The sequence below is a fragment of the Nicotiana tabacum genome, chromosome 19, assembly GCF_000715075.1.
Source record: "Nicotiana tabacum cultivar K326 chromosome 19, ASM71507v2, whole genome shotgun sequence".
Taxonomy (NCBI): Eukaryota; Viridiplantae; Streptophyta; class Magnoliopsida; order Solanales; family Solanaceae; genus Nicotiana; species Nicotiana tabacum.
The window spans coordinates 100,935,195-101,079,373 of NC_134098.1; the positions used below are offsets into that span (position 1 = coordinate 100,935,195).

Here is a 144,179-nt window from a genome sequence, read left to right on the forward strand (position 1 = left end):
GCCCTTGTGACCTGAATACCCACTAGAAGAACCCTGGATAGCTTGTGGGCGATAAGAACTCTCTGGTATAGCACTGAAATAAGGTCACACTAGAGCACCCCGAGGAGGCGGTGGTGCTGGATATGGGGGCCTGCTGGACTGCCCTCTCACGAACTGACCTCTGCCCCCAGACGGAGCACCTCTGAACTCTCCAGAATACCTAAACCGCTTATCTCTCGTAACCTGATATCGGCTCCACTGACGCACACCATCAATCCTCCAGACTATATCCACGACTAGCTATTAAGAAGTACCCATCTCAACCTCTCGGGCCATAGTGGCCTGAATGCCAGCATGTAAACCCACAACAAACCTCCGCACTCTCTCCGCCTCAGTAGGGAGTATCATAAGTGCATGGCTAGAAAACTCACAAGAACCTCGCCTCATAATCGGTCACTGACATCTGACCTTTTTGGAGCTGCTCAAATTGAAACCTCAACTATTCCCTCTGGAAGTGTGGAATATACCTGTCCAGGAATATACGGGTAAACTTGTCCCAAGTCATGGGAGGAGAATCTGCTGGTCTGCCAAGAACATAAGACTGCCACCATCTACGGGCTCTGCCCTCTAGCTGAAAAGTAGCAAAGTCTACCCCATGAGACTCTAATATCCTCATATTGTACAGTCTATCCTTGCACCGATCAATGAAATCCTGGGGATCCTCTTGTTGCTCACTACCAAAGACAGGAGGATGTAGTCTAGTCCATCTGTTGTCACAACCCAAACTATCCCTCTGTAAGGTGTCGTGATGGCACGTAGTCTTTACGACTAGGTAAGCCTAATATTACAAAACATATAAAGAAACACAATATTTTAAAGATAAACAGCATATTATAAATAGCCAAGAGTAGTACCACTCGGCATATACAAAATAATTTTTCAAGACCCGTAATATCACTAAGTCACAAGCTGCAATAATCTATGTAGCTCTATACAAAAGTCTGAAGATAATAAAGAAAGTCTCTAGGCGAGGGAGTAGAAGGAGACTCCGAAGATCTGTGGAAGCAAGCAGAAGTACCTTGAAGTCTCCTAAAATCAGTAGCACGCACTAACCCCAAGGCTGATAGCTCGTACCTGGATCTGCACATGAAAACATGTGCAGGAAGGGCATGAGTACACCACAATGGTACCTAGTAAGTGCCAAGCCTATCCTCGGTCGAGTAGTGACGAGGTCAGGTCAAGGCCCTATCGGAGTAAATATAATAAATTAAACAGTAAAAGATATAAGTGAAGTTTACGGTAACATAGTTAGAGAAATTCTCGAAAATTTAACAGTTAAGGGAGCCCAAGGCTCAAAACAAGGTAAACACAGTGGGAAATCTCCCGGGATACTGTCCCGTAGTTCCGAATGAATATGCAGTACAGGGGGATCTCCCGGAATACGTCCGTAGTCCCAAAGTAAATATGCAGTACAAGGGGATCTCCCAGAATACGTCCGTAGTCCCAAAGTAAATATGCAATGCTAGGGGATCTCCCGAAATACGTCTGTAGTCCCAATTTAAATATGCAACGCAAGATGAAATGGCAGGTATGGCATCGAGTTATATAGTTTATACTGAACACAGATAAGGGAATAGGGATTTAACTAAGCATGGCGCACAGAATATCAAATAGGCAGTTAGAACACGTAACCATGCTTTTCTAGTCTAAACTAAACAATTAAGCATATTAGTGCAATTTAATAAAAGACGCAATTTATGATTTAAAAAGGATAAACAGGATTTTTTTCAATAACAGCCCGTGTATGTACTCGTCACCTCACGTACACGGCGCCCACACACCAAATAATATCAAGACATCCTAAGGGGAAAGTCCCCAACACAAGGTTAGGCAAGCCATTTACCTCGAACTGCTCAAATCACCTCGATAACACGTTCTTGCCACGAGTATCCGACTCCAGATGGCCCAAATCTATTCAAATAAATTGCATAATGTAAATATAACTACGAGTAACTAATTTAGCTAATTAATTCGAAGCTAAAGCGTGAAATTAGGAAAAACACCCAAAAAGTCACTACAAGCCCACGTCTCGGAATCGGGTAAAAGTCGCAAAATATGAACACCCATTCACTCACGAGTTTACTCGTACCAAAATTGCTCAAATCCGATACCAAAATCTCGATCAAAACCCCAAAATTCGGCCTAAGAATCTTTCTAAATATTTCACCCCAAATTCGAAATTAAATGATGAAATCAACCATAAATTAGTGGAATATAACCATAAAGGAGTTAGGAATCATTACCCAAAAACTTCCTCCCAAAATCTCTCCAAATTTTGCCTTCTACCGAGCTCTCAATCAATTTTTTGTGTTATGAGCTCAACCCTCATTTTTGAACCTTAAATTCTGCCCAGGTGCGTTCTTCTTAGCGCACGCGACATCACGATCGGGAACGCGATGAACAATCTTCCACTGGCCCAAAATTGCTCCTTCGCGAACGCGAGGGGACTTCTCGCGAACGCGTACCTTCCACTGACGGACCCTTCGCGAAAGCGGGAACCTCTTCGCGAACGTGTAGGCTTAATGCCCGAAGCTTCCTCTGCACCATTCCTCTACGTGAACGCGAGGACCATATTGCGAACGCGTAGGCTTAAGGTCCCACACCTTCGCGAACGCGAAGAACAACTTCGCTGCCTTTCCCAGATACTCTACGCAATCGCGAGGCACCTCTCGCGAACGTGATAAAGGATTTTTCTGCAATAAAACACCAGAAATCTGCCACTTCTCTAAGTCCAAAGATGACTCGTTGAGCATCCGAAACACACCCGAGGCCCTGGGGACCTCGACCAAACATACCAACCAATCCTAAAACACAATACGAACTTAGTCGAGCTCTCAAATCCCATCAAACAACGCTAAAATCACGAATCGCCCTCCAATTCAAACTTAAAGAACTTGAAACTTCAAAATTCTACAACTGATGCCGAAACCTATCAAATCAGGTCCGATTGACCTCAAATTTTGCGCACAAGTTAATCAACATTACTAACCTACTCCAACTTCTGGAATCGGAAAACGACCCCGATATCAAAAATTTCACTACCGGCCCAAAACTCCAAAAATTTGACTTTCGCCATTTCAAGCCTAAATGAGCTACGAATCTCCAAAACACAATTCGAACATGCTCCTAAACCCAAAATCACCTAACGGAGCTAACAGAACCGACGGAATTCCATTCCGGAGTTGTCTTCATACAGTTCCGACTACGGTCTAAATCCTGAGGCTTAAGCTCTCATTTAGGGACTAAGTGTCCTAAAATACTTCGAAACTCAAAACCAATCATCCCGGCAAGTCACAATAGCAAAAACAATTTGGGGAAAGCAGTTAATAGGGAATCGGGGCTATTACTCTCAAAATGACCGGCCGGGTCATTATATCCTCCCCTTCTTAAAACAATCGTTCGTCCTAGAACGAGTATAAAGACATACCTGAAACTGTGAAAAGATGAGGGTACTAGCTGCGCATATCCTGCTCGGTCTCCCAAGTCACCTCCTCGACCGGCTGACCCCTCCACTGGACCTTTACTGAAGTAATATTCTTTTACCTGAGCTTTCTGACCTGCCTGTCCAAAATGGCTACTGGCTCCTCAACATAAGATAGATCTTTGTCTAACTGGACTGAGCTGGAACCCAATACATGAGTCAGATCACCGTGATACTTCCGGAGCATAGACACGTGGAATACCGGGTGAACTCCTGCTAGGCTGGGAGGCAAGACAAGCTCATAAGCGACCTCCCCAACTTGCCACAATATCTCAAAAGGACCAATGAATAGGCGATACCCGAAGCAAGACCCGCTAACCAACCATAAATGCCAAATCACGAACCTTACGGTCTGCATAACTCTTATGCCTGGACTGGGCTGTGCGAAGTCTCTCCTGAATCACCTTCACCTTATCTAGGGCATCCTGGACCAAATCTGTACCCAACAATCGGGCCTCGCACGGCTCAAACCATCCCACTGGGGACCGGCATCACCTACCATACAAAGCCTGTGCCATCTGAATGCTGGACTGGTAACTGTTGTTGTAAGCGAACTCTGCAAGTGGCAAGTATTGGTCCCATGACCCTCCGAACTCCATCACACAGGCACGGAGCATATCCTGAAGAATCTGAATTATGCGCTCGGACTGCCCATCCATCTGAGGGTGAAAGGTTGTGCTCAACTCCACCCTAGTACCCTACTCCTGCTGTACAGCTCTCCAAAACCAGGATGTGAACTATGTACCTCTGTCTGAAATGATGGATACTGGAATACCATGAAGGCGGACAATCTCTCTGATATAAATCTCAGCCAACCTCACAGAAGAATAAGTGGTCAACACTAGAATAAAATGAGCTGACTTGGTCAGCCGATCCACGATCACCCAAATAGCATCGAACCTTCTCAAAGTCCGTGGGAGTCCAACTACAAAGTCCATGGTGATCCGCTCCCACTTCCACTATGGGATCTCTAACCTCTGAAGTAATCTACTCGGCCTCTGGTGCTCATATTTGACCTGCTGACAGTTGATACACTAGGCCACAAACCTAACTATATCCTTCTTTATCCTACTCCACCAGTAGTGTTGTCTCAAATCCTGGTACATCTTCGTGGCACTGGATAAATAGAGTACCGCGAGCTGTGGGCCTCCTCGAGAATCAACTCCCAAAGCCCATCTACATTGGGCACACAGATCCGGCCCTGCATCCTCATCACACTGTCATCACCAATAGTCACATCTCTAGCATCAACTCGCCGAACCCTGTCCTGAAGAACTAGAAGATGAGGATCATTATACTGGCGCTCCCTGATACGGTCATAAAGAGAAGACCGAGCAACCACACAAGCTAAAACCCGGCTAGGCTCTGAAATATCCAATCTCACAAACTGGTTGGCTAAGGCCTGAACATCCAAGGCTAAGGGCCTCTCAGCTGCCAGAAGATATGCCAAACTTCCCAAACTCTCTGCCCGGCGACCCAAGGTGTCGGCCACTACATTGGCCTTCCTTGGGTGGTATAATATAGTGATATCATAATCTTTAAGTAGCTCCAACCACCTCCGCTGACGCAAATTAAGGTCCTTCTTCCTGGACAAGTACTGCAAACTCCGGTGGTCAGTGTAAATCTCACAGGGAAAACCGTACAAATAATGACGCCAGATCTTCAGGGCGTGAACAACAGCTGCTAACTCGAGATCATGAACTAGATAATTCTTCTCATGCACCTTCAACTGTCTAGACGCGTAGGCAATCACCCTACCGTCCTGCATCAATACCGCTCCAAGGCCATCTTCGAGGCATCACAATAGACAGTGTAGGACCCGGAACCTATAGGAAATACTAATACTAGGGCTGTAGTCAGAGCTGTCTTGAGCTTCTGAAAGCTCTGCTCACACTCCTCGGTCCACCTAAACGGAGCACCCTTCTAGGTCAGCCTTGTCATAGGTGCTTCAATGGATGAAAATCCCTCCACAAAGCGACGATAATACCCCGCCAAACCAAGGAAACTACGGATCTCTGTAGCTGATGACGGTCTGGGCCAACTCTGCACTGCCTCCACCTTCTTCGGATCTACCTTGATCCCATCACAAGACACTATGTGGCCCAAGAATTCCACTGAATCAAGCCAGAATTCATACTTAGAAAATTTTGCATACAATTTCTTCTCCCTCAAAGTCTGAAGCACGGTCCTCAGGTGCTGCTCATGATCTTCCCGAGACCGGGAATATACCAGGATGTCGTCAATAAACACAATGACGATAGAATCAAGATAAGGCCGGAATACACTGTGCATCGAATGCATAAAGGCTGCTGGGACATTGGTCAGCCCAAAAGACATAACAAGAAACTCATAAAGACCATATCTGGTCCTGAAAGCTGTCTTTGGGATATCCGGCTCCTGAATCTTTAACTGATGATAGCCAGAACGCAAGTCAATCTTAGAAAAACACCCTGGCACCCTGTAACTGATCAAATAAATCATCAATGCGAGGCAAAGGATACATGTTCTTCATTGTAACCTTGTTCAACTGCCGATAATTAATACACATACGCATAGAACCATCCTTCTTCTTCACAAATAAGACCGGAGCACCCCAAGGTGATACACTGGGCCTGATGAAGCCCTTATCAAGCAACTCCTACAACTGCTCTTTCAACTCCTTCAACTTAGGAAGAGCCATACGGTACGGAGGAATAGAAATGGGCTGAGTGCCCGGCAACAAATCAATGCCGAAATCAACATCTCTATCAGGCGGCATACCCGGAAGATCAGCTGGAAACACATCTGGAAAGTCCTCACTACTAGAACTGACTCGACTGTAGGGGTATCAATACTGACGTCTCTCACATAGGCCAAATATTCATCACACCCCATCTCAACCATTCGCTGAGCCTTAAGAAATGAAATGACCCTGCGAGGAGTATACTCTAAGGTACTTCTCCACTCTAATCTCGGCAAACCTGGCATAGCTAGCGTCACGGTCTTAGCGTGACAATCAAGAATAGCATAATGAGGCGACAACCAGTCCATGCCTAAGATAACATCAAAATCTACAATACTAAGTAATAACAAATCGGCTCTGGTCTCAAAACCACTCAGAGCAATCAAAAACGACCGATATACACGGTCCACAATGAGAGAATCTCCCATAGGAATAGATACATAAACAGGGGACTCCAAGAATCCCGAGATATCCCCAAATGTAGAGCAAAATAAGAAGACACATATGAATACGTAGATCCTGGGTCAAATAATACTAATGCATCCCTATGACAGACAGGGACGATACCTGTGATGACTGAATCGGAAGCCTATGAACGGGCTGGGAGGGCATAGTACCTGGCCTGGCCTCCCCTTTTAGGGCGACTTCGACCTTCCCGGCCTCCACCTCGAGCTGGCTGAGGAGGTGGGGTGGCAGCTGGTGTTGGAAGAATGGCCGGAGGACCCGATGGAGATGCACCCCTACTGGCTTTGGGGCAGTCTCTAACTAGGTGACGAGTATCACTACACTCAAAACAACCTCTCGGAGGATGCGGCGGCTGAGACTGACTCGGACCTGGCCTGCTGGACTGGCCGATAATAGCACCCCGAGTAGGAGGCATACTGGATACTGGCGGTGCATAATAGGGCTCCTGAGGTCTAGGAGGAGCTGGAACACCACTGGCTGCTGGAAGAGCTGAATGAACAGGGTGAATCACAAAACCCCTACCATAGCATGTTGTTGGTGCACGAGCTCCTGAATAATGACCAGTCTCTCGAGACCTCTTGGCCTCTCTCTCCTCTTTGGCCCGGGCGAACATGCCCTCCACTCTCCTGGCAATGCTCACTGCCTACTGATATGTGATGTCCATCTCTAACTCCCTGGCCATACTGGTCCGAATACTAGGGTGGAGTCCCTCAATGAAGCGACGAACCCTCTCTCTGACTGTAGCAACCAGAGTCGGTGCATGGCGAGCTAACTCACTGAAACGGACTACATACTTCGACATAGTCATAGCACCCTGACGCAACTACTCAAACTCTACGCGCCAAGCATCCCTGAGGCTCTGAGGAACATACTCACGCAAGAACATCTTTGAAAACTGAGTTCAAGTGAGTGAGGCTGCCTCGTCCGGACTACTCAGCTCATAGGCATGCCACCACTGATATGCTACTCCCCTCAGCTGGAAAGCGGTGAAAGAAACCCCACTCGTCTCCACAATACCCATAGTGCGGAGAATACGATGACACTTCTCAAGAAAACCCAGAGCATCATCTGAAGCTAGTCCGCTGAAAGTAGGTGGGTGGTACTTCTTGTACCTCTCAAGTCTGAGCTGCTCTGCCTCAGAAGTAGCTACCCTGATCTCATGCTGAACCGGAGCCACTGGGGGCATAGGAATATACTCTGGGGCCTGATCAACTTGGACCCTCTGCTCAGGAGTGCGGGCTGCGGGAGTCTGTGCCCCTCCCCCGGCCTGAGATGTAGCGGGAGCTATCGAAAATAGTCCAGCCTGAGCCAGAGTGCTGATCATGCTCAAGAACTGAGCTAAAGTCTCATGGAGGGATGGAGTAGCAATAGGGATCTCAGGTGCTGGCCCTCCAGCTGGAGCTGCTGGGGGCTCCTCTGACGCAGCTCTTGCAGGTGCTCGGGCTGCACTGCGTGGTCGTCCTCTACCCCGACCCCGGCCTCTGGCGGCTCTGGCAGGGTAGCTCGGGTGCCTGATCGTTGGTCCTCCCATTGCAGGTCCTCACCATCTGTGAGAAAGAATAGAATAGAATCTTAGAAATTTTGTTTTTTGGTGTCAATAACTCGCACGACAAGGAAATCAAAGAAATATGATTGTTCTTAATAGTTACATAGCCTCCTGAAGATAAGTACGGACGTCTCCGCACCGATCCGCGAGTCTCTAATAAACCGGCTTGTGACTTGCGACTCCTATGAACCTAGTGCTCTGATACCAACTTGTCACGACCCAAATTATCCCTCTGTAAGGTGTCCTGATGGCACCTAGTCTTTACGACTAGGTAAGCCTAATATTGTAAAAAATATTAAAAAAACACAACATTTTAAAGATAAACAACATATTATAAATAGCCAAGAGTAGTACCACTCGACATATATAAAATAATTTCCCAAGACCCGAAATATCACTAAGTCACAAGCTGCTATAATCTATGTAGCTCTATACAAAAGTCTGAAAATAATAAAGAAAGTCTCTATGCGAAGGAGTAGAAGGGGACTCCGAAGATCTGCGAACACAAGCAGAAGTACCTTGAAGTCTCCTAGAATCAGCAGCACGCACTAACCCCAAGGCTGATAGCTCGTACCTGGATCTGCACATGAAAACATGTGCAGGAAGGGCATGAGTACACCACAATAGTACCCAGTAAGTGCCAAACCTAACCTCGGTCTAGTAGTGACGAGGTCAGGTCAAGGCCCTACCGGAGTAAATATAATAAATTAAACAGTAAAAGATATAAGTGAAATTTACGTTAACATAGTTAGAGAAATTCTCGAAAATTTAACAGTTAAGGGAGCCCTCGGCTCAAAACAAGGTAAACACAGTGGGAAATCTCCCGGGATACCGTCCCGTACTTCCGAATGAATATGCAGTATAGGGGGATCTCCCGGAATACGTCCGTAGTCCCAAAGTAAATATGCAGTGCTGGGGGATCTCCCGGAATACGTCTGTAGTCCCAAAGTAAATATGCAGTACAGGGGGATCTCCCAAAATACGTTTGTAGTCCCAATTTAAATATGCAACGCAAGACGAAATGGCAGGTATGGCATCGAGTTATACAGTTTATACTGAACACAGATAAGGGAATAGGGATTTAACTAAGCATGGCGCACAGAATGTCAAATAGGCAGTTAGAACACGTAACCATGCTTTTCTAGTCTAAACTAAAAAGTTAAGCATATTAGTACAATTTAATAAGAGAAGCAATTTATGATTTAAAAAGGATAAACAGGATTTTTTGCAATAACAACCCATGTACGTACTCATCACATCACGTACACGGCGCCCACACACCAAATAATATCAAGACATCCTAAGGGAAAAGTCCCCAACACAAGGTTAGGCAAGCCACTTACCTTGAACCGCTCAAATCACCTCGATAACACATTCTTTCCACGAGTATCAAACTCCAAATGGCCCGAATCTATTCAAATAAATTGCATAATGTAAATATAACTACGAGTAAATAATTTAGCAAATTAATTCGAAGCGAAAGCGTGAAATTAGGAAAAACGCCCAAAAAGTCACCCCGGGCTCACGTCTCGGAATCGGGTAAAAGTCACAAAATATGAACACCCATTCACTCACGAGTTTACTTGTACCAAAATTGCTCAAATCCGATACCAAAATCTCAATCAAAACCCCAAAATTCGACCTAAGAATCTTTCTCAATTTTTCACCCCAAATCCGAAATTAAATGATGAAATCAACCATAGATTAGTGGAATATAACCATAAAGGAGTTAGGAATCATTACCCAAAAAAATTCTCCGAAAATCTCTCCAAATTTTGCCTTCTACCGAGCTCTCAATCAAATATTTGTGTTATGTGCTCAACCCTCGTTTTTGAACCTTAAATTCTGTCCAGGTGCATTCTTCTTCGCGAATGCGACATCACGATCGGGAACGCGATGAACAATCTTTCACTGGCCCAAAATTCCTCCTTCGCGAATGCGAGGGGACTTCTCACGAATGCGTACCTTCCACTGACGGACCCTTCGCGAACGCGGGACCCTCTTCGCGAACACGTAGGCTTAATGCCCGAAGCTTTCTCTGCCCCGTTCCTTTACGCGAACGCGAGGACCATATCGCGAACGCGTAGGCTTAAGGTCCCACACCTTCGTGAACGCAAAGAACAACTTTGCTACATTTCCCAGATGCTCTACGCGATCACGAGGCACCTCTCATGAACGCGATAAAGGATTTTTCTGCAATAAAACACCAGAAATCCGCCACTTCTCTAAGTCCAAAGATGACTCGTTGAGCATCCGAAACACACCCGAGGCCCTCGGGACCTCGAACAAACATACCAAACAATCCTAAAACACCATACGAACTTAGTCGAGCTCTCAAATCCAATCAAACAACGCTAAAATCATGAATCACCCTCCAATTCAAACTTAAAGAACTTAAAACTTCAAAATTCTACAACTGATGCCGAAACCTATCAAATCACGTCCGATTGACCTCAAATTTTACGCACAAGTCATAATCAACATTACAAACCTACTCCAACTTCCAGAATCAGAAAATGACCCCGATATCAAAAATTCCACTACCGGCCCAAAACTCTAAAAATTTGACTTTCGCTGTTTCAAGCCTAAATGAGCTACGAACCTCCAAAACACAATCCGGACACGCTCCTAAACCCAAAATCACCTAATGGAGCTAACGGAACCAACAGAATTCCATTCTGGAGTCATCTTCACATAGTTACAACTACGGTCCAAATCCTAAGGCCTAAGCTCTCATTTAGGGACTAAGTGTCCCAAAACACTTCGAAACTCAAAACCAATCATCCCGGCAAGTCACAATAGAAGAAAACGATTTGGGGAAAGAAGTTAATAGGGTATCGAGGCTATTACTCTCAAAACAATCGGTCAGGTCGTTACATCTGTCCAATAGTTTCTGCGGATCAGCGGCTGTAGCCGACCTGGGCTCAGGTATAGCTGCTGCCACTGGCTGGGCTCCACCCACGGGTAGTGCACCCTGGGTCTTATATACAAAAGCTGCCTACCCATGAGCCTGTGCGGTAGGGGTCTGTCCTCCCATGCCCACCTGAGATGTGGCTGGGTCTACCGGAAAATAAACCGGCCAGAGTCATAGTGTCCATGAACCGCAGTATACGACCCATGACATCCTGAAATGCCGATACAAATGTGAAATACATCGGAGCTGGCTCTGGCACAGGCACCTCACCCTGTTCCTCAATAATGGGATTCTATGCTGGACCCACTGGTGGCATAACTGGAACAGTCCTGAGACGTCCTCACCCTCTACCACGGGCTGGAGCCCTCTCTCGGCCTCTAGCAACTGGGGGAGTAGCTCTTCCCTGGTCTGGAACCTCATTAGAGTGCGTTCTCACCATCTGTGAGAGAATAAGAGAAGGATATTTAGTACTACATCAATTGCATGATGGAATATGAAGAAAGGTAGTTTCCTAACACCCTATAGCCTCTCGAAGATAAGTACAGACATCTTCGTACCGATCCGCAAGACTCTATTAGGTTTGCTCATAACTTGTGAGACCTACATGAACCTAGTACTCTGATACCATGTTGTCACGACCCAATTTCAACTATAGGTCGGGATGGCACCCAACACTATAGCCAGGCAAGCCAACAAATAAATTAAACATATATCAATTATTTTTAGAATTATTTTGTAAGTAATTTTATTCTTTTACTAGCAATATTAAAGAGAATAGAAAAGATACCGATTAATTTAAATTCAATAAAATAATACCAATTCCAAATTCTACCAATGTGTGTGCTAAGACCTGGTGTCATAAGTGTATGAGCATCTAGTAGATTATACAAAATACCAAATACTGTTTGAAATAAAATAGACAGAATGTAAATACAAGAAGAGACACTTGTAGCTGCAGAACGGCTTAGAAAGGCAGCTCACCACTACGCCTCTAGATAACGTGGGTGTAAGATGATAGGTCCTCCACTAGTACTTGCCTCAGGTCCTGCACAAAAAGTGCAACAAGTATAGTATGAGTACGTAAATAATGTGTACCCACTATGTATCAAGCCTAATCTCGAAGTGGTAGAGACGAGATGGTCGACTTTGACACTCACTAAGAGTCAATAATGATAATTGAAATAAAAATAGAATATCTAAATCAACATGATTCACAGAGTTAACAATAATTTTATCAAATCAGTAGAAATAATAAAAAATCCTTCAAATGCAATAATTCCCAATCCATTAATTAAATCCCCAAGCTGCAATTAAAATAGCAAGGTATCGTGTGATTATTATCATTATAAGGCACGATTTCTGTTGAGGTTGTACGGCCCGTTCCAGAGTGTCGTGTACACTGCCGAGGGACGTGCGGCGCGATCCATAGATGCATCTATCCTGCCGAGGCGTTCGGCCCGCTCCAAAAGAGGACATCATTTTCTTATGTACCTCCGGAAGGAGAGTATATTTATTATAAGATCATTTCGAGAGGATGAACAATGTCTTTTAACAATTAAATTAATTTAAACAGAAAATTTACCATATGAGATTTTCATCTTTTAATATTTTTCCCTAACAATTCACTATATATATATATAATATTAATTAAACAAAGAATATAATTTGCACAAGTAATTCATGCTTTGAGTCCTAAACTACCCGAACTTTAGCATTAATAGTAGCTACGCACGGACTCTCGTCACCTCGTGCGTGCGTAGCGCCCACAATTAGCAACAATTATTAATTTAATTACATATGGGGTAATTTCTCCCTCACAAGATTAGACAAGAGACTTACCTCAACTTACTCTAATTTAATCCACTAGAAGGCCTTTTCCACGATTATCCAACTCTGTCTGGCTCAAATCTAGCCAAAATAATTCGATACAATCACTAAAAATTATAGGAATCAATTCCATAAGAAAATACTACATTTTTCAATAAAAATCCGAAATTAACTCAAAATATAGCATGTAGGGCCCACATCTCAGAATCCATTGAAAGTTACGAAATATGAACGTCCACTCAACCATGAGTCTACCCATACCAAAATTACTAAATTCCTATAACAAATCAGCCCTCAAATCCTCAAATTTATCCAAGAGGGTTTTCAAATTTTTCTAACTTAATTCACCAATTAAATGATAAAAACAGTGATGGATTCGGGTAATTTAACCAATATTGAGTTAAGAACACTTACCCCATTGTTTTCTCTGAAAATCTCCCAAAAGTCGTCCAAATCCGAGCTCCAAATCGTTAAAAATGAAAAAAATGGGACGAAGTCCCATTTTCAAAACTTAAACTCTTTGCCCAGTGATTTCTTCTACGCGATCGCGGACCAACTCACGTGATCGCGTAGCACAAATTTTTCTGCCCAGAAAATAACCCTACGCGATCGCGGAAAATCCCATGCGATCGCGAAGCATAGTCTCTGCAATCCTATGCGACCGCGAGCCTCCTCACGCGATCGCGAAGCATTAAGCGCGTGGCCAGCTTCTGCTTCGTTTCCTCTTCGTGAACGCGGTCTTAGCCACGCGTTCGCATAGCACGGCTTGCCAAACCTACGCGATCACGGACTCTCCCACGCGATCGCATAGCACAAAATTTTAGCTTCCCAATTAACCCTACGCGATCGCATAGAAGGAAACCAGAACCTGCAGAAACCAGAACTTCGGCTATCAAGCCAAGTCCAAAAATGATCTGTTAAGCATCTGAAACTCACCCGAGCCCCTCGGGACCTCAACCAATTATACCAACAAGTCCTAAAATATCATACAAACTTAGTCAGAACCTCAAATCACATCCAACAATACTAAAAACACGAATCACATATAGATTCAAGCCTAATGAACTCTAAAACTTTTAATTTCTACAAACGATGTCGGAACCTATCAAATCAAGTCCGATTAACCTCAAATTTAGCACGCAAGACATAAATGCCATAACGGAGCTATAAATATTTTCGGAACCGGATTCCGACTCCGGTATCAAAAAGTTAACTCCCCGATCAAACTTCTAAACTTAAATTACTATTTTAGCCATTTCAAGCCTAACTTAACTACGGATTTCCAAATAAAATTCTGAACGTGCTCCTAAGTCCAAAATCACCATACGGAGCTGTTGGAATCATTAAAATTTTATTCTGGGGTCGTTTTCTAAAAATGTTTGACCCAACTTAAGGAACCAAGTGTTCCGATTTCAAGCCAAACACTTCCAAATCTTGAACTAACCATCCCCGCAAGTCATAAATTGATAAAAGCACATACGAAGAGTTTTATTTAGGGGAACGGGGTTCTAAAAGTTAAAATGACCGTTTGGGTCATTACACGATGAGATAAGGGTGGCTTGATACGCGTGGCTAGTAGGGGAACTACTAAAAGTCATGCGGTGTGATAAGGGTGGCTAAAATGCGGGATGCTATTTCGGAAAAAATAATTTCTTTAAAATTAAATGTGAAGGCTCCCGCGGTGATATAAGAAAATGAGATATTATGAATTTATTTATGATTTCGGACTACGAGGCAGTACCTCGGGAGTGCCCTTGTTGATATTTCTTTATGGCTGCATTGCCTTTGGTTATTTTGGTGTTTTCCTTAAAGTTAAAAATTTATGTTTTCCTTCCGCGAGGTGTTATTTGCCCTTATTTTGTATAGTTAAATTATGACATACTACTTACTTGATTCATCCCCATTATCATTATTATTATTATATTGTTAAACTTTTCACCCTGACTTTTATTATTCCAGTAGGGCCTGACCTGACCTCGCCACTACTCTACCGAGGTTATTCTTGGAACTTACTGGGTACCGCTGTGGTGTACTCATACTACGCTTCTGCACATATTTTTGTGCAGATCCAGTTACTTCCTATTAGACCGGGTACCAGTGAGCTAGACTGTACGCGGAGACTTCAAGGTATATTTGCCATCGTCCGCAGACATCGGAGTCCCCCTCTATCCTTATTATGTTATTTTCCTTATTCTCTTCAAACTCTGATGTATAGAGACACTTAGAATAAATTCTTTGAAGCTTGTGACTTATTTCTACCGGGTTTTGAGAGTTGTAATTACTTGAATTGCAGTTTCATTTATTTTAGATTTCTATTATGTTATTCCGCATTAATAGGCTTACCTAGTCTTAAAGACTAGGTGCCATCACAGCATCCTACGGAGGAAATTTGGGTTCGTGACACCCACATCATCACATATCATCCCTGACAATAGCCACATTTATCTCTCTTATAGCCACCCTTATCACTCCTATAATAGCCTTCTTTATCCCTCTGCCCTGACATTATCAATAGCCACACTTATCGCTCCTATAGCCAGCCTTATCACTCAAATAATAGCCTCTCTTATCGCTCCGTTTAATAGCTTCCTTTATCACTACGCCCAGATAATATCCCAACACACATAACAACAGTGAAATACCACCCTTATACGCCACATAACAGTAACCCAAATCACACCACAATTCACACAAAATATTATCACAACAACACAACATAATCGACTCGTATTTACAAATTGCGCGTAGGCTACAACCTTTCTAAAGGTACAACGAAATCAATCCATTTCACAGCAGATAGCCCCCGGCTCAGCACAATGTATATAAAACCACAAAAATAACAACAAGGATGGGAAAAATAGCTCCGCATAGGACAACGTCTTCTTTAATCTAAATTTTTTATAAAGATATTAATGCCTCTTTTTAGACTTATTTATTTAATTATTTGCCGATAAAAAATCCATAATGTAATTATTTCCAAGAAATATCAAATCAACAAACACACGGAATTCACATACAAATCCAAGTGGCAATCACACCAAATTATCATATAAAACACAAACTCGACAAACAAGGAATGAGGCATGACAAATCAAGGATTTACTAAGTTCATACAATTTTCTAATTTAATACATAAGGGCGTCTACGAATTTCAACCGATATAATTTTCACATACAAACCAAGTACGTACTCGTCACCTCGCGTACATGATTTTCAATTACACAATTTCTACATAAGACTCACATAAGACTCAATGCCTAAGGGGTAATTCCCCACTCAAGGTTAGGCAAGATACTTGCCTCGACGAAACTAAACCGAGTCTTTAAATGATTTTTGCGAGTGAAGCCAACTCCGGACGGCTCAAATCCCGATGATTTCCTTGAAAATCTCTCGAAAATAAGATCGCCACAAATCGATCTTTCTTAATTCAGCTCTTTAGTGGTATTAAAACCTCCCACTATTCTTACAACTTCAATCTACATCAACATAATTCAATTGGACTAATATTAGTAAACAAATTTTCAGATTTTTGGTCATTTAGGCATTTTATCAAATACCTAGAGTACATAGCATTTTACTACCTCTAGTAATGGTGTTTCTTCATCCAACAATTCCTCCTTCCCACCAACAAGAGATACTAAACCATCCTTTGTCTACAAACAACCTTATTTAGCACCATTAAAATCATCAATGAACTCACATCCACCCAATTGTTACGAATTAATTCATTACAAAATTTCTATAACACCCAATAATCTAGTTTAAGTATTTATGGCTTCCAAGCACCATCCAATAAGTGCTAATACTTATTTATTGCTCACATACTCATAATAAGTCCATGCATATATGTCTAAGGGTGTAGGATTACCTTTTGAAAGAAATCTTGCCAAAACCCTCTTTTGAGTTCTTGAAAAAATTTCTTGAAAATCTAAGCATTTCATTGTGGATTGAGTTAGTTCTAGAGTGAAAATGATAGAATGAAACACCAAATTAATAGGGATTACTCATCTTGGATATGGGGGGAGTTGGAGGTCTTGAGAGAGTGGAGGAAACCCCCAAAATTTGTCCAAGAAGAATGGGGAAAAATGAACCCCGAAGTGAGTATATAATATTTTGAGCGCCATAGGTAGCATGGGGCGCTACCTGTGGCCCAGTTTCTAGAACATCAAAATTCCCAGCGCTAGGGCTAGCGCCCCACGCTACCCTAGGCGCTGGCGATGGGAAATCTTTTCTATTTCGCCCGGAAATAGGCATAACTCTCTCATACGATGTCCGAATTCAACGATTCTTTTTGCTATGGCTCCGTAATTTCAATACGGATCTAATGCTTCAATTAAAACTGAATTTGGAGCTCATTTGCTTAATGTTATACTACTTATGCTTGAAGAAACGACTACGAAACATTCTAGAAATATCCAAATTCTACATTCGATGCCGAAACCTAACAAATTAAGTCCGATTGACCTTGAATTTTGCACACAAGTCATAAATGACATAACGGACCTATCAAAATTTCCATAACTGGATTTCGACCCCGATATCAATAAAGTCAACTCCCGGTCAAACTTTTTAAAAATCTTTCATTTTCCAACTTTCGCCAAAATGCGTCGAATTGTCCTTCCAAATCCAAATCCGGACACACGCCTAAGTCCGAAATCACCATACGAAACTATTGACATCATCAAATTTTTATTCTAGAGTCGTTTGCTCAAAAGTTAAACTGCGGTCAACTTTTTTCATTTAAGCTTCAAAATAAGAATTGTTCTTTCAATTTAATTCTGAATCTTCCGAAAACCAAACTCGACTACACACGTAGGTCATAATACATTTTACAAAATTGTTCGGGACCTTAAGTGACTGAACTGAATGTTAATTCTCAAAATGACAAGTTGAGTCGTTACAGATAAGCATTGTCAAAATATGGTTGCTACTAGGTAGGTTCAATATTTTGATAAAACAATCTTTCTATCAACCGACATATGATACCGATTTGGGATAGATCCAAAGTACGTTGTGCGTAGGACAACTAGAAAGATATAAAGGATAAAAGTTTCAAGAGACAAATATTTCAGTTGTTGTTAATCTATCATAGTAATAATTATCATGAATTATATGTTCTTTATTCAAGTTCCATAACAAGGACTAGAGTTTGTTAAAGTGATTTGAATAGTATTTGTACCAAGTTGGTTGGACTTGGTAACCAAAAGATCCTAGATGACATAACTATAGTCTGTAATATTCCTAAACAATGCATATTTTAATATACGTAATTTTCTTTTTCTGCTAAAAACAGTGCGATATAAAGATGAACGACCTTCTTTCAACACTATCCCCATAATATTTTGATATAATAAAATAAGTACTGGAAGAGACTATAAAAATACAAGACTGGGATTAATTAAACCCATAAATATAATTTATATTTATCTTTTTTTTTAAACTTACAATTTTATCTTAATTTTTATTATTTTATCATACAGACACATATATTGAATATTACTTATATATTTTAAAATATTTATTCTCATTGACACGAAATACATGCGCAACGCGCGTACCAAGAAACTAGTGTGTGTGTGTATATGTAACGACCTGGTCGGTGGTTTTGAGTATTACAACTCTGTTTACCCATTTACTGCCCAAATTGGGCTTTACAGTTATTGTGTGACTTGACGGGGCAATTGGTTCGGGTCCGGTGAGGTTTTGGAATGAATTGGAACAATTAGTTCCAAGGTTTAAAGCTTAAGTTGAAATAGTTGACCAGATATTGACCTATCTGTAAATGACCTTGGAATTTAATTATGATGATTTCAATAGCTCCGTATGGTAATTTTAGACTTAGGAACGTGTCCGGAAAATTATTTGGAGGTCCGTAGTGGAATTAGGCTTGAAATGCCAAAAGTTAAATTTTTGGAAAGTTTGACCGGGGGTGACTTTTTGATATCTGGGTCGAAATCCGATTCTGAAAATTTAAATATCTCTGTTATGTCATTTATGACTTGTGTGCAAAATTTGAGGTCAATCGGACGTGAATTGATAGATTCCAGAGTAGTTTGTAGAAATTAAAAATTTCAAAGTTCATTTGGCTTGAATTGGGGTGTAATTCATGGTTTTAGCGTTGTTTGAGGTGATTTGAGGGTTCGACTAAATCCGTATGATATTTTAGCACTTGTCGGTATATTTGGTTGAGGTCTCGAGGGGCTCGGGTGAGTTCCGGGGGGTTAACGGATCATTTTTGGCCTTGGTGAGATTGCTGATATCTGTTGCTGTATTTTTTTTATTTTCTCTTTCGCGTTCACGAGTGGGCCCTCGCGTTCGCGAAAATTGTTTTCTGAGTGTGAGGTTTTGTACTTCGCGTTCGCGAAGGGGAGGACGCGAACGCGAAGGTATGGTCTGTGTGTGCATCGCGAACGCGCGAGAGGTGTCGCATTCGCGAAGAGGAGTGAGGCAATTGGGGACCCTGGGTTCTTGTTCTACGCGTTCGCGAGGTGGCGGTCGCGTTCGCGAAGGTCTGAGCTGCTAAAGCTTCGCGTTCGCGAAGCCGTTGTCGCATTCACGAAGGGTAAGATTTGCAAAGCTTCGCGTTCGCGAAGCCACGATCGCGTTCGCGAAGAGTTAAATTTGTGGGCAGTCGAGTTATGCTTCGCGAACGCGAGGGACCTGTTGCGTACGCGAAGAAGAGAGGCCTGGACAGAAAGTTTAAGTTCAGAAAGATTTGAAACTCCGATTGAGGCGATTTTTGGGCGATTTTCAGAGAAAACAACGGGGTAAGTGTTCTTAACTCAATATTGGTTAAATTACCCGAATCCATGGTTGTTTTTATCATTTAATTAGTGAATTAAGTTGGAAAAGTTTTAAAACCCTCTTAGTTTAAATTGAGGATTTGAAGGCCGAGTTGTAGTTAGATTTGAGTAATTTTGGTATGGTTGGACTCGTGGTTGAATGGGGGTTCGAATTTTATAATTTTTACCAGATTCCGAGAAGTGGGCCCCACGGGTGATTTTTGGGGCGCAATTTCGGATTTTTGAAAAATATTAGTATTTTGATATGGAATTAATTCCTATAATTTTTGTGTACTGAATCAAATTATTTTGACTAGATTCGAGCCGTTTGGAAGTTGATACGTGCATAATGGGATTTCGGGAGCATTGTTTAGCTTGCTCGGCATTGGATTTGGCTTGTTCAAGTAACTCTTCTAATCTTGGAGTTGATGGTATGAACCCTGACTATATGTATTTCGTAAATTTTTGGGAGGTGACGGGCGTGTGGGCGTGCACTATAGAAATTGTGACATAATTGTTTCTGTGGAATTTTGTAGTTAAATGATCTTGGCATTTTCCCTGCGATTTTATGTGTTAAAGAAATTGAGCTGAAAAACATATTAAAAATCATGATTGAGGTTATGTGCCAGTATTATTGGGACCCACAGAGGTCATATTGCTGTGAATTATTTGTTTTAAATTGAAAATTCATACTCAGTCATATTCATTTCATTGCATATCATAACTCAGTTTTATAACTCTATTTTGATGCATATAAATGTTTTGGGCCGAATGCCCTGTTTTACTGAAATGCCCGAGTAGCTTGAGAGGTTTATGACTGAGTGAGGCCGAGGGCCTGATTTGTGAGGATATTTATGGAATCGGGTTGTACGCCGCAGCATGTTGCATATTTATTGGATCGAGCTGCACGCTACAGCATGTTTGATATCGGCCGAGAGCCTGATTGTGAGGATGAGCGTGGATCGGGGCTGCCCGCCTGCAGCATACTTTATTATTATAGCACGTGAGTTATCCGTGCAGATTATAGTGCTTGGACTGAAGGAGCCCCTCCGGAGTCTGTACACACCCCCAATGAGCGCAGGTACCTACTGAGTGCGAGTGTTGAGTGACTGGGAGGCATGAGTGATTGTGAAGTATGCCTGAGTGGCAAGAGTGATTGTGAGGTATACCCGAGTGGCACGAGTGACTGTGAGGATTGCCCGAGGGGCTGTATATGAGTGATGTTCTGACCGAGGGGCTGTTTATGATTTTATCACTGAATTGCATCGCATTGGCATGCACACATGACATACAGTCATAGAGATGTATTTTTCCTCATGCTGTACAACATCACATCATTCATGATTTCTCACACATTTTTGACAGATGGGCATAGTGATGCATTTGTTTTACACGGGTTATCCGGAAGGAAAATGAAACATATTATTTATTATTGAGAAGATTTTTGGAGAAATTTATTGTTTTCAAACTATTCATATTATTGGAAACTTCGGCAAACGATTTAGGTTTTCACTGATGTATTTGAAAGAAAGAACTACTATATTTTTTTGAAATCATTATTTGGCTGAGTATTTTATCCCTGAGTTACTTCTGGTATTATTTTCTGTATGTTGTTATGGATTGTTGTGGACTATTGGTTTTGGACCCGACCTTGGTGGAAGCCCTTCACTACTTTCAACCTACGGCTAGGTTTGTTACTTACTCAGTACATGGGGTCGGTTGTACTGATACTACACTTCTGCACATTGCGTGCAGATATTGGCTGTTGTTGTTGATGTACTCGATGATTGTGGGATCTGAAGATGTACCTGCGTTCCTGTTGTAGCTGCCTCTTGTTCAGGGTAGCCTTAGATTTATAAAAACTCTATTTATGTATTATTCAAACAGACTATGTATTTATTTTATTTCCGCTTTGTATACTCTATTCTTAGAAGCTCATGATTTGTACTACGAAGGAGATGTATTGGTTTTAGATATTTTCTTTTAATTAGTTTCATTGGAATTGGATAGTTAGAAATTGGCTTACCTAACGGGTTTGGTTAGGTGCCATCACGACTAGTGGGATTTTGGGTCGTGATAAGGTGGTATCAGAGCTCTAGTTTCATAGGTTCTACAAGTCATGAGAGTCTTGCGGATCGGTATGATGACGTCCATACTTATCTTCGAGAGGGTACAGGGCATTTAGGATATATACTTCCCATATTTCTTTCCTTATTGTGCGAGATTGATTCAGCTTGGGACATAACTCTTTGTGTATCGCTCGGTATAAGTTGTGTATCGCCGGCTTGTGATTTTATGAACGAGGTTCAAGATGTGTATTCTATGTTTTGGTGATGGGCTAGTCTGAAAGACTTGAGGCCAGGTTTAGACCGCAGCTTAGGCTCGGTAGCTTTAGTTGTAACCTGTACATTAGGACTCATATGTCCGGTAATATCCCTAAGAGTAGAATTTGTGGCTCGATGAGCGGTGGAATGGCTTTGTGATGAGTATGATGTAACTATGGGATGTGTTAAGACGATTTGAATGTGACGAGAAGTGTTTCCTCGAAATATAAAGGAAGGCCATTGGGTGCTTTATTTTCATTTTGATGTGACGTACAATCTCGAGTGTGAATGTTTTGAAAGATCTTTCACGTTGTTAAATTTTGGGGAAAATTAAATTCTCGTGTCTGGCTAATGAGTTGGACTCAGATTGACTAAGTGATTGTATAGTAATTGTGACTGCGAAAAGATATAACAAGATGCCAATTTGAGGCTAGGGAGGTGGGTTATCTCCTGGAGAGTAATCTATGTAGGTGTGTTCCTTATATGTGAGTGGAGAGTTACTTTTCTGCCAGCAGGGTGTATGGGTGGAGATTTGAATCTGAATCTGGTTGAGAAAGTTGACTTGAATGTCAAGAGAATGATTGCGATCTTAGCGGATTTTTCGGGGTATTTTTATGGTTGGCATTGCATGAGTTTGAAAAGAAGCTTCGTTGAACTCACTGTAGTATCATGGCAGTAATACGGTATGGGTGTGTGATTTATTGAATGAAATGATTTATGGCTTTAAGCCAAGTGGGGGAGTCTGCTGCAGACGGCTTAATTTCATGGTTATATATTAAATTTTAGTTTTGGTCTGAGGCATACTTGTGGATTAGTTATGACTTGCAGAGATGGAGTTCGAGGATGACTCGGGTAAGTAAATTCCAGGATACGAGTTACATTGAACTTTAAACTTTATGAAAACATGAAAATTATGGAATGATTAAGTTGTTAATTTGAAGGATGTACTGCACACGAAGTATGAATTCGATTGGTCCTGTTAAGGCAGGGTTACTTCTTTGAGTGTTGATTGTGCTAAAGGAGCACATATCTTTTGGCCCGTTTGGGGCGGAGTAAATTAGATTTGAGCAGAGTGGATGACTCTCGAGAGGGTTTAAATGGATTCAAAATGTATATGTGGAAATTGAAAATTTTTCAAATTTGTATATCACTAGAATCAGTTACTTACATTGGATGGTATCGGGACGTGCGGTAAATTCTATTTGACTATGGATTCTACATTTCAGTATAAGAAAGGAAAGAGGAATAATTTTAAATTCGCATAAGGTATTTTCAGAGTGAGTGTTACAATTGTGGTATTTATGGAGGTGCTTAAGAAGAATACAGTGGCTTATGGGCCTTAGGGCGATGTAGTTTTATGTTAGGATGTCTTGTAGTGAGCTTTGGGTAAATTAGTGGTGTTCTGACAAGGAGAAATGGCAACTTGAGGATAATCCAGAAGAAACTCGGAGAAAATAGGACAAATGGGTAACATGCTGGATCAATATGGTAATGGTATGCTCGGTTCTTTTAGTTCTTATGATGGGTGAGGCTTTACGGGTGTTTTGTGGCAATACTCTCGGATTTGGAAACTTGTGTGGCTTGGTGGAGTTATAGGGATTTAGTTCTGATAGCTTGGTTATGTGCAAATGTATTTCAAAGTGTTCTTAATGGTTTCTACCAGGGGTTGAACCGGATATATTCTACCGGTGTAGGGAGCGTGTTGTGTATTATGAATTCCTCCTGGAAGGAAGCAAGATGAAGGTTACTGAATGACCGGGTATGTAATTTGCTGGTTACCCAAAGTTGATAATGAGATTCTCGTGCTTGTCACATGATGACATGATAGATGTGGTGTGTGGCGTGGGATTAAGATTTACATGTACAAGGTGGCAGTTCATTCTTGAAAGGAAGATCAAGAATTTTGGACAGAATGGTCAATTTCAGTTAATTAGATGAATGTTATAATTGCTCGGTAATCCCTGATAAGGGTGTGCATTTCAAAAGGCGCATTGTGTTTTGACTTACGGATGTTCATTGGTATTGCAATACTCACCTGGTTGATAGACTGCTGATATTCAAATTATTACTATGTGGCACGGAAGAATTATGAAAGTATTCCTTATGGGAAGATCATGAATGGAAGATGTGTTAGTCATTCTAGTGCTGGAGTTGAGATCAGTTACGGTGATTCATGTGTTTGATGAATTTGGAGACTGGGAGTTCTCAGAAGTATATTGTTTTGGGTTGCGGCCTGTTTGAGATGAGTATTTTCTTTAAACTCAGTGGAGGCACTAGTTGCGTTAATTATTTGTGATAGCTACGCGCTATAAGTGTGCATATATGAGAGGTTTGAGCCAATATGCGAGCATCCGGGCATGTATTCATACTCAAAAGGATGATTAGGCTATGATATGCCTAGAGTTGACTGTTAAGCGTAAAGTTATAACCTTTCTCATGTTCATACCTTTGTTGAAAACTATCTGGGCTACATTTGAGGTTACAAAGAGGCTAATTTCCTTGAATAAACACGGTAGTTACTATTTTTGCGTTAAATTGCCGATTTGAGGTGTGATAGTAGACTTTGCACATGCTTACACTATGGCGTGTTATTTACACCGGTTCAGGAGCATGGGAATCTTATTCCTGTATGATATGCTGGGACTAAAGGCCTGTGACCATGCCGGACGATTCATATTATTAGCACGTGAGTCATCCGTGCCGTGTGTGGGAATTCTATTTCTATGATACTTTATCTGATTCATTAATTTCCTTCCTCTACAATTGTGCACATGCGCCTACGGCTTCACAAAATTTGAGGAGTTGGTTGTAACATTGTGGTTGTAGTGGTGCTTGTTGAACTTGCAATGCGATTCTCTTCCTTGAGACATCTCTCATATTTGGGTGCACGGATGGCACGGGTTGTGGCTCTGAGTTATATTGGTACGGCATGTCTGTGAAACAGTTTTGTTTAGTAATATAAGGTCATTGGACCTAGAATGGGTACTATCAGGTTTAATTTCGGTATATTCGGGAGTATAATATTAAAAGTCGGCTCAAAAAGTGATTACGGTTCTGGTCGGGGCGAGAGATCTCCGTGACTTGTTGATCTGGTGAGTGGTCATGAAATTTCATGTGTTTCTTTTATTATCAAAAGTGTATAAAGGTTTTGGAATGAGGTTTGGTTCGATATAGGTTTAATACTAGTATGTGGTTGGTTTTGGAGTAGTCACTGCGATCAGGAATGGTGCTACGAGCATGCGAGTTGTGTAATATGTTGGTTGATTATATCTGTGGTTATAGTTATAGCTCTATGCAACTTGTTCGAACTTATACGGTGGGTAAATGTAAGATTTGTATCTTAAAAGAAATTCTAAAGGTTGAAAATTAAACTCCAAGGTTTATAGGCTAAGGTTAAATTAATGATTCTCAGTTGTATTGTGTAGTCAAGCCTATGTGGAATAGGGTGACATGGGTTCACCCCCGAGTACGTGTGTGGTAAGATGGAACAGTGATTTGATGGCCTGGAAATAACTCTTGGCATGTTCGAGGACAAACATATGTTTAAGTGGGGGAGAATGTAACGACCCGGCCGATCGTTTTGAGTATTACAACCCCGTTTACACATTTATTGCTCAAATTGGGCTTTACAGTTGTTGTGGGACTTGCCGGGGCAATTGGTTCGGGTCCGGTGAGGTTTTGGAATGAATTGGAACACTTAGTTCCAAGGTTTAAAGCTTAAGTTGAAATAGTTGACCAGATATTGACTTATCTGTAAACGACCTCGGAATTTAATTCTGATTATTCCAATAGCTCCGTATGGTGATTTTGGACTTAGGAGCGGGTCCGGAAAATTATTTGGAGGTCCGTAGTGGAATTAGGCTTGAAATGCCGAAAGTTAAATTTTTGGAAAGTTTGACCGGGGGTTGACTTTTTGATATCGGGGTCGGAATCCGATTCTGAAAATTTAAATACCTCTGTTATGTCATTTATGACTTGTGTGCAAAATTTGAGGTCAATCGGACGTGAATTGATAGGTTCTGGAGTCGTTTGTAGAAACTAGAAATTTCAAAGTTCATTAGGCTTGAACTGGGGTGTAATTCATGGTTTTAGCGTTGTTTGAGGTGATTTGAGAGTTCAACTAAGTCCGTATGATGTTTTAGGACTTGTCGGTATATTTGGTTGAGGTCTCGAGGGGCTCGGGTGAGTTCCGGGTGGTTAACGGATCATTTTTGGCCTTGGTGAAATTGCTGATATCTTTTGCTGCATTTGTTTGATTTTCTCTTTCGCTTTCGCGAGTGAGCCCTCGCGTTCGCGAAGAGTGTTTTTTGAGTGTGAGGTTTTGTTCTTCGCGTTCGCGAAGGAGAGGACGCGAACGCAAAGGTATGGTCTCTGTGTGCATCGCGAACGCGTGAGAGGTGTCGCGTTCGCGAAGAGGAGTGAGGCGATTGGGGACCCCGGGTTCTTGTTCTCTGCGTTCGCGAGGTGGCGGTCACATTCGCGAAGGTCTGAGCTGCTAAAGCTTCACGTTCGCGAAGTCGTGGTCGGGTTCGCGAAGGGTAGATTTGCAAAGCTTCACATTCGCGAAGCCATGGTCGCGTTCGCGAAGAGTTAAATTTGTGGGCAGTCGAGTTGTGCTTCACGAACGCGAGGGACCTGTCGCGTTCGCGAAGAAGAGAGGCCTGGATAGAAAGTTTAAGTTCAGAAAATGGGTTCGTCCCATTTTCCATTTTTAACAATTTGAAGCTCGGATTGAGGCGATTTTTGGGCGATTTTTAGAGGAAACAACGGTGTAAGTATTCTTAACTCAATATTGGTTAAATTACCCGAATCCATGGTTGTTTTTATCATTTAATTGGTGAATTAAGTTGGAAAAGTTTGAAAACCCTCTTAGTTTAAATTGAGGATTTGAAAGCCGAGTTGTGGTCAGATTTGAGTAATTTTGGTATGGTTGGACTCGTGATTAAATGGGGGTTCGGATTTTGTGATTTTTACCGGATTCCGAGACGTAGGCCCCACGGGTGAGTTTTGGGGCGCAATTTCGGATTTTTGAAAAATATTAGTATTTTGATATGGAATTAATTCTTATTATTTTTGTGGGCTGAATCAAATTATTTTGACTAGATTCGAGCCATTTGGAATTTGATACGTGCATAATGGGATTTATAGAGCATTATTTACCTTGTTCGGCATTGGATTTGGCTTGTTCGAGGTAAGTAACTTTTTTAATCATGGAATTGATGGTATGAATCCTGAATATATGTATTTCGTAAATTGTTGGGAGGTGACGCACATGCTAGGTGACGGGCGTGTGGGCGTGCACTATAGAAATTGTGACATAATTGTTTCTGTGGAATTTTGTAGTTAAATGATCTTGGCATTTTCCCTGCGATTTTATGTGTTAAAGAAATTGAGCTGAAAAATATATTAAAAATCATGATTGAGGTTATGTGTCGGTTTATTGGGACCCACAGAGGTCATATTGCTGTGAATTATTTATTTTAAATTGAAAATTCATACTCAGTCATATTCATTTCATTGCATATCATAACTCAATTTTATGACTCTATTTTGATGCATATAAATGTTTTGGGCCGGAATCCCTGTTTTACTGAAATGGTCGAGTGGCTTGAGAGGTTTATGACTGAGTGAGGCCGAGGGCCTGATTTGTGAGGATATTTATGGGATCGGGCTGTACGCCGCAGCATGTTGCATATTTATGGGATCGGGATGCACGCCGCAGCATGTTTGATATCAGCCAAGAGCCTGATTGTGAGGATGAGTGTGGATCGGGGCTGCCCGCCTACAGCATACTTTATTATTATAGCACGTGAGTTGTCCGTGCAGTACGTGAGTTGTCCGTGCAGATTATAGCGCTTGGGCTAAAGGAGCCCCTCCGGAGTCTGTACATACCCCCAGTGAGCGCAGGTACCTACTGAGTGCGAGTGCCGAGTGTCGACTGCCGAGTGCTGAGTGACTGGGAGGCATGAGTGATTGTGAGGTATGCCCCAGTGGCAAGAGTAATTTTGAAGTATGCCCCAGTGGCACGAGTGACTGTGAGGTTTGCCCGAGGGGCTGTATATGAGTGATGTTCTGCCCGAGGGGTTGTTTATGATTTTATCACTGAATTGCATCGCATTGGCATGCACATATGACATACAGGCATAGAGAGGTATTTTTTCTCATGTTGTACAACATCACATCATTCATGATTTCTCACACATTTTTGACAGATGGGCATAATGATGCATTTGTTTTGCACGGGTTATCTGGAAGGAAAATGAAACATATTATTTATTATTGAGAAGATTTTTGGAGAAATTTATTGTTTTCAAACTATTCATATTATTGGCAACTTCGGCAAACGATTTGAGTTTTCACTGATGTATTTGAAAGAAATACCTACTATATTTTTTTGAAATCATTATTTGGCTAAGTATTTTATCCCTGAGTTACATCTGGTATTATTTACTTTATGTTATTATGGATTATTGTGGACTATTTTTTTTGGACCCGACCTTGATGGAAGGTCGTCACTACTTTCAACCTATAGCTAGGTTTGTTACTTACTCAGTACATGGGGTCGGTTGTACTGATACTACACTTCTGCACATTGCGTGCAGATGTTGGCTGCTATTGTTGATGTGCTCGATGGTTGCGGGATCTGAAGATGTACCTGCGTTCCTGTTGTAGCTGCCTCTTGTTCAGAGTAGCCTTAGATTTATAAAAGCTCTGTTTATATATTATTCAAATAGACTATGTAGTTATTTTATTTCCGCTTTATATACTCTATTCTTAGAAGCTCATGATTTGTACTACCAGTTCTTGGGGAGATGTATTGGTTTTAGATATTTTCTTTTAAGTAATTTCATTGGAATTGGATAGTTAGAAATTGGCTTACCTAACGGGTTGAGTTAGGTGTCATCACATACTTTGTGGTATATTTTTTTAATCTCTAACACTTTTTTTATGGAATAAATTTATATATCCTAAGATTTATTTTTTAACTTGAAAAATAATTTACTCATATGATGAATTTAAAAAATAATTTAATTAAATTATCTTGATAAATAATTATATGAAAGATTCGATTATTTGGTTTTAACATAAAATATAATTTAATTTTTGTTGATGTAGATTCTTAATATTAGTACATCTCATGTTTGAATATTTAACCGTAATTATAATTTTATCCACCACAAATTTTATTTTTAAAGAGTAAAAAGATCGATTTGTCATTCCACTTTCAAATCTTTATGTTTGCAAAATCATTAGTGGTATTAGTTCTTACCAACTTTTTTCTTTCTTTTTTCACACATTTATATTCTTAAAATTATTTTAGTTGTTCTTTAATAATTGGGTATATTTTTCTATATTACACGAAAAATTAATAATAATAAAATATTATTTTAGTAGGAAAGCCGTTCAAATATAATATAATAATATATTATCGTGGAGATTTTTTCCTCTATTTTAATGCTTTATGTAGTCCGTTTAGCATTACTTTTTTTTTGGTATTGAATATTATAGAGTGGTAACTGGTAAAGTATTACCAATATGGAGGATTCTTATGAAATTGATTTTATTAAACCTTCCTACATATTTTTAATAAGAATTCAATAGACAAGATTGTATTAATTTAAAAATCTTAAATATTAAAAAAATTAGTATAGAAGTTATTGTAGTCTAAAAAAATAAGTTTTTACAGATATATCATTTCCCTATGAGTTCTTCTGTTTAATATTCTAGGGCTATTTATGTCTATCAATATTATACTCGTGCTTTTATAATAATATTGGCTCTCCTGTTTCTAAATAGATTTGGACAATATAATATATTTTTAAATTAAATTAGTAATAGAAATTTTTTAAGAAGCATATCCTAAAAGTAATAGGATTACATGTCTAAAAATATGCCCATATCCCGAAAGTAATTATACTAATAGAAAATCTAATTTCTAAAGGTATTAGGTTTACATGCTAACATGCAGTATTATATATCTATGCCCGAAAATAATTATACTAATAGAATTTTCAAAGGTAATCACGTAGGATTCCTAACATGTAATTCCTAAAACTAATAGGATTATAAGGCTAATGCCTACAATTCTGATTATGTCCTTTTACGGTGAGTTATCATGCTTAATATTAAAAGGTTATTTTATAATCCAATATTTTATTCATATTTTTATAATAATATAGATATAGATGTAGATATAGATATAGATATCCACCTATGTTATAGAGAATTATTACACTATCGTGTAATATTATCTTGTAGTAATGCTATTCTAATTGTAATATTACAAATCCCAATTTTTATGAAGGGTTACCTGAAGATATTCTTTGAGTGATCTGATAGTAATTTGTTTTTTATACTGTGTAGTATATATAAGTTGAATTCTATATAATCACGTGCATAAAAATGAAAAGCCATTGATGCATGATGGCTGTGGTGAAACAAAGTGTGGCTAGCTGATTGATTTGATTATATGTCCGAGGACGATGATTTCAATCAAATAAAGGGAACTACTATAATTAAGCATTGGAGTTGAGATCTCAACTACCGCTCAGATATAAACGAGGACAAAATTTAATTTGTATGGAAAGTAAGCATCCTATAGCCATAACATGTTCAAGAGCCATAAGTCACTTAAGTCTTAGTAGGTGTTTGGACATAAGAATTGTAAAATTCGAAAAAATGGTGAAAATATTTTTCAAGTGAAAATGGTATTTGAAATTTAGAGTTGTGTTTGGACATAAATTTCAGGTTGGGTTGTTTTTGAAGTTTTGTGAGTGGTTTGAGTGAAAATTTTGAAAAACAACTTTTTGAAATTTTTTAAATTTTCGAAAATTTTCAAAATGCATCTTCAAGTGAAAATTAGAAATTTTATGAACAAACGCTGATTTCGAAAAAAAGTGAAATTTTTTTGAAAAAAACTTCCATCAGATTTTATGTCCAAACGCGTTCTTAGTACATATATTGGACAAAACAATTGATTGAACGGATCGGACGGGGGAGAAAATCAAAGCTACAATAATAACATTGAGAAAAAGCTGATCAATTATGGGCTTGTTTCCGTAAAGTAAAAATTACACCCCCTGTATTAGAATTCATAGGTAGGAATTTAGGGTCAACATATGTCTATAAGTTAGTGAATTCTTAGGACTATGCATGTAATATTTTGGCCCTAATTTTGGGGATTTTTTTTTCTTCTACTCAGCGCATTAATATTGTCACGACCCAAACTCACCTATAGGTCGTGATGACGCTCAATATCCCAGCTAGGCAAGTCAATTAATGATTTAAGTTTATATTCATTTCTTTAAAAATTATCTGAGTAATCAAACTCTTCGAAATTTCAAAATTTAAGAAAGATATGAGAAAATAAGATAAATTAAAACCCAAGTAAAATAATTAAATCCACAAATTCTACTAATGTGTGTGCCTAAGACCTGGTGTCACAAGTGTATGAGCATCTAGTAGATTATATAAAATTTTAAATATTATCCGAAATAAAATAGACACAATACAAATACAAGAAGAGGCACTAGTTGCTGCAGAACGGCTCAGAAAGGCAGCTCACCACTAAGCCTCTGAATAACGTAGGTACGCGCTGATAGGTCCTCCGATAGTACCTGTCTCAGGTCCTGCACAAAAAGTGCAGCAAGCGTAGCATGTGTACGTAAACAACGTGCACCCAGTAAGTATCAAGCCTAATCTCGAAGAAGTAGTGACGAGAGGTCGACTTTGACACTCACTATGAGTCCATAATATTAGAATAGAATATATTGAATTAAACATGATTTTTAAATGAACAATAATAATTTTCTTAACAAGCAGAAATAATTAATTTCTTACATTTCAATAATTTTTAATTTATCAATTAACTTCACAAGCAGCAATTAAAATATCAAGGTATCGTGTAATTATTATTATAAGGCACGATTTCTGCCGAGATCGTACGACCCGATCCAGAGTGCCGTGTACACTGCCAAGGGACGTGCGTGTAACGACCCGGACGGCCGTTTTGAGAGTTAGAGCCCCGAACCCCTATTAACTGCTTTCTCCATATCTATTTCTGCTATTGTGACTTGCCGGGATGATTGGTTTTGAGTTTCGGAGTATTTTGGGATACTTAGTCCCAAAATGAGAGCTTAAATCTTAGAATTTGGATTGTAGTCGGAACTGTATGAAGACGGATCCGGAATGGAATTCCGTTGACTCTGTTAGCTCCGTTGAGTGATTTTGAGCTTAGGAGCGCGTCTGGAATGTGTTTTGGAGGCCTGTAGTAGATTTAGGATTGAATTGGCGAAAGTTAGATTTTCGGCGATTTTGGCCGATAGTGGAAATTTTGATATCGAGCTCGGAATGGATTTCCGAAAGTGGTTGTAGGTTTGTAGTTTCATTTGTGATCTGTGTGTAAAATTTGAGGTAATTCGGACTAGATTTGACGTGGTTCGGCGTCGTTTGTAGAATTTGGAAAATTCTAAAATCTTAGGCTTGAATCCGTACTTAATTCATGATTTTTGGTGTTATTCGACTAAGTTCGTATGGTGTTATAGGATTGGTTGGCAGGTTTGGTTGAGGTCCCGGGGGCCTCAGGTGAGTTTCGAGTGCTTAACGAATCAAAAGTTGGATTTGTGTTGTTGCTGAAGTCTTCAGGCATCTGTCATTTTCGCACCTACGGTGGAGAGACCGCAGGTGCGTGATCGCACGTGTGGAGAGGCAAGCGCAGAAGCAGATTTGGGATGTGTGGTCAGGGGTCGCAGGTGCGAAGGAAAATGCCGCATCTGCGATGCCCGCAGATGCGCTAAAGGACCCGTAGGCGCGAAGGAGATCGCAGAAGCGGACAATAGTCCGCAGGTGCGGCCCTTTTTCCGCAAAAGCGGATCCAGCCCTCTTAAGTCATTTCCGCACCTACAAAGTAAATTCCGCAGGTGCGACCCAAGGTCCGTAGATGTGGAATAACTGGGCAGAAAAGGGGCAGATTCGAAGGTTTGAAGTTCACTTCACAAATTTGATTGAGAGCTCGGTAGAAGGTGAAATTTGGAGAGATTTTCGGAGGAAGTTTTTAGGTAATGATTCTTAACTCCCTTATGGTTATATTCCACTAATCTATGCTTGAATTCATCATTTAAATTCAGATTTGGGGTGAAATTTTGAGAAAAGTTCTGAGACCAAATTTTAGGATTTTGATCGAGATTTTGGTGTCGAATTTTAGTAAATTTGATATGGTTAGACTCGTGAGTGAATGAGCTTTCGTATTTTATGACTTTTACCCGATTCCGAGAAGTGGGTCCCATGGGCGATTTTGAGTTAATTTCAGAATTTTCCTTAAAATGTTGATTTCGTTAATTAGATGAGTCTATTATTGTTGTAATTATGATATGTAATTGCTTTTGGCTAGATTTGGGCCATTCAGAGCCGGATATTCGTGGAAAGGGCATTCTTACGGATTGATTGAGCTTGAATCGAGGTAAGTGGCTTGCCTAACTTTGTGTGGGAGAAATCCCCTTAAGATTTGGAACTATTTTGTTATGTGAGCGCCGTGTACGTGAGGTGACGAGTACGTACACGGGCTAGTTGTGGTAACACCCGATTTTCTTACAGAGCAGCAACATATTTTCCTGTTATTTTGAGTTATACCATTTTAATGAGTACTAATCTATTTTCATTCTTAATTGAGTTATTCCAATATGTGTAGCTATCATGTTTAGTCTAATACAACATGTCTACGTGTCTTAATTGTTTATGTGAATTATGTGCAGCATGCTTAGTGATTTTTCTGCTTCTTCCCTAACTGGTACTTAGTCTAAATTGTAAGAATTTCGTGATGTAGTTGTATTTCTATCATTCGCGCTGCATATTTACTTTGGGACTACGGAACGGTATGTCGGGAGATCCCCATGTACTGCATATTTACTTTGGGACTACGGAACGGTATTCCGGGAGATCCGCCTGTACTGCATATTTACTTTGGGACTACGAAACGGTATTCCGGGAGATCCCCCTGTACTGCATATTTACTTTGGGACTACGGAACGGTATTGCGGGAGATCCCCCTGTCTTGCATATTTACTTTGGGACTACGGAACGGTATTCCGGGATATCCCCATATACTGCATATTTACTTTGGGACTATGGACCGGTATTCCAGGAGATCCGCCTGTCTTGCATATTTACTTTGGGACTACTGAACGGTATTCCGGGAGATCCCCCTGCACATTTACTTTGGGACTATGGAACGGTATTTTGGGAGATTTCCCTGCTCATTTACGTTTGGGACTACGAGACGGTATCTCGGGAGATCCCTTGTTGTGTTTCTGTGGACTGAGTTGTTACCTTCTATGATTTATTATTGTTAAATTTCAATCTTTATTTTACTGCGGTATTACACTCTATATTCTTTTATTATATATTTACCAGTATGGCCCTGACCCGACCTCGTCACTACTCTACCGAGGTTAGGCTTGGCAGTTAGTGGGTACCGATTGTGGTGTACTCATGCTACTCTCTGCACATATTTTTCGTGTGCAGATCCTGGTGCACCTTATTAGCCGCACTATCAGTGAGCCGGGACAGTTTTGGAGACTTCAAGGTATATTTGTCGCGTCCGTAGACCTCGGAGGCCCCTTCTACTCTTTCCCATGACCATTATCTTCTGTATTTTTCCTTGTTAGACTCTGATGTATAGAGATACTAGATCTTTCCTTCTGTAGTTTGTGATTCACGATGTTCCAGGTTTTGGGATTTGTTGTGTATTTTTGAATAGTTGGTTAAATTTATATTTTTATTTCATTATTCCGCAAAATGTTAGGCTTACCTAGTTGTAGAGACTAGGTGCCGTCACGATGTCATACGGAGGGGAAATTGGGTCGTGACAAGTTGGTATCAGAGCTCTAGGTTCGTAGGTGTCGTGAGCTCTCAGGCCGGGGGAAGAGCACAGACTCCCGTCGCCGGTACTCCAGAGAAGCGGATTCAGGTCGACCAGGTTCCAGAGATAGTACCAATGCAGCCGATAGCTCCAGCTCAGCCCGAGGTTAGGGCAGCAGCTTCTGAGGCGGAGCAGCTCAGACTTGAGAGGTACAAGAAGTACCACCCACCTACCTTCAGCGGATTGGCTACAGATAATGCTCTGGGTTTTCTGGAGGAGTGTCATCGTATTCTCCGTACTATGGGCGTAACGGAGACGAGCGGGGTTTCTTTTACTACATTCCAGCATAGAGGAGCGGCCTATCAGTGGTGGCGTGCTTATGAGTTGAGTAGTCTGGCTGAGGCAGCTTCACTTACATGGACTCAGTTCTCGGACATGTTTTTGAGAGAGTATGTCCCTCAGAGCCTCAGGGACTCATGGCGCGCGGAGTTTGAGCAGTTGCGCCAGGGTGCTATGACTGTGTCAGATTATGCAATTCGCTTCAGTGATTTGGCCCGACATGCACTGGCCTTAGTTGCCACAGTTCTAGAGAGGGTTCAACGATTTATTGAGGGTCTCCATCCCAGCATCCGGAGTAGTATGGCCAGGGAATTGGAGATGGATATTTCTTATCAGAAGGTTGTGGGTATTTCCAGGAGGTTCGAGGGCATGTTTGCCCGGGATAGAGAGGAGAGGGAGGCCAAGAGGTCTCGAGAGGCTGGTTATTATTCTGGAGCTCGTGCCCCAGCAGCTCGCCATGGTAGGGGTTATGTGAGCTGCCCCGTTCATTCAGCTCTTCCAGCCTCCAGCGGTGTTCCAGCTCCTTCTAGACCCCAGGAGCCTTATTATGCACCGCTAGTATCTAGTGTGCCTCCTGCACAGGGTGTTCCTAGCGGCCTACCGCGGTTAGAGTGGAGAGGTACCTTAGAGTATACTCCCAGCAAAGTTATTTCATTTCTTAAAGCTCAACGAATGGTTGAGAAGGGGTGTGACGCGTATCTAGCTTATGTGAGAGATGTCAGTATTGATACCCCTACAGTTGAGTCAGTTCCAGTAGTGAGGGACTTTCCAGATGTGTTTCCAGCTGATCTTCTGGGCATGCCGCCCGATAGAGATATTGATTTTGGCATTGATTTATTGCCGAGCAAGGGCCATGGCCAATAAAGAAGAGTTCGACCTTGATCGAACGACGACGGGTTACAAGAATTGCTTGATAAAGGCTTCATTCGGCTCAGTGTGTCACCTTGGGGTGCTCCTGTCTTATTTGTGAAGAAGAAAGATGGTTCTATGCGGATGTGTATTGATTACCGCCAGTTGAACAAAGTCACAGTGAAGAACATGTACCCACTGCCTCATATTGATGACTTATTTGATAAGTTACAGGGTACCAGATTGTTTTCCAAGATTGACTTATGTTCAGGTTATCATCAGTTGAAGATTCGGGAGCCCGATATCCTGAAGACTGCTTTCAGGACCAGATATGGTCACTGTGAGTTTCTTGTCATGTCATTTGGGATGACCAATGCCCCAGCAGCCTTTATGCATTTGATGCACAGTGTGTTCCGGCCTTATCTTGATTCCTTCGTCATTGTATTTATTGATGACATCCTGGTATATTCCCGGTCTCGGGAAGATCATGAGCAACACCTGAGGACCGTGCTTCAGACTTTGAGGGAGAAGATGTTGTATGCAAAATTTTCTAGGTGTGAATTCTGGCTTGATTCAGTGGTATTCTTGGGCCACATAGTGTCTCGTGATGGGATCAAGGTAGATCCGAAGAAGATTGAAGCAGTGCAGAGTTGGCCCAGGCCGTCCTCAGCTATAGAGATCCAGAATTTTCTTGGTTTGGCGGGGTATTACTGTCGCTTTGTATAGGGATTCTCATCTATTGCAGCACCTATGACCAGGCTGACCCAAAAGGGTGCTCCATTCAAGTGGACAGAGGAATGTGAGGAGAGCTTTCAAAATCTCAAGACAGTTTTGACTACAGTCCCAGTGTTGGTATTACCTACAGGTTCGGGGTCTTATACTGTATATTGTGATGCATCGCGGATTGATCTTGGCGCGGTGTTGATGCAGGACGGTAGGGTGATTGCCTATGCATCCAGATAGTTGAAGGTGCATGAAAAGAACTATCCTGTCCACAACCTTGAGTTAGCAGCTATTGTTCATACCTTGAAGATATGGCGACATTATTTGTACGGTGTTCCTTGTGAGATTTACACTGATCATCGGAGTTTGCAGCATCTGTTTAAGCAGAAAGATCTTAACTTAAGTCAGCGGAGGTGGTTGGAGCTTCTTAAGGATTATGATATCACTATTTTGTACCACCCTGGGAAGGCCAATGTAGTGGTCGATGCTTTGAGTCGCCGGGAAGAGAGTTTTGGGAGTTTAGCATATCTACCAGCGGCAGAGAGACCATTGGCGTTGGATGTTCAGGCCTTAGCCAGCCAGTTTGTGAGATTGGATATTTATGAGTCGAGTGGATTATTGGCTTGTGTGGTCTCTCGGACTTTTCTTTATGATCGTATCAGGGAGCGTCAGTATGATGACCCCCATTTACTTGTCCTTAAGGACATGGTCCAGCACGGTGATGCTAAGGAGGTCAATATTGGAGATGATGGTGCATTGAGGATGCAGGGTAGGCTATGTGTTCCCAATGTAGATAGTTTGCATGAGTTGATTCTTCAGGAGACTCACAGCTGCGGTACTCCCTTCATCCGGGTGCCGCGAAGATGTATCAGGACCTGAGGCAGCATTATTAGTAGAGGAGGATGAAGAAAGACATAGTAGAGTATGTGGCTAAATATCTAAATTACCAGCAGGTGAAGTATGAGCAGCAGCGATCGGGTGGGTTGCTTCAGAAGATAGAGATAGTGGAAATGGGAGCGGATCACTATGGACTTCGTTGTTGGTCTCCCACGGACTCAGCAGACGCTTGATGTAGTTTGGGTGATTGTGGATAGGCTGACCAAGTCGGCTCATTTCATTCCTGTGATGACTACCTATTCTTCCGAGCAGCTAGCTCGAATCTACATCCGTGAGATCGTCAGGCTTCATGGCGTACCGGTATCTATTATCTCTGACTGGGGTACTCAATTTACATCACGGTTCTGGAGAACTGTACAGTAGGAGTTGGGTACTAGGGTTGAGTTGAGCACAGCATTTCACTCTCAGATGGGGGAAGTCCAAGCGCACAATTCAGATATTAGAGTATATGCTTCGTGCGTGTGTGATAGATTTTGGGGGTGTTTGGGACCAGTTCTTGCCACTTGCGGAGTTTGCTTACAATAAAAATTATCAGTCCAGCATTCAGATGGCACTGTATGAGGCTCTGTACGGTAGGCGGTGTCGGTCCCCAGTGTGTTAGTTCGAACCCGGTGAGGCCAGATTATTGGGTACGGACTTGGTTCAGGATGCCTTGGAAAAGGTGAAGGTGATTCAGGATAGACTTCGCACAGCCTAGTCCAGACAGAAGAGTTATACGGACTGGAAGGTTCGTGATGTGGCATTCATGGTTGGAGAGTGAGTCTTGCTCTAGGTTTCGCCTATGAAGGGCGTTATGAATTTTGGAAAGAAGGGCAAGCTGAGCCCAAGGTTCATTGGTCTATTTGAGGTGTTGCGTCAAGTTGGGGAGGTTACTTATGAGCTCGCCCTACCTCCCAGTCTAGCAGGAGTTCATCCGGTATTCCATGTTTCTATGCTCCGGAAGTATCACGGCTATCCGACCCATGTGTTGGATTTCAGCTCAGTTCAATTGGACCAGGATCTATCTTATGTTAAGGAGCCAGTGTCTATTTTAGACAGGCAGGTCAGAAAGCTAAGATCAAAGAACATTGCTTCCATGAAGGTACATTGGAGGGGACAGTCGGTCGAAGAGGCGACTTGGGAGACCGAGCAGGATATGTGCAGCCGTTATCCTCCTCTTTTCACCACTTTAGGTATGTCTCTATGCTCATTCGAGGACGAACGATTGTTTTAAGAGGGGGAGGATGTAACGACCCGGCCGGTCGTTTTGAGAGTTAGATCCCCGAACCCCTATTAACTACTTTTCCTATATCTATTTCTGCTATTGTGACTTGCCGGGATGATTGGTTTTGAGTTTCGGAGTGTTTTGGGACACTTAGTCCCTAAATGAGAGCTTAAGTCTTAAAATTTGGACCGTAGTCGGAACTGTGTGAAGACGGATCCAGAATGGAATTCCGTCGACTCTATTAGCTCCATTGAGTGATTTTGAGCTTAGGAGCGCATCCGGAATGTGTTTTGGAGGTCTGTAGTAGATTTAGGCTTGAATTGGCGAAAGTTAGATTTTCGGCGATTTCGACCGATAGTGGAAATTTTGATATCGAGCTCCGAATGGATTTCCAAAAGAGGCTGTAGGTTCGTAGTGTCATTTGTGATCTATGTGTAAAATTTGAGGTAATTCGGACTAGATTTGACATGGTTCGGCGTCGTTTGTAGAATTTGGAAAATTCTAATTTCTTAGGCTTGAATCCGTGCTTAAGTCATGATTTTTGGTGTTATTTGATGTGGTTTGAAGGCTCGACTAAGTTCGTATGGTGTTATAGGATTGGTTGGTAGAATTGGTTGAGGTCCTGGGGGCCTCGGGTGAGTTTCGAGTGCTTAACGGATCAAAAGTTGTATTTGTGTTGCTGCTGAAGTCTTCACGCATCTGTCATTTTTGCACCTGCGGTGGAGAGACCGCAGGTGCGTGATCGCACATGCGGAGAGGCAAGCGCAGAAGTGGATTTGGGATGGGTGGTCAAGGGTCGCAGGTGCGAAGGGAAATGCCTCATCTGCGATGCCCACACATGCGCTAAAGGACCCGCAGGCGGGGAGGAGATCGCAGAAGCGGACAATAGTCCGCAAGCGCGCACTCGCAGGTGCGGCCCTTTTTCCGCAGAAGCGGACCCATCCCTCTTAAGTCTTTTCCGCACCTGCGAAGTAAATTCTGCAGGTGCGGTATCGCAGGTGCGACCAAAGGTCCGCAGATGCGGAATAACTAAGCAGAAAAGGGGCAGATTCGAGGGTTTAAAGTTCACCTTACAAATTTGATTCAGAGCTCGGTAGAAGGCAGAATTTGGAGATATTTTCGGAGGAATTTTTTGGGTAATGATTCTTAACTCCCTTATGGTTATATTCCACTGATCTATGCTTGAATTCATCGTTTAAATTCGAATTTGGGGTGAAAAATCGAGAAAAGTTCTTAGGCCGAATTTTGGGGCTTTAATCGAGATTTTGGTGTCGGATTTAGTAAATTTGATATGGTTAGACTCGTGAGTGAATGAGGTTTCGTATTTTATGACTTTTACCCGATTCCAAGAAGTGGGCCCTACGGGCGATTTTGAGTTAATTTTGGAATTTTTGATAAAATATTGATTTCGTTAATTATATGAGTCTATTATTGTTGTAATTATGATATGTAATTGCTTTTGGCTAGATTTGGTCCATTCAGAGCCGGATATTCGTGGAAAGGACATTCTTACGGATTGATTGAGCTTGACTCGAGGTAAGTGGCTTTCCTAACTTTGTGTGGGGGAAATCACCTTAAGATTTGGAACTTTTGTGTTATGTGAGCGCCGTGTACGTGAGGTGACGAGTACGTACACGAGCTAGTTGTGGTAAAACCCGATTTTCTTACTGAGCAGCAACATGTTTTCCTATTATTTTGAGTTATACCATTTTAATGAGTACTAATCTATTTTCATTCTTAATTGAGTTATTCAAATATGTGTAGCTATCATGTTTAGTCTAATATAACATGTCTACGTATCTTAATTATTTATGTGAATTATGTGCAGCATGCTTAGTGATTTTCCTGCTTCTTCCCTAACTGGTACTTGTCTAAATTGTAAGAATTTCGTGATGTAGTTGTATTTCTATCTTTCGCGCTGCATATTTACTTTGGGACTACGGAACGGTATTTCGGGAGATCCCCATGTACTGCATATTTACTTTGGGACTACAGAACGGTATTCCGGGAGATCCCCCTGTACTGCATATTTACTTTGGGACTACGGAATGGTATTGCGGGAGATCCCCCTGTCTTGCATATTTACTTTGGGACTATGGAATGGTATTCCGCGAGATCCCCATGTACTGCATATTTACTTTGGGATTACGGACCGGTATTCCGGGAGATTCCCCTGCCTTGCATATTTACTTTGGGACTACGGAATGGTATTCCGGGAGATTCCCATATACTGCATATTTACTTTGGGACTACGGACCGGTATTTCGGGAGATCCCCCTATCTTGCATATTTACTTTGGGACTATGGAACGGTATTCCGGGAGATCCCCTGCACATTTACTTTGGGACTACGGAACGGTATTCCGGGAGATCCCCCTGCTCATTTACGTTTGGGACTACGAGACAGTATCTCGGGAGATCCCCTGTTGTGTTTCTGTGTACTGAGTTGTTACCTTCTATGATTTCATTGTTGTTAAATTTCAACCTTTATTTTATTGCAGTATTACACTCTATATTGTTTTATTATATATTTACTAGTAGGGCCCTAACCCGACCTCGTCACTACTCGACCGAGGTTAGGCTTGGTACTTACTGGATACCAATTGTGGTGTACTCATTCTACTCTCTGCACATGTTTTTCGTGTGCAGATCCAGGTGCACCTTATCAGCCGCACTATCAGTGAGCCGGGACAGTTTTGAAGACTTCAAGGTATATCTGTCGCATCCACAGAATTCGGAGTCCCCTTCTACTCTTTCCCATGACCATTATCTTCCGTATTTTTCCTTGTTAGACTCTGATGTATAGAGACACTAGATCTTTCCTTCTGTAGCTTATGATTCACGATGTTTCAGGTTTTAGAATTTGTTATGTATTTTTGAATAGTTGGTTAAATTTATATTTTTATATTATTATTCCGCAAAATATTAGGCTTACCTAGTTGTAGAGACTAGGTGTCGTCACGACGTCACACGGAGGGGAAATTGGGTCGTGACAGTGTGGCACGATCCATAGATGTATTTATACTACCGAGGCGTTCGGCCCGCTGCACAAGAAAGGAGGACATTTTCTTATGAACCTCCGGAATGAGAAGTTATTATAATATTAACACGTAGGATATTCAATCTTTATTATCAATTCAATAATTTACACAAAATTTGAGTATACGAAGTTTCGATCTTTTACTATTTCCTCAAACAATTTACAATATAATTCCAGTAATTTAATTAAATAAAAGGAGCAATTATCAAGCAATTCATGATTTGAGTCCTAAACTACCCGAACATTAACATAATTAGTAGCTACGCACTAGGGGTGGGCATCGGTCAGTTCGGTTCGGTTATGAATATTATCAGTTTAGCATATCGGTTATTAGTTTATAAATTTGATAAACCGATAACTGAACCGATAAGATATCGGTTATAGATCATTATCGGTTCAGTTATCGGTTTACCCGATAAGATAACTCAATCTAGAGTTAAGTAAAAAAGAGAAGACAATTCACTGGAGTTAAGCAAAAAAGAGAAGAATTCACATATAGTATACTACCCATTTCTGCATTCTGTCTAGTGGCCATAACTGGAATAGTACTAATTCTTCAATAACAATTGTCCAAATACATTTTAATAATAATACAAAGTAGTAAAAATTTTACCTTAAAATTAACAAGTCCAAACATATAGTACTAACAGTTCAAATTCAAGTTAACAAGACAACAACTACTCAATCCTTATAGGCTTCACCAAATTGCACTCCAAACAACGTCCAACATACCTCATTAAGGACTTAGTACCACTTTGTTGTGCATTGTAATGAAAAAAATAAGATGACAATGACTACATCTTACTTTCCACCATCCATCATTACCTTTTTCAATCCTTTCATAGTAACTCCAAACAGGTGAGGTAGTTTTGTGACCACGAAGTCTAGACATGATACACCTATTAAACATAAAAAGAAAAAATATTAAGTCAAATAAATTCTTAGCAATGCATACTATAGAAGTTGAATAATGAACTTACCAAATTTTCAACTCATAACTATCTAAGATTCTACATATCATCATCGCAAGGTTCTTTTCCAAGTTTGGCAATATCTAAAGAGAATAATATATATTAACAAGTCAAATAACAAAAATATTAAACAAACTATTTATAAAAATAATATACAACCAAATAAATTAAAATATTATCACTTTGTTCTAGTTGTTCGAGAACATCTAATTCTTCCTCAGCACTTACTGGTAGTGGCTCACTCCGAAGCCAATCTTGCTAGTCAACCCTACAAGATTTTTAAAACACTGAATTTCATCAAATCACATAAGAAAAGTCACAAAGAAACACTAAACAAACAATGGATTTCAACATTATTACCTTCAAGATTACAACTTTTTACAACTAAAAACACAATCGGACATATAAATACACGAAATTTATTGAATCTAAACAAGAAATTGAACGCCCACTTAAAATTTCCAAAAATAGAAATATTTATGTGTCATAATGTCGCGTAAAATCTCAATTCGGTGCCGAAAAATCTGAAACTATCCAAAAGTTATATAAAATAATTAATACATGCTAAAAAAAATTCAAAATTAGACTATTAAATAAATTACCCTATCCAAAAATGGTAAATTCCTAAAATTCTCTCCGGGCCCACGTACCCGGATTCCGGCAATTTTCAGAGAAATCGTTACCCATAATCTCAAGAACTTAAATATACAATTTCCATCCAATTCCATAACCATTTTCGTTGTTAAAATCTCATTTTTATACAAATCTAGGTTTTTCCTCTAACCCTTGATTTTCACAAATTTACAGGTTATAATCTACCCATAATCTATGTATTTAACTAAAAGTGTATAGGATTAACTTACCTTCAAGTTGCTAGTTGAAATCCCCTCTCAAAAGCTCTAAAATCGCCCAAAAATGGAGGAATTACGGGCTAAAATGGATGAGCCTCACCCATATAAAACGTTCTGCCCAGCAGTAATTTCGCACCTGCGGAGGGCTAGCCGCACCTGCAGAAAAAGCCTCGCAGGTGTGAGTTTCCCTCGCCTGGCCAAGCTTTGCATCTGCGTCCTAAGTACCGCACCTACTTGCGCCAAAATTCTCGCTCTTGCGATCCCTGGGTGTGCTTGGCTTGTCCGCTTCTGCGGCACGTGGCTCGCTTCTGCGAGCTCGCACCTGCGGCTGGCCAATAGCAGGTGCGGTTGCAACAGAAGCTGGAAGCTTCAACTGCTGTTCCAAAGTCCAAATTTGGTCCGAGCCTCGTCTGCTTAACACCCGAGGCCCCGCCCGAACATACCAACAAGTTTGAAATCATAAAACGGACTCGCTCGAACCCTCGGAACGTGTAAAACAAGATCAAAACTAATAATCATACCTCAAACCAAATTGATTCAACTTAGAATTTCAAATTCTTCAAACTTACTTCGAACGTGCTGAAATATATTTATACTACTCAGAATGATACCAAATTTTGCGTGCAAGTCTTAAATCACCATACGGAACTATTCTCAGGCTCGGAATTCCAAACAGACTTCAATTACTCTAAAACCTACTCCAAACCAAATTTAAATAACATTAAACCTTCAAATAGTTTATTTTCACTATTAAGCGCCGAAACGCTTCCGGGTTGTCCAAAATCCGATTCGAACATACGCCCAAGTCAAAAATCATCATACGAATCTATTGGAACCGTCAAATCCTAATTCTGGGGCTATTTTCTCAAAATGTTGACCGAAGTCAAACTTGGTATTTTAAAACTAAATTAAGGAACTAAGTGTTTCGATTTCAACCCGAACACTTCAAAATCCCAAACCACCCATCCTCGCAAGTCATAAATTTATAAAAGCATATACGGGGAGTTTTATTTAGGGGAACGGGGTTCTAAAAGTCAAAATGACCGGTTGGGTCTTTACATTCTCCACCTCTTAAACAAACGTTTGTCCTCGAACGGGTTTAGAATTATACCTGGAGTGCTTAATAAATATGGATATCTGCTCCGCATGTCCTCCTCGGCCTCCCAAGTCGCTTCCTCGACTGGTTGGCCCCTCCACTGGACTTTTACCGCAGAAATCTTCTTGGACCTCAACTTGTGAACCTGTTTATCAACAATGGCAACTGGCTCCTCTTCATAACCCAAGCTTTTATCTAGCTAAATCGTGTTGAAGTCTAACACATGCGATAGGTCGGTATGATACTTCCGAAGCATAGATACATGGAAAACCGGATGAACTCCTGATAGACTGGGAGGCAAAGAAAGCTCATAAGCAACCTCCCCAACTCGTCTCAACACCTCAAATGGTCCTATAAACCTTGGTCTCAACTTGCCCTTCTTCTTAAATCTCATGATTCCCTTCATCGGCGAAACCTTCAAGAGAACTTTTTCACCCACCATAAACAATAAATCACGCACTTTCTGATTCGCGTAACTTTTCTGCTTGGACTGTGCTGTACGAAGTCGCTCCTGAATTAATTTTACCTTTTCCAAGGCATCCTTTACCAAATCAGTACCATGTAACTTAGCCTCACCGGGCTCAAACTATCCGATGGGCGAACGACATCGCCGACCATATAAAGCCTCAAATGGAGCTATCTCGATGCTGGATTGGTAACTGTTGTTATAAGTAAACTCGGCTAAAGGAAAGAAACGATCCCACTGACCTCCAAAGTCAATCACACATGCCCTGGGCATATCCTCCAAAATCTGAACTGTCCGCTCCAACTGTCCGTCGGTCTGCGGATGAAAGATTGTGCTGAGCTCTACGTGGATTCCCAATTCACTTTGTACTGATCTCCAGAAATGTGAAGTAAACTGAGGGCCTCTATCTGATATGATGGAAATTGGCACACCGTGCAACCGAACTATCTCCTGAATATAAATCTAGGCCAACCTCTCCAAAGTGTACGTAGTTACGACCGGAATGAAGTGTGCCGACATGATCAACCTGTCGACAATGACCCAGACTGCATCAAACTTTCGCAAGGTCTGTGGCAACCCAACTACAAAGTCCATAGTAATGCGTTCCCATTTCCACTCGGGTATAGTCATTTGCTGAAGTAGGCCACTTGGCCTTTGGTGATCATATTTAACTTGCTGGCAATTTAGACACCTAGCTACATACTCAACTATGTCCTTCATCCGCCGCCACCAATAATGCTACCTCAAGTCACGATACATCTTTGCAGCACCTGGATGAATAGAATATTGAGAACTGTGTGCCTCATCTAGGATCATTTTTCTCAGTCCATCCACATTAGGAACACATAGACGATCCTGGAGTCGCAAAACACCATCCGCGCCAATAGTAACTTCCTTAGCACCACCCAGTAGTACCGTTTCTCGAAGAACTATTAAGTGTGGATCATTAAACTGGCGAGCCTTGATCTGCTCAAATAGTGAAAACTGGGCTACAACACATGCATGAACTCGGCTGGGCTCTGAAATATCCATCCTCACAAGTCTGTTAGACAAGGATTGAATATCCAAAGCTAATGGTCTCTCCTCTGCTGAAATGAAAGCCAGACTACCCATACTCTCCGCCTTTCTACTCAAGGCGTCGGCAACAACAATCGCTTTGCCCGGATGATACAGGATAGCAATGTCATAATCTTTTAGTAACTCAAGCCATCTGCGCTGCCTCAAATTTAGGTCTTTCTGCTTGAACAAATTCTGCAAACTACGATGATCAGTGTAAACTTCACAAGACACCCCAAAAAGATAATGCCTCCAAATCTTAAGAGCGTGAATAATTGCAGCTAACTCCAAATCATGTACCAAGAAATTCTTCTTGTGAGGTTTCAGCTGACGTGAGGCATATGCAATAACTCACCCCTCCTGCATTAATACACAACCCAAACCAATGCGTGAAGCGTCACAATACACTGTATACATCCCCGAACCGGAAGGCTACACTAACACCGGTGATATAGTCAATGCTGTCTTGAGCTTTTGAAATCTCACCTCACAATCATCAGACCATCGGAATGGAGCACCCTTCTGGGTTAATTTGGTCAAAAGTGCTACAATAAATGAAAAGCCCTCCACGAACCGACGATAATAACCTACTAAACCTAGGAAACTCCTGATCTCAATCGCCGAAGTGGGACGATGCCAATTCTGAATTGCCTCAATCTTTTAGGATAAACTTTAATGCTCTCACCCGATACAATATGCCCCAAGAATGCTACAGAATTTAGCCATAACTCACATTTGGAGAACTTAGCATACAACTTTTGTTCCCGCAGTGTCTGAAGCACCACTCTCATATGTTGCTCGTTCTCTTTCTTACTGAGCTAGTAAATCAAAATATCATCAATGAAGACAATGACAAACGAATAAATATATGTTATGAATACCCCCTTCATCAAATCCATAAATGCCGCCGGGGAGTTAGTCAAACCAAAAGATATCACCATAAATTCATAATGGCCATATCTAGTCTGAAAATCAGTCTTCGGAACATCTGAATCCCGAATCTTCAACTGATGGTACCCCGACCTTAAGTCGATCTTAGAAAACACCCTAGCACCCTGTAACTGGTCAAATAGATCATTAATATGCGGCAACGGGTACTTGTTCTTAATGGTGACTTTGTTCAGTTGGCGATAGTCAATACACATTCGCATAGTTCCATCCTTTTTCTTCACAAATAACATTGGTGCACCCCAAGGCGATACACTTGGTCTGACGAAACCTTTTGCTAATAACTCCTCAAGCTATTCTTTCAATTCCTTTAATTCTTTCGGAGCCATGCAATACGGTGGGATAGATATAGGCTGGGTATCTGGAGCCAAGTCAATACAAAAATCAATATCACGATCTGGTGGCATGCCTGGAAGATCTGAAGGGAATACATTGGAGAACTCCCGAACTACAGGCACTGAATCAATAGTCGGAGTCTCTACATTAGTATCCCGAACATAGGCTAGATAAGCCAAACAACCCTTCTCGACCATATATCGAGCTTTTAGAAAGGGAATAACATGATTAGATGCGCTGACGGACGAACCCTTCCACTCCAACCTAGGAAATTCTGGCATTGCCAAATTAACAGTCTTAGCATGGCAATTTAGGACGGCATGATATGGGGATAGCTAGTCCATGCCCAGGATAATCTCGAAGTCGGTCATATCAAGCAGCGGAAGATCTGTTCTAGTCTCATAACCACAGAATGTAACAACACAGGATCGATAGATCTGATTCACAACAACAGAATCGCCCACAGGAGTGGACACATAAACAGGAGTACTCAAGGACTCTCGAGAAACACCCAGGAAATGAGCAAATAGAGAGGACACATATGAATTCGTAGATCCTGGATCAAATAATACAGAGGCATCTTTTTTGCAAACAGAAATAATACATGTAATCACTGCATCTGAGGCCTCTGCATCTGGTTTGGCTGAAAAAGCATAGAACCGGGCTGGAGCACCAACTGGCTGGTCTCCACCTCTAGGACGGCCCCTGCCCACCTTCCCTCCACCTTTGGGTGGTCGAACGGCTAGTGGAGAAACGTGTGCGGTAATCATAGGTTGCTGACCCTACTGCACTGGTCTACCTCGAAGCCTGGGGCAAAATCTCTGCATGTGACTGGAATCCCCGCACTCGTAACAACTTCTCGGTGTGATGGGATGCTGACTACAAGTCTAACCCTGGTGACCTGAGTACCCACTGGAAGAACCCTGAATAGCTGGTGGGCGATTAGAACTTTCTGGCATAGCACTGAAATAAGGTCTCACTGGGGCACCCCAAAGAGGCGGTGGTGCTGGATATGGGGGCCTGCTGGACTTCCCTCTCACGAACTGACCTCTACCCCCATGCGGAGCACCTCTGAACTCTCCAGAATATCTAAATCTCTTATCCCTCATAACCTGCTCTCGGCTGCGCTGACGCACACCCTCAATCCTTCGGGCTATCTCCACAACCAACTCATAAGAAGTCCCTATCTCAACCTCTCGGGCCATAGTGGCCTGAATGCCAGCATGTAAACTCGTAATAAACCTCCGCACTCTCTCCGCCTCAGTAGGGAGTATCATAAGTGCATGGTGAGATAACTCAAAGAACCTCGCCTCATAATCGGTCACTAACATCTGAACCTGCTGGAGCTACTCAAACTAAAATCGCAACTCTTCCCTTTAGAGGGTGGAATATACTTGTCCAAAAAATACGGGTGAACCTGTCCCAAGTCATGGGAGGAGAATCTACTGGTCTGCCAAGAAGATAAGACTTCCACCATCTACGGGCTCTACCCTCCTACTGAAAAGTAGCAAAGTCTACCCCATGAGACTCTAATATCCTCATGTTGTGCAGTATGTTCCTGCACCGATCAATGAAATCCTGGGGATCCTCATGTCGCTCATCCCCAAAGATAGAAGGATGTAGTCTAGTCTATCTGTCCAATAGCTTCTGCGGCTCGGCGGCCGCAGTTGGTCTGGGCTCAGGTGTAGCTGCTGCTACTGGCTGGACTCCACCTACGAGTAGTGCACCCTGGATCTGATATACAGCAGTTTCCTGCCCATGAGCCTGTGCTGTAGGGGTTTTTGCTCCCCCACCCGCCTGAGATATGGCTGGGTCTATTGGAAATATACCAGCCTGAGTCATAGTGTCCATGAACCGCAGCATACGGCCCATGACCTCCTGAAATCCCATTGCAGACGTGAAATCCACCGGAGTTGGCTCTGCTACGGGCACCTCGCCCTGTTCCTCAATAATAGGATCCTCTATTGGACCCACTAGTGGCATAACTGGAACAACTCTGGGACATCCTCGTCCCCTACCACGGGCTGGAGCCCTCCCTCGGCCTCTAACAATAGGGGGGTAGCTCTTCCCTGGTCTAGAACTTCATTAAAGCGCGTTCTCACCATCTGTGAGAGAATAAGAGGAGGATATTTAGTACTATATTATTTGCACAATGGGATATGAAGAAAGGTAGTTTTCCTAACACCCTATAACATCTCGAAGATAAGTACATACGTCTCCATACCGATCCGCAAGACTCTATTAGTCATGCTCATAACTTGTGAGACCTACGTGAACCTAGTACTCTGATACCATGTTGTCACGACCCAAACTCACATATAGGTCGTGATGGAGCCCAACATCCCAGCTAGACAAGCCAACTAATGATTTAAATGTATATTCATTTCTTTAAAAATTATCCGAGTAATCAAACTCTTCAAAATTTCAAAATTTAAGAAAGATATGAGAAAGTAAGATAAATTAAAACCCAAGTAAAATAATTAAATCCACAAATTCTACTAGTGTGTGTGACAAGACCTGGTGTCACAAGTGTATGAGCATCTAGTAGATTATACAAAATTCTAAATACTGTCCGAAATAAAATAGACAGAATACAAATACAAGAAGAGGCACTAGTTGCTGCAAAACGGCTCAGAAAGGTAGCTCACCACTAAGCCTCTAGATAACGTGGGTACGCGCCGATAGATCCTCCGATAGTACCTGTCTCAGGTCCTGCACAAAAAGTGCAGCAAGCATAGCATGAGTACGTAAACAGCGTGTACCCAGTAAGTATCAAGCCTAATCTCGAAGAAGTAGTGACGAGATGTCGACTTTGACATTCACTATGGTTCCATAATATTACAATAGAATATATTGAATTAAACATGATTTTTAGATGAACAACAATAATTTTCTTAACAAGCAGAAATAATTAATTTCTTACATTTCAATAATTTCCAATTTATCAATTAACTTCACAAGTAGCAATTAAAATATCAAGGTATCGTGTAATTATTATTATTAGGCACGATTTCTGCCGAGGTCGTACGGCCCGATCCAGAGTGTCGTGTACACTGTCAAGGGACGTGCGGCACGATCCATAGATGCATCTATATTACCGAGGCATTCGGTCCGCTTCACAAGAAAGGAGGACATTTACTTATGATTCTCTAGAATGAGAAGTTATTATAATATTAACACATAGGATGTTCAATCTCTATTAACAATTCAATAATTTATACAAAATCCGAGTATACGAAGTTTCGATCTTTTATTATTTCCTCAAATAATTTACAATATAATTCCAGTAATTTAATTAAATAAAAGGAGCAATTATCACAAGTAATTTATGAGTTGAGTCCTAAACTACACAGACATTAACATAATTAGTAGCTACGCACGGACTCTCGTCACCTCGTGCGTATGTAGCCCCCACAATTAGACAAAAATTATTAATATGAATCACCTATGGGGTAAATTTTCTCTTACAAAGTTAGGCAAGAGACTTACCTTGTCTCAAAGCCCACTTCCCAAGCACAATGTCGCGTAAAATCTCAATTCGGTGCCAAAAAATCCGAAACTATCCAAAAGTTATATAAAATAATTAATACATGCTCAAAAATTTAAAATTAGACTATTAAATAAATTACCCTATCCAAAAATGGTAAACTCCTAAAATTCACCCAGGGCCCATGTACCCGGATTTCAAAAATATTCGGAGGAAATTGTTATCCACAATCTCAAGAACTTAAATATACAATTTCCATCCAATTCCTAACCACTTTCGTGGTTAAAAATCTCATTTTTATACAAATCTAGGTTTTTCCTCTAACCCTTGATTTCTACAAATTTACAGGTTATAATCTACCCATAATATATATATTTAACTCAAAGTATGTAGGATTAACTTACCTTCAAGTTGCCAATTGAAATCCCCTCTCAAAAGCTCCAAAATCTCCCAAAATGGAGGAATTACGGGCTAAAATGGCTGAGCCTCGCCCATTTAAAACGTTCTGCCCAGCAGTAATTTCGCACCTGCGGAGGGCTAGCCGCACCTGCGGAAAAAGCCTCGCAGGTGCGAGTTTCCCTCGCCTGGCCAAGCATCGCATCTGCGCCCTAAGGACCAAACCTGCGCGCTCGCAGGTGCGCTAAAAAGCTCGCTCATGCGACCCCTGGGCGTGCTTGGCTTGTCCGCTTCTGCGGCTCATGGCTCGCTTCTGCGAGCTCGCACCTGCGGCTGGCAAAGCGCAGGTGCGGTTGCAGCAGAAGCTGGAAGCTTCAGCTGCTGCTCCAAAGTCCAAATTTGGTCCGAGCCTCGTCCGGTGAACACCCGAGGCTCCCAGGGCCCTTCCCGAACATCCCAACAAGTTTGAAATCATAAAACGAACTCGCTCGAACCCTCGGAACGTATAAAACAACATCAAAACTAAGAATCATACCTCAAACCAAATTGATTCGACTTAGAATTTTCAAATTCTTCAAACTTATTCCGAACGTGCCGAAATATACTTATACTACTCGGAACGATACCAAATTTTATGTGCAAGTCTTAAATCACCATATGGAACTATTTTCAGGCTTGGAATTCCAAACGGACTTCAATTATTCCAAAATCTACTCCAAACCAAATTTAAAGAACATTAAACCTTCAAATAGTTGATTTTCACTATTAAGCGTTGAAACGCTCCCAGGTTGTCCAAAATCCGATTCGAACATACGCCCAAGTCCAAAATCATCATACGAACCTATTGGAACCATCAAATCCCTATTCCGGGGTCGTTCTCTCAAAATATTGACCGAAGTCAAACTTGGGCTTTTAAAACCAAATTAAGGAACTAAGTGTTCCGATTTCAACCCGAACACTTTCAAATTTCGAACCAACCATTCTCGCAAGTCATAAATTGATAAAAGCACATACGAAAAGTTTTATTTAGGGAAACTGGGTTCTAAAAGTTAAAATGACCTGTTAGATTATTACAAATATTATGGCATGTAATGACGTTTTTTAATATTTAATATATATCGTAGTTAAACATTCATGAAAATGCAAACGTTTTTTACCCCAAAAATGAAAATGCTAATGTCATACATTCACTAATTAACTGTTTTTGGCTGACTAGTACAAGAAGCTATTAGATGACTAGCTAATGTTGTTTGGAAAGCAAATGCTAACACGTTCATGTCTTTCTACTGGAAGAAGAAGCAAGGTACAGTAGGGGTGCGCATCGGTCGGTTCGGCATATCGATTATCGGTTTATAAATATGCTAAACTGATAACCGAACTGATAAGATATCGATTATCGGGTATCGGTTTATCAATTATCGATCCTTATCGGTTTGGTTATCGGTTTACCCAATAAAAATAAAAAAATCTAAAATTTTATGTTTTTATTATAGAAATTGTGATCATATTGTTAAGAAAAAGGAATTGAATTTTTGCTCTTAAGAAAAGATGGATTAAATTTCAACTTTAAAAAAGAAAGTTTTCTTTGCATTTGAAAATCCCAATGAATGATCTCAATTTTCAAAGTTATAAGTTAGTAAGAATAAGGAAGAAGACATTCAATAATCTAATATTACTAACTATCTCACTATGGGCGGGCATAATTCACTGAAAAATAATAAAATCTTAATCTTGTAAATACTAAAGAATCAGTGTAACAAAAGAAACAAATAGAAAAATTAAAAATCTAAACAATTAATTCTTTAAAGTTTAAAACAAAAAAATCTTAACTGAAAAATTAAGGTGAGAAATTCAAAAAAGTTTAAAACTTACTCTAAGGATTAAGGTTTGAAGATGAAGAGTAACTTGTGAGAGAATTGAGAGAATGAGAGAATGAAGTCATAACGTGGCTTTATATGCTTAGTGGGTAAAATTATAATTTTGTTAAAGCTCATTGGGCTATTGATTAAATCGTTAATAAAATTGGGCAAAGCGAGACCCGAACCGATAACCCAATAGTCAAATAACATTAAGCCATTATCGAACAATGATGTTCGGCCAAAATGCTATACCTTTAGCACATTACTCGTCCTATATTTTGTTGATTTAGTGAATTATTGTGCGACATTTGAACTAAATTGTGTTGTTTTATGTGTAGGAACATTGGAAGAAATAGTCGAATGAAAGTTGCACAAAAAGAGGACAAAAATGCAAGAAAAGAGCGCAAAAGCATCAAGTACCCAAACCGTGCTATAGACCAGGCTTCGCGAGGTCAACAGCCAGGTTGACCGCACTATAGACCAGGTTTCGCGAGGTCAATAGCTAGGTTGACCGCGCTATAGACCAGGTTTCGTGAAATCTATAACCAGGTTGGCCGCGCTATAAACCAAACTATTTATCCAATAACCCGATATCAATAACCCAATAGTATTTTATTCATTCGGACTATCGGTTATACCCTATATATGCCAAGCCATAACGGAAAGAGCAGGAAAGGGGTAGATTGACAAAGTTATGAAACTTAGTGGTATATGAGGCAAAAAGGCAATGGTATCTTAAAAAGGTGAGGAACGAACAACTCAAGATTCAAGTTAGTGAGAACGACGCAACAGTGGCATACATTAAGATTCCAACTTTTCACTTTGCCGACTTCTCCAATGAAAGTCACTTGGCTTTTTCTTAATCCCTTTTACTTAACACTTTTGAGTTTAGAGCATAGATTACCATTTCAAGGACAAAGATATATATACCTTTTTCGATATTAAAAAAGTAATTTTTCGGAGCAAAGTAGAGTAACTTTTACTTTGTCAAAATAAAGTGTATATGCACACACTATATGGTTGGATTTATCTTGTAAATAAAATTTTACATATGAATGGGTACAATTTAATCTGTGGTAGTAGATTACTTAGCTTGTCTTATTTTCCAGGTTGACTATATTTTCATTGATTATAAGTGATATATAGTGTAATTCTTCTTACATGGTGAGGATATAGATGCGAGTGTTAGGATTTTGTCCTGAAATTTTAATTTATTGGGACTTTTTTTCTTGAAAAAGGGACAAAGACTCCTAAAAGGAATAAAACTCTTTCACATGTTTTATCCTTTTCTTGGAGGAATAAATTAAAGATTTTACTCACAATAAAAATAACAACCAATGTAGTCTTTCGGAGAGTTTTGTTTAGGGTAGACTATTCTCTCAAAAAAATTATTTTCTCTTTTGATATTAGTGATGAATCATATGTAGGTCGATTGACCAAATTAAATCATAATAACTTAATTATTATGCCTAGTTTAGTAATATTTTTCTTGTCTTTTAAATTGTGGTTTTCAGGATTTGTTGTTAGCTTCCGTATGCACCATGTTATTTCGATATGAATATTGTGACACTAAATGATTTATTACATCCTAAACAAATGCTCCAATACTTTGTACCTAATTCTAACAAGATTAATTGTACGTACCCCTCCCTAAGCCCTAAAAACCAACTGTCAGAACCCCTCATGTCTATATATAGTTACAAAGATGGTCTACAAAAAGTCCATTATAACAAACATTTACAATGATTTCTTCATCATATGCAAATGCAACAATGCATGATGAAACACAAAACGAAGAAACAACATCTCTTGTTTTTGATGCACTTTTCCTTCAAAACAATTCAAACATTCCTCAGCAATTCATATGCCGGAAGGCGAAAAGCCATGCCCTGAGCCACCACCTCCATTACATGTCCCTCCAATTGACTTGAATGACTACCTCTCCGGCGACCCCCTCGCCGTCTCCAACGCCACTCGCCTTGTCAATCAGGCATGTCGAAAGCATGGTTTCTTCCTCGTCGTTAACCATGGTATAGATTCGAAGCTCATAAATGAAGCTCATAAAAATATGGATTTTTTCTTTGGAAAACCTCTTGTGGAGAAGGAAAGAGCCAAGAGAAAGCTTGGTGATTATTGTGGTTATGCTAGTAGCTTTACTAGTAGGTTCTCTTGCAATCTTCCTTGGAAAGAAACACTTTCTTTTCGATATTCTGCTGAGGTTCCCTCTTCAGATCATATAGTCCAAAGCTACATCTTGAATGTCATGGGCCAAGAGTACACTCATTTTGGGTAAGATTTAGTGCAATATTAGCCAAAATGGTTATATTTGGCCTAATTCTTAGAACATAGCACTATCTCAAAATTTAACTAAGTTTTATAACGATATTCTACACTTACCATTTTTAATATATCACTATGCACTATGCATGTCATGTGTATGGTGCGATACAAACTTGTGCTATCAGTGTCAGGGCATAGGACAAATGGTCTAATAATTATTGTTTTATATACGTAAATATATGTCACTGTACACTTTCAACTTTTAGTGAAATCTATTTTTGGTTCCTAAGTTTGGACTAACTAGTGTTTGCTTACTATATGTTTGTTATACTTGTAGGAATGTGTACCAAAAATACTGTGAAGAAATGAGCAAGCTTTCCCTTAAAGTAATGGAGCTTTTAGGAGAAAGCCTAGGAGTGGGAAGAGCATATTTCAGAGAATTTTTTGAAGGGAATGATTCAATAATGAGATTGAACTATTACCCTCCTTGCCAAAAGCCTGATTTGACTCTAGGGACAGGACCTCACTGTGATCCTACATCCTTAACCATCCTTCATCAAGATAATGTTGGTGGCCTTGAAGTCTTTGTGGATGAAAAATGGCACTCCATTCCTCCCAATACTAACGCTTTTGTGGTCAACATTGGTGATACATTCATGGTAAGTTCAACTCTTTATTTCCTAACTACAAACAAAAATAAATCAAGGATTTAACTTTTCTACACTGTCAGTATATATAAAGAACTTTGGCGTATTTTAATTTATTGTGGCGAGTAATAATTAACTTAATTATCTAATAGTCCAGTTACTAATATAGTAGTAGTACTTTTTATGGATATTTTTCATATTTATGACTTGATAGTATAAAAAAAAATTATATTGTGAACGTTTAGAAATTTAACTCGTAAATAAATAAAAGTAGATATGAAGGATCGTTATTATTCTCACGACCACACAACACTACAATGTTTAACTCAAAAACCTTGACAAATTAAACAAGCATGAAAGTACAATAAACTTATGGTCCCAAAAGACCAACATGAGAGACAACCCTCGCATTTGTCCACTATACATTTGGTCCCAACATTAGATAACACGACATGTTTAAGCGATCATAACATGCAATGTGATGTAAAATGTCGTCTTTTTTCAAGAAGTTAACGGATATATAGATACCATTATCATAGTCACGAGATTTAAAGCATTAATGGGAAGATCTTTTCTTCGACTTGCCTTGCCTAGAGCGAAGAAAAAAAAAAGCCTCTTGGACGGCCGACCGGCCAGCCTCAAAATGCAAAGGATTCTGAGGCGAAATCTACTTTAATTTGTTATTTGATGACAATGCGCTAATGGAACTTTATTGGAATGTTGATTTTATCTGGTCAGGTAATGTCAAATGGGACATACAAGAGTTGCTTGCACAGAGCAATAGTAAACTGTAGAAAACCAAGGAAGTCTTTGGCATTTTTCCTATGTCCAAAGAAGGACAAGATAGTAAGCCCACCAAAAGAGTTGATTACGAGGAATCTACCAAGGAAGTTCCCTGATTTCACATGGCCGGTTTTTCTTGAATTCACTCAGAAACATTACAGAGCTGACAAAAAAACTCTTGATGCTTTTGTGCATTGGCTTCTTCACAAAGGCTACTAGCTCAGATATATATAATTACAACTACATATCAATATGTCCTTTCTTCCTTTTTATTTCAATTTGTTCTACGTACTAAGGTTTTGAAGAAAGGAGAAAGAAGCCAGAGGAAAAGAGCAAACAGCTGTTCAAATTGAAATATATACCTATGAACTAGAGCAGCTAGCTTCTTGAAATTTTATAAGATTATCAGCTTATATATGTATATGGCTTTTCATCTTTTTCTTTGTCTCTTTGGTTGAGTATGCCAGATTTGGTATCAAAACATTCAACTTTTTATGATATGAAAAGGCAGGACAGTTGATCATTTTGAGTTATAATACATCATAAATAGTCACTATAGGCATACTATTTATGCCTATGTACTACCTTGAAAATGTTACATGGCTGCTATAATCTTAAAAATATGGCCAAAAGTTTTCAAATCAGTTTCATTTCTTACAAAATTGGTTATTTTGCCGTCCTGGTCCGTTGGGGGAGGTTGCTTACACTCATCATATCATCCAATAAATTCCCCATAAAATTCTGATCTGAAAAGTAGTTACCCGTACTCAATATTTCATACTGCTTTACCTAAGTGATAATTAGAGGCGAGATTACAAATTAAAGAATCATGATAGTGACAAAAGTTTATGTGAAGACAAACGTCACGTCTTCATTGATTTGTGATAAACATAGTAATTTTTTTGTGTCCTTGAAATATAAGAAACAAATGGTTTACGAGACCATTCTTCGCTTTTCTATTTGTGGACACTTTATGTCTAAAGTGTAACCTTTTCTAGCTCTCCTGATCGAAGTCTTTTGCTATTGTACCACATCCAACAACTTTGCTCCCACTTTCACCCCTAAGACACCCTTGCACGTCAATCCCCCACCCCCACCCCCAAAAAAAAAATCATTATTAAATAAAGGAAAAAATAAAAGACTCTCATTTTTCACATTAGATTAACAACTAATAAATGGATTTAGTGTTCATTAATGTTTTGTTTCAATGGTACTGAATTCTTACAAAAATATACTGAGGTATATACTCAGACATATATAGCAAAGACATGAACCAGATGGTTGAACTCCATTCAATTTTGAATGAAGGTTTTAATCACCTGTGATGTTGTATTTTATATATTTTTAAAGGTCAATGATTGGTAAATTGGATAGATTCGGATTATAGAGGAAATTGCCAAATATTTTAAGTTCGTCCCATCAAGAAGTTAGTACGAATAGTATTCTTGTTTTGGTCAAGCGATGACATTTTGTTGACCACTATGTCTATTACAGAGATGTGAGAAAGATCTGTAATGAAGTGCGTTAGGCTATAATAAGGGGAAAATGTCAAAGAATTTGACTATCCAACACAAAACTGCAATAACGCCGAGGACATTGTAAATCCCGTTTGAAACCTAATAGGCGATAAAAAAATTCAGGTTTTCAGAAACATAAATCCAAAATTAGATTAAGTAAACTGTATCTGTTTCTAATTAATCTAAGTTATAAACTGAAACAGAATTTTATGCTGAAAATGCTAATAAGGAGAAGTGGAGAACCCATAAGTGTGAGACTAGATAGTTGTGCTTTTAATTAATTCGCCAATCCAGTGGGAACTTCAAATATTCCAAGTGTCTAACCCCATTAATGAAATAACTTTGAAGTGAAATGACTAACTTTTCATTAAAAAGCTAAGGTTAGTGGTGAAGCGTCGAGCATCTTGGAGAGTGCAGCATCTTAAGGCCAATCAGAAAATGTTGACAAGAAATTTCGAGAAAAATCAGAGAGGAAGATAAAGTAATTCCACAATTCCATCATATGAATTTGACTGCATTCAAGTTTGCAAGAGGGGCATTTATACTCAGTTGCTTCATATCACAATATTCTCCGATTGACCAATATATATACTTGTGTACGGTCAAAATCGATTCTCAGTCATAAAGACCGGTCGAGATAATGACGTTTCAATCGAAGGGTATCCATATGACAAGCTCGGACGAATCCCGAAGTAGGGACGTCGAGCTTCGAGCTATAAGACCAATCAACAGCAAAACTCGATATCATTATCGAGTCCGAATCTGAATCGGACTACGGGGCAACACCGATCGACACAGGCCCCGAATATCGATGACCCAAGGTAGAACCGAGCTCGAACCAAGACTGGAGGTTCGATCTAACACCAAGCTCGAGCCAGTGCCAAGCTCGCAGACAAGAGCCGTTACAACCGCACAGAGGGAGAGAATCTTGGCGAGAATCAAGGAAGAGACAAATCATCATGGGTCCTCCACTATATGTATTATTTTATTATGTTGTTATAGATAAAGCAGTGATCCTCTACTATAAAAGGGGGATAGACTGCAATAGACGCAGGTCTTCCAAGATACATTAAGATTTCATTGTGCTTGTTTTTCTAATACATTTCAGTCTTCCCGTCCATCATTCTCATTTTACAGCAAAAATACCTATATTGTCATTTGTATCAAAGAAATTTGCATACCTTTAGAACCATATCTAAATTTAACGTTATCCGATTTTTCGGGTAAACAGTTTGGCGCCTACCGTGGGGCTAAGGGTAACAGTGATTGTTTGATATAAATCTACAGTACACTCCAGCTTACAACTTCAAATCAGCAATGGCTCTACCTATCGACCTCGAAGCCGGCCTTCAAGATGAAACCAACAACTTGGCACCCGAGGCTCGAATCGAAGTACCCGAAATTCGAGCCGAAATACCATTGGATGTCAATTCACAAATAGCTTTGGAGGCGAACCAGCGTTCCGAACCGGAAAGAAGCATTCAGGGCGGTACTCGACCTGTAGCTCGAGACACCCAAAACGCGGAGGAAATCAGGGCCAGCTTACGTATGATCTTCGAGATGCTGCAAGCCCAACAAGTAGCGATAGCTCAGCTACAGAGCCAAACTCGCGCACAAAGCAGGACGGATTCCAATCCACTTTGAGAAGTCACCCCCAGAACAGAGCCCGCCGTAGTGAAATCTAACAAGCAAGAATCAGGGACTACTCCCAGAATTACTAAATTACTCGAGGAACTCACAAAACGAGTCGAAGCCAACGACAAGAGGGTGGAAACATACAATGCCAGGGTCGATCAAATCCCGGGGGCTCCACCAATGATAAAGGGGCTTGATTCGAAAAAAATTCATAAAAAAGCCTTTTCCCTCGAGCGCGCCCCCAAAACCAATCCCCAAAAAATTCCGTATGCCCGAAATTCCCAAATATAACAATACGACCGATCCTAACGAACACGTCACCTCCTACACATGTGCCATCAAAGGCAACGATTTGAAGGACGATGAGATCGAATCTGTGTTGTTGAAAAAGTTCGGAGAGACCCTCGCAAAGGGAGCAATGATCTGGTATCACAACTTACCACCAAATTCTATTGATTCTTTTGCCATGTTAGCAAATTCGTTCGTAAAAGCACATGCTGGTGCCATAAAGGTTGCAACAAGGAAATCAGACCTCTTCAAAGTAAAACAAAGGGGTAACGAAATGCTGAGGGAATTCGTATCCCGATTTCAAATGAAACGTATGGACTTGCCACCGGTCACAGACGATTGGGCCGTATAAGCTTTCACCCAAGGACTGAACGGGCTAAGTTCGACAGCATCACGTCGGCTGAAATAAAATTTGATCGAGTACCCAGCAATAACTTGGGCAGATGTACACAACCGTTACCAATCAAAAATCAGGGTCGAAGATGATCAATTGGGAGCTCCGTATGGGCCCGTACGTCAGAACCACACAACCACTAAAAATCAGAGGGAAATCAACAGAGAACAAAGATCGAACAGAGACCGATACCAACCGTACGACACAGATTGGATGAACAACGGTTCAACACGTGATACGGTTCGGAACAACCGAAGAACTGATCGGGGGCAAAATTCTCGGGGACTTATGAGCAAGAGAGGCTTTGATAAATATGCTGATCCTATAGAAGTCCCTCGATTATCGGAGTATAATTTCAATATTGGTACATTCGCCATCGTATCGACCATCGGACGCATCAAAGACACCAGATGGCCTCGACCCATGCAGACCGATCCTGCCCAAAGGAATCCCAATCAAATATGCGAATATCATGGCACCCATGGCCACAGAACGGAAGATTACAAGCAACTAAGAGAGGAAGTGGCCCGCTTATTTAACAAAGGACACCTTCGGGAATTTCTGAGTGATAGGGCGAAGAACCTTTTTAGGAACAAGGAATTTGGCAAGCAAAACGAGCCAGAAGAACCGCAATACATCATTCATATGATCATCGACGGCGTCGATGCCCCTCAGGGACCGATGCTTAAGCGCACTAAAACATCGATTGTGAGGGAAAAGCGATCTCGAACTCAAGATTATACACCCATAGGGACTTTGTCCTTCAGTGATGAAAATATAGAGGGAATCATCCAACCCCATAACGATGCACTGGTAATATCCGTACTCATGAATAAAACTAAGATTAAGCATGTGTTAATTGATCCAGGTAGCTCGGCCAATATCATCAGATCGAGGGTCGTAGAACAGCTCGGCCTGCAAGATCAGGTCATACCCGCAACTGTGGTTCTAAACGAATTCAATATGGCATGTGAAACCACCAAAGGCGAGATTACCCTACCTATAAACGTGGCCGGAACCATCCAGGAAATAAAGTTTCACGTGATCGAAGGTGATATGAGATATAACGCCCTTTTCGGAAGGCCGTGGATCCACAGCATGAGAGTCGTACCCTCGACCCTACATCAGGTCCTCAAATTCCCAACATCGGGAGGTGTCAAAATAGTGTACAGAGAACAACCGGTCGCAAAGGAAATGTTCTCCGTCGAAGAAGCAAAATCAATATCCTCGTCTTCGCCGATAAAAGGATCAGGTTAAGAAAGAGACACAATCGGAGAGCAGAACGCCAAATAGCAATCACAGACATCGGCTTCGACCCAGCCAGGTAAGCAGAGCATTGAAGAAGATGATGATGATCAATGGATCCCTCGATCCTTCGTAACCCCCGATGATTTCGATGCCACTAAATTAACAATTGAGGAACTGGAGCAAATCATATTGATCGAACACTGGGCCGAACGAAAGGTATAACTGGGAATGGGTTTGAGCCCCGAACTCAGGAAGAAACTCATTCAATTTCTTATCAATAACATCGACTGTTTTGCCTGGTCCCATCTAGATATAACAGGGATCCCGCCGGACATAACGGCGCACCAGCTAAGCTTGAACCCTAGGTTCAGACCGGTGAAGCAAAAAAGAAGGCCCCAGTCCGAGGAAAAACACGCATTCATAAAGGACGAGGTAACCAAACTTCTCAAGATAGGGTCCATTCGGGAGGTAAAATACCCCGAATGGTTAGCCAATGTGGTGGTAGTACCTAAAAAAGGGAACAAACTTAGAATGTGTGTGGACTATAAGGATTTGAACAAAGCATGCCCCAAAGATTCCTTTCCACTACCCAACATCGATCGCATGATTGATGCCACGGCCGGCCACGAGATCCTCACCTTTTTCGACGCCTATTCCGGGTATAATCAAATTCAAATGAACCCGGACGACCGGGAAAAGACTTCATTTGTGACCCGATATGGAATATATTTTTATAACGTAATGCCCTTCGGGCTAAAAAATGCAGGAGCTACTTATCAACGCCTAGTAAACAGAATGTTCGAAGAACAAATAGCTAAAACAACGGAAGTCTATATTGATGACATGCTAGTTAAGTCCCTGCGCGCAGAGGACCATTTGGCCCGTTTGCAGGAAACGTTCGAGATTATGAGAAAATACAACATGAGCTCAACCCCGAAAAATGTGCTTTCGGGGGACGGTTCGGGCAAGTTCCTCGGCTTCATGGTGTCAAATCGGGGAATTGAGATCAACCCCGACAAAATCAAGGCCATCAAAGACATCACCATCATGGACTGCGTAAAAGCTGTACACAGGTTAACGGGAAGAATTGCAGCCTTAGGCCGGTTCATTTCAAGATCATCAGATCGAAGTCACAAATTTTTCTCCCTACTCAAAAAGAAGAACGACTTCGCGTGGACACCGGAATGCCAACAAGCATTACAAGAATTGAAACGATATCTATCGAGCCCACCACTGCTTCACACTCCAAAAACCGACAAAAAACTATACTTGTACTTGGCGGTATCGGAAGTCGCCATAAGCAGTGTCCTAGTTCGAAAAGAGCAAGGTACGCAATTTCCCATTTATTACGTAAGTCGGACCTTAGGGGAAGCGGAAACTAGGTATCCGCACTTAGAAAAATTGGCACTTGCACTGGTAAGCGCATCTAGAAAGTTAAGGTCGTACTTTCAATGTCACCCCATAAGCGTATTAACCACCTGCCCACTCCGTAATATTTTACATAGGCCCGAACTATCAGGCCGATTGGCCAAATGGGCCATCGAACTCAGTGGGTACGATATCGAATATCAACCTCGTACGACCATCAAGTATCAAATTTTAGCAGACTTCGTGGCCGACTTCACGCCAACCCTCATACCCGAAGTCGAAAAGGAACTCCTTTTGAAATCAGGTATATCGTCCGGGATATGGATCCTTTTTACGGACGGTGCTTCGAATATAAAGGGGTCCGGGTTAGGCATAGTTTTGAAACCCCCCACGGGTAACATTATTAGGCAAACTATTAAAACTATCAGGTTAACTAACAACAAGGCCGAGTATGAAGCCATGATTGCAGGTCTCGAACTAGCTAGAAACTTGGGAGCAGAAGTCATTGAGGCGCATTGTGACTCTTTGCTGGTGGTGAGTCAAGTAAACAAAACCTTCGAAGTCCGAGAAGGTAGGATGCAAAAGTATTTGGACAAACTGCTTATCACTTTACACCATTTCAAACAATGGACCCTACGGCATGTTCCACGAGAATGGAATAATGAGGCCGATGCTCTTGCAAATTTGGGATCGTCGGTCGAGGTAGATGATTTGAGCTCGGGGACTGTCGTTCAACTTTCAAGATCAGTAATCGAAGATGGGCACGCCGAAATAAATTTTACTAGCTTAACCTAGGATTGGAGAAACAAGTATATTGAATACTTAAAAAACGGAAAGCTCCCTTCAGACCCTAAAGATTCCAGGGCCCTACGGACTAAAGCTGCTCGATTTACGTTGGCTGCGGACGAAACACTATATCGAAGAACATTCGATGGACCAATGGCGGTATGCGTGGGTCCGGGATATACCAATTACATCCTCCGGGAAGTACACGAGGGCACTTGTGGCAATCACTCCGGTGCCGACACATTAGTTCGAAAAGTGATCAGAGCGGGGTATTATTGGATCGATATGGGCAAAGATGCGAAAGAATTTGTTCGTAAATGTGATAAATGTCAAAGGTTTGCGCCAATGATCCATCAACCCGGAGAGCAACTTCACTCGATCCTATCCTCATGGCCATTCATGAAATGGGGAATGGACATCGTCGGCCCTCTGCCATCGACCCCAGGTAAAGCCAAATTTATTTTATTTATAACTGACTATTTTTCTAAATGGGTTAAAGCACAGGCGTTCGAGAAAATAAGAGAGAAAGAAGTTATAGACTTTATTTGGGATCATATCATATGCCGATTCGGGATACCCGCCGAAATAGTATGCGACAATGGGAAGCAATTCGTTGGCAGCAAAATCACAAAATTCTTCGAAGATCACAAAATAAGAAGGATATTATCAATACCATACCACCCCAGTGGGAACGGTCAGGCCGAATCAACGAACAAGACTATTCTTCAAAACCTGAAGAAGAGATTGAACGACGCGAAGGGAAAATGGAGAGAAATCCTGCCCGAAGTCCTTTGGGCATACCGAACAACGTCAAAATCCAGTACGGGGGCGACCCCATTCTCCTTAGTATATGGTTCCAAAGCATTAATACCAGCCGAAGTCGGTGAACCTAGTCCCAGATTTCTATTCATGACGGAAGAATCAAATAATGAGGCTATGAACACCAGCCTTGAATTATCGGACGAAGGACGAGAAGCTGCCCTCATCTGATTGGCCGCCCAAAAGCCACGAATTGAAAGGTATTATAATTGAAGAACTAAACTTCTCCATTTCAAGCCCGGGGACTTAGTGTTAAGAAAAGTCACCATCAATACTCGGAATCCAAACGAAGGAAAATTAGGACCAAATTGGGAAGGACCATACCAGGTGCTCGAGAACGTTGGAAAAGGATCATACAGGCTCGGCATCATAAACGGCAAACAGCTATCAAGCAGTTGGAATGTATCACATCTAAAACGGTACTACTGCTAAGGTACGACCTTTCCATATTCATCTAACTGACCCATGCAGAAGTCCGAACAAGAGCTGAAGAAGATCTTTCGCTTAAAAGTACGCGTTGCACTCTTTTTCCCTTAGACCGGTTTTTTCCCAAATGGGTTTTTCGGCAAGGTTTTTAATGAGGCAACCATCGATCGTGCTGCACTTTTAACAATATTCGAGGCCTCTTTGCAACCGACCTCGAATACCGGGGGGGCATCAGGGCCCTCAAATACATCGAGTTCAGATACAAGAAAGTCATCTCACAACAATAGGGTTCCAACAGGAAAAATTGTAAGAGCCAAATGGTCAAAATGAACTATGCTCATATAGATTGGCCCAAACATAAACACATGTGCAATGACTTGAGATTTATTGTGCAACCAGAATTAAGATTCAGCCTACGGGCTACTTTCATTCCGAGTTCAAAATGATCACTCTAATATTAAGCCTACGGGCTACTATTATTCCGAATTCGAGAAAGCACTCACTCGACCATTACGCCTACGGGCTACGTTATCTCGTGTTCGAAACATGCACTCGACTGTTAAGCCTACGGGCTACTATTATTCCGAGTTCGAGCAAGCACTCACTCGACCATTAAGCCTACAGGCTACTATTATTCCCAATTCAAGCAAGCACTCACTCGACCATTACGCCTACGGGCTACGATATTTCGAGTTCAAAATATTCACTCGACTATTAAGCCTACGGGCTACTGTTATTCCAAGTTCGAGCAAGCACTCACTCGACCATTACGCCTATGGGCTACATTATCTCGAGTTCGAAACATGCACTCGACTGTTAAGCCTACGGGCTACTATTATTCCGAGTTCGAGCAAGCACTCACTCGACCATTAAGCCTACGGGCTACTATTATTCCGAGTTCGAGCAAGCACTCACTCGACCATTATGCCTACGGGCTACGATATTTCGAGTTCGAAAACATTCACTCGACTATTAAGCCTACGGGCTACTGTTATTCCGAGTTCGAGCAAGCACTCACTCGACCATTACGCCTACGGGCTACGATATTTCGAGTTTGGAACAATCATTCGACTATTAAGCCTACGGGCTACTGTTATTCCGAGTTCGAGTAAGAACTCACTCGACCATTACGCCTACGGGCTACAATATTTCAAGTTCAAAACATTCACTCAACGGCTAATAAGATACTTTTACTCTGAGTTTACATTAACTGAACCATTACATTACACCTACGGATTAATCCTTCAAAGTTTGAATCATCGACTCAACAAGCAAACCCAGGGGATACAAATCTGATCGATCAGAGAGACTACAAGGTCAACATTAGATTAAAAGTCTTCACAAAACAAAAACAAGTCGACCTCGTTATACATATATATACAAAAATTGCCTACGTGATTAATTTACGAACATGAAGAATTAGAAACTAAGCTTCCTGGTCGAGCTCTTCCCTGTCCTCGGATTCGCTTTTGCTACCATCATCATCATCATCATCATCAGAAGCCAAGTCTTCAGCTTCCGCTTCGAGCTCTTTTGCCTTTTTTACCTCTTCGGTAAGGTCGAAACCTCGAGCGTGTATCTCCTCAAGGGTCTCCCTCCGAGACCTACACTTGGCAAGTTCGGCAACCCAATGAGCTCGAGTATCGGCGGTCTTTGCCGCTTCCCGGGCCTCCATCTGAGCAGCCTCAGCATCAGCCCGATATACAGCAATGGACTTATCCTCCAAGACTTTCGACGACTCAACCTCTGCCTTAGCCTCAGCAAGTCGTGTTTCAAGCTCCTCGATCCTCTTAGCTTGAACCGACCCCTTTTGCTTGACACTTCGAAGTTGAACATCGGCCGAAAATTATTTTGTTAAGATGGTTTCTTTTTTCGCTGCTAGGGGGTCGAGGGTCTCCTTCCACCGATTGCATTCAGCTCGGATTTGATCGACTTCTTCTCGAAGTAACCCCATCTTTTCGATCTTTTGCTGCAACTGAGACAACGAAGGGTTAAATTTCACGGTTGAGTCAGACCCATACTTTAACAGAACGAGGCTCACCTGCTTATCGAGCTCGACCCCTTCTTCACGGACCTTAGCCAAATCCGCTTGGAGGTCCTTTATAGCCTCGTCTGTTTGGCTGCAAAGAAGCCGCAGGGCATCTCTCTCACCCGAGACCTTCCGGAACTCGGTCTCACACTGGCTAAGATCGACTCGAAACCTACTAATGGCCTGCACAGTAAGAAACACGAGTCAAGTATGGAAAAGAACAAAGAAACCAAGTATGGAAGAATTATTACCCGAGTACTGAAACGCTGAGCCTCCTCTAATAAAAGAGAAGCGTCACCAATATCGGAACCATCGTCGACTCCAGTAAAATAATCCCTAAAAGGATCCCCTGCACCAGAGCATGCGCCGATATCGGGAGTCTTCAACTCTCGAGCTTCCTTCAACGCCTCCTCAGAAAAAGATAGAAGAGAAGGCGAGTGACCCATTGTCATTGCCCCGAGCAAATCACTCAGAGCACTCCAGTCGAGACTCAGGTCTTCGGAAACAACCCCGACAGGCACAGCTGCCATCGGCTCGGGAGCTCTGGCAACCTCGATGGCCTCCGTAGATCAGACTACCAAAGCCGAGGAGCTATTTTCTTCTTCTTCTTCTCTCAGTCATTGGACCGAATCAATCGAAAGGGCAATTGCTTTTCTCCTCACCCTTCGAGTTTTGGGCTTGGGGTCCTCTGACCGAGAGGAAGCTCTTCGCTTCTTATCTTACCCTGTTTAGGGACTAGGGACTTGTTTCCTTCTTCACCGCTCGAAGGCCTCAAAGCGGCATCCCTGGTTACGCCTGCACAAAAGGAAATCAGTAACGAATAGAACGCAAAGAATACTTAGAAGGAAACAAAAAGCAAAGCTCACCATGGTTCTTGACCTCCCATATGCCTTTTGCCAAATCACGCCAAGCGCGTTCGGCGTAAGAGGAGGTCGAGGCTAACTTTCGAACCCAGTCCTCGAGGTCAGGCACCGCTTGTGGCATCCAAGGGGCAGCTGAACATCAGGGAAGGATATAAAAAAAAATCAGAAAAGGACATGAAAAGTGAACAAAAATCACTTACGGTCAAAATTCCATTCTTCAGGGAACGACATCTTCTCCTCCGGAATGAGATCATGGGTCCTTACTCGAATATAATGACCCATCCAACCCCGATCCTTGTCTTCATCGATGCTCGACATCAAAGCCTTCGATGCCCGACGATGAAGTCTCATTAGTCCTCGAAAGATCTGAGGCTGATACAGTCGTATGAGGTGGTTTAGAGAAAAATCCAACCCCCCGGCTTTGATAGAGAAGAAGCGCAATAAGATCACTATACGCCATAAAGAGGGATGAATTTGGCCAAGGGTGACTTGATACCTTTTGCAGAAATCAATAATCACCGAGTCGACGGGTCCCAATGTGAAGGGATAAGTATAAACACTTAAAAAACCCTCCACGTAAGTGGTAACACTCTCATCGGAAGATGGAATTTGCAACACGACCTCGGAACCCCAGTTGCAGTCTTTTCTGACGGCCTCGAGGTGATCCTCCGTTATAGAGCACGTATACATCGATACGTGTTCACATCGACCCAGAACGGAGGAAAGATTCTCCACCTTAAAATCAATCTTCAAAGTGCACGGGCCAGGAACATAGTCATGAACTGACGGCTCCACCGGCGCCTTATCATCAGACGGCCGTGAGGAAGAAGCTTTTTCCTTCTGAGGTACGGTTTTGAAAGTTTTCGCCATTGATATGAAAGGGAAGAGCGCAAAGGAAGGTGAAGAAATAGACAGCACCAAAATTCTGGTATGGACGGCCCCGTAGCAGTGAAATAGAGAGGATAAATAAGAAAGTTTGGAAGAAGAGAAGGCGCAAAAGTGGTAAAGGTTGTATGGAAAGACTATTTATAGACTAAGGTATGACAGTTCGGTATCAGCGGTGGCCGACCACCGTCTGACATACATTAAATGCCTCGGTAAAACTGAGCCGATGGGACAACTATCACATACATCGAGATCGAGTTCGATAGAAACGTCGGCATAAATTTGATCGAGCCGCAGGGAAATCATATCGTTCCTCGCCACATCCTTTCCGAGAAACGAGGGGACTATCTGTGTACGGTCAAAATCGATTCTCAGTCATAAAGACCGGTCGAGACAATGACGTTTCAATCGAAGGGTATTCACATGACAAGCTCAGACGAATCCCAAAGTAGGGACGTCGAGCTTCGAGCTATAAGATCCAATCAACAGCAAAACTCGATATCATTATCGAGTCCGTGTCCGAATCGGACTACGGGGCAACACCGATCGATACAGGCCCCGAATATCGATGACCCAAGGCAGAACCGAGCTCGAACCAAGACTGGGGATTCGATCTAACACCAAGCTCGAGCCAGTGCCAAGCTCGCAAACAAGAGCCGTTACAACCGCACCGAGGGGGAGAATCTTGGCGAGAATCAAGGAAGAGACAAACCATCATGGGTCCTCCACTATATGTATTATTTTATTATGTTATTATAGATAAAGCAGTGATCCTCTACTATAAAAGGGGGATAGACTGCAATAGACGCAGGTCTTCCAAGATACATTAAGATTTCATTGTGCTTTGTTTTTCTAATACATTTCAGTCTTCCCGTCCATCATTCTCATTTTACAGCAAAAATACCTGTATTGTCATTTTGTATCAAAGAATTTTGTATACCCTTAGAACCATATCTAAATTTAACGTTATCCGATTTTTCAGGTAAACAATGCTACATACCCTTTACTGTTTGCTCTACTACCAGTGGCAGAGCTACCTTATAGGAAGGGGTGTCAAATGATACCCCTTCACGGGAAAAATATATTGTGTAGTTAGGTAAAAAAAATAAATCATATGTATATATACTATGTATTGACTTTCATGTTTATGATAAGGCAAAGATTTATATTGAAATTTAAGGTTTGTGTCTCGTTGGAGTTGTTTTTGGTTCAGGTTTAGGAGAAACTCGACAAGTTCGCAAAATATCAACGTATTAAAAAGAAATAGTTACCCTTAAGACAAAATGCATCTTTCCTTTATTTAGATTTAGGTACCTTGATAACAATAATGATTCGGCATACCTCTTTTTGATGTACGTAGTCCAATATGGCCTCTTTTATGTCTGACTTATAACACTTTTTTATCTTTCACTTTTAGGTGATTTGTTTGTTCTCTTGTTTGAATGGAAAGAAAGATTTTCCTTTTTTTCTCCTCTTTATTTTTGTCAGATGTTGATGTTAAGATAAATATGTGATCAGACAAAATTTAAACTTATCACATTCGTTAAAAAGTACAAGTAGCACACACTAAGGACAAAATAGAGTACCTAGTTTGATATGATTTGGTCATATTTTGTGTCGATCTCTAAATATATCGATATGTAGATGTGAAGTCATGGTAGATGAAGGTTTTAAAAGTGAACTAGGTAGACCTAACATCACATGAAAAATTATATTTAAAGGCCTACAATCTCTTGGAATCGATCGATGCAGACTTAACGTAAGATAGGACATTAGGATAAAAAACATCTAATAAATATTATTCAGTTGAGATTATGTTTTAATTATAAATATTAATTATGTTTAATGACTTCTACTTTATGCATATGCTTTCTAAGAGTATTTTAGTCCTAATATAGATTTTAATACCATTTAAAAATATAAAGAAATTTAGTACTTTCTATTTCTATTTTATTTTACATAATGTTGGTTTGAGATAAATTTAATAAAATAAATAAAATCATTGATGATTCATATAGCTGACCGAAACTTATTTGGATTAACGCAAACCCGACCGTGACTTCAATAAGCTTTTGCTATGATTACCAATTTTCAAATACTAACTAAATAAACGTAAGAAAAAACTACCTATTCTAGAAAATAAAACTTGAAAGCATTAATATCACATTCGAAGTCAGAGTTTCAAGTCAATATAATGTATATTAAGCGCCTCGCACCCAACTGTACAATTCGTATTAAACAGAATAATATTACTTCAGTGTCGTGTCAATGTCTCTCTAAAGAAATTGAAGATAAGTCTTTTGATTAGGGGTGTCAACCCACTCATTAATTTAGAAAAATTATTCACTTTCTAGATTTCTTATCAGAAAAACCTAGCGTGCAAGAAAGTCATATTGAACCAACAAGAGAGGTAACTTATACGATTGTCACTATTAATGTTTTACTTTACGTACAGTGAAATAAATGGTTAATCTAAAATCGAAATAGCTAATATATAAGACATGTTATGTGCATGTGTTGAGAAAAAACGAGTGCCATTAAGTTTTATTTGAAAAACAAAAATGGACAAACTGCTCGCTACAAGTACAACCCCAATAAAGTGCTTTCAGATGTAAAATAATTGTAGGAATTATGAAAGGTTTGAAGTCAAAAAAAAAGAAAACAATTTCAGAAACAAAAGCTACAAACGTTATCTGCTTTAATTCTACTGTTCTACGCGTGATAGCAAACACAGAATTTTGAAATCATTATTTCTTCTATATCTTTTTAACCAGCCAAATTATTACTATTATTATTATTATTATTATTATTATCAGTTTGTACATTTTATTTGGGAGGCACAAATTTTAAATATTATTGTCTCCATTGTAAGCTGTTTGCCAATTGTTTGGAAATAGAATGAGTATGTTAATGTGAGTACTAGTTAGCAAAATGCCTAGGGTGCTCTTTCATTCAGGGGTTGCACATGTCTTGTCTGATAGTTCCTCATACTTATTACTGTCACTATGTCACACTATAGAAAAATATCTGCTAGTTTGTGAAACTTGATTTTTTTTTAAAATAAAGTCAAAAATACTATAGCAATTTATAGCGTTATATTTTGTATGGTGAATTCTAACATCGACATTATCAAAATTGTTTCTAATACATAAATATGAGTCCCAGTTGGAAGCCGAAGATGTAACATTTTTGGAAATATATACACATATACTACAAGATGTTTAAGCTAATTATAAAAAGAAATTTTAAACATCATTTACCTTCTGAAATGTTTTTTTATGGACAAGTACACAACCACAAATATTAATGTCTAATGTTGTAAATAATGTCAGCCCTAATCAGATGTAATGGATATGGATTTTTCAATCATGATTTAAATTGCTTGCTTTTGGAGACTGTATCTGCTGATAATTACACACTCCAAATCACATGCAACTTCTTATTATATCCCAGAAATTAGCTTTAAATTTTACTTTGCTAAAAGAATTATGTAAATATTTGGTGCCACTTAATTATCATGATTAAATCAATGGAAATTCAATTAATTGGTTCTTCATATAATCAAGTATATATGACTATGTAACATAACTTTTGATTATGGAAAGTGAATGATCTCTATTTTGATTTTGTGTAATATTTAGGCCATGCAATGTGATTATTCGCAACATAAATGCATTAAAAGCACGTGAAGGTTAATTCATAGCAAAACAACTCAATGATCTTGGATTTTTTTTTTTTTTTGAAAAACATTTATTAATTATAAGATATACACAAATACAAGTTTCATTAATATCTTGCTTTAGCTATTTTGCCTTTGGTCTTTCAAAACGTACAGATAGTCTTGGGGAGTTTGGTTAAAAACTATAACTCCACAGTTGCATCAAATTAAAGTTCTTGTTCAAGGGGCAACATTAGGTAGAAAGTAGGATCAAGTGTTGGAGCAATTCACAAGAAAAGCTTGACATGTCAAAAGTGAAACACTTGTCCCAACTTTTGTTTTTGATTCTGTTGGCTAACCAAAGAAAACTGAAAACTTTTTTAGGTCAAGGACGGGGACAAATAACTAAGGGCTAAATATTTAATGAATATGATAAATTCACAGCAGCAAACACGGCTAAAGAAATTTTTCTAGATGCTCATGTTAACCTAAGCATGAAAATGACGTATGTTTTGACATTATTAATTAATTAACAGTCGGCATATGCAATAATTCAGCAAAACAGACAAGTAAAACAGCACATAACATCAAACTAATGGCAGTTTTCATTAAGTATTTGAGCGTTGACATGATATAAAACAAAGATGAAGATGCTTCCTTGTTTCTAGTTACATTAATAGTTCAAACCTTAGTTTAAATGCCTATAAACAAATAATTAGTAGGATTTCAAGTAATTATCACTCCACGTATCTAATTTTGTTCCGTTGTGCCAAGTAAAATAATCATAATCCATTGCCAAACTTAGCGGATAAGTACAATCCATTTAACCATAAGAAATGAGGTGATGAATACTTCAGCAACAGTAACAATCCTAGCATATGCATATGCCTATGCCAGCCAGCATTTAAATGGCAATGCCCCTACAACTGTCGCTTTTATCCAATTCATGTCCTACATCTTTAGAGTATGTATCAACTTTTTATCACAAAGGTAACGTAAGCATTGCATAACTTTAAAATGTGGTCCTATGTAGTAAACATGGGCGAAGCTACACTATGGTTATGGTTCGGAAAATTACACTGCATATATAAGTAAAATATTAGGTTTTAGATGTATATAACATATATTGAACACCCTTTGTCATGGATTTTTTTACTTCTTTCAAATTTAAACACCCTAAGTAAAATTCCTGGCTTCGCCGCTACTAGTAAAGACCAAATGATAGAGGCCATATTGCTTTGCCAACATCTTCCTTAACGAACAAAACCATTCAAGTAGTTCTACCGTTCGAGCTAGCCTAACCCTCAACTGCAATTATATGCAGATTGGATTGTGCTCATCTTTACTATTCTGCTGGATACATATTACCTCCCATCAGCACAAGTACAAAAAAGAGAACTGCAGTATTATGTATACTATCAATTTATCTCCACTTTGAAACTAAACGAAATCTAAACTGTTCCACAACATCTATGATTACCACTAGCTTTGATTTATAGCTTTATTAAATCAATCAATATGTTATATGTCAAAGGGATGAAATCGTTCTGAAAAAGAACTCAGGCTTTTTGGGTAGGATAGAACAAGATATCAAATAGTTCAAGTTATCTTCAACCCAAAAAGTGAGGAAAAGTTGCTACAGGATCAAATAGTCTGGTGTATGAATATCTAGCAGCAGATTACAATTTAAGCATTAAGAAGCATAATTCAGCATTAATGTCTAACATCACGTTTAAAATTGATTAAAGATGCCAGTCAAGAAAATACTGAACATTGACTAGAATAATCGTGCATCTGCTGACCCTAAAGGCAGAAGGCAGAATAGCCAGACGAATTTTGTTAAACTAAACAGATAGCTACTTCTGCACAGAACCATTTGCCTAAGGAAATGAGACAACTAACTCATGCAAAAGAAAATCCCTAAAAGGGTTATAAAAAATATAGGGTTAAACATGTTAAATCTTGCATTCTTTGACAGAACGGAATTGCCAAACTTATATAATACAAGTCTTTCATGGACGCTAACTTAGCTTCTTCTCAAGAACAAGGGAAAGCAGTTCTTTGTTTGTTAACTTAGGATATGACAAGCATCTGCACGACTGCATGTAATGGCATAAAACAAATGGCTTCCTTTCTGCGGAGTTGTAGCTGAATCAGATTGCTTCCTCCCTGGATATAGCATTGTGGTTTTGCATTTGTAATGGAAAACAGAAAACACTTTCCCCATTCCGACAATCCTACACCACTTGCTTCCAGTAACATGCAAATAGGTTAAGAAATTATTCTTGAGCAGCACGAAAGGCAGATTTGTACTCCACTTTTGCAGAGAGTATCCAGAATGAGATGTCGATAAATATCAAGGCTGATCTTATAATATAGGCATCAAAGTTGAGACACTATCTTCTAGTCATCCAAAACTGGCGAAAGCAAAGGTTTGTTTAAGAAGAAAGCTTCCAGATTCCCTGATATGAGTTCATATAAATCTCGAAAAGAATCCTCTGTACAACAAGCAACGTGCCGTGTCAATACAACGTTATCCAATGAAAGGAGCTCCTCAGGAACATTAGGTTCATTCTCGAAAACATCCAAGCCAGCACCTGCAATCTCTCCCTGCACCAAACATTTTACCAACTCCATCTCATTGATTACGGATCCTCGTGCAATATTAATGATAACTCCTCCTTTCCCAAGTGCCAGTAAAACCTCCTTATTGATCAAGTGACGAGTTTGCTCTGTCAATGCACAACAAATGACAAGAACATCACATTTGGTCGCTAGTTCATGAACGTCAGGATAGAAAGGGTAGGAAACAGGCTTTTTCTTCCTCGACTGGTATGATATAATGCATCCAAATGCTTCAAGTCTTTTTGCAACTTTTAGACCGATGCTTCCCAGCCCAACAATTCCTACTTTCCTGCCTCCCACCTGCCATCATCAATCACCATCAAGAACTAGCAGTTAGTAAGGCGAAAGTTATCCACACAAAATTTGTACTAGACCTAAAATCTTAAACAAGGTCTACTGGTACTAGCCTATTGCAACAAATGTTGTTCCAAACTCCAGTAAGGGGCATGGAATAAACCCAAAATACCTCGATGACTGTCCACCCACCCAAACCCAGCATAAAAAAAATTATGAACAGCCTCATTGATGTCAAGTATAGACGCCACTCTCTTGCAAACAGTTGGATTTTGTCCAGAGGCTTACCAGCTTGAGTATCAGAGGCCAAGATCCCTACCTTAATCTCTTTGCAGGTTAGCCAACTAATGACAGCATCCCACAACTAGGCTTAGTTCCAAACCAGGGACAACAGATGCACGTCACTTTTCATTTCCCACTATGTAGAACTCTATTAAGGATGAGGAAAGATATAAGCAAAGTAATCCTGACAGCCTGAGATGACATTAGTAATTAATCAAACGCACTACTGATATGAATACTTATTATACAGCCTTGTTAATCCTCAAGTCTGTAATTGCTCTACATGGAAACATAGTTTTATGCAGCAGAAACCAACCTTTGCTTAAACAAACATTATAGAAAGACAACTACAGTTCTCTTCATGCTCGTTCCAAGCTCGAAGTACCATTTGTACAAATAAGAATCCCCTTCCCTACATGATTTCTTCTTCATATAGAGAGATATAGGATCTATGGGGGCAATTACTTAGAATTACATTTTGCAGAAACTATAATGATCTTTTCCTTTTCTCTGATTTCTTAGGAAGAATTCTGCTGACAGTTTTCTAACAAAAAACAATAAAAATCAGAAAACCATCTTGAACCTCGAACTATCAAATAAATAGTTCAATTTGTTCATTTGATCATTAATAACGTTTTAGGAAATGTTTCTAAGAAGGATATTGACTCATATATATCTCAAAACTTTCCTTGCACCTTTTCTTTCAAAACTATATCGGTTTTCAAGCCCGGGGCTATCAACCATTCAGCTATCTCGCTGATCTGAAAGACTAATTCCTCCGAATAGATCATGGGCATAGGGGTGGATACCCCAACTATCTATAGAAAGATCTAAGGTGCAAATCCACCGATCGATGTACATATGTCTAGCATGCCCATTTGTGAAATAGTGCAGTTTTTTTTTGGCACCTTTTAGTGTGCTATAGTCCATTGATGTTTAAACCTTCCCCACTTCAAATGTCGAGCTCCTGCTGCGATACTGAATAATTCATTTTTGGACTGGTGTGTAGGCAAGGGATATAGAGATATCATAAGGGACACCAATTGCGTTCATTTTAAATTTAGCAGTTAGCCCCACATAGTATCCATCTCTTAATTTTGCAATGTGTGCCTGTGGATGTCTCATTGAGCTAACTAAGCCATCATATGACAGAGTACACATATTGAGCTCACAAACAACCTAAAATGGGCAAATAGGTGTGTGCCTATGAACCTTAGGCTCCTTTCTACGTTGTTCGTTACTTTTGTGGTTTTGCCTTTCGTGTGACAAAGTTTAACTGAGGTATTGCAGGGAAGTATTAGAGAGAAAACCCTTAAGCAGCCTAGATGAAAAAAAGTTTCTGATTAGACAGTAGGAGAAGTGGAGTGATAGGAGAAGCTAAAAATTATGCTAGTACTTCACTTGAATCAAATATGAGTGGGAAACTTTCGTTTTCTCTGCATCAACATTGAATAAAATTTTCACGTTTGGGATATAAAATCTTCTTTCCTGCTTAAGGGAAATAGATATTGTAGACCTACAACATTTTCACTAAATTGTTCTTTTCAGTCAAAGAAACAACTTGTTATGATGGATAATTTTCCGAACCACAAATTTAAACATTTTTTTCTTTACAGTCATATTAAGCGAAACAAAAAGATATGCATCAGCAGGGGCGGATTTAGGGGGGCGGAAGGGTGTTCACCCGAACCCCCTTCGCCGAAAAATTACACTGTATATGTAAGGCAAAATCTATTTTTTACCTCTATATATTATATTTTGAATCCCCTTGACACAGCCCAAAAGCATAGCTTAGTGGTCAAGGGGGTTAAAAACCTTTGTAAGGTCATTGATTCTATTCCCACTAGCTACAACCCTTTTAATTTTTTCCTTTTTTTGAACCCTCTTGGCGGTAATCCTGCCTCCGCCACTGTGCATCAGTACGCAAGAAATTCAATTGCTTTCTAATTTTTTCCTAAGCCGAGGTAATTATTAGGCTTGGGCCTTTGAAAATGGAAAAGGAATGTAAATCCTACTTGTGCCTGATATAAATGCAGGTTGCTAAGGTAGCTATGCTTCTCGAAACCATATCACTAATTCATTTGTCAAATACTTAATTTCCACACAGATGATTTCTGACATAATATACATGAGACTTCTAAATGTAACTATGAGTAAATCACCATATGAAATTAGAAGAAAAGTTTAAACATCATACATAAAAAGTCAATAAGATGATAGTATCAATTTCACTGGCTATGCAGGCTCAGTAGCATATTACGACCTCCGTCTTGTGGTTAGTCTGTTCCCTATAATATCTTTCTATATTTAGAAACAATTTAACTTTACACTTCCCATTTTTGTGCTTAGTGAGAAATGTATTGTCATACAAGCTTATTTTAGACCACAAGTTCCATAAAATTTCCTTTTTTAAAAAACAAAATCATGCCTAGTCAAACATCACATAAATTGGGATGAAGACAGAACAAGAACTACAGAAGAGCAAAGTGGCATTACCTTGGAACAGAGGGGAAAATCCACATGAAGTGACCAAAGACCATTCTTAACAAACCGATCAGCAACAGAAATCTTTCTAAGAACATCAATCAACAATCCAACAGCAAAGTCAGCTACATCCTCTGAGAAAACGGAAACAGCGTTAGCAACTGAGATTCCGCGGCGGCGACACTCGACGAGATCAATATGGTTAACGCCAGCGCTGGTGGTAACGATAACTCGGAGCGAAGGGAGGAGGCACAACAAGGAGGAAGAAATCTTGCCAACGAAATCTTTGGGAGAAGAAATCATGGCTTGTACGGATTGAGCATGTGTGGAAACAAATTGTTCCGATGGAAGCGAAGATTCCCATGGTTTAAGGAATCGGAATTTGTGGGATAACTGTTCGCCGTAGATATTGAAAAGCGTTGGCTGACCTAGGACTATTACCTCCGGCAAAGCAGTGTTGGGTTTTGCCATTGATGAGTTTGAGAGTAATCTTTGGAGGAATCTTTTTCTTGTTTTGTGTACGGAAAGATTATTCAGTTTGTCAACTATAAAAGACAAATTAAAGCAATATATGATAATTTCTTGAATTTTCTGCTTTTGTTGTTTCGGTTTGGTTTTTTCTGATTACAGGAATATTAGGTGTTGATGTTGATTTCTTAACTGTAATTTCATTTTTCATGAATTCATCAAAACTGAAGAATTAAGGCATATATAGAGCTAGTGCTTTTTCATTTGACATAAGCCATATATAGAGCTAGAATTAGAAACCGCTATAATTTAAATTCCTTTTTTTGAGAAAAATATTTTTATCTAGTTAATAGTCTTGATTTTTTATTTGATTTGCATTTCGATTTTTTCTTAATATCAAATATTAAGGCTTGGATATTCAAACTTAGAAGAAAGATTCTTTTTTTTTTTTTTTGGTAAAGGATTAATAGGTCAAAGGTAAGGTTCATGCGGGGAAGAGAGTTGAGGTGAAAAAAATAAGTTCAAATGCCAACTCATGACATAATACATTTGATCACAACCTCACCCACGCGATAAGCAAACATTAGATAAAGGATAAATAACTGGTGTATGAATATCTAGCAGCAGATAACTATTTAATAAAGAAACAACAAGCCTCAGTGTTTTGATTATTGCGAAGGAAATACAACATGTAAAGTTTAAGTACATTGACCGGTAATACATTTAAAGGTGATTGCCAGATTGCCATGACTATATATTAAAGCTACGAACTTGATTTTCGGGTAACACAGAAACTCTATAGAATAGATAAAAGTTTCTATTCTACCAATTAAAAAGGAACTTATATAGAGTGGTAGATTTATAAATTCATTTGTGGCATTAAGAAATGGTAAACCCTTTATTTGTGGCATTAAGAAGACACCATTAACAACGACAATCAGCTGAAATTCTATTTTCACACTACAAGGAGTAATCCCTTAACATGAGATCACAGAGAAACCACACGTTGAAAATAGAAACTCATATTGACAGATTTCTATGTCTAACATCACTGAAATCAAACACTGAAAGTTGTATACGACAAGCATTCGCATGCGCACAAGTACAATGTCATAAAACAAGCAGCTTCTTTCTGCAGAGTTGTAGCAGATGAATCAAATGCTTTTCTCCTGGTTGTAGCACAATCATTTCATATTTGGTATGGAGAATGCTTCTCCATTAAAAGGATCCTACAGAACTTGCTTCCAGTAATACGCCAATAGGTTAAGGAAGTTTTTTGTCAAGCGGGACAAAAGGCAGATTCATACTCCACTTTTGCTGAGAGTATCCAGAATGAGACGTTGAAAATATGAAAACAGATCAGGAAGTCAGGATACATTATATAGATCTCCCAGTTGAAAAGAATATCTTAGTCATCTAAAACTGGAGAAAGCAAAGGTTTGTTCAAGAAGAAAGCTTCCAAATTTCCTGACATGAGTTCATACAAATCTCGAAAAGAATCCTCGGTAAAAAACGCGACATGTTGTGACAGTACAACATTATCCAATGAAAAGAGCTCTTCAGGAACATTAGGTTCATTCTCGAAAACATCCAAGCCAGCACCTGCAATCTGTCCCTGCACCAAACATTGCACCAACTCCATCTCATTGATTATGGCTCCTCGTGCAATATTAATGATTACTCCTTCTTTACCGAGTGCCAGTAGTACCTTCTTATTGATCAGGTGATGAGTTTCGTCTGTCAATGCACAACAAATGACAAGGACATTACATTTGGTTGCTAGTTCATGAACGTCGGGATAGAACGAGTAGACAACAGGCTTTTTCTTCCTCGATTGGTATGATATAATGCAGCCAAATGCTTCAAGCCTTTTTGCAACTTCTAGGCCTATGCTTCCCAGCCCAACAATTCCAACTTTCCTGCCTCCCACCTGCCATCATCAATAACCATCAAGAATATACAATTAGAAATGCAGAACTTATCCACTCAAGAAAATTTAGTAGACCTGAAATCTTAAGGATCATGAACAATCAAGGAAACCAGTTGATGACAGATAAAACCATGGGACACATGGTACTAGCCTGTTGCAACAAGTATTGTTCCAAATTTAACCAACTGAAGTCAGGCAAGGAGCATGAGATAAACTCCAAAATTCCTCCATTAATGCCCAGCCACCCAAGTCAGCATAAAAATCTTTATAAACAGCCTCTGTAATATCAAGTACAGACACCACTCTTTTGCTGACATTTAGAAGCCTTTGCAGTTGCCAGATTGAGTATCAGAGCAATATAAATAGCCCAAACCTTGTTCTCTGGCAGGTGAGGTCCACTCATGACAGCCCAAACTTAAGGCTTGGATTCAAAACAGGGACAATTCATGCATGTCACCTTACATCCCCCAGTCTGTGGAATTCTGATGAGGAAAGTTCTAACTTCTAAGCACATTGAACCTGTTAGCCTGACATAACATTTGTAAATTGATCTTTAACCAAATGCACTAATGATTATTGAAAACTTGTTATACAGCCTTGTACTCCTCGACTGTGCAATATATTTAAGGAAGAACAAGGCATGACCAGAAACATAGTAAACTATGCAACACAAACCAATCTTAGCTTCAACAAACATTATAGAAAGACGACTACAGTTTCATAACTATCATAATCTTACAGCACTCAGATGTATTTATGCTACTCTCACTATCCAAATGGGCACACAAAATTTGGACTTCACATTAATACATAATTCAATTTGTTACATGATTTTAACTTTTCTATTTAAAGTGCAGGTCTCAAAATTTTAGAAGAAAAACGTTTAGGAAATAATATGAGAAGGATAGTAACTCATATATCTCAAGACTTTCCATGCATGTTTCGGCGTACAATAGTCCCTCGATGTCCAATAGCTATCCCCTTCAAATGCCATTTTCTTGTTTTGATGCTAAACAATTCATTCTTGGATTGGCAAGGAAGCAAGCGCTATAGTCATCGTGAGGGACACCAATGCATTCATTTAACTTCGTAGGAATTTAGACATAACTTCAGCCAAATATTATTTGCAAATATTGAAAAATTATTTGGAAGTCAATGTTTGTTTTACAATTCCGTCCATTATTTCAACTTCAACTAGAAATAGAGAATTTAAAGTTGAAAAAAATGCTTGAGAAGTATTTCAAGTCAAATAATAGTTCTCACTTCCAAAATGTCATCGTTTCTCCAAGTTATATTCATGTCCAAGAAAATCCAAATGATCTTTTTCAACTTCAACTTCGAATACTCTTTTTTTCAACTTCAGTAAAATCTCCAAGCAGTTTAACTCTTAGCCCAATACAGTACCCATCTCTTATATTTAAAACAAGTGCACGTGGAAGTCCTATTGAGCTAATTAAGCCATGATAGAACATATTACCCAAATTTAGGAGCTTAAACATACCCAAATTGGGCAACCTATGAACCTTAGGCACAATCCCAGGTTTATTCATGTTTAACCAAAATGGATGATTTTCCTAACCACATGTATATGTGAGAGTACTAAAATGCAATTATGAGTTCAACAACAATTACAAAATCGTAACAAGAAAAGAATTACAATCCGGACACAAAATTTTAAGATATCAATGGAGAAAGCTAAGTGACAGTACCTTGGAAGCAAGTGGGTAATCCTCATGAAGAGGCCAAAGTCCATTCTTAACAAACCGATTAGCAACAGATATCTTTCTAAGTACATCAATTAACAATCCAACAGCAAAGTCAGCTACATCCTCCGAGAAAACGGTACCAGCGTTAGCAACGGAAATTCCGAGGCGGCGGCACTCGTCGAGATCCATATGGTTAAGGCCGGCGCTGGTGGTAACGATTACCCGAAGAGAAGGAAGTTGGCGGAGCAGCGACGGAGTAACGCAGGTCGTGCCGGAGCAAAACATAGCCTGTACGGTTTGAGCGTGTGTGGAAATGAATTGGTCCAATGGAAGTGAAGATTCCCATGGCTTTAAGAGTCGGAATTTTGAGGAAAATTGGTCGCCGTAGAAATTAAGAACCGATGGCCGGCCCAGGACTATCACCGCCGGCAGCTCGTCCTTGGGTTCTGCCATTGTTGAGTTTGATAGTAACTCCTTTTTTGTTTTGGGGCACATGTTATTGGATTCCACAGGGTCCCACCAATATAAGGAAAAAGGTAGGGACAAATTGATGAGTTTGATTTGCATTAAATTAATTTAATTTAATTTCAACAAAATTTCCAACGATCAAAAGAAAAAAGAAATACAACCATTTCATCAAATCTGAAGTGGAAATGGAGCTGCCAGAGCTGTTAGTCATACATCCACCTCCAGTATTCATCATCCACCAACAACAATTCTCACAAAAATTCAAACTTCTCAAAGCTTACGAATCTCCACTCTCCACAGAGCTCTTCCTACAGGCCCACGCTCAGTCCACTAAGGCCCTTATCTGCTACGGCAAGAGCCCTATACTCCGCCATCTCCCTTCTCTTGGACTCGTTGTCACTGCTAGCACCGGCTTCAACCATATCAATCTCCCCGAATGCCGTCGCCGAAGTATCGCCGTTGCTAATACTGCTGATGTCTTTTCTGAGGATACTGCTGATATTGGTGTCGGTTTGTTGATTGACGTACTTCGGAAAATTAGCTCCGGTGATCGGTTTGTTCGCTCTGGAATTTGGCCTAAAAACGTTCAGTATCCTTTGGGTTCCAAGGTATAACAATATTCATATTCACCATAACAAAATGTAGTAGTAAATTTATTAGGTCCAATTTTATAATTTTCTTTTCAATTTTGGTATGTATATATCGGGTATTTTACATAATATTGTATTTATAAAATTTTATGGTTTCCCGTCTAGTACTCGGTATTCGTTTTGGAAACTGAATAGTCCGGATTTGTGCCAAAAGTCCCACTATGGGATAACGTGCTTCCTACCAAAAACCCTTTTTTTCCGAGGCTCGTTAAAAATTGAATACTTTCTATTTCATCACAACATTTGATACTGTACAACTTTCACAGCTAGTTATAATCAATTAACTAGTTAAAATGTTAATTGATCTAATGTTGGTCTTTTATTTGGCATTTGCTCATTTGCAGTTGGGAGGTAAGCATGTGGGAATAGTTGGTTTAGGCAACATCGGTTTAAAAGTTGCAACAAGGCTAGAGGCATTTGGCTGCACAATTTCATACAACTCTAGGCAAAAGAAGCCAGTTCCCTACGATTTCTACCCAAACGTCTGTGAACTTGCATTCAACTGTAACATCCTCGTCATATGCTGTACATTGACTATCGAAACTCGTCACATGATTGACAAGGATGTTCTAAAAGCATTAGGGAAGGATGGAATTCTCATCAACATTGCTCGTGGACCTATCGTCGATGAGAAAGAACTGGTGAAGTTGTTGGTTGAAGGTGAGATAGCAGGTGCTGGTTTGGATGTGTTTGAGAATGAACCTAAGGTTCCTCAAGAATTAATTGCATTGGATAATGTTGTTCTTACACCACATAGAGCTGCTTTCACTGAGGAAGCTTTTCGCGATGCTTTCCAACTAGTTCTGGCCAACTTAGAAGCCTTTTTCTCGAATAAACCATTGATTTCTCCAGTTATAGATGAATGAATAGAGGACTAGAACTGGGTCTTTTCAGGTTCAGATTTGACCTCATGACAATTCATCACAAAGTATGCATGTATATCATTGAATAATTAATTTACTACCAGATAAAATGTAAGTTCTACATTGTGGTTCCTTCAGCAACGATTATTCTCCTGATCAATTACTATAGTTATGATCCACGAATCTAGAAGGCCAGCATACAAATCAAGTTACCATTGCAACAATTCCATGCCTTAATAATACGCAACATAAATATGTACCACAGAATTCTAGGACAGTGTTCTTTACATACAAAAATAGACACCTAGATGATGATCAAAAGCACCTAATTCCTAAATACATTTAGGTGAAAGCAAAAACGAGAAGAGAGACAAAAAACCGAACTTAATAACGATTTTACATCCAAAAGGGCATTCTTAGAATTATGGGACAGTTTCCTTGAGGAAAAAGGCAAACTTAGCTAGGTATATAGGGTTCAAAGAGCTTGACACAGGGGTTCGGGTCACACTGCATTATTTCAGCAGCGCGTTCGAACTCTTCCCTCAGTACTCTTATGCTGAACTTGTCTACCACCCTACCAAGATCATGAGAAACCTCAAAGGGATCCTCTATGCATATCAGATGGCGGTCGTTCCCAATTCTCCTAGTCCAGTCTTTGGCTCGCTTGCTGTACATAACCATACAGGAAGAGTAGTAGTAAGCAACCCAAAACAGAACCACTAAATGACTAATGCCATTTCATTTTGAAAATCTTCAAAAACAAATAATCAACAAGAACAAAACAGTTGTGTAGCTGCAATGACCTACCTCAACATGCTTCCTGTACGAACAGAAATAACATCATTTGCATAATCATGACAGTAGGCCCAGTAGTTGAAGAATGCCCACACCAACCGAGCAAGACTTTCCCCATTGTGGGATCCAAAACCACAAAGCTTTTCCACTTTATCAAAGTAAGCACATTCAATGTTGTCAACAGTAACAGAGTAGGTTGGCTGCATTCCCTGATAAGCGAACAGGGGAAATGAATATGACAAAAGAATAACTATCTTCACATAAAGTAGCACATAGATAGAAGTGCCCTTCCAATTATACATTTGCCTGAATTCCCCTCTAGATTTAAGTTTTTTGGTTTCTCTTGTGAGTTAAGAAATATATAGCAAGAATAGATCAAAGGCAAGAATAGGGATGGCAAACGGGCGGGTCGAAAACGGGTAATGCCAAAATCGGATAAAAAAATCCGACCCGCCATATTTAATACGGATAGAAAATGGATTAACCGGCATATAATATGGATAATCATATTATCCATGACTTCTTGAATATGATCACTTTTTGGAGCATTCCTAGTCTCCCAAATTTGAGTAACCCCCAATTTGAGTTTTTGCAAATGTAAAAACATACATTGGTTATCCATTTTTTAAGCGGATAATATGGATCTTATCTATATTTGACCCATTTTAAAAATGACCTATTTTTAAAAAGTTCATTATTCAACACAGTGAATAATATGGATGGATAATTATTTTTTTTAATCCATTTTGCCACCACTAGAAAAGACTTTGATATCCCAACCAGGTTGCAAGCCCGAGAAGTAACACATGTAAAGGACAGGGGCGGCTCAAGAACATGTGGGGGCTAAAGCCAAAGTTTAATATGGAGCCTAAATTTTTAAAAGAAAGTTATAAGATTGTTTTTATTTGAAGTCTATTCTTCTAACTTTTTGAGATACAAATTTTTAATAATCTTTTTTATAATCGATTTTTTCTAATAATTCATTCTCAATTGATAATATAGCCAATTCATCATTTAATCTTTCTTGAGAAATTGTTGATTAAAAATAAGATTTTATAGAGCAATAGAAGTATATAACTATTGGAAGCTTAAAAGTATTGTTGAGCACTTGAACTAATGAAATCTTGGAGAAAGAAGGTAAGTAAGAATATCAAAGAGATACAGAAAATAAGTAGAAGTTTCTGAAATATGAAGAGATTGTAAATAAGAAAGATTGACTTGGACAAATTAAGGAATAGAGTAAAATTTTTACACGTTATCTAATGAAGGAGTAAAAAGTGAAAAATTAAAACACTAGGAGAACTATTCATCCACCCATTTTTAAGTAAGTTAAGTTATTACTTTATTTATATATCAAAAAAGTTTTCTTTCTTTTTATATTAAAAACTCTACTTTTATATTAAAAGTACTAAATATTATTTTTAAATACCTATAAACCTATTATTTTTAAAAAAATGAGCCCCCTCAAATTTGGGGGCCTAAGGCACAAGTCTTACCTTCCATAACACTGGAGCCGGCCCTGGTAAAGGGTAAATATTCCAAAGCAAAGACATGACACATTATCGTTCCAAATGAGTTATGACAAATTAATAAATTGATTAACTTTTTTCAAAAGATATTGATTAACCAAATGGCAGTAAGTGAACTACACATAATTTGTAGACAGGAGAAAAAATAAGGAAAACAGCATGCATGTTTCATGTTACTTTATGGTAAATGCTAAAGCATATTGCTCATTCTTTTCATTTGCCCATGTGAATAAAACATTTATATTCCTTTTTCTTTGAGAAGGAATCATTTAAGTTCTTTCTTGATCATACTTTTTAAATCCTACCTTTTAGAATACAGGACAGAATCTTGGTGTCTTTTGGTGAGAGGGTAAATTAACTAGTACAAGATGCTGATAGAATTTTAAATGGTATCACATGAACACCCACAGCTCATAAGTTCCAAATGCATCCATGCGGACAATCATACAGTGAAAACTAAGAAGAAACAGTTTGGTTATTCACAGAAAACTATACGTGCTTAACTGAAGGAGCACGTGAAAGAAAGAAGAGTCATTGTACATATGACTAGAATAGATTGAGCAAAAGTAATTTGAGCTCAATCAAAGTCAAACAACTAATAATTTGCAGAGTCATTGTCTAGAGGAGAAGAGTTACAATCATAGGCGGAGCTAATATTCGAAGTTTATGGGTTCGGGATTCTAATTTTTTTTAAGTTACTGGGTCCAAATTAATAATTTGTACGTATTCAATGAATTTCCTAAAACAAATACAGAATTTGAACCAAAGTTATTAGGTTCGACCGAACCCGTGACCAACACGCTAGCTCCGCCCCCGATTACAATTGATGAGGAAAGCCATTCACACTCAACCAAACAACACATAGTTCGCACATCCTTGCAGTTATGGCTTACTGACAAACAGTTCAGGTAGTTTGCAAATCTTACAAGTTTCACATGCAAGGCATATATCATAACACAGGAGCTAAAGAAAACACACCTGTAGGCATGGAAGGATGGCAGGTCTTCGCTGCTGTAGAAAGTGAATGCACATTAGCACATACCTGGAAGTAGAAAATAAAAGTTAGCCTACTGTATAAGAGAATGAGAGAGGAAAAGAAAATAATTGAGAAAACATAGGCTTACGCATAGCTAGATAATGTCCCCTGGTAAGTTACATTTACCCCTCTCAACTTAGCCCAGTGCTTGACGATAAATGCCAACTGCCTTAATCGCACATCTATGTGTGCATAATCTCGAAGCAGCTTTGTGTTAACAACAGCCAAAACATTATTCACACATATATCACATGATATCCCAGTTTCTGGATCCATAAGCTTGACTATAGGCACCCTAGCACGCGTTAGCGCCTGTACGGGAACTTAGTTAGAAACCATGCTGAAATGTGTGTTACAAGAAGATTAGCCAGATAACAAAGCTGAACATGCCCCATAGGGGAAGTGTACCATAAAACCTAAGGACCTCATAACAAATCAGAAGCACATAAGATTCTAGATCCACTCTGGATTGAAGTATCGAACATGGCAAGTGGACTTGTCCAGCCCACCAAGGGGAGGCCAGGGACCACCCAACACCCTGTTCTCCACTTGATGAATAGAACCTGCCTCAACCTGGATCGGTCGTGGCCTTCAAGCGAACCGTCTTGTGGCCCAAAAAATAGGTCGGATCCATATACATTGACCTCTATATATGGTTGAATTTTCAATTGTTTAGAGAAAGCACTCGTAAATTGAATGGATCGTCAAACCACCCAACCACAGCTTTGGTAGCTAGATCTCGGAAGAATACACCCCAAAAAAAAAACGTAAAACCAACATGCAAGCCCAAAACTATGCGAGTCTAAAGTTTCACTCTTCCACCCCTAATATTTAGCCTATATTCATATATCCATTGAGCGTCATCGTTCTGAAGTCAACAGTAATGAGAGTGAAATGATAATAGAATTTAGTCATAGACTCGTAAAAAAAACATAAATTTAGTTTACAGATTCAAGAAAGTTCTAATTCAGGCGATAATTTAAACAATTTAATGAAGGAATCGTTCATTATTTTTCACCTATAAGTTCAATCAGTCTCAATCTAAAGCAGTTGCAATTAGCTATATGAATACCCCATATGAATTCCGCCTGTTCGTATATTATGTTTCTAAAATGAAATTCATCGTTCTATAAAACTAGAAAATTAAGTTTGTCCTTCTATATATATCCTTCATTCTCTCCAAGGTCTATAGGGCTTCGGAGTTTTCTTTTACACAGTTGTGTCCAATTTTCTCTTCTTATTTTTTGAGCAAGGCAGTTTTCTTTTATTTTCTTCAGTTTGCAATATGCAAAATCATAAATAACTAATTAAATAAAAAGAAAAGTGGCCTTGGACCAGCCCTCCTGGCAAATCCTGGATTGTCGCCCCTTTGGCTGAGACCAACCCTAGCGCCCTCGAAATAGGGATGGCAAACGGGGCGGGGCAGCGGTGGGGCAGGGCGGGTTCAAGGATTTTTTATTTATTTAACTGCGGTTGCGGGTTATGCATTTGTTTAATACCTGCATCGCACATTTGCTGCTTTTCGTCAAAGAAGATTCAAATGTTTTCGTTGAGTTGTAATCTGCTTTCTCAATTGGAATCTGTTTTATAAACTTTCCCTTGCTCATCTTTATATTTTTATTTTTATTTTAAATTTTGTTAGTTCATTAATCTCCTCTTTTCTTGCTTCTTTAAGCTTAAATGTGAGTCATATAATATCCATATAATATATTCTAGTTATAAATATGAACATATTCAGATATTACCAATTTTTGGGTCATTCAAATATTGGTGTGTCTATCCGGTAGGAATGTAGCATACTAGTTTTAAGAAGATATATTTAAAATTGATTACTATAATTAACTCACTAATCAAATTACTACTTTTGTTATGGAGTAATATGCTAAAAGATATTTTCTAACAAGATTAGTAGTAAACATACAGTAGCACATGGAAAACATTATGGACATAGCTGGAACTACCGAGAAAAAGAGAAAAGAAGGCCATAGGTTATCACTAATTTTTTTGGAAAATTTTTTATAAAGAGAAGCTACTTGTTAAAAATGAAAAAATGATTTTTTTTGCTTTGCGGGGCGGGTTTGTGCAGGGCGGGGCGGGGCGGTTTGAAAAAAGAATATCTTGCTATGCGGGGCGGAGCGGGGCGAACTTTTTGCAGGTTAAGGATGAACCCGCCCCGCCTCGCCCCATTGCCATCTCTGGCTCGAAACCCCTCTTTAGAAGCCAGTCTGGCCTGTGCTGTACCCTTCATCATGTATACTCTGGATAGAGCATAAATGAACATCAGTAGATGTGTAGCTAAGATTTTTGCAATACCTGCACATCCTGGAGATTGTCAGACTGCAACATGTCAGCCAACTTCAACAATACCTCTGATTTGTCAATATTTGCATCCTCAATTGCAAGGCAAATATCAATATCGCTCTTCGAGAAACCAAAAGAATTGGCACAAGATCCATAAACATAGAGCCGAGCACCAGGCCATTCCTTGCTAACAATTTTATCCAAAAGTGCTAATAACTGCTTCTGCTTTGCCTTTTCTTCCTCTGGAGGTATTAAGGACTCATATATTGCTAGTAAAGCAGCATTCATCCTATTAATGTCACTCCGACATGCAATCTGTCTTTTCAACATCCTCATCCTCTGGCCAAGTATAAATTCTCCTCTCTTATCTGATCGGTAGTCCTGATGAAAGCAGCACAAAAGTGAGTCGCTATTACTAAATTTGGCTTCAAGAAGGATATGAGAAAGGGTAGAGATATTAACTGTTCTTTCTTATAAGGGAGAGAGATTAATTGGTTTATTTCGCCTTTATGAGATATTAGTGATTTACTTCCAATTGTTTGGCGCAATTGGAAGAAAGTAAAATACCATGCTTCCTTTTTTGCATCTAATTTTAAATGGATTGAAAGATCCGACACAAAGGGAAGCCCTCAGCTCCTTTTTTGCTTTCTTAACAAACAAGGGAAATGACACATACCCCTCCACTTTCACTCCGGCTCCTCTTTACCCCAACCAATCATTGCTTAAATCATTGGAACATTGTAGCAGAGACACCAATAAAACACAATATGCTAGAGAAATAGAATACAGTTGCACAGTTTTATAGAGACTAGTCTTAGGGTATGCGCTTTGCGCGTGTAACCCATATTAATGAGATTTTAAAAACAATCAACATGCATAATATTTAAAAGAAGTGTTTGAGTTATAAAATAAAAATTAAAAACTAAAAAAATCCTTAAAATGATAAATATTAATCTTGTTTAGGGTTTCATATCCCCTTGAGTGATTGTTTTCTTCAATTTGCTCCTGTATTTGTTTCTGATCTTGTTAACTCAGTAAAAACTAAATTTCTTTCTTCCTTTGTTCTACTGTACTTTTAAGTTCTTTACTTTGCTGAATTATTTTTAATTTCTCTGAGTCGGAATGAATGAAAAAAATAAAGAAAAATAATTGACAACCCATTTAGAACAAGCTTTGTCTTTTACTGTCTCGTCCTTTTATTTTCCCTTCAAAATTGCAGTTTAATGCCAACCGACTCTTATAATATACTATAATCAAATTTTGTCTATTTTCTTATTTCTTCCACTATCCATGCTCTTTTTACTTGGAATGAAAATGAACCTTTTCATTCCCAAATCTCTCAAAGACAAGGATTTAATGTATAATTTGTGTTATTGATAATCTTTCAAGAATTATGATTAAATATATTAAAAATCCAATGGGAAATAGCTATCATGATATCTCATGAAAATAACGAGAACATAATTTCAATTTAACAATGCCTATTGAGACGCAATCAAATGAATGTTACTCGCTAGTTTCTTTCTATAATTTTTTTAATTTAACGGATTAACTATATGATAGTTACTAAGTATTTACCGATCATGTGGAAGTTCTTTATTAAGAGTTATAAAGTCTACTACTTTCAATTAAGCATTTTATTATGCTTGACAGATTCAAAACCAAAAAAAATGAGAAGATAAAAAACTAATTACCTTGGTTTTGACGAAGGGGGAGGAAAAATAACAATAGGAGTCTAAAATAAGCAGACGCTAATATTTTGGTTATGACTTAAATATATTCGTTCATAAAGATTACGTAAGTAAAACTTTTAATTAATCAAACTTCGACATGATGGAACGAATTATGTTATGTTATATAGGTAAAATTTTAATTGATTTTTCAAAGTCTTAAATATTGGTACTTTAAATATTAATAAGTAAAATATTATAGTTAATTTGAAGTCCTAAATATTAGGAAGTTAATCAAATGGCAATTTTGTCCAGTATGAAATATATTTTAAAGGGTAAAAAGGTCGAGTGATATTTTGCTAAGGGGCTTCGTGCTTTTAATTCAGTATAGATAGATATATAGATAGATTACTTAAATTCTTATAAATAATATGTTTGTGTTATAAAATAAAATAAAAAATAAGTTCCTAAAAAGGATGAAAATTAATCTCATTTAGGTAGCTTAGTGTAGGAAGAAATCTTGTCTCATAAAGTTATATTATTGTGGTATGTGAGAATATTTTTCGAAAAATTATTGTTATATTCAATTTATTACTAATATTATAATTTTTTTGTTGATTTAAATTTTTAATATTAGCTCAGCCAAAAATTTAAATAAAGAAACAATTTAATATACAATATTTTAGTTTAACAACATTGAACCACTATTATTGAGATTTGATCAGCAAAATAAATTATATCGAACCTCAATTTTAGAAAAAATTGTGTAGTTGGTGTAATCAGTACTCTCGAAAGAAATTTCAAAAGCTTGATTCTTAACAAGATATCCTATTCCTAGTTCCTTGTTACTACACGGTGCGTCGTCACTGCTACCAGTAGTTGACACTAGTCTTGTATTCTCGTAGTCCTTGTTCTTGTTATTACAAGTTTTGCCATTTGCTTCCGCTGCCTTTTATCTTGTCGTTGCTATTAATTGGTTATTGCTTACTTTCACTGTTCATGAGCCGAGGGTCTATCGAAAGCAGCCTCTCCACCTTCATAAAGGTAGAGGTAAGGTCTGCATACACATTACCTTCCCCAACCCCTCTTGTGGGATTCCACTGGGTTTGTTGTTGTTGACTCTTAACAAGGTAATTTTAATCTCTTCTCTTTTATTTTCTTCACTTCTACAAAGATTAATGATTTCATCTGATAAGTACTATTATTTCTTGATGTATGTTCATGTATATTTGCATATTGTTGAATTCATACATGATTCAACAGTTTTTACTATTTTAGATATGTAATTACATTTTGTATATGTATATCAGATAATATTTGAATCCAAATCATGTCAATCAACTTCAGCTTTAATAATATTCCCTATTAATCATAGGTTACCGTAAAAATTAGATTTAGAAATATTTATTAAGCTCTTTTGATGTGGTGTAAGTTTGACTATAAGAATCTCAATTAATTTTAAAATCCTGAATATTAGGATTTTCTACCTAAATATCCTAAATATTACGGAAGTAACATAAATTACCGATTTGTCTAATGTGAGAGCTTCTTTTAAAGGGGTAAAAAAGGCGAACAATATTTCGCCAAGGAGCTTTGTCAAATTTACCAGATAGTAGGATGGAAAAAGAAAATAACCAGAGACAAGGAAAGTATTCTTTGACTTGCCAAAAAACAAAACGGGAAGTACTTATGATGTTCGATCTGCTTTGAAAAGATGCGTGGGTGAAAAAGCTAGATATTGTTTTCTATAATTTGTCATTTTCTAGCTTTCGACAATACGCTGGTCAGAAATGTCTTCGATAAAGCATATATATTTTGATACACTGACAAATAGGGGCAATGTTATCCCCAAAGTCAATTGTTCACAACTCAACTGATGTGCTTCATTTCAGATTAAAACTCCACAAGACTAGTATACTAATCATCCTGAAACTCTAATTTATGTCTAGTTAGCTCGACACATTGATCCATGTTTTTAAGGCAATATCACCCAAAATCAATCTGAATTTCCAGGTAAATATTTTTTTTGCTCCCAAGGACTTCGATTCAAATTGTGAAAGCAGAAATTGAAGAGGATTTCCCAAAATCAATCTGAATTTCCAGGTAAATATTTTTTTGCTCCCAAGGACTTCGATTCAAATTGTGAAAGCAGAAATTGAAGAGGATTTTTAGTAGCATTTAACATACACCTATGCATGCAATGAGTTAGCAACTCAGCTAGTCAGTGCATATGGTAGTTCACAGTCAAAGCTATCAGCCTCACATATATGTGCTGTGAAAGTCAGATAACATGTCAATTAGTTATACACAATCCAGTCATTGCATGGGAAGGAAATCAATAAGATGTATTATGTCTATACGAATTGACATCACAAATTGTTAGACATTGTAGCATAAAAGAAAAAGAGGTACTTGATACAAATTTTCTTTTACAAATATAAACTGTGAAAAAGTAATCTTAAATCCTAATTTGCTGCTGAAACTTTTAACATACATAAGGGCACAAGACCATGCATTGTAAGCTAAGAATATTTTCAGTGCATGTATGTATTTCCATTGTATATTAACAGTTCAAATTCTTTAAACCACTGTAACAAGGAAGGCTAAAAAAGGACTAAGGAGGCACATTACCAAATCCAGCACATTAAATCTGAATAAATGTGGGTACAAATACCTTATCACGAGAGCCATGATGTTTCTTTTTATCACTTCTCTCACTTGATTCATCCTCGAGTCCAAGCGAACTGATAAGTTGTTCTCCCAAATCATCCAATTCGCTTTGACCTCGAGAGGAACCTCTACCTAGCTTATCCCTCATCCCAGTGCCAGTTTCTTCTCCACTCTCAGCTTCCTCACCATGTAATTCCAATATAGAATCCTCAACATCAGAAGCCAAAACAGAATGAAGTTTACTTCCTGCCGGGGGGCCAGGTGCGTCCAGCTGACGAAAAATCCCTCGACCATCTGAAACAATAGCATAATTCTTACCATTCCTGGGAAGAAACTTACTTTCCCTTTCATTCTTATGATTCAAGCCAATACCCCTATGGTTCAACTCAACGAAATTGCTCTTCTCCTTATCCACATTATGCTCAAAGCCCATGCTCCTCGGCTTGCCCGAAAAACCTGGTGGTGGCACCACCCCTCTTACACTCCCACTCGGAAACTGTCTTCCCCACCCCAAACCCCCACTCTCACCCCCACCTCCACCACTAGTACAATTCTGTTGCTCAAGACCCCTCAAATTTCCCAAACTCTCGTGCTGTTTTCGACCCGAACCAATAACATTGTCAAGCTTACCCTCCACACCATTCAACATCCTAACATTCCCTAATCTTGATTCTTGGTTTTTCTGTGCAAAGTTACCAACTTTACCAGCTAAATCACCATTGAGACGATTATTTAGTATACCCAAATCCCCTCGAATATCTCTACGTAACGAACCAAAGGTCAAATTTTGATCAAGCTCATGAGTTGAATTATAGGGCTTAGCATCAGCACTGAAAATCCCCAAATTGCCCATGTTTTCCCCTACTGATCCAAATCCAAGTGGGCCACCAGCATGTTGAATTTGACTGAACCCACTTGGGTGGGCAGGAGGAGATGAGAAATTAGGGTTAAGGTTATGGCTAGGATTAGGGTTTTGGAAAAACCCTTGAATGAAGAAATTATGGGGTGCAAAGAGAGGAGGAGAGTGAGAATAGGGCAACTGCGAGAAGGGTACACTGGGACCTACTGCGGCAACCGCCGGATCATGTGGCAGAGTCTGCAATTCCGGCGGCGGTTGGTGCTGAGGGTAGTGGTGATGTGGACGATTCTGAAGTAACTGAAGAAGGAATTCGCCGCTGTTTGGTGTCGCTGACTGTGAGGATAGCGGCGGCGATGCGGCGTCGCCTCCTACGCCGCTCATGGTTCAGAAACTTAGTACTGGCGAAGTCTAATTTGACACTTTTTTCGATCCAAGAAAAAGACCAAATCTTTAACTATTCCGTCCGTTGATTGGATTTCTCGAAAACAAAAATGTTAGTTTAAATTATTGATACTTCTTAAATATCTGGAAACTAAAAAGAGTCTTCTCCATTTTGTAGGATGGTTCGTACTCCACTACTACTAGACTACTAGTTGTAGTATTAGACTTTAGTAGAAAAACGAAAACAAAAACAAAAAAGAGTAAAAAGAAGAAAAGAAGAAAAGAAAAGTAGAAATACCAAGATTTGTTTTTCTCTTTTCAGTTTTGATACCTAAAGAAATGTAAGGAATTAAGAGAACTACAACAACAAGAATAATATTCAATCCAAATTGGCTATTTGAATTTTCACTTTATATATGCTTTATATATTTTTGAAATTTAAAAGTGATAATCAAAAGTTACTTCATATTTTACAAACGATGATATCTATTGACACGAAATAACTCCTAAGGCATATACTATATATGTATGGTATTCAACTTTTTAAAATCATTCATATAAGTCTCTTTTGTTATCTCTACGAAAAAAGAAGAAGATAATTAATTTTTTTAAAGAATACTTTATATGCACATTCACGTCTTAAAATGGAGATTAATAAAGTGTTCTTAGAACATAACTCCACATGATTTTCACTTATAAAGCCTTTTGTTGGTCAATCAAAAACAAATTCCATGTACTTCTTTAATATAGAAGATACAAGTTTGATGAGAAATGGTGATATGTACTCATTTATAATAGGAGCAGTACGATTTTTCCTCATATTTTTCATATCTCGAATATAAATAATGTGATTGTTGGACGTTGGATACACTAAGTCTGTATTCATTATCTTTTGATTAGATGTAATTTCTGATTTGTGTAAATAGAATTGTTTCTAATTTGTTTGAGATGTACTGCAAAGTGAGACTTTTATTGAATCTTAATTTGTATGATCCTCTGTTTTTCTCATGATTATCATGTTGAACAATTTTTGCGTCATTAGTTTTCGTTACTTCCATTTATTTTCTTTGGTTGGTTAAGCTACATATATAAATTAGTGTTTTTGTTTGCGCTACGCGGCTAAAAGTTTAAAAAGTACTTTAGATAAGGTACTAAATTTTGAAAAGAAAAAAGTGAATTGAAATTGTTGGAAGTATAGTTGTTATAGAGATCGGTTGACAAATTAAATGAAAGGGCATAATTTGTAGCTATTTCTGTTTTACAATTGTTAGCCTCTCAATATACTCATGAAAGGATACTGTTTGTATATTTTCGTTTCTTTTTTAAAACTCCAAGCAAATATTTCTAAAATATTTATTCTACTATTTTGTTTTATACAAATATTTTAGTAGTTGTCCCTAAACGAGGAAGGTACTTATGCTGTGTGGTAGTAACTATTACAATAATTATGGTTGACACGTACATAAAAGTTAGAATAATTAGATTTACATAGTTTAGAAAGAAAAGTTTTAATTGAAAGGATGACGTCTCAAACAAATAACATAGTGCATTTTTTTTGACTTCATTCCTAAGAGGTAGTATTATGGATATTTAATAATGTTAATTGTATGTGTAATTTAATTTTTAATTTATAGCTCAATCAAATTTTTTTAGAATATATATATATATATATATATATATATATATATATATATATATATATATACACATTATGTAAATACTGATATGGGATATACGTACAACGCACATGCCCAGATACTAGCTAAGGAAACCTTAGTTAAGGAAAAAAGAGTGCAGCGCGTATCTTACTCCCCCTGATGAAAACATCATAAGATTGTGTCTGACAAAGAACTTTGGTAAAATGTGTTTTATTCTGTCGCCTTCAATGTATTCTTCTTCTAATTGAGATAAGCAAGCAGCATTGTCTTCTATATTAATGAAATCTTCTTTTTCAACGAAAAATCTCACATTTGTTGTGTGTTGAGTCACTTGCTTTATAAGTTGCTAATATCTTGGCATGACTTGAATCAATAATTGGCAGCCTTTGTAGAATATCATAATATGATAATACCCTCACATGCATAAATTGCTTAAAGAACGAACTTCAGCCATGCATTTACATAATCAATAAAACCTTGGCAATACTTGTTAGAATAAACAAATCTATATCAAAGATTTCCTTTGCAATATAATACTAATCGCATTCCAATATCTTCATATAGAGGTAAAACTATATCTCGCTCGCATATTATTATACTCATAGTTCTAGCAAGATACGTTAGTGCACCAATTGCAATAGACACAAAAATAATCATGTACGCCATAATTGTTCTAATCCACATAAGTATTTGTTGAAGCTTTATTTAATAAATTTCTTGGGAACCTTAATATACTTCAGAACAATTTAAATCCTTCAATTTACGCCTATCAAATGTATTGTCAGACCAAAATCTGAAATGACTGCATCCATCACAGGAGAACATGTCTCCATATAATCAATATCAGGATATATACAAACCTTCTTGTACCACACGTCGTCTTTATATGTATATTGACTTAACCTTTTTTTTTCCGCATAAAAATACATTTATACCTCCACTGACTTTAAACTTTCAAGTATTGGTACTATCCGTCCAACTTCATATTTTTCAGGTGAAATCAATTTTCATTGTGTATTTTTTATTTGGCCAATCATTTATCTTTCCAAATTTCATGACAGATTTAAGCTCAAGATCCTCGTCAATATTAATAATATTGAGCGCTACATTATATTAACAATATCGTCGACGATCATTTTATATCGGTTCTATTATTACCCAATAAAGACATAACTTATTAAGATCTCTTTATCTCATTATTTTCAGGTACCTGAACCTCTCCCATGAGGTCTTATGAAGTGTTATGTCGTGGTGCTCTTCTAGAGCACCAGCCTATTTATTATGACCATCTTGATCATTTGCTCCTCTTCTTCTTCAAGAAATTTTATCTTTGGAACCGATTAGTCTATTACGCTTTATGCGTGACATAGACTCAGTCCCATCATGGACTTTATTCTATTTGGAACATTAGCAGCTGAAATATGATATTTAGCTTTGGGTCGGCAAATGCGTCGGACAATATTTTACAAATGAATTATCACTTGAACTTCAAGTTCACTTTTTCTTGTACGGGGATCTAGATGTGCTCATAATAATTCATTCCATGTATTCCTTTTTCAGATGCCCATTTTCTCCCCATAATGTTGGGATCACCAACACATATCCCCAACCTTTTTCGAGAGACCTGTCACGGCCCAATTTCCCCTATAGACCGTGATGGCGCCCAACGTCGTCGCTAGGCAAGCCAACGGAGAACTAGCCGTGTATTTATTCCTTTTAATAATTTCAAAGTAGTTGATTTTTATTTTTAAGTAAATGAGAAGTGAAAAATTTAATAAGGTAAAGCGTAAACTAATAAAAGAGCAAATACAATAAAATAAATACTCAAAAGCCATAAAGTGTCTACTAGCATATTCCCAAGATCCGGTGTCATAAGTGTATGAGCAACTAGTAGAATATACAAAATATCTATGCTACTGTCTGAAATGAGATTGACAGAAAGTAAATACAAAATAGAGACTGTGGGTGCTGCAGAACGGACTCAGAAAGCAGCTCGCCACTATGCCTCGAGGGTAACGGGGGTGCGCGCCTAGATGATTGTCAGATGCACCCGCCTTAGATCCTGCACGTTTAGTGCAGAAGTGTTGCGTGAGTACATAAACAACATGTACTCAGTAAATATCCAGTCTAACCTCGAATAAGTACTGACGAGGGGTCGACATCGACACTTACTACGGGCCAATAATAAAATACAAAAATTATAAATAGGCATGGAATACAAGAATAATAATAATAATAACACAATAACCAGCAATAAATAAATGGTTCTTTAACTAATAGTCAATTTAAAAAGTCTCCAATTGACACATGCTAATTCCAACAACTTCAGGCCATTAAATAATTAAAACCTCTCAAGCTATAAAATAATATCAAGTGTAATCGGGCTGCGAGTACTATCATGCATGATTTATGCTAAGGTTGTACTGCCCGATCCAAAAATAATGTGTGCATTGCCGAGGGTCGAATGACACTGTCACGAACCAAAATTCCAACCTGTCGTGATGGCGCCTATCTCGATACTAGGCAAGCCGATAATCTCGATAAACCACGATTTCTCTGAAGTTTGAAAATAGAATAACTTAATACAATACAAAATTCCACATATACTGACATGAACACTCTCCAAAACCTGGTGTCACTGAGTACATGAGCATCTAATATGAATACAAGTCTAAAAAATATGGTCTATAATAGTCTGAGACCAAATACAGTAAACAAGGAGATAGAGAAGGAGAGACAAGGTCTGCGGAATACGGTAGCTACCTCAAAATATCCTGAAACTCAACTGTGCGAAATGATCAACACCCGCCATGTCCGGAAATATCTGGATCTGCACACGAAGTACAGGGTATAGTATGAGTACAACTAACTCAGCAAGTAACAATAATAACTAAGGAACTGAAGATAATGACGAGCTAAACAATTATAGTTCACTTTCAGTAATTCCAGCAAAGAATAGACATGTTTTCAAACCCGGCAGTTTAAATCAAATAAATTTTATACAGTTCAAGTTCATGTAATTCGGATATAAAATCTTTCAGAGATTTCACAACAATGACAGATAGCAACCAAGTGCAGCAACAAATGCAAAGCAAGTACAGCCTCTCAGGCAACAGTCACTCAACTCATCACAACAACTCAACCACTCGGCTCTCAGGCCTCAACACTCACACTCAATGGGTACCCGCGCTCACTGGGGGTATACAGACTCAGGAGGAGCTCCTACAGCCCAAGCGCCATAATCTGCATCGACAACTCACGTGCTGCACGGACAACTCCCGTGCTATAATATCCTGCACTGACAACTCACGTGCCATAATATCCTTACCTCACTGACAGGCCCTCGGCCTTACTCAGTCCTCAACCTCCCTAGTCTCCCGGGCTCCTAGAAATCACCAAGATCAGCCCAAACAAAGATAACATAATGCATCAACAAATATCAAGAAAGACTGAGGTATGATACGCAAGTAAAATCATGACTGAGCACAAGATAGCAATTAGCAAATAATTCAATAAGTATGTGACCTCTGTGGGTCCCAACAGTACTATCACATAGCCTAAGCATGATTTCTAACATGATTTACAGTCAAATTTCTTCAACACATAGAGAGCATATAGCTAACAACAAGTTATTCAACTTTACAGTTTCACGGGACGGACCAAGTCACAATCCCCTCGGTGCACGCCCACACTCCCGTCACCTAGCATGTGCGTCACCTCCAAAATATTCACATGACACAAAATTCTGGGGTTTCATACCCTCAGGACCAGATTTATAATTGTTACTTACCTCAAGCCATGAAATTCTTATTCTGCAATGCCCTTTCCTAGTGAATTGGCCTCCCGACGCCTCGAATCTATCCATAAATAATTCGTTTCAGTCAATAAAATTTATTGAAATTAATTCCATAAGAAAATGCTAATTTTCAATAAAAATCTGTATTTTTGCTCAAAAATCGCCTGTGAGGCCCACGTCTCGAAACCCGACAAAAATTACAAAATCCGAAAGCTCATTCAACCATGAGTCTACCCATACTAATTTTACCAAAATCCGACCTCAACTCAACCCTCAAATCTATAAATTTTATTTCCAAATTTTTAAGTTTCAATCTCCGATTTACACCTCAAAATCATGTAATCTAGTCGGATTATTCGATGATAATTCAATTTTATGGTGTAGAAATAATCACAAGGGACTTACCTCAAGTTTTCCTTGAAAATCTATCAAACATCGCCTCTCCTCAAGCACCAATTTGTCAAAAATGGCGAATAGGACGAAGTCCCTATTTTATAATACTGCCTAGACAGCCTCGGTTCTGCCTCGATCTTGGCCTTCGATCGAGGTCCTCGATCCTAGGCCTCGATCATGGGCCTCGATTATGGCTCTCGACCCTGGCCTTCGATCATGTCTTCGACCCTGGCCTTCGATCATGTCTTCGACCCTGGTCTTCGATCGTGGCCCTCGACCATGTGCTCGATCGTGGCTGCGATTCTGATCCTCGATCCTGCCTTCGATCGTGGGCCTCGACCCTGGGCTCGATCGTGGCTCGATTTTGGGCTCGAATTTGGCAGAAGAAATTTCTAGCAGAAGGAAATTGCAGCAGTTGTTGTAGTTCAATTTTTGATCCGTTAGCCATCCAAAACTCACCCGAGGCCCTCGGGACCTCAACCAAATATACCAACAAGTCCTAAAACATCATACAAACTTAGTAGAATCCTCAAATCACCTCAAACAATGCTAAAACCATGAATTACACCCCAATTCAAGTCTATTGAACTTTGAAATTTCTAATTTCTACAAATGACTCTGAAACCTGTCAAATCACATCCGATTGACCTCAAATTTTGCACACAAGTCATAAATGACATAACGGAGGTATTCAAATTTTCAGCATTGGATTCTGACCCTGATATAAAAAAGTCAATCCCCCGGTCAATCTTTCCAAAAATTTAACTTTCGGCATTTCAAGCCTAATTCCACTACAGACCTCCAAATAATTTTCCGGACATGCTCCTAAGTCCAAAATCACCATACAGAGCTATTGGAATCATCAAAATTCAAATCCGAGGTCGTTTACACATAAGTCCATATTCTGTCCATTTTTCTAACTTAAATTTTTTAATTATGAGACTAAGTGTCTCATTTCACTCCGAATTCCTTCCGGACCCGAATCAACTACCCCGGTAAGTCATAAAATAACTATAAAGCATAAATTGAGCAGTAAATGGGGGAACAGGGTTATTATACTCAAAAAGACTGACCGGGTCGTTACATTCTCCCCCTTTTAAACAAACATTCGTTCTCGAATGGGTTTAGAACAATACTTGAAGTCTCAAATAAGTGTGGATATTTGCTCCGTATCTCCTGCTCAATCTCCCAAGTAGCTTCTCCGGATGGCTGGCCTCTTCACTGCACCTTCACTGATGCTATGCTCTTTGACCTCAACTTTCTATCCTGTCGGTCTAAAATAGCCACCGACTCCACATCATAAGTCAAATTACTGCCCAGCTGTACTGTACTGAAATCCAGAATATGAGACGGATCCCCGACATACTTTCGGAGCATGGATACATGGAACACTGGATGAACACCTGATAGACTAGGTGGCAAATCAAGTTCATAAGCCACCTCCTCAATTTTCTTAAGTATCTCAAAAGGCCCAATATACCGAGAGCTCAACTTTCCCTTCTTCCCGAACCTCAACACACTCTTCATGGATGAAATCTTGAGCAGAACCTTCTCCCCACCCATGTGAACAACATCACAAACCTTCCTGTCGGCATAACTCTTCTGTCTAGACTGTGCTGTGCGAGGCCGTTCCTAAATTACTTTGACCTTCTCTAAAGCATCCTGAACCAAGTCATTACCCAATAGTCTAACCTCACCTGGCTCAAACGAACCCACCGGAGACCGACACCGTCTCCTATATAAAGCTTCATATGGAGCCATCTGAATGCTTGACTGGTAGCTATTATTGTAAGCAAACTCCGCGAGTGGCAGAAATTGATCCCAAGAACCCCCAAAATCAATGACACAAGCACGTAGCATATCTTCCAATATCTGAATAGTGTGCTCGGACTGTCCATCCATCTGAAGGTGAGATGTTGTACTCAACTGAACCTGTGTGCCCAATTCTCGCTGCACTGCCCTCCAAAACTGTGAGGTAAACTGCGTACCCCGATCTGAAATAATGGACACCGGCACACCGTGTAGGCGAACAATCTCGCGAATATAAATCCCAGCCAACCGCTCCGAAGAATAATTAGTACCAACTGGAATAAAATGTGTGGACTTGGTTAGCCGATCTACAATCACCCAGACAACATCAAACTTCCTCAAGGTCCGTGGGAGTCCAACTATGAAGTCCATGATAATACGCTCCCACTTCCACTCCGGAATTTCAAGTCTCTGAAGCAACCCGCCCGGTCTCTAATGTTCGTACTTTACCTATTAAGAATTTAAACACTGAGATACAAACCCAACTATATCTTTCTTCATCCGACTCCACCAATAGTGCTGCCTCAAATCCTGATACATCTTCGGGTGCCTGGATGAATAGAGTACCGCGAACTATGAGCTTCCTGGAGAATTAGCTCATGCAAACCATCTACATTAGGCACACATAACCTGCCCTACATCCGTAATACACCGTCATATCCAATGGTGACTTCCTTGGCATCACCGTGCTGAACCGTGTCCTTAAGGACAAGCAGATGTGGATCATCATACTGGCACTCTCTGATGCGACATATAAAGAAGATCGAGAAGCCACACAGGCCAAAACTCGATTCGGCTCGGAAACATCCAATCTAACAAACTGATTAGCCAAGGCCTGAACATCCAAGGCTAAAGTCCTCTCTACTACCGATAAGTATGCTAAGCTACCAAACTCTCCGCCTTACGACTCAAGGCATCGGCCACCACATTGGCCTTTCCGGGATGATAAAGAATGGTGATATCATAATCCTTAAGCAACTCCAACCACCTTCGCTGCCGCAAGTTAAGATCTTTCTGTTTAAATAAATGTTGTAGACTTCGATGATCGGTATATACCTCACATTGGACACCGTACAAGTAATGCTGCCAAATTTTCAAAGCATGAATAATAGCTGCTAACTGAAATTGTGGACTGGATAATTCTTCTCATGTACCTTTAACTGTCTGGACGCATAGGCAATCACCCTACCGTCTTGCATCAGCACTGCGCCGAGACCAATACGCGATGCGTCACAATACACAGTATAAGACTCTGAACCTGTAGGCAACACCAATACTGGAGCTGTAGTGAAAGTTATCTTGAGCTTCTAAAAGTTCTTCTCACATTCATCCGACCACCTGAACGGAACACCTTTCTGGGTCAACTTAGTCATAGGCGATGCAATAGACGAGAAACCCTCCACGAAGAGACGATAATAACCGGCCAAGACGAAAAAACTCCGAATCTCAGTAGCTGAAGATGTTCTAGGCCAATTCTGAACTGCCTCTATTTTCTTCTGATCCACCTTAATTCCTTCACTGGACACTATATGTCCCAAGAATGCCACCGAACTAAGCCAGAACTCACACTTATAGAATTTGGCATAAAGTTTCTCCTCCCTCAGCCTCTGTAATACAATACCTAAGTGTTGTGCATGCTCCTTCTGGCTACGTGAGTACACCAGAATATCATCAATAAATACTACGACAAATAAATCAAGATATGGCTTAAATACATTATTCATCAAATACATAAATGCTGCTGGGCATTTGTTAGCCCAAAAGATATCACAAGAAATTCATAGTGGCCATAACGAGTTCTGAATGCCGTCTTCAGAATATCCGAATCCCGAATTTTCAACTGGTGATACCCAGATCTCAAATCAATTTTGGAGAACACCCTCGCTCCCTGAAGCTGGTCAAATAAGTCATTAATACGCGGCAATGGATATTTATTCTTGATTGTAACTTTGTCCAACTGCCTATAATCAATGCACATCCGCATAGTACCATCTTTATTTTTCACAAACAGAACTGGTGCACCCAAAGGTGACACACTAGGCCTAATAAACCCTTTTTCAAGGAGTTCCTAAAGTTGCACTTTCAATTCTTTTAACTCAGCGGGTGCCATACGATACGAAGGAATAGAAATAGGCTGAGTGCCCTGCACCAAGTCAATACCAAAATTAATATCCCTGTCGGGTGGCATACCCAGCAGGTCTGCAGGAAATACATCCGAAAAGTCTCGCACGACCGGCACTGAATCAATAATAGGAGTATCTGTATCAACATCTCTCACAAAGGCCAAATATGATAGACATCCCTTTCGAACCATGCGTTGGGCCTTCAAATAAGAAATTACCCTGCTAGGAACACAATCTAGAGAACCTCTCCATTCACCCTTTGGCAACCCCGGCATCGTCAACGTCACGATTTTCACATGACAATCCAGAATAGCATGACATGGAGACAACCAATCCATACCCAGGATTACATCGAAATCAACCATACCGAGTAATAAGAGATCAACTCTAGTCTCCAGTTCCCCAATACGAAGTGCAGGGTGTAGTATGAGTATAACCAACTCAGCAAGTAACAATAATAACTAAGGAACTGAAGATAATGACGAGCTACACAGTTATAGTTCACTTTCAGTAATTCCAGCAAAGAATAGACATGCTTTCAAATCCGGCAGTTTAAGTCAAATAAATTTTATACAGTTCAAGTTCATGTAATCCGGATATAAAATCTTTCAGAGATTTCACAACAATGACAGATAGCAACCAAGTGCAGCAACAAATGCAAAGCAAGTACAGCCTCTCAGGCAACAGTCACTCAACTCATCACAACAACTCAACCACTCGGCTCTCAGGCCTCAACACTCACACTCAATGGGTACCCGCGCTCACTGGGGGTATACAGACTCAGGAGGGGCTCCTACAGCCCAAGCGCTATAATATGCACGGACAACTCACGTGCTGCACAGATAACTCACACGCTATAATATCCTGCACGGATAACTCACGTGCCATAATATCCTTACCTCACCGACAGGCCCTCGACCTTTCTCAGTCCACAACCTCCCTAGTCTCTCGGGCTCTCAGAAATCACAAAGATTAACCCAAACAAAGATAACATAATGCATCAATAAATATCAAGAAAGACTGAGGTATGATACGCAAGTAAAATCATGGTTGAGCACAAAATAGCAATTAGCAAATAATTCAACAAGTATGTGACCTCTGTGGGTCCCAACAGTACTATCACATAGACTAAGCATGATTTCTAACATGATTTATAGTCAAATTTCTTCAACACATAGAGAGCATAGAGCTAACAACAAGTTATTCAACTTTACAGTTTCACGAGACGGACCAAGTCACAATCTCCTCGGTGCACGCCCACACGTCTAATCACCTAGCATGTGCGTCACCTCCAAAATATTCACATGACACAAAATTCTGGGGTTTCATACCCTCAGGACCAGATTTATAACTGCTACTTACCTCAAGCCATGAAATTCTTATTCTGCAATGCCCTTTCCTAGTGAATTGGCCTCCAAACGCCTCGAATCTAGCCATAAATAATTCGTTTCAGTCAATAAAATTCGTTGAAATTAATTCCATAAGAAAATGCTAATTTTCCATAAAAATCCAAATTTTTGATCAAAAATTGCCCGTGGGGCTCACATCTTGGAACCCGACAAAAGTTACAAAATCCGAAAGCCCATTCAACCACGAGTCTACCCATACTAATTTTACCAAAATCTGACCTTAACTCGAACCTTAAATCTACAAATCTTATTTCCAAATTTCTAAGTTTCAATTTCCGATTTACACCTCAAAATCATGTAATCTAGTCGGACTATTCGATGATAATTCAATATTATGGAGTATAAATGATCACAAGGGACTTACCTCAAGTTTTTCTTGAAAATCTATCAAAAATCGCCTCTCCTCAAGCTCCAATTTGTTAAAAATGGCGAATGGGACAAAGCCCGTATTTTATAATGCTACCCAGACAGCCTCGGTTCTACCTCGATCTTGGCCTTCGATCTTGGCCTTCGATCGAGGTCCTCGATCCTGGGCCTCGATCCTAGGCCTCGATTATGTCTCTTGACCCTGGCCTTCGATCATGTCTTTGACCCTGGTCTTCGACCCTAGCCTTCGATCATGTCTTCGACCCTGGTCTTCGATCGTGGCCCTCGACCCTGTGCTCGATCGTGGCTTCGATCCTGATCCTCGACCCTGCTTTCGATCGTGGCCCTCGACTCTGGGCTCTATCTTGGCTCGATTTTGGGCTCAAATTTGGCAGAAGAAATTTCCAGCAGAAGGAAATTGCAGCAGTTGTTGTAGTTCAATTTTTGATCCGTTAACCATCCAAAACTCACCCGAGGCTCTCGGGACCTCAACCAAATATACCAACAAGTCCTAAAACATCATACGAACATAGTAGAATCCTCAAATCACCTCAAACAATGCTAAAATCATGAATTACACCCCAATTCAAGCCTATTGAACTTCAAAATTTTTAATTTCTATAAATGACTCCGGAACCTGTCAAATCACGTTCGATTGACCTTAATTTTTGCACACAAGTCATAAATGACATAACGGAGGTATTCAAATTTTCAGAGTCGGATTCCGACCCCGATATCAAAAAGTCAACCCCCTGGTCAAACTTCTCAAAAATTCAACTTTCGGCATTTCAAGCCTAATTCCACTACGGACCTCCAAATAATTTTTTGGACACGCTCCTAAGTCTAAAATCACCATACGCAGCTATTGGAATCATCAAAATTCAAATCCGAGGTCGTTTACATATAGGTCCATATCCGGTCCATTTTTCTAACTTAAAATTTTTAATTATGAGACTAAGTATCTCATTTCACTCTGAATTTTTTTCGGACCCGAACCAACTACCCCGGTAAGTTATAAAATAACTATAAATCATAAATTGAGCAGTAAATAGGGGAACGGGATTATAATACACAAAAAGAGCGGCCGGGTCGTTACAGACACGAACCATAGATGCATCTATTGTACTCTCGAGGCGAACGACCCGATCCCATAAAAGTAGAGAAGTTTACCTCGCTCGCGGAAGTACTTGCGACGCGAGAGGACATGTATTTCTCAAAGATATTATGTATTCCTTAATTCTTCCAAAAATAAGAAATCTAAATAGAAAATTTGCAACTTTAAAATTTGTAGTCTCAACTCTATTCAAGACAGTTAATATGCATAATAAACACAATAGTACAATTTAAGCATGATGTGGATCTAAGATTACCCGGGCATATCATGGAATATAGCTACGCACGGACTCTCGTCACCTCGTGCGTACGTAGCTCCCCACACAAGTAATACACAACAAAGGTACACCTAAGGAGATGAGTTCCCTCTTACAAGGTTAGGCAAGAGACTTACCTCGTTCTCAAGCTCACTTTCGGTCTACAAATCCACTCTAAAGCCTCAAATTGGTGCCAATCAATCCGAAACTAGCCAAATATTATATACATTAGTCAATGCACACTCACAAGTTCATAATTTAGCCATTTGAGAAATAACCTAACCCAAATTGGAAGATCCCTAAAATTTACCCCCGGACCCAGGTGCCCGAATTCCTAAAATTTTCTAGGATAAATGTTACCCATAAGCTCACGAACTTAAACATAGAATTTTTACCCAATTCCATAATCATTTTCATAGTTAAATCCATTTTTATCAAAACCTAGGGTTTTCAACTATACCCACAATTTCTACAATTTATATGTTAAGAATCTACTCAAAATGCATGTATTTAACTCATCTTGTATAGAAATTACTTACCTCAAAATGCTAGGTGAAAACCCATCTTCAAAGAGCTCTAAAATAGTCCAAGAAGTGAAAGAAATGAACCAAAAAGCCTAAGTGTCGACATTAAATGAACCTCACTGCCTTCTGTGGTTTCGCACTTGCGGAAGTTTTGCCGCTTTTGCAAGGCCGCTTCTACGGGAAAATCTCCGCTCCTGCGGAACATGTACGAACCAGCACCGGTCGCACCTGCGAACCCGCTTCTGCGGCTCGCCTCGCGCACTTACGACCTACGCCATGCTGCCTCCCTTCGCATCTGCGACTCCTCCTTCACAGAAGCGAGTCCACTTCTGCGGACTCTAGCCAGCCCACTCCCCAGCCGCTTCTGCGCACGATGGCTCGCACCTGCAGCTAGTCTCTCGCAGGTGCGAACGCACCAGAACTATTGCTGCTTCAGCAGTGCTCCCAAGTCCAAACAAGTTCTGCACATCGCCCGAATAGCACCTGAATCCCCCGAGGCCCCGCCCAAACATACCAACATATTCATAAACATAAAACAGACTCACTCAAACCCTTAGAATGCGTAAAACAACATCAAAATAAAGAATCAAATCCCAAACCAAATCAAATCAACTAATGGACTTCAAGTTCTTCCAATTTACTCCAAATGCGCCGAAATACACCTAAACTTCTCGGAATGATGTCAAATTTTGCGTACATGTCATAAATCATCATACGGAACTATTCCCAGGCTCGGAATCCCAAATGAACTTCGATAATATCAAAATCTACTCCAAACCAAATTTAAAAAACTTGAAAACCTTCAATGCTCCAACTTTCAACAGCATGCGCCGAAACGCTCCCGGTTCATCCGAAAATCGATCCGAATATACGCCTAAGTCCAAAATCATCATACGAACCTATTTGGATCGTAAAATCCATATTCCGAAGTCATTTACTCAAAACGTTGACTAAAGTCAAACTTAACCATTTTAAGCCAATATTAAGGAACTAAGTGTTCCGATTTCAACATGAACCCTTCCAAACCCGAACTAACCATCCCCGCAAGTCACAAGACATTAAAATTATATACGAGGAGTCTTAATTAAGGGAAAGGGGATCTAGAAAGCAAAACGATCGATCAGGTCATTACAGGACTCATCTTTGTGCATTATGGTGGAATAAGTAAATCATATAGCACATCTATATTATTACTTGTTGTCTAGATGCGTATAAGTGTTGCTGTATATTAAATAATATACCTCATACCAAATTTCTATTTGGGAGTTTTGTTCTCATTACCAATGATTTAGCTATAATTGGAGGCATATAATTTTTACTAAACCAACTTGGATTTAAACCAGCGTTATCAAGATAAATAATCATAATTTATATTCTGAAACTGTGCTCTAATAATTTAAGCAATCAACCTTGCAAAATTCAAATTACAAGTTGATAACAAACGCACATGTGATCATACAATAGATGCATCTATTAAAATCATAGAATAGTAGACGGTCCACATGACAGGTGACTAGGCCATATATATATATCACCTTTTATTCATTCCAGAAATCAAGGGATTCAATTCCAATCTTAGCTGGTATATCATAAGAATAAGCAGCACAAGAGAATTCTTGAAGAATCTTCTATTTCTTCAATATATGCCAATGTAAATTCTCAATTAATTTTCGCATCATAATTGAACCGGGATGACCAACTAGTCATGCCAACTGATATTTATTTTAGTAAACATCTAATTTACTATGGCATATGATTCTATCATCATGCTTATACATGTGTAGTACAAATAGACAAAAAGTCGGGTAACCTTTTATATTTATCCGGTATGATTATAGTAATATGAAGATATTCAATATTCCTTTCATTTATAGTCTCAAATGCGAATCACTTTGGCTAATATATATAAAACTCAAAAAGTTTTTTTTGAGACTTACTACAATATCAATGTCAATAACAATTTCATTCATACAAATAGTAACAAATTAATTCTTTCGGAGCTCTTAATTAATTTTGTACTACAAGATCTTTTGTCATACCATCCATATGGTGAATGTCTCCTTCACGGAGAAAATCATATCATAATAATTTTCATGGACAAAATCATCATAAGTAAAATCATTTCTTGCTTTAATTTTGCCTTTAATAATTTTTTATAAGGCATGGCAAAATATTTTTGGCGTACCACATGTACACGACTAATGACATATTTATGTAACCACACTGTAATATTCATTATCTTTATTTCTTTCAAATATCCCTTAGAGATGAGTTATGTGGTATTAATCAAATTATGCATTGCATGTCTTTATTCATTACTTTTATCATATTATTGCCACATCCACCTTCAGGAAATTTCAGCTATAAATTAGCTAAGGATTTTCATATATTATATAAATTATTGGGGCTTCATACTTATAATATAGTATGATATATTTTTTTGAAGGCTTATACAAAATATATATGTTCTATACATCTTTAGGAAAACTTACATATTCTTTTATATATAATTATAAAAAATACGCATGTGCATATTTGAAAGTGGGATTAGGCACATCTCCTTAGAGTATTTGAGAACTCTTTGTTGTGGTTGATTGGGCATTATAGTTTTTTTTTGTGATTAGAGGGGAAGATGAGTTAGGTTTTGCAGGTAAGTTTATTGATGAAAGCTTTATTTCCAAATTCCTGATTGGCATCATTTTTATATATACTAGTCTTAAGATACGTCCGTTGGGCGTGTACCTATCTAAATGAGTAAAAAAAATTAAAGATCGTTCAAATGTTATATTAAAAATTATTTTTTGGTGCTAATATTTGAGTTATTATAAATAAAAGTATAAGTTCCTAAAAAATAAGAAATATTGATCCTATATATCTAATTCAATAAAGGAAAAAGCTGCCACGTAGAAGTCCTCAATCATCCATTAGGACTCGTTTGGTACGAGGGATAAGGGATAATAATTTTATAATTAAATTTGAGATGAGTTTACCTCACGTTTAGTTAGGATAAAATCGCGGTATAATTAATCGTGGATTTGTTATCTGGAGATTGTAGTAATTTTTTATTCCTATGGGAGAGTAAGATAACAATTCCAGAATAATTAATTTTGGAAGAATCTGAGATAACTTGTTTCCAACCAAACAACCCCTTGTTTTCAACATAAGAGTATATGGACATCACTAAGGCCTCATTTATTTTTTTAAAATTAAGACGTCTGAATCTGAATACACATCTGAATATCAAGATGTGCATTAAGATTAAGACATATGAATCTGAATACACATCTAATTATTAAGATATGTATGAAGATCTAAAAATTAATAGATTAACATTGTTTGATTTTTAACATCTGAATGTATAAAAATTATCTTTATTTGAAAATTAATAAATATAAAATTCAAATAAAATACTAATTAATCTAATATTCTATCAATATATATATATATATATATATATATATATATATATATATATATATATATATATATATATATATATATATATATATACACACACACACACACACACACACACACACACACACACACACACACACGCTGGTGGTGGTTTTAGTTGATGGTGGTGGTTCTAGGTGGTAGCTAGTGGTAATTGGTAGTGATGACGATTATGGTTGAGGATGATGGTGGTTGTGGTAATAATTAATAATGGTGGGGTGGTTGTGGTAATGATTGAGGAAGGTGGTGGTAGTTTATAACGGTGACAGTGCTGGCTATAGTTGTTGATGGTGATGGGTGATTAGTTATGGCAGTTGAGGTGGATGAGTTTGCGGTTGTTATTGAGAATGATGGTGGCGGGGGTAGTGGGGATGGCAGGTAGTTTTTGTCGATAATAGTGGCGGCTATGATTGAGGATGATGATGGTTGTAGTGGTGGTTAAGTATGGAGATGGTGGGTGGCATGGTGATAGTTGATAATGGTAGGAGGTTGTGGCAATTAATAATGAATGTGGATAATAGCATCTTAATAAAATTAAGTCTTTGTTATGGGTGTAGGAATATAAATTTTATTGGAATTAAATCCGTAAAATAATTTGGATTATATTTTAAATTCAAGATATATTAGTTCAAATAAATTTATTGGGCTAATATAATTGGATTAGTTATATAAGTCCAATATATATGGATTAAATAAATAAGTCCTAATCCATTGGGTTAGCCCAGTTAATTGGGCTAAAGTGATGAGCCCACTTCATTAAGCCCAAGATATCATCTTCTTAGAGTCCCATTTTGGTGCCACGTGTCAAATGACGTGGCGCGCCAAGTCAAACGAAAGAGCCAATGGGATCATGCCACGTGTCAAAATGACAAGGCATGCCAAGCCAAATTAAATGGCCAATGAAATCGTGCCACGTGTGCAAGTGACATGTTCTGGCCAATCAAATACGTCCATGTCACACTTCAATTTGATTGGTCGGAAAGAGTTTGGTCTTATCATAACTCTTTTCTCCCACAACTATAAATAGGGGTCTTCATAACCCAGAAAAAATACCATAAGTTATAACAAGAAGCAAGAAAGAGCTCGTGGATCAAACACTACAAATTCCTCCATTAGTTTCTAGCTTCAAGCAATCAAATTCAAGTTCAACAAATCAAGTTCAAGCTCAAGAACGAAGAGGAAATCAAGATTCAAGGAGTACGAGTTCAAATTAAAGTTCGTGCTAGTTGAATTCAAGATCATCGTTCGCGACAACAAACTACATATTCAAGATCAAGCTCAAAGGCCATTGGATTTATTTACTATTGAAAAGAAAAATCAGAGGATTCATAGAGATTGTACACTCAAATTATTTGAAATCAAATACTATGATTGTTGCGATATTTTCGGTCTTGATTTTATTTTCTCGACGCAATTTATTATCCACAAATTTTGGCACACCCAGTGGGACAATCTCTACCTCTCATCTCAACTTTTCAATCACCAAAGTTCAAGAACATTGAAATGGCTTCAAATAAAATCAACTCCAGTTCAATTTCCACCAAGGCTGCTAATTTCAGGTTCTATGCTGATGTGGAAAGCATCCTCGATGTTACTTCTGGAAGCTTTGGACCAGTTACGAGGAGCGAAGCAAGCTCGTTAGGACAACAATCACCCCAAATGTCGTCCGCATCAACCCCTATTTTCGGATCTTCATTCTCAAAAGGAGTAAGATCTTCCACAAACGCACCCGAAGGAGGAAGCAATGTTGCTGAAAAGATCAAAAAAACTCTTGCTCTGCTTGACCTCTCCGGATCCAAGCACTCTGCTGTGAAGGAAAGCGATGATGCTTCAAGTGATGGATCCTCCCCACTTACACCACATAGCGTGAGCCAATCGAGGATCAATTTGTGTGATAATCCATGCTACTCTCCATCGTCCACGACAATCATGCAAGCCATGGTGACAAACACTTCATCTGTGGAGGAGCATTTGGCAAACTTGACGGAAGCAATCGCTGGCTTGACCAAGTGCATGCAAAATCAAGATGCTAGAATCGACAAGCTAACAGATAGGGTAGGAATCTTGATGGAAGAAGAATCCACCCACGCACCTGGCAAGCTCCTAGAAGTTCCAGAGAGTGATTCTCCCCCAAGAGAAGTAGCATCTACTAAGGCTATCCCTGTCTCATCCGAAGGGATGATTCCAATCGATCAACCGAAGGAGTTCATTAAAGGAACCATTACGAACAAGTATGAAGTTGCTGCCAAGTCCTCCCTTACATACGCAAAGTCGTACACTGCAAGGATCGATATGTTGAAGATGCCTGTTGTCTACCAACCTCCAAAGTTTCAATAGTTTGATGGTAAAGGCAATCCAAAGTAACATATGGCGCACTTTGTTGAGACATGCAACAACGCTGGGATTTTTGGAGATTACCTCGTCAAACAATTTTTCCGCTCGCTAAAAGGAAATGTTTTTGATTGGAATACAAACCTCGAGGCAGGATCTATTGATAGCTGGGATCGACTAGAGCAAGAGTTCCTCAATCGATTTTATAGCACAAGACGCACTATGAGCATGGTGGAACTCAAAAATACTAGTCAACGGAAGGGTGAGCCATTTATCGATTTTATCAATCGTTGGAGGAATGCAAGCCTCAACTGTAAAGACAGGCTTAGTGAAGCTTCTGGCATAGAGATGTACATCCAAGGCATGCATTGGGGATTGTGCTACATCTTGCAAGGTATCAAGCCTAACATATTTGAAGAACTTGCAACTCGTGCCCATGACATGGAATTGAGCATGGCCTCCGCTGGAAATGAAAGGTTGCCTATCTCTGAACCTCACAAAGGGAACGACAAGCAAGAAGTCAGGAAGTGGGGCAAGTTCGTACCCAAGTCCAAAAGAAAAGAAGCTATGAATTTCAACACATCACCTGTGAAGTTCACGAAGAAGGTGAGCAAGAAGAAGAGTGTGAAATCTATTTTTTTTCAAGATAAGCCAAGTGGAAAGTTGACTCTAAAAGAAATGCAAGAGAAAGAGTACCCATTTCTGGATTCTGATGTGCCTGCCATTTTTGAAGAACTCCTCGAGTTAAATCTCATCGAGCTTCCGGAGATGAAGCGGCCAAATGAAGCTGGGAAAACTGATGACCCAAATTACTGTAAATATCATCGACTTGTGAGCCACCCTTTGGAGAGGTGCTTTGTAAAAGAACCAAGGAACCAATAAGGAAAATGATGGTAAAAGAAGCGAGGAAACAAAATTTAGTTAGGCATTTGAAGAAAGCAAAAGTGGAGGTGCACCACCCTCAAAAGCCACGACATCCAGTGACCTTGGAGGATTTCTTTCCATGTTGGTTCCACATGAAGATTTCCCGTAATGGTATTGAGGCCTCTTGTTGCAATGCTGATGAAGGGGAAGAAAAGTGTGATGACCGACTATTGGCACCATCTTCAGAAAATCTCATTGAGTCTATTCCTCAAGAAGTTAACACGTGCGAGGAAAAAGTCACGTTCACAAATGACGATCTTCTGCTAGGTGACACTCTTCATAACCGCCTGTTGTACCTTGTTGGCTATATGCATGATGAAAAAGTAAATCGAATTTTGGTTGATGGAGGATCCTCAGTGAACATCTTGCCAATTCGCACTGTGAAAGAACTTGGTATTCCCATGAACGAACTCTCAGAAAGTCGTGTGATGATCCAAGGATTCAACCAAGAGGGGGCAAAGAGCCATAAGTGTGATCAGGCTGGGAATCACCATTGAAGATATGCAATCAAGCACATGGCTTCATGTGATCGATGCAAAGACTTCATACAACGTCTTGCTTGGAAGGCCTTAGATACATGAGAATAAAGTAGTTCCATCTACCTACCATCAATGTTTAAAATACTACGAGGGTGAAGTCGAGAAGAAGATAGTTGCTGACGATGAGCCATTTACCGAGGCTGAGTCACACTTCACCGATGCAAAGTTCTACTTGAAAAATCGCATTGTGAAGGAGCTAAAAGCTAATGATGGCATGAAAAGCAAGAATGACGAGCCCAACACTAAAAGAGCTGAGGTGACTACTAGTAAAGCCAAAGCTGTTACCGAGGAGGTACAACCCAACGCGAATAAATCTTATAGAGGGGATATTACGTCTTATGGCAAGAAAGTAAGTCCTGTGCTCCAATATGTCCCTAAAAGGAAGAACGATGAAGGTGAATCATCTAATCTCCAAACTAACATGCTAAAGGAGTTAACTCTTCCGGTAAAACTAATTGAGGAAGTAAAGTTGTCCTCAAAGCTACTTGCAGGGTTTGTGGCTCAAAATCGTTTACAGAATATGGCACTCCCTAAAAAGCAAACAGATGAAGGTTTTGATCCTAACATGTACATGCTATTTGCAAAAGCTGGATACAATCCCAATGAGCCGTCAAAGTTAGGGAAGCTCCCATCAAAAGCTGGGACGAGGCAACCACGTGAAGGTTTGGGATACAAGCAACTGTCACCAATGCGCATCTCCATAAGGAGGGCGAGCAGCAATTATATCACTGTAGAAAATGAATCTGCCGCTTCTAACAGGCCTTCTGTCTTTGATTGACTTGGAAAATTAAATGTGAGAACTTCCGTATTTGAGATATTGGGTCCATTAAAGAAGGGAAATAAGTTCTAGAGAAATTATCGAAATACAAGAACACCCGCTTCGCCCAAAATTCAGAAGATATCTAAGGATTTCCAAAGTCTGGTTCCTTCTAGAATGAAGCGACAAACAAAAGTCATGGTTTCATGTGATGAGGTACTGAAGGTAAAGCCATATACTGTGGTCTACACTAAAGAACGTGATGAAGATGAAGAAAATATAGGTTCTTCGTATCACGTTAGTGCACTGGGCGAGAATGGTGTTTCGTCTTTAATGGAGGATGATGAGAAATTGGAGGATGTGTTACACCCCATGTTTTTTACGTGAAAGTACGTCGTAAGTCAATTGATATAAGCTTGAAAATGAGAGCCTCTTTGAAAGTATATGAAGTGATTTAATGATGTTACGTCCCATTTTCGCAAGCCTTTAAGAGTATTCATTTGGGGACAAATGTTTCTAAGGGGACATGTTGTTACACCCCGTACTTCAGACGTCACTGTCATTATAGGATTATCTAATGTAAGCTCAAAAAGGACGAAATCCTTCTACAAGGATAAGAAAGGTTTACCGAAGTCTTAAGTAAGTTAAAATGAATATGAGACTTACTAATCATGATTTAAATGAGTTTAAAGTCATGATATGACTATATATGATGTTTGGATAAGAAATATAAAGTTTGGAAAAAATCGGATTTAAGTTGCGGAAAAATCGAGCTAAGATTTGCCTTGTAATGAGCCGTTTTGAGAAGTTAATTTGTAAGCTTTATGATGTCATTTTGCGACATATATCATATAAAATTGAAGGTATTTGAACCTATTTTCCAACGGTCCAAACCATTATTCATACAATATCGGGGTAGAGAAATATGGATTTTTAAAATAGGGTCGCCAAGTCACGTAATCGCACTTCGGAGAAACTGGCAGGTTTATAGGCCAGGTTGCGAGGACGTTTTCTCCCAATATATTGCGAGTTACAGAGATATGTTTATATGTAATTAAATCTCCATGTATCTAGTTTCTAACACCGCAAACCGTTTGTCAATACGACATCAGTGTAGAGAGATATTTGCGTTTTCGCGAGACTACGTAGGAAGCCCCTATGGGACCTACTTGGTCAGGGGCCGACCTTCACTTATTCTTATCTCTTTTTTGGGATGAGCTTTGCTCATTTTTCGTTATCCTTCCAGACTAACACTCTCCAAACCCTCCCAAACAATTCCCCAAAGGCTCCAAACAAATTCCAAAGAAATACACCATAATCAAACATCAAAGTTAGCCTAAGTGAAGAAGAGAGTCTCTATAGTGTTGTGGTGTGATTGAGGTTTGTTGTGAGCTACACCAACTGGGGATTTCAAGTTGTATCTACTGCCTAAGGTATGTAAATCATATTTTTGATTGTGCTTAAGGTTAATCATGTGTTGTTTGAGTTAAAATCATCAAGATAGTAATTGACATCGTATAAGGAATCATTATCTTTTTTTGTGGTCTGTGTTGAAGCTATATATATGGTTTGTTGAGGCTGAAAATTGTTATAAATAGTTTGATTATGTTGTGGCTACTGTTGTTAAGCTTATCTATGTGCTAATTTAGTGGATTGAAGAAGATAACATGAAAAATAAAAGGTTGACGATAAAGGTTAAGGTGCTAGGCGTGTGGACTATTTTTGAAGATTATTCTTATGATGTTTTGGGATGAAAATGATATGATAAGCATAAGTATGATGTTATATAAGTTGTAGGCAGATTCATGGAAAATGAATTGGACTAAATATATTTTGTTAATTATAAATCGAGCTTGCCGCTCAAAATGGTTGTTGAAGTAATCTAAGAGCTTATTGTGAATTATATTGTTGTTTTTTAGGCTCTTTGGTGACTATTAGTAACTAATGGGATGTAGTAAAAACAGGGGAGATGCTGTCCATTTTCTTGTAGAATATTGGTTTTGAAATATGAGAGTTGCAATGCTTATATGATGACGACGGAGTCGGGTTACTCATTGTAGACGTAAGAAGATCATATTGAGCTTGGTTGATGATTGGAGAGAAGATTGCAAAGGTATGTTAAGGCTATCCCTTCTTTCCTGTTGGCAAGATCCATATGATGCAACAAAACGAGCAAGCACGCAACTTTCACAAATGATTCTATTCTTAGAAGTACTAGGGGTGCCTATGTTCTTGATTCCCCATGTGTCCTATAATTCTATCGTCTATTCATGGGTCTAAGAAAATACATAAGTTGATAAAGATTATTTCATGATATTAACCGAAGGCATATTGATCTTATGACATTCCGAAAAATCTTACTAACTTACTTCATTATGCATTGTATTCATTTATACATGTACATTGACCCATGACGAGATGGCGTTATATACGCGTATATTATATGTATATGGTGTATGGGGAAGATTATGGCGTTATATACGCACCACCACCTGATCAGCTGGTATACGTTGATGATTTCGCCCAAAGTGGCTGAGATGATATGATGGGATGCCCTCAGAGGCTTGATGATGTTATGTATGTATATACCTATGCATGGTATGGCATTTATATGCACATGCATGACAATATAAATTTTTCATGATTCATAGAGCTATTCAGAATTACAGGTTGAGTTCTTTACTCCATGTTTCTTTCATGTCTTTTATATACTATTGTCATGCCTTACATACTCGGTACTTTATTTGTAACGACGTCCCTTTTGCCTGGGGACGTTGCGTTTCATGCCCGCAGGCCCCGATGGACAAGTTGAGAGTCCTCCTAGTAGGCTATCAGCTCAGCGGAAGGTGTTGGTGCACTCCACTTGCTCCGGAGTTGCCTATCTAGTCAGTATGATTTAGACATGTATTAATTGGTTTGGCGGGGCCATATCTCGAACTTTATGACATTTATGTACTCGTAGAGACTTGCAGATAGATGTCATGTATATGGATACTTGCATGGCCTTGTCGGCCTATGTTTTGAGTATACAAATGTTCATGTCGGCCTTATAGGCCTGTATGTCGCATGCATAGGCTTCTATATCATGTTGGGTCATCCCATGTCGAGTATTCTCTTATATTTAATTCTAGTTATCTCATGACGGCCTTTCCGATTCATTTACCCATGATAGTATGATAAGAAGGATACGTTACGTTGGTACTCAGTTGAGTTATGCATCGGGTGTCCGTCGCGGCCCTACAGTTTGGGTCATGACGAAAGTGGTATCAGAGCAGTTCTGTCCTTGGGAGTCTACAAGCCGTGTCTAGTAGAGTCTTGTTTATTGGTGTGTTGTGCACCACACTTATAGGAAGGAGGCTATAGGGCATTTAGGACTGTCAATCTTTCTTCTTACTCTAGATCGTGTGGTAGAGCTCAGTTGTATGAATTCAAACTCCTAAATTTTATTTTACTCGTAATACAATGATACATGCATCCAGAAAGACAGTTGGTTAGAGATTGAATGTGGATGTGGAAGAGTTAAGTCAGAGGAACTCGATTTTGCATCATGCTTATGATGAGTAAATGTGAGGTCTTCAGCAGATCATGTGTGTACTAATATGTGTAAGCTTCTTGATAAGGAGCCCTAAGGAAAGAATATCTATCCACCCATATGGTAAAAAGAAATAAGAGAATCAGAAGGTAGATACAAGTTTCGGCAAGTAAAAGAAGCAAGATGAAGAAGGGCACGAGGTACCTAGTTAATGAAGATTATCAGTATTTGCAATTCAGACAGAGAAATACAAGCATTATGAGTTACTTTCAACAGTAATAGAGTTATATACAATTGGCCACATTCATCTTAATTATGCTCTATGGGAGCCGGCAGATATAGTTTAAGAGAAGGATAGGATATTAGGATCCAGCTGAGTATTAGAGTAACCCAAAAATGGTGGATGGATTGTTATCATTAGCTAACATTTCTGAATATAGTGCAAATCTGGTAATAGATCTCCTTGTGAGACACCCAGATGATGAACTCTAGAATAATACAATCACATATGAATACTAAAATGTTCAGAAATTTCAGAAGAGAGGCAGTGGAATCCTAGAAGGGATAAATATTTACCTTAGTATGACTCCAGCCTCGAGTAAAAAAAAGGAGAATGTTACGCATTTCGAAGAGCCAGTGAGATGAAGCAAGGGGAGTTAAAAGTGAAAGAACATTTTGTTGAAGTTTTCAGAATAAAGTGATAGACAAAAGTATTATCCGGAGAATAAGAAGAGAGTAAATGAAGCATCATGAGTAAGATGTGATATATGGGTGATAACGGTAAATCAAAATATGACACGATGACAGAGTCTATAGTCAAGTGAAGGAAAAGACAAGAGGAGACTTGCCTAGAAAGAGGAGACATACCTTGAAACAATAGAAGAGTATAAGCCATAAAGTCATATCCTTCTTTCGAGAAATAAGTTGGTGACTCCAACGTGATTACCAAAAGGAAACGTTAGACCCCAGAGTAATAGAAATTAATATAAGCTGGTAAACAAGATAAACCGAATATGAATTAGGGACTGAATGATTTTACAATTGCCGGCATCATGAGAATTTTAGAGATCACGTTCCGGCGATAATAGAATGGACAACAGAAGAATAACCTTTAAAGGTCATTCATGAAGACGCTTCCCTATAGCGAGCAAAAGTGAGCAAAGTTAAGCTTAAAGGACTAAGTGTGCCAGTTACACTAGGTGTCACCCTCATGCGTAAGAACTTTAGTTATCCTTGGTATAGAAGGGTTACCGCAAGGCGGGTAAGATATTAGTAAAGATGTGAAAAGACGCCAAAGATGAAGAGGTAACTATGCTATAGTAAAGAAAAAATATGGTAAAAAGGTGAAAGGAATGAGATTGCATTTATTCAGATCCTACAGATATGATATGACTCTAGAACATTATGCAAGCATAATGTCGGGGAGAGGCAGTAAAGGTTCCGCATCAGATGATACTGATAAATAAGTGAGAATGTACACTCAATACATAAGGAGCCAGTACGAGAGGTAAGTTAAGACAAAGGACATAACCCAAAAGGGGTTACGAAGAATATAGATATGGGAATAGACCAACGAGTAGTTAGTAGTTGATTCACGAAGAGTCTAGTTATGGCTACACAAAAAGATACAGAGACATCAGCAAATTGTGCAAGATAAACTTAGTGAAACCCAACATAGTGTGATGACCCAAAAGGTCATCTTATGCTTTAGAACTCGAATCTACGCTCTTAAGCCTTAAAAATCTCATTTTTACCCTCCTCGATTTGCGTACGCAGTCCAGACAGGTTTTCGGAAAGCTTTTATGTTGAAAACTAATAAAAATAAGAATTTTTGCCTTAAAAGTTAATTTTAGTTGATTTCGGTCAATATTTTTGGCAAACGGGCCCGGATCCGTGCTTTGATGATCCCAGTGGGTCCGTATCGAATTATGGGACCTGGACGTATGCCCAGAATCAAATTTGGAGGTCCCTAGCTTAAATTATGAATTTTCGATGAAAATTAAAAGTTTAGAAATTATTTGTTTTTAAGAATTGATTGATATTTGGCATTGTTAGTATCAGGTCCGTATTTTGGTCCCGGAGCCCGGTACAGGTTCATTACGATATTTAAGACATGTCTGTGAAATTTGGTGAGGAACGGAGTTGATGTGACGTGATTCGGATGTCCAGTTGAGAAGTTATGGATATTAATGTGTTCTTGAGAATTTCATTTGAATTGGTGCTAAATTTAGAGTTCTAGGTGTTATTTTGGCGATTTGATCGTGCGAGCACATTCGTATGATGTTTTTAGACTTGTGTGCATGTTTGGTTTGGAGTCCCGAGGGCTCGGGTGAGTTTCGGATAGGCCATGGGATGTTCTGGCATGTCCTTCTTCGCGTTCGCGAAGGTACTCTCGCGAACGCGAAGAGTAAACTGGTGAGGCTGAGACTTCTTCTTAGCAAACGCGAAGTCCTGGTCGCGAACGTGAAGTGATGGGGGATTTACCCTTCGCGAACGTGACCTGACCATCGCAAACGCGAAACACTTGGGGACCTGGGGGAGGGTTGGTCATGTTCTTCTACGCGAACGCGTCCACTGGGTCGCGAACGCGAAAGCTAGGGGGGAGTTGCCTTACACGAACGCGTAGGAAGACTCGCAAACGTGAAGGTCTTAGGCCGTTGTGCATCGCGAACGCGACAGGCCTCTCGCGAATGCGATGAAGGCCTGTCCAGTGGCTTAAAACAGACTCCAAACACGGGTTTGAGCCATTTCTTCAACATTTTCAAGAACCAAACGGGTAGAGGCGATTTCCAAGAGTCATTTTCTTCCTCAAAGTGTTGGTAAGTGATTCTAAACCATTTTCTTTCAATTACCCATTACATTTCTTGAATTTTTAACCAAAAATCTAGAGTTTTCATGGTTGAATTAGGGGTTAGGGTAGAAATTAGGGATTTCGGGAATTTAGACCTCGATTTGAAGTCGGATTCCACAACCAATTATATATTCGGGCTCGGGGGTGAATGGGTAAGAGAATTTTGGTCCGAACATCGGGTTTTGACCAAGCGGGCCCGGGGTCGATTTTTTCGACTTTTTGGAGGAAAAGTTTAGAAATTTAATTTATGAAATATAATTGATTCCTTTAGCAATATTTGATATTAATGAGTCATTTGTGAATAGATACGAGTGGTTTAGAGGTGAATTCCAAAGGAAAAGCTGTGATTGAGAATTAAGTGGCCTTCAGAGCGAGGTTAGTGTTGTGTCTAACTTTGGCTTGCGGGAATAGGTATTGTGTGAATATTTGCTACGTGTTTTGTTGTTGAATACGACGTATAGTTGAGGTGACAAGCATCTATACGTTGTGGTCGAGTCATAGCATGCAAGTGAAGTTTCATTTCTTGCAAATTTGTAGCCTTAAATCTGGTTATCCATGCTTATTGTTGTTATTGAAATGTTGGGAGACTTGTATCCGGTTCCACCAAGGTCGATAATATTGTGAATATTGATTCGAGGTCGAGATGTTAAATTGTGAAAGTAATCATTGATGAAATATTAATTTCTTGTGAAACTTCTCTTTATCCGTTGTTATTGATTCTGTGAATTGTGAGGAAGAGTGTAAAGAACGAAGGGTGATGCCGTGCATAATTTAATTATATTGTGAGGAAGAGTGTAAAACACGAAAGGTGATGCCGTACATAATTTAATTATATAATGAGGAAGAGTGTAAAGCACGAAGGGTGATGCCGTGCATAATTTAATTATATGGTGAGGAAGAGTGTAAAGTACGAAGGGTGATGTCGTGCATGAATTATTTATATTGTGAGAAAGAGAGTAAAAGCACGAAGGGTGATGCCGTGCAGTCTTATTTGTTACTTGGTGAGGGTAAGAGTAAAAGCACGAAGGGTGATGCCGTGCAGTTTTCCTTTGCTGTTTTAATTGCTCAATTCGTTTAAGGATTTTCTGTTTAATTCTGTCTTTTCATTATTCTCACTCTTTATCTTGTATTCCCCACTGTATGTCCCCTTCCTATTATTTCTGCATTATTTCTTTATTTACTATTGTTGCCACTAACATGATTATATTCTTCAGGTTATATGTAGGTGTCTTGTCCTAGCCTCGTCACTACTTCGCCGAGGTTAGGCTCGACACTTAACAGTACATGGGGTCGGTTGTACTGATGCTGCACTCTGCACTTTCTGTGCAGATTTTGATACCGGCTCAGGTTGATCGAGATTTGCTACTGATCCGATGTCCGGAGACTCAAGGTAGATCTGTCGGCGTTAATAGACCTTGAAGTCCCCGTTTATTTTTTATGTCCTACTGTTTTCTTTCATTCATACAGTTGTATTTCTTTAAGACTAAATTCTAGAATGCTCGTGAATGGTGATACCAGATTCGGGTGGTAGTAGTTAATACAATTTTATGATATTCCGCACTTATTATATTCCATATTAGTTAATTATTTTTTTTATTATTACTGAATGGAAATAAGAAATTGGTAAATGATTCTCTAACATTGGCTTGTCTAGCAAGTGAAATGTTAGGCGCCATCACGGTCCCGTCGGTGGGAAATTTTGGGTCGTGACAGTTGGTATCAGAGCACTAGGTTGCTTAGGTCTCACGATTCACGAGCAAGCTTAGTAGAGTCTCGAGGATCGGTATGGAGACGTCTGTGCTTATCTTCTAGAGGCTATGAAGTTTAGGAACAAGTTTCACTTCTTTCTTCTCTGTCGTGCGATTTTGCTTTCTCTATACTGATTGAACTCTTATACTCTTATTCTCTCGCAGATGACGAGAACACGTACCGCTTCCTCAGCTGAGTAGCAGCCAGAGCCTCTAGTGACAACTCCTACGCGGGGCAGAGGTCGAGGCCAAGGCCGTGCCAGAGGCCGAGGCAGGGGTAGAGCTCAGCCGAGGGCCCAAGCAGCAGCCCCATCAGTGGAGCCTCAGATAGAGCTTGACGAGGAGGTTCCGGCCCAGACAGTTCCTACCGGACCAGCTCAGGTTCCGGAGGGGTTCATTGCTACCCCAATACTTCAGGATGCTTCGGTCCGTTTGGTGGGCCTTATGGAGAGTGTGGCCCAGACTGGCGCATTTCCTATGGCACCAGCAGTATCTCAGGCTGGAGGAGGAGCTCAGACTCCCACCACTCCCGCTCCAGAGCAGATAGCTCCCCAGTATCAGGCTTCAGCAGCTCAGCCAATCTGATTAGTTCAGCCGGTTATTGCGGCATAGGTCGGAGATGGGCCAGCTATGTCTTCTGAGGCCTTATGGAGATTAGACAGGTTTATCAAGCTCTTTCCTGTTCACTTCAGCGGTGCTCCTTCAGAGGATCCCCAGGAGTATCTTGACAGCTGTCACGAGGTTTTACGGAACATGGGTATAGTGGAGACCAATGGGGTTGATTTCGCTGCATTTCAGAGGACTAGTTCCGCCAAGAAATGGTGGAGAGATTACTTGTTGACCCGACCAGCTGGGTCACCTGCTCTTACTTGGGACCAGTTCTCTCAGCTCTTCATAGAGAAGTTTCTTCATATCACATTGAGAGAGGAGCGTCGCCGTCAGTTTGAGCGTCTCCAGCAGGGCAGTATGATTGTTACTTAGTATGAGACCCGTTTTGTGGATTTGGCCCGTCATGCCATTCTTCTACTTCCCACCGAGAGAGAGAGGGTGAGGAGGTTTTTGTTGGACTTGCTCAGCCTATCAGATTGCAGATGGCTAAGGAGACTGGGAGTGAGATTTCTTTTTAGGCGGCTGCTAATGTCGCCAGACGAGTCGAGATGGTTCTTACTCAGGGAGGTCAGGGGTCTGACAAAAGGCCTCGTCATTCCGGTGAGTTCAGCGGTGCCTCACCTAGAGGCAGGAGTACTTTTGGTAGAGGCCATCCTCCCAGGCTGTTTCATTCAGTGCTTCAGGCATCTCACGGTACCTCAGGTGGTCGTGGCCCTCAAATGCATTATTACGACCAGCTAGCCTACAGTGCACCACCAGCTCCTATTAGTGCACATCCACTCCAGAGTTATCAGGGTGGTTATTCAGGTCGACATGTTCAGTTTCAGGGTCAGCAGTCACAGCAGCCGAAGTTATGTTATACTTGTGGTGATCTTAGGCACATTGCTAAATTTTGCCCTCGGGCAATGGGCAGCTCACAGCATCAGAGTTCTCGTGCCATGGTTCCGGCACCAGTTGCTGCATCACCTGCTCAGCCAGCCAGAGGCAGGGGTCAGACAGCCAGAAGTAGAGGCCAGACAATTAGAGGTGGAGGTCAGGCCGTTAAAGGTGGAGACCAGCCACCTAGAGGCTGTCCCAGGGACGTAGTTCAGGGTGGTGGGGTCCAAACTCGGTGTTATGCTTTCCCAGCCAGGCCTGAGGCTGAGCCATCTGACGCTGTTATCACAGGTACTGTTTCAGTTTGCAGTAGAGATGCTTCAGTTCTATTTGATCCGGGATCTACTTACTCCTATGTGTCATCCTATTTTGCTTCCTATTTGGTTGTGCCCCGTGATTCTTTGAGTGCTCCTGTGTATGTGTCCATGCCAGTGGGAGATGCTATTGTTGTAGATCATGTTTATCATTCATGTGTGGTCACCATTGGGAGTCTTGAGACTCGTGTAGATCTTCTACTTCTCGACATGGTTGATTTTGATGTCATATTAGGTATGGATTGGCTGTCACCTTATCATGCTATATTAGATTGTCACACCAAGACTGTGACCTTAGCCTTGCAGGGGTTGCCTCGATTAGAGTGGAGAGGGAATCTTGGCCATTATGCCAGCAGAGGTATCTCTTATGTGAAGGCTCGGCATATGGTCGAGAAGGGGTGTCTAGCTTATTTGGCTTATGTCCGCGATTCTAGTGCAGAGGTTTCTTCCATAGATTCAATGTCGGTTGTTCGTGAGTTTCCAGAGGTGTTTCCTGCAGACCTGCCGGGGATGCCACCCGACAGGGCTATTGATTTCTGCATTGATTTGGCTTCGGGCACTCGCTTATTTCCATTCCGCCATATCGCATGTCCCCGCCAGAGTTGAAAGAATTGAAGGAGCAGTTGCAAGATTTGCTTGATAAGGGCTTCATTAGGCCTAGTGTCTCGCCCTGGGGTGCACCTGTGTTGTTTGTGAAGAAGAAAGATGGATCGATGAGGATGTGTATAGATTATCGGCAGTTGAACAAAGCCACCATCAAGAACAAATATCCATTGCCGAGGATTGATGATTTATTTGATCAGCTTCAGGGTGCTAAGGTGTTTTCAAAAATTGATTTGAGATCTGGCTACCATCAGTTGAGGATTAGGGCATCTGATGTTCCTAAGACAGCTTTTCGGACTCGGTATGGGCATTATGAGTTTCTAGTGATGTCATTTTGGCTGACAAATGCCCCAGCAACATTCATGGATTTGATGAATCGGGTGTTCAAACCCTACCTGGATTCCTTTGTGGTTGTGTTTATTGATGATATCTTGATCTACTCCCACAGTCGAGAGGAGCATGAGCAGTAACTTCGAATTGTTCTTCAGACTCTGAAAGACAGCCAGTTCTATGCTAAGTTCTCAAAATGCGAGCTTTGGTTGAGTTCAGTTGCTTTCTTAGGTCACGTTGTATCAGCAGAGGGTATTCAGGTGGATCCTAAGAAGATTGAGGCAGTTCAAGATTGGCCTAGACCCACATCAGCTACAGAGATCCGTAGTTTCCTGGGTCTGGCGGGCTATTACCGTCGATTTGTAGAGGGGTTTTCATCCATAGCAGCCCCGTTGACCAGATTAACCCAGAAAGGTGCCCCATTCAGGTGGTCAGACGAGTGTGAAGCGAGCTTTCAGAAGCTCAAGACTGCTTTGACTACAGTGCCGGTATTGGTGTTACCCACAAGTTCAGGATCTTATACAGTATATTGTGACGCATCTCATATTGGTCTGGGTGCGGTATTGATGCAGGGTGGTAAGGTTATTGCATATGCTTTGCGGCAGCTGAAGGTTCACGAGAAGAATTACCATGTTCATGACCTAGAGCTGGCAGCCATTGTTCACGCACTGAAGATTTGGAGGCACTATCTTTACGGCGTGCCATATGAGGTATTCACTGATCATCAGAGCTTGCAGTATTTGTTCAAGCAGAAGGAACTCAATTTGAGGCAGAGGAGGTGGCTGAAGCTATTAAAAGACTATGATATCACCATATTGTATCATCCCAGGAAGGCCAACGTGGTGGCCGATGCTTTGAGTAGGAAGTCAGTCAGTATGGGTAGCCTTTCATATATTCCAGTTGGGGAGAGACTGCTTGCATTGGATGTTCAGGCCTTGGCCAACCAGTTCGTGAGGTTAGATGTTTCTGAGCCCAACCATGTTCTAGCTTGTACAGTTGCTCGGTCTTCTTTATTTGAGAGCATCAGAGATCGGCAGGATGACGATCCTTATTTACTTATCCTTAAAGACACAGTACGGCACAGTGGTGCCAAGAAGGTTACTGTTGGGGATGACGGAGTTTTGAGGATGCAGGGTCGTATTTGTGTGCCTAATGTGGACGAACTTCGTGAGTTGATCCTTGAGGAGTCCCACAGTTCCCGGTATTCTATTCATCCGGGCGTCGCCAAGATGTATTAGGACTTGGGACAACATTATTGGTGGAGGCGAATGAAGAAGGACATAGTTGCCTATGTAGCTCGGTGCCTAAATTGCCAGCAGGTAAAGCGTGAGCGTCAGAGACCTGGTGGTTTACTCCAGAGGTTAGATATTCCTGAGTGGAAGTGGGAAAGTATCACTATGGACTTTGTTGTTAGACTACCACAGACTCAGAGGAAGTTCGATGCAGTTTGGGTCATTGTGGACAGGTTGACTAAGTTAGCGCATTTCATTCCCGTGGCAGTTACCTATTCCTTGGAGCGGTTGGCAGAGATTTATATTCGTGAGATCGTTCGTCTTCACGGTGTGCCCGTGTATATCATTTCTTATCGAGGTACGCAGTTTACCTCGCACTTTTGGAGGGCAGTTCAGCGTGAGTTGGGTATGCGGGTTGAGTTGAGCACAACATTTCATTCTCAGACGGACGGGCAGTCAGAGCTTACTATTCAGATCTTGGAGGATATGCTTCGCACCTGTGTTATTGACTTTGGAGGTTCTTGGGATCAGTTTTTGCCGTTTGCGGAGTTTGCCTACAATAACAGCTACCAATCGAGCATTCAGATGGCTCCCTATGAGGCATTATATGGTAGATGGTGTAGGTCGCCAGTTGGGTGGTTCGAGCCGGGGGAGGCTCGGTTATTGGGTACAGATTTAGTTCAGGAGGCCTTGGACAAGGTCAAGATTATACAGGATCGACTTCGTACAACTCAGTCCAGGCAAAAGAGTTATGCTGACCGTAAAGTTCATGATATTGCATTCATGGTTGGAGAAAGAATATTGCTTCGGGTATCGCCCATGAAGGGTGTTATGAGATTTGGGAAGAAGGGAAAGTTGAGCCCTAGGTATATCGGGCCATTTGAGATCCTCGAAAGAGTGGGGGAGGTAGCTTATAGACTTGAGCTGCCTCCAGGGTTATCCTCAGTTCATCCGGTATTCCATGTGTCTATACTCCAGAAATATCATAGTGACCCGTCCCACGTGTTAGATTTTAGCTCTGTCCAGTTGGACAGGGATTTGACTTACGAGGAGGAGCCGGTGGCCATTCTAGACCGGTAGGTTTGTCAGTTGAGGTCAAAGAGTTACCCTTCAGTTCGAGTGCAGTGGAGAGGTCAGCCTATTGAGGCAGCTACTTGGGAGTCCAAGTCCGATATGCGGAGTAGATATCCCCACCTTTTCACCAGTCCAGGTACTTTTCTATGTCCGTTCGAGGATGAACAGTTATTTTAGAGGTGGAGATTGTGATGACCCAAAAGGTCATCTTATGCTTTAGAACTCGAATCTGCGCACTTAAGCCTTAAAAATCTCATTTTTACCCTCCTCGATTTGCGTGCACAGTCCGGGCAGGCTTTTGGAAGCTGTGATGTTGAAAACTAATGAAAATAAGAATTTTTGCCTTAAAAGTTAATTTTAGTTGACTTCGGTCAACATTTTTGGTAAACGGGCCCGGATCCGTGCTTTGACGGTCCTAGTGGGTCCGTATCGAATTATGGGACCTAGGCGTATGCCCGGAATCGAATTTGGAGGTCCCTAACTTGAGTTATGAATTTTCGATGAAAATTAAAAATTTGGAAATTATTTGTTTTTAAGAATTGATTGATATTTGCCATTGTTAGTATCGGGTCCGTATTTTGGTTCCAGAGCCCGGTACAGGTTCATTACGATATTTAAGACATGTCTGTGAAATTTGGTGAGGAACGGAGTTGATGTGACGTGATTCGGATGTCCAGTTGAGAAGTTATGGATTTTAATGTGTTCTTGAGAATTTCATTTGAATTGGTGCTAAATTTAGAGCTCTAGGTGTTATTTTGGCGATTTGATCGCGCGAGCACATTCGTATGATGTTTTTAGACTTGTGTGCATGTTTGGTTTGGAGCCCCGAGGGCTCGGGTGAGTTTTGGATAGGCCACGGGATATTTTGGACTTTGGAAATCTGGTTTTTTTCTGCAGAATCTATGTTGTGGCATGTCCTTCTTCGCGTTCGCGAAGGTACTCTCGCGAACGCAAAGAGTAAACTGGTGAGACTGAGACTTCTTTTTCGCGAACGCGAAGGCCTGGTCACGAGCGGGAAGTGATGGGGGATTTACCCTTCGTGAACGCGACAAGACCATCGCGAACGTGAAGCACTTGGGGGCCTGGGGGAGGGTTGGTCATGTTCTTCTACGCGAACGCGTCCACTGGGTCATGAACGCGAAAGCTAGGGGGAGTTGCCTTACGCGAACGCGTAGGAAGACTCGCGAACGCGAAGGCCTTAGGCCACTGTGCATCGCGAACGCGACAGGCCTCTCGCGAACGCGATGAAGGCCTGTCCAGTGGCTTAAAACAAACTCCAAACACGGGTTTGAGCCATTTCTTTAAAATTTTCAAGAACCAAACGGGTAGAGGCGATTTCCAAGAGTCATTTTCTTCCCCAAAGTGTTGGTAAGTGATTCTAAACCATTTTTATTCAATTACCCATTACATTTCTTGAATTTTTAACCAAAAATCTAGAGTTTTCATGGTAGAATTAGGGGTTAGGGTAGAAACTAGAAATTTCGGGAATTTGGTAATTTAGACCTCGATTTGAGGCCGGATTCCACAACCAATTATATATTCGGGCTCGGGGGTGAATGGGTAAGAGGATTTTGGTCCGAACCTCGAGTTTTGACCAAGCGGGCCTGGGGTCGATGTTTTCGACTTTTTGGAGGAGAATTTTGGAAATTTAATTTATGAAATATAATTGATTCCTTTAGCAATATTTGATATTAATGAGTCATTTGTGAATAGATACGAGTGGTTTAGAGGTGAATTCCAAAGGAAAAGTTGTGATTGAGAATTAAGTGGTCTTCAGAGAGAGGTAAGTGTTGTATCTAACTTTGGGTTGAGGGAATATGTATTGTGTGAATATTTGCTACGTATTTTATTGTTGAATACGACATATAGTTGAGGTGACGAGCATCTATACGTTGTGGTCGAGTCATAGCATGCGAGTGAAATTTCATTTCTTGCAAATTTGTAGTCTTAAATCTGGTTATCCATGCTTATTGTTGTTGTTGAAATGTTGGGAGACTTGTATCCGGTTCCACCAAGGTCGATAATATTGTGAATATTGATTCGAGGTCGAGATGTTAAATTGTGGAAGTAATCATTGATGAAATATTGATTTCTTGTGAAACTTCTCTTTATCCGTTGTTATTGATTCTGTGAATTGTGAAGAAGAGTGTAAAGCACGAAGGGTGATGCCGTGCATAATTTAATTATATTGTGAGGAAGAGTATAAAGCACGAAGGGTGATGCCGTGCATAATTTAATTATATTGTGAGGAAGAGTGTAGAGCACGAAGGGTGATGTCGTGCATGAATTATTTATATTGCGAGGAAGAGAGTAAACGCACGAAGGGTGATGCCGTGCAGTCTTATTTGTTACTTGGTGAGGTTGAGAGTAAAAGCACGAAGGGTGATGCCGTGCAGTTTTCCTATGTTGTTTTAATTGCTCAATTCGTTTAAGGATTTTCTGTTTAATTCTGTCTTTTCATTATTCTCACTCTTTATGTTGTATTCCCCACTGTATGTACCCTTCCTATTATTTCTGCATTATTTTTTTATTTACTGTTGTTGCCACTAGCATGATTATATTGTTCATGTTATATGTGAGTGTCTTGTCCTAGCCTCGTCACTACTTCACCGAGGTTAGGCTTGACACTTACCAGTACATGGGGTCGGTTGTACTGATGCTGCACTCTGCACTTTCTGTGCAGATTTTGATACCGGCTCAGGTTGAACGAGATTTTCTACTGATCCGCTGTCCGGAGACTCAAGGTAGATCTGTCGGCGTTGACTGACCTTGAAATCCCCGTCTATCTTTTATGTCCTACTGTTTTCTTTCATTCAGACAGTTGTATTTCTTTCAGACTATTACTTGTCGTAAATTCTAGAATGCTCGTGAATGGTGACACCAGATCCGGGTGGTAGTAATTAATACAATTTTATGATATTCTGCAGTTATTATATTCCATCTTAGTTAATTATTTTTTTTATTATTACTGAATGGAAATAAGAAATTGGTAAATGATTCTCTATCGTTGGCTTGTCTAGCAAGTGAAATGTTAGGCACCATCACGGTCCCGTCGGTGGGAAATTTCGGGTCGTGACACATAGGGAATTCAATCTCGCAAATATGATGACATCGTGATCCTTGAGAAATATTCAAATAGGAGTTGGGGTTGTTAATGGTACCGTATAAGTGTTACAAAATAATAGACGGTTATACTGAGAAGACAATCAAAAATTTCATTTCAGAAGCAACCCTACTAGCTCAAGGGCGCAGAGGTAAATAACTAAGGATAATTATAGGCGAGTAAGAACACCAAAAATTCTTTCGGGTATACGATGTAATAAGCTCGCAGTTTTATAGGAGTCGAAGGGTCTCCCTTAAGTACTATAAAGAAAGAGTAGCTGAGGAAATAAGGAAGAAGGCTTCAACTTAAACATAGAGACATAAAGAAGAAATGGTCTTGTAACAACAGTATCACTACAATATTGTATACACTCCATAAGAAAGTGGCACCTATCGTGGCTAATGAATGGGAAGAAAAAAAATCAAAAGGTGATATTCAAGATCATATGGGTTGCATGGAATTCCAATATGTGTGGGCACTAAGATAAGTCAAGTATTCATGTAACAAGTGGTAGAACGACCAGAAAAAGTCATTGCTTACATTTAAAGATAGCTGAGAAGGCACAAAAGGAAATCTATGGTGCTAGCAATTTAAAGGAAGATTGTGAGTAGTATAAATAGATATGTGTAGGTCGCAAGCTAAAGTATGATAGAGCGACAAGGTTTTAGGTAGACAAGAGTAAGGTTATGAAAAGGTGAGTGAGAAGGTGACGAGAACAGGTAAGGCCTCGAGATTAAGCCTATCAAAACAAGAAAGGTGATGGTTTCCATAAGTTATAGAAAGCTCGGTACAGTCTAAAAGAACTCAGAGGAGTCTAACAATATGAGCAATTAGAAGAGATGAAATGGTGCCCTGGTAGTAGAATAAGGGTGTAATGGTAATAGATAAGAGGATGACGTTTAGGCTTTTTAATGAGTAATGATTTTAAGAAAAGGGATTTCATGAATTGCATGGGATTAGAATACCCATATAAGATGAATCATGACGGGATGCTATGAAATACAATTATTGAAGTATAGTATCACCCCTAGGTGGATCAGGAAAATCACTTCAAGTGTTCCCCGATGAGACGTGAGCCCTAGTGACAATGTATTACGTAAGAGGTCTCAAGTTATCAGTGGTAGATACAGATCAACATTAAGGTGAATCAACAATATATGGATAAAAATTCCAAAGTATAAGAGGAGGTTATGATGCCATTCTTTAGATGAACAGTAATAAGGAAGCATTAAAGGACTTAGATTTATACATATGGGATAAGCAGTGAGAGAGTAACTTGGAGTTGGGTAGCAGACCTCGGTAATAATAAACCGAAATAAGTGTTATAGTACGGTATGACCTACCTAGATGCACTAAAGCCATAAGGACAGATAACCAAGGATAGGAAACAAAATATAGCAATATGGTACATTCAACAAAGTACCAAGCGAAGAATTTCAGTATACCTATAGATGCCCAAAGGGACAACTTGTCATAGTCTTGTATATGTTCACAAAGTGAGGCCTAGAGATTGGCAAAAAGTTGGAGGAAAATGAGAGAAGAGCCACATAGGCGCACATACAAGGACAAAGTTGTACAGACTGCATGATAGAAGGTAGAAATCGTTATGAGATTGGAAGAATATTACCACGAGTCGTGGCGTGAGAAAAAGTCCTAAAGGGGGGAATGACATGGCCTTTGGATTTATTCATAGAACAGTTGCCTAGATAGCAAAGGACAATATTAAAGTATTCATAATAGCCATAGGTTATGAGAATGATAAGCGCATCAGTCAACATTCAAGGACAAATGTTCCAAAGGGGGGAATGATGTTACACCCCATGTTTATTTAACGTGAAAGTACGTCGTAAGTCAATTGATGTAAGCTTGAAAATGAGAGCCTCTTTGAAAGTATATGAAGTGATTTACTGATGTTACGTCCCATTTTTGCAAGTCTTTAAGAGTTATCATTCGGAGACAAATATTTCTAAGGGGACATGTTGTTACACCTCGTACTTCAGACGTCACTGTCATTATAGGATTATCTAATGTAAGCTCAAAAAGGATGAAATCCTTCTACAAGGATAAGAAAGGTTTACCGAAGTCTTAAGTAAGTTAAGATGAATATGAGACTTGTTAATCATGAATTAAATGAGTTTAAAGTCATTTTATGACTATATATGATATTTGGATAAGAAATATAAAGTTTGGAAAATATCAGATTTAAGTTGCGGAAAAATCGAGTTAAGATTTGCCTTGTAGCCAGCCGTTTTGAGAATTTAATTCGTAAGCTTTATGATGTCATTTTGCGACATATATCATATAAAAATGAAGGTATTTGAACCTATTTTCCAACGGTCCAAACCATTTATTTATACGATATAGGGGGTAAATAAATATGGATTTTTAAAATAGGGTCGCCAAGTCACGTCGCCGCACTTCGGAGAAACTGGCAGGTTTATAGGCCAGGTTGCGAGGAAGTTTTCTCCCAATATATTGAGAGTTACAGGGAGATATTTATATAGAATTAAATCTCCATGTATATAGTTTCTAAACCGCAACCCGTTCGTCAATACGACATTAGTGTAGAGAGATATTTGTGTTTTCGCGAGACTGCGTAGGAAGCCCATATGAGACTCACTTGGTCGGGTGCCGACCTTCACTTATTCTTATCTCGTTTTTGGGATGATCTTTGCTCATTTTTCTTCATCCTTCCAGCCTAACACTCTCCAAACCCTCCCAAACAGTTCCCAAAGGTTCCAAACAAATTCCAAGGAAATACACCATAATCAAACATCAAAGTTAGCCTAAGTAAAGAAGAGAGTCTCTATAGTGTTGTGGTGTGATTGAGGGTTGTTGTGAGCTACACCAGCTGGGGATTTCAAGTTTTATCTACTACCTAAGGTATGTAAATCATGTTCTTGATTGTGCTTAAGGTTAATCATGTGTTGTTTGAGTTAAAATCTTCAAGATAGTAATTGACATGGTATAAGGAATCATTATCTTTTTTTGTGGGTTGTGTTGAAGCTATATATATGGTTTGTTGTGGCTGAAAATTGTTATAAATAGTTTGATTATGTTGTGGCTGCTGTTGTTAAGCTTATATATATGCTAATTCAGTGGATTGAAGAAGATAACATGAAAAACAAGAGGTTGACGATAAAGGTTAAGGTGCTAGGCGTGTGGACTATTTTTGAAGATTATTCTTATGAATTTTTGGGATGAAAATGATATGGTTGATCACGCCCAACTATGCCTTATAAAAATAACTAAGCGATCGTTGAAAATATAATCCGGTTTACAAGTCCGGGCTCGAATCCCACAGAGAACTAAGGCTCAGTTACATTTGTTCAATATCGCTAAGAAACACAAGTCCAAACAGTTTACTAATTATAAAGATTATAATGTTTATTTTTATCTAATTAACTAACAAATACTAGAAAATAGTAAAACTATCAATTAACAAGGATAAGGATTGGAGACAAGATTAAGGAGGTCTAGAGTTATGATTTTCCATGTTGTCGGAATCCTTTCCGCTACGTTTCCTATAAATTTGCCTAAGTTTTCTCTACCGATCATGAGCGCTCTCCTGAGTAACTACCATAATTTACTAGACATATTCTTCCGAACTACGCTAGCTGACACTAAGTTACGGCTCACTCGGATGGTACCAAGGTTTCGTTATTCCTAATCCCACCTTTAAACCCTCCGTATTGATCCCCCATATACGTTAGGAGTGATGTTGTTCAACAACTACCTAAATATGCACTCTCTCCCGAGTAATACGCACTAAATAGGCACAGTCGATTGAGAGCTCTTCAACCAACCACAATATAAACGTAGTTGAACAAATAGAGAAAAAGCTACAGCAAATCTATATTAACGTAACATGAAAATCATCCTCCAATAGGTTCCATCAAAAGCCTAGATAACAAATTAGCTATTCATAATAGTATGCATAACTACAATACAAGAATTCATAACCAATAATGAAAATAGGAAGAAGGAAGTAAAAAAACTCGTAGAAGAATTCCCCGCCTTGCTCCTAGTGTGTTTTTGCCTCCTTAGGTCAAATCCCTCTCCAATCTCTTCCCTCAAATTGGTATTTAATGACTATTTATATGTGTAGGAAAAAGGCCTAGACGAAATAACCAAGTCCAAAACCAAAAAAGAGACAAAATAGGTCTCAAACCCGGAACACGCATCGCCTCGTGTTAACCCTGGCGGTGCGAGCTCTAACGCGAGCAAACTCCCTTGTGTCGCCAGGCTCTTTGCTGCTTTGTTTCTGAAATTGATTTTGCTGTCTAACTTCACATCCTCTTTCTCAATTCTTTCTTCATTTCACATTAATTTGCTTGTTTCGTTTTGTCTTCTTTTCATTTTATCTTTAATCATTGTTTCATTATCTCATTATAATATTTCCCATCATCAAATAATCACAAGCCATTCTTGTAGTGCATAAAATAGACATAAAATCTCTACTTTGCTCCTAATTTCGTCTTCAACGTACGTACACATAAAATAGACTCAATTAAGCACAAATATAGTATAATTTAGTATTAAAGCACCTAAATATAAGGTAAGTAATGCACTAAAAATATATAATTATAGCCACACATCACTACCCCACACTTAAATATTGCTCGTCCTCGAGCAATCAAACTACACTTTATATTTACCACATTTGAAGCACACTACACCAATGACCATGGTTGATAGCAACAATTAAACTCTAGCATATACAATCATATACACTTCCCTTTTCTTATGCCAAACTTCAAAAATATTCAAACAAAGACAACATGTTCATAACAATCCTAGCCTCAAAAGTTGACTCAAAAGTCACAATGCACTCATGGCTTGAATACCCAACATCATAGAGAGAAGTCTAATAACGTCATCTATTCCCCGCGAAATCATGTGCCCTCACAACAAGAACAAATGAGTAAGTTGAATCCACACATTCAAATCAAATGCTCACATATATTTTAAGGACTCAGATAAATCAGAGAAATTCCTCACTCTCACAAAAGAAGTCACATGCATGCAATTGGCACCATGGGCTTGCCCTTAATGTAAATCTCTACTAATGTAAGCTCGCTCTATCTAAAATCAATTAGGACTTTTTAATGGTTGTAATGTGGGCTAAGGGATAGGTAGGATATATTTTAGGAATAATGACTCACCCTCCTAAGCACTTTAACACATCACAAAATTACTTTAAATGTATTTTCTTCAACACCACTTCAATTTCACAAACAATATCACCCCCAAAAACATTCCCTTCTTCTTTAAGCACTACTTTAATTCATACCCACTAGCAATAACAAGACAATAATTTATTAATCTGTATTTCTTTCTTCTTTTTTTTCTTCAGATTTTTCTCTCTTTTTTCCAACTATATTTGTTTTTTCAATTTCCGCTAGTGGTGTATTATTTTACAAAACAAGTGCACCTTCCTTCTTTTCATTGGTTCCACTCAAAATCCACCCCACACTTAGTCCCTTCTTACTTCTTTTAGTGCTTATTTCACAATTAAAGTGCTTTAAGAGGTAAAAGGATCAAAACAATGTCAATTAAAAGTAAATGGGTATAGGCTCGTAATGTGGGTGCCAAATAAAAGTCTATAGGCTCAAAAGGGGTAAGTAGGGATAAATTTTATTTATGGTAAACAATAAGCTTAACAAGATCAAAGAAAGCCTAAAATTATTTTTTAAATCGAGCATCACCTAAAATTTTGCTTCGACTCACATACGGGGCAAGTTCTAGACTCAATCACAATGACATGGACTACACGAAAACTCACTTCACACGCAGCATATGACTCACTAAGGATGGTATCATTCTAACTCTCAAGCAATGCAAATATTCACGAAGCCACAAGATATTAAGCATTAAGCACAAAGTGAACATAAGTCAAGAAAATAAGACGTAGTCGTCACAAAACATGCTATCCAACTAACCAAGGCATCATAAGCAATTTTATCTCATAGGGAAGATACTACACATGCCAAAGCCTAAATATGCTACTATCAAACAAGTCAAGGGCGCCTAGGAATCTCATCTTTCTTCCTCCATTTATTTCCTAAATTCTAATCTACTCTAAAAAAAATAAAAGGAAAAACTACTACCCGGTTCAAACTACATCCCATGGAAAAGAACCGAGGCAGAAAGAAAAATCACGGGGGATTATTACTACCTAAAAAAATAAAAAGACATACTTTTATATTATTATTTTTATTTTTCAATTTGTTTTGCTAGATTTTAATCCCTCAAGAAAACTGTCTAGGAGATCCATCGTCAGGAAAAGTCTAATATTTTTCAATTTTGTTTTTTTTTTTAAAAAATTATTCCATTAAACTAACACAACTAAAATAGCACAGAAAGTCACCTAGACAATCTCCCCACCCCATACTTAAAATAGTGCATTGACCCCAACGCACACCCATAAATACAAGAGGGTAAAATAAACTCCCTGGTAGGCCAAAGGCCGAAGCACTAGAAACTCATGGGGTACTCAGACTTCTCCCAAGCCTGGTCCTTCGTGCGGGTATCTCACACTTAGTTCCAACCATCTGGTTTGCTGTTTCATCCTTCCAATGGCTTTGCTTTCCATGCTCCTAGAAAATAAAAAATCGACTCTACAAAAATAATACAATAAAAAAATAAAAATAAAAATAAAAAATAAAATAAAGCAGTAATGCTGGGTTGCCTCCCAACAAGCGCTTGATTCGTCGCGGCACGACGTGAATTACTTTTTGCCTCCACCTCGAGCTTATGATTTGAACCCCCAATTTGGCATCAAGTTTTCGGCTATGCTCCAGGGGTGGAGGAACAAATCTAACTGGCCCAAGCAACCAATGTAACATTCTGCACTTCTTGGCCTTTACATGAGGTGTGTAATCCTGATTTTCTGGCAAGAAAAATTTCAGAATGTAGGCACCTTGTTCCTCATCCCTTGACTACTCAAGTGGCTCAGACGACTCTATTTCCATATCATCATCCAAACACAATGTGGAAAAATGCTTGGAGTGTGGACAAATGCGCTCAACTACATAAACATTGGGATTGTCAACATCCTCAATACTAATGACACTAGAGTCAACTAAATATGTATCATCAATATCCTTGGTTGACTCTAGTATCTCTTCTACAACATCGACATCCTCAAAATCTAGTTCGATTGATTGTTGGTGTTCTACTTTGGCCTTCTCCTCTAGCACCTCAATTTCTGTATCTACTTCACGCTCTTCTTGGATACTAATCACAATATTGGCTTGTTGAGCATTAAAATCTTCAACCAGTTGACTCACTTGAACTTTCAAGTTGTGAATAGTTTCCTCTTGCCTTTATATCTGCAGTTGTCTTTTACTATTTTGTTCCACAAGGCACTTTAACATATCCATGGTCAGCTTTAACATATCTTTGATCTCCTTCAGGTCAGCTTCCCTGGGTTCTTTGTTCCTATTAACTTCACCAGAAAAAGTAGAACCATCATAGTAAGGGGTTAGGGGAGGATAAGACAAATAATCACAACCATGAAAGTGACCATCTTGACCACCACACATATCACACACATTCCACATATAAGATTGAGTTGGTGTACATAACTCGCTCTCGAAAATATTTTGATAATTTTGCAATGGGTGGTTTCCTCCATAATATGCATAAGGAGGATAAAAAATAGAATTACCAACATCAAAACTCTCATAATTCCAAGATGCCATATTCTCAAATAACTAAGTAAAACAAAAAAAAATAAAAAATAAATCAAATACAAAAATAAAATAAAATAAAATAAAAGTTCAAACTTGAAACCTAGCAATATGTACACCTACAGCTAAACCGTTAATTCCCGGGCAATGGCGCCAAAATTTGATCACGCCCAACTATGCCTTATAAAAAAGACTAAGTGGTCGTTGCAAATATAATCCGGTTTACAAGTCCGGAGTCGAATCCCATAGAGAACTAAGGCTCAGCTACAGTTGTTCAATATCACTAAGAAACACAAGTCCAAACAATTTTCTAATTATAAAGATTATAATGTTTATTTTTATCTAATTAACTAACAAATACTAGAAAGCAGTAAAACTATCAATTAACAAGGATAAGGATTGGAGACAAGATTAAGGAGATCTAGAGTTATGATTTTTTCTGTTGTCGGAATCCTTTTCGCTACGTGTCCTATAAATTTACCTAAGTTTTCTTTACTGATCATGAGCGCTCTAAGTGTTGTAATTCTCTCCCGAGTAACTACCACAATTTATTAGACATATTCTTCCAAACTACGCTAGCTGGCACTAAGTTACGGCTCACTCGGATCGCACTAAGGTTTCGTTACCCCTAATCCCACCTTTAAACCCTATGTATTGATCCCTCATATACGTTAGGAGTGATGTTGTTCAACAACTACCTAAATATGCACTCTCTCCCGAGTAATACACACCAAATAGGCACAGTCGATTGAGAGCTCTTCAGCCAACCACAATATAAACGTAGTTGAACAAATAGAGAAAAAGCTACAGCAAATCTATATTAATGTAACAGGAAAATTATCCTCCAATAGGTTCCATCAAAACCCTAGATAACAAATTAACTATTCATAATAGTATGCATAACTACAATACTAGAATTCATAACCAATAATGGAAATAGGAAGAAGGAAGGAAAAAACTCGTAGAAAAATTCTCCGCCTTGCTCCTAGTGTGTTCTTGCCTCCTTAGGTCAAATCCCTCTCCAATCTCTTCTCTCAAATTGGTGTTTAATGACTATTTATATGTGTAGAAAAAAGTCCTAGACAAAATAACCAAGTCCAAAACCAAAAAGGAGACAAAATAGGTCTCAAACCCGGAACACGCATCGCCTCGCGTTAACCCTGGCGGCGCGAGCTCTAATGCGAGCAAACTCCCTCGCGTCGCCAGGCTCTTTGCTGCTTTGTTTCTGAAATTGATTTTGCTGCCTAACTTCACATTCTCTTTCTCAATTCTTTCTTCATTTCACATTAATTTGCTTGTTTCTTTTTTTCTTCTTTTAATTTGTTTTGTCTTCTTTTCATTTTGTCTTCAATCATTGTTTCATTATCTCGTTATAATATTTCCCATCATCAAATAATCACGAGCCATTCTTGTAGTACATAAAATAGACTTAAAATCTTTACCTTGCTCCCAATTTCCTTTTCAACGTACCTACACATAAAATAGACTCAATTAAGCACAAATATAGTATAGTTTAACATTAAAGCACCTAAATGTAAGGTAAGTAATGCACTAAAAATATATAATTATAGCCATACATCAATGGTAAGCATAAGTATGATGTTATATAAGTTGTAGGCAGTTTCATGGAAAAGGAATTGGATTAAATTATATTTTGTTAATTGTAAATCAAGTTTGCCGCTCAAAATAGTTGTTAAAATAATCAAAGAGCTTATTGTGAATTATATTGTTGTTGTTTGGGCTCTTTGGTGACTTTTAGTAACTTATGGGATGTAGTAAAAATAGGGGAGGTGCTATCCGTTTTCTTGTAGAATATTGGTTTTGAAGTATGAGAGTTGCATTGCTTATATGATGACGACGAAGTCAAGTTACTCATTGTAGATATAAGAAGATCATATTGAGCTTGGTTGACAATTGGAGAGAAGATTGCAAAGGTATGTTAAGGCTATCCCTTCTTTCCTTTTGGCATGATCCATATGATGCAACAAAATGAGCAAACATGCAACTTTCACAAATGATTCTATTCTTAGAAGTACTAAGGGTGCCTATGTTCTTAATTCTCCACGTGTCCTATTATTCTATCATCTGTTCATGGGTCTAAGAAAATACGTAAGTTGATAAAGTTTATTTCATGATATTAACCGAAGTCATATTGATCTTATGACATTCCGAAAAATCTTACTGACTTACTTCATTATGCATTGCATTCATTTATACATGTACATTGACCCATGATCAGATGTCGTTATATACGCGTATATTATATGTATATGGGATATGCGAAAAGGTTATGGCATTATATATGCACCACCACCTGATCAGCTAGTATACGTTGATGATTTCGCCCACAATGGTTGAGATGTTATGATGGGATGCCCTCAGAGGCTTGATGATGTTATGTACGCATATACCTATGCATGGTGTGGCATTTATACGCACATGCATGATATTATAAATTTTTCATGATTCACAGAGCTATTCAGAATTACAGGCTAAGTTCTTTACTCCATATTTCTTTCATGTCTTCTATATACTACTGTCATGCCTTACATACTTGGTACTTTATTTGTACTGACGTCCCTTTTTCCTGGGGATGCTGCGTTTCATGCCTGTAGGTCTCGATGGATAGGTTGAGAGTCCTCCTTGTA

At 39.5% G+C, this 144,179-nt stretch overlaps 4 protein-coding genes and 1 pseudogene across 5 annotated transcripts; 2 read left to right on the plus strand and 3 right to left on the minus strand.

Annotated features, from left to right (window-relative positions):
• The first annotated feature begins 55,167 nt into the window (after positions 1–55,167).
• LOC107762388 (gibberellin 20 oxidase 1-D-like) lies at positions 55,168–57,716 on the plus strand (annotated as a pseudogene).
• Positions 57,717–75,004: 17,288 nt separating this feature from the next.
• On the minus strand, positions 75,005–79,497 carry LOC107762384 (glyoxylate/hydroxypyruvate reductase HPR3). Its single transcript, XM_016580742.1, has 2 exons — positions 78,797–79,497; positions 75,005–76,024 (listed from the first exon to the last, which is right to left on the minus strand). The coding sequence occupies exons 1-2, from the start codon at positions 79,253–79,255 to the stop codon at positions 75,503–75,505; spliced, it is 981 nt and encodes a 326-aa protein (XP_016436228.1). The 5' UTR covers positions 79,256–79,497; the 3' UTR covers positions 75,005–75,502.
• Positions 79,498–80,564: 1,067 nt separating this feature from the next.
• Positions 80,565–83,455, minus strand: LOC107762386 (glyoxylate/hydroxypyruvate reductase HPR3). 2 transcript variants are annotated; one of them, XM_016580745.2, is made up of 3 exons: positions 82,892–83,455; positions 80,961–81,182; positions 80,565–80,867 (listed from the first exon to the last, which is right to left on the minus strand). In XM_016580745.2, the coding sequence occupies exons 1-3, from the start codon at positions 83,453–83,455 to the stop codon at positions 80,661–80,663; spliced, it is 993 nt and encodes a 330-aa protein (XP_016436231.1). In that variant the 3' UTR covers positions 80,565–80,660. The 2 variants fall into 2 exon arrangements, with proteins under 2 accessions (XP_016436231.1, XP_016436230.1); XM_016580744.2 differs by having other exon boundaries at positions 80,565–81,182.
• Positions 83,456–83,541: 86 nt separating this feature from the next.
• On the plus strand, positions 83,542–84,979 carry LOC107762387 (glyoxylate/hydroxypyruvate reductase HPR3). Its single transcript, XM_016580746.2, has 2 exons — positions 83,542–83,964; positions 84,351–84,979. Exons 1-2 carry the CDS (start codon positions 83,542–83,544, stop codon positions 84,870–84,872), a joined length of 945 nt encoding a protein of 314 aa, XP_016436232.1. The 3' UTR covers positions 84,873–84,979.
• A 99-nt stretch (positions 84,980–85,078) lies between these two features.
• Positions 85,079–96,508, minus strand: LOC107762385 (UTP:RNA uridylyltransferase 1-like). Its single transcript, XM_016580743.2, has 6 exons — positions 94,875–96,508; positions 90,543–90,911; positions 88,318–88,541; positions 88,172–88,235; positions 85,677–85,873; positions 85,079–85,536 (listed from the first exon to the last, which is right to left on the minus strand). The coding sequence occupies exons 1-6, from the start codon at positions 96,108–96,110 to the stop codon at positions 85,326–85,328; spliced, it is 2,301 nt and encodes a 766-aa protein (XP_016436229.2). The 5' UTR covers positions 96,111–96,508; the 3' UTR covers positions 85,079–85,325.
• Between the last annotated feature and the right edge of the window lie 47,671 nt (positions 96,509–144,179).

What these genes read in the sequence shown, in the direction of transcription:
- LOC107762385 (XM_016580743.2), bottom strand. Translation starts at nt 96,110, where the DNA reads ATGAGCGGCGTAGGAGGCGACGCCGCATCGCCGCCGCTATCCTCACAG. An exon ending in ACAATCTCCAGGATGTGCAG is followed by an intron (nt 88,542 to 90,542) that starts GTATTGCAAAAA and finishes GTTCCCGTACAG; the next exon opens with GCGCTAACGCGTGCTAGGGT. An exon ending in CCATCCTTCCATGCCTACAG is followed by an intron (nt 85,874 to 88,171) that starts GTGTGTTTTCTT and finishes TTCGCTTATCAG; the next exon opens with GGAATGCAGCCAACCTACTC.
- LOC107762387 (XM_016580746.2), top strand. Translation starts at nt 83,542, where the DNA reads ATGGAGCTGCCAGAGCTGTTAGTCATACATCCACCTCCAGTATTCATC. An exon ending in AGTATCCTTTGGGTTCCAAG is followed by an intron (nt 83,965 to 84,350) that starts GTATAACAATAT and finishes GCTCATTTGCAG; the next exon opens with TTGGGAGGTAAGCATGTGGG.
- LOC107762384 (XM_016580742.1), bottom strand. Translation starts at nt 79,255, where the DNA reads ATGGCAAAACCCAACACTGCTTTGCCGGAGGTAATAGTCCTAGGTCAG. An exon ending in ATTTTCCCCTCTGTTCCAAG is followed by an intron (nt 76,025 to 78,796) that starts GTAATGCCACTT and finishes TGATGATGGCAG; the next exon opens with GTGGGAGGCAGGAAAGTAGG.
- LOC107762386 (XM_016580744.2), bottom strand. Translation starts at nt 83,455, where the DNA reads ATGCAAATCAAACTCATCAATTTGTCCCTACCTTTTTCCTTATATTGG. An exon ending in ATTACCCACTTGCTTCCAAG is followed by an intron (nt 81,183 to 82,891) that starts GTACTGTCACTT and finishes TGATGATGGCAG; the next exon opens with GTGGGAGGCAGGAAAGTTGG.